Source organism: Podarcis pityusensis, assembly GCF_964106645.2.
Source record: "Podarcis pityusensis genome assembly, chromosome: 16".
Lineage (NCBI taxonomy): Eukaryota > Metazoa > Chordata > Lepidosauria > Squamata > Lacertidae > Podarcis > Podarcis pityusensis.
Window position 1 is genome coordinate 1335616 of NC_138041.1, and position 127194 is coordinate 1462809.

A 127194-nucleotide genomic window follows, 5' to 3' on the forward strand; every position below is an offset into this window, starting at 1 on the left:
TCCCTGAAAGCATCTCATGGACAGGAGGTGGAGGCTGAGGAGAAAGAACCCTGCACTTTGGAAGAGAAACTGGAGAACCTTCCTGGGATTTTGTATGAAAAACACATGACTGGTCACAGCTACAATGTCTACAAAGCTGTCCATGCTGTGGCACATGCTTTGATCTCCATATACAAATCCAGCTCCAAACATAGCAGATTGGCAAGAGGAGAGAGATTTGCCTTTCTGAATGTGCAACCATGGCAGGTAATGACAACTCTGAACTTCTTTGCTTTGCCTCCATCTACCACTGATCTCCTGGCTTTTCACCTCACCAGTCCCAATGAGCTCCAGCCGTGTCTGGTGGCAAGAGCCACAGAACTTAGCCTGCCTGACCTGGTGCACATTTACTCAGAGTCAACATCACTTTCATGCTAGCTTGCCAAATATCTGCAATAGGATCCCAACTACTGATCTGGTTTGCTAGACATTTTCAATCAATGTATCCCCTCTATAGACCGTTCTTTATGTAATTAATTTCATATTAATGATAATAAAAGACAAGTAGAAATACTTCATCACCATATATACTGCGTTAAGAACGGTTATTCATATCATTAATTCCATGTAAATATTTCAATATTCCAGGTCCATCCCTTTCTGAAGAGCCTTGTATTCAACAGCAGCACTGGAGATATGGTGCACTTTGATGAACATGGAGAACTGGTTGAAGGTTTTGATGTTACCAACTGGATCACTTTCCCCAATGGCTCACTGACTAGATCGAAAGTTGGACAACTGGAGCCTCAGGCTCCTCCAGGCAAAGAGTTAAGCATTAATGATGAACAAATTGTGTGGCATCCAAGTTTTAATCAGGTAAATTATAACTTCACACTCGACTTTATAAAAGGGAAATGTTCCCTTCTGAAGAGTTCACCATTCCGTCAGTTCTTAAGGTGCCCTATTGTAGATCTTATGCTTTATTATCCTTGTCCTCATAAATCGATCTCAAACCTTAAATTAAAGCAAGGAGTCCTTTTGGCCATCTGTGCCATTTAATTTCTTTGTGGAAAAATGTTGTCACATAAGACACTTACAAAGTGTTGGAAAATAAAATATTTTATTTTGCTGAAATGTCACAGAATATCATGTAGTGATTCCTGGAAGGGAAAAGAATGGATCTTGCTCTTATCTTCAAGATATCTTTATCTTATTTCTACAACTTCATATTTTGGGGGATCCGGAGATGGCATTGTCTTTCTGATGATCCGCTTTCAGGCTGAGTCTTAGACTGATCGAACCAAGAGATGGAGTTGGGAATCACTAACAAATGGGTGACAGAGGAGCTGAGCCAACTAGTTCATCCTCAGTCTCTCTGCCCCTCACAGGAGTCTAATCACATAGAGGTGAAGGACTTAAAAGGGCTAATCTGTTGTTGTTTTTTATTTTCAATGCAAAATCATAACAAAAATTACAGACATTGAGTCCAAAATAATACTATACAAACAAAAAAGAACAAAGCATACAAAAAAGAGAAAGAAAAAAGCAAAAGAAACAAAACAAAACAAAACAAAAACGAAAAAGCATACATCTACAGAAAAAAACACCATATCTCATTACATAGATATACACATATTGACTTCCTTCCTTTGTTCTAAGACCTCAAAAAATTTACTCTAACTGTATTGTTGTGTCTAATGTAGATTACTTCCATCTTTGTACTTTTTTTTTACACCATTTTTCTTTTTCTTTAACCCTGTAAAGCATCATTCATTACATACCGATATGCTTACTCCAGAGCAATGTTTTTTCATATACTCTTTAGCACATCCCCATTCTTTTAATAATTTCTGGTCCGATTGTCCCCTTATGAATGCTGTGAGTTTTGCCAGATATTCACAAAATTTAATTTGCCATTCTTTCATTGATGGAATTTTTCTCCCTTTCCAGTTTTTTGCTATAAGCATCCTGGCAGCTGTTGTTGCATAAAGGAATACTTTCCTTTGATTGTCAGGAATATCGTTTGTAATTCAACCTAGAAGGAATGCCTCTGGTTTTTTACTGAAAGATATTTTAAACATCTTTTTGAGTTCTTCATAAATTTCATTCCAGAATTGTTTAATAGGTCGGCATTCCCACCACATGTGAAACATTGTTCCTATTTCTTTTTTGCATCTCCAGCAGGTGTTTGATTTTAATTTGTAAATTTTAGCCAATTTTACCGGAGTTAGGTACCATTGATACACAATTTTCATGAAATTTTCTCTGATTGTGTAACATGCCGTGAATTTAATATCATATTTCCATAATTTCTCCCATTGGTCCAGCCGAATTACATATCCTATATGACATGCCCATTTAGTCATAACTTCTTTTACTTCTTTTACTTCATCCTTTAATTCTCATTCTAATAATAAATTATACATTTTGGATATATTCTTTTTTGAGTTTTGTAATAATACTTTTTGTAATTTTGATTCTTCCTTTTCAAATTCTATTGCTTTATCCTGATTAAATATTTGGGCAATTTGGTGATATTGTAACCATGTGGTACAGTATTGGGTCACCTCTTCATATGGTCTTAGTTTTAATTGGCCCTGTTCCTACTTTAGGAGCTGCTGGTATGTTGCCATACTTCCTATCATATTTTTCTTTTTAACCGATATTACTTCTAACGGTGAGACCCACCATGGGGTTTTCGGTTCTAACAACCTTCTATGTCTCACCCAGACCTTGTATAATGCATTTCTAATAACATGACATAAAAATTCTTTATGTACGGCTACTTTGTTGTAAATGAGATAGGCATGCCAGCCGTATCTGTTGTTCCATCCCCCCAAGTCTAAAATGTCACTATTATCTAACTTAATCCAATCTCTGATCCAAGTAAAGCATGCCGCATCGTCTGGGAGTCCAAGCATGCCGCTCTCAGGTCTGGGAGTCCAAAGCCGCCCCGCTCTTTTATGTCGGTTAATAATTTGTGTTTGATCCGTGGCTTTTTGCCTTGCCATATAAACTTTGTTAGGTCCATTTTCCATTTTTTAAAACAATCATCTTTACCTATTATGGGAATCATTTGAAAAAGGAACAGGGGTTTTGGTAAGATATTCATTTTAATAGCCGAAATTCTACGCCAGAGTGTTAAATTCAATCTTGTCCAAATTTCCATTTCTCTTTTTGTTTCTTCCCAATTTTTTTTTATAATTATCTTCAAACAAATTTATATTTTTCATTGTTATTTGGATTCCTAAATATTACACTTTTTTTTACAATTTGTAATCCAAATTTTTCTACCAGTTCCTTTTTCTCTTGATCTCCCATGTTTTTTACCATTAGTTTCACTTTTTCTTTATTCAAAGCGAAACCTGAGACCCTTCCAAAGTTTTCCATTTTTTCCTAGAGCCTTTGCTATGCTTTCCTTCGGATTTTCCACCATTAAGACTAAATCATCTGCAAATGCCCTTATTTTGTATATTTTCTCCCCTAGGGATATTCCATTTATTTTTTGATCCAATCTGATTTCTTGATTTAGTATTTCCAAAACCAAAATGAATAATAATGGTGAAAGTGGGCACCCTTGTCTGGTGCCCTTCTGTATTTTAAAATAATCATGATTATTTTAAAAGGGCTAATCTATTGTTCCTCATGTATATGACTTTGCACAGGCGCTGCCCCTTTCTGTGTGCAATGACAACTGCAACCCTGGCTTCAGTAGAAAAAAGAAGGAAGGAGAGAAGTTTTGCTGCTATGATTGTGCTCCGTGTGCTGAAGGAATGATCTCTAGTCAGAAAGGTGGGAGGCAGGAATTCCCATGACCTAATTTATGGGATTTAATATACACATAAATAGGCTATTTATTACCTTTGTTTGGAGAATGCTGGTGAATGCAGAGGAGTTGAAAACTGAAGGGATTTTAAGAAACAATTTTCTTGTTGTTGAGTTCTCATTATTTTAAAAAATATTCTTGGGTCAAAGTTATTGGGCTTTTATAGGATTTTTAAAACAACAACTACAACTCTCCTACTTGCCATACGTTCAGGTTTTCCCAGACATTTTGTTGATTCAGCAACAATCTGCCTGGACGCCATTTGACAGCCCAATTCCCAGATGTGTCAGGGAAAACCCGGACGTATGGCAGCCCTACATCAGACCGAACACAATTTTGCCGCCTACATAACTCATGGGATATTATGAGGATAAAGTGGAGGGAACGAAGTATGCCACTTGTAGTTCCTTGGATATAAATGTAATAACTCAATGTAGATGGATGGATGAATGAATGAATGATAAGACACCTGTTTGAGATGGAAAAATGAGCAAAGTGCCCCTCGGTTGCCAACAATTTCCCAAGCAATGAGGAGGTCCTCTCCTGGTTCCAGCCAACTCTAAAGCCAGGGTGAGAAACCTTTTGCATCCTCAGGGCCTCATCCTGTTCTGTGCAACCTTCTAGGAATAGTTGGTGGGTCCTGAGGCAAAAGTGGAGGGAGCAACTAAAGTGAGTTTTAACTTGTACCGTGGGCTACTTTCTATACAATCTTTCTATGAGATTCACTTCTCCTGGATTTTATCAATGAACTGCAAGAACACAAAAATAGATATCCTCAAACCTTCTTGTGGCTGATTGCTTTTGAATGGCGTTACCCAGTGTAAAGGAATGCTTAAATAGCTGTTTGTGTTTAGATAGATGCTGGTCAGCATTCTGAAATACTTAAGCACTTTCCTTTTTCAGACATAGATGCTTGCATCAATTGTCCAGAGGACCAGTATCCCAACATGGATCAAACTCATTGTGTTCCCAGGATTGTGAGCTTCCTCTCCTACAAAGAAAATCTGGGGATCATCTTAGTGGTGTTGGCTCTTTTTCTCTCTGTCATCACCACTTTAGTACTTGGCATTTTCCTGAAGCACAAGGATACTCCCATAGTCAAAGCCAACAACCGGACCCTCACCTACATCCTTCTCATCTCCCTCCTCCTTTGCTTCCTGTGCTCCTTGCTTTTCATTGGACGGCCTGGAAGGGTGATCTGTCTTCTCCGACAAATGGCTTTTGGCCTTGTCTTCTCTTTGGCCATTTCCACTGTGCTGGCAAAGACGGTCACTGTGGTTGTGGCATTTATGGCCACCAAACCAGGAACCAGCATAAGGAAATGGGTGGGGAAAGGCCTGACCAATTCGATTGTCTTCTTCTGCTGCTTCATCCAAGCTGCCATTTGTGCTCTTTGGTTAAGTACTTCTCCACCGTTTCCAGATAAGGACACGCATTCAGTGATTGGGGAAATCATACTTGAATGTAACGAGGGTTCAGCTTCCATGTTTTACTCTGTCTTGGGCTACATGGGCTCCCTGGCCACCGCCAGCTTCATAGTAGCTTTCTTTTCCAGGAAACTCCCTGACAGTTTCAATGAAGCCAAATTTATCACTTTCAGCATGTTGGTGTTTTGCAGTGTTTGGTTGTCCTTTGTGCCAACCTACTTGAGCACCAAAGGGAAATACATGGTGGCTGTGGAGATCTTCTCCATCTTGGCCTCCAGTGCTGGACTACTGGGTTGCATCTTTACCCCCAAATGCTACATTATTGTGCTAAGGCCTGAGCTGAATAGCAGAGACCAAATGATAAGGAAGAAAAAATAAATTAAAAAAACACATTAATCTCTTTATTTGATTCTTACACATATTTCTTCGGATATGACGGTAATAGAAATGTCATCGGAATTGTGGTATGAGTGTTTGATGCATTCCCTCCCCAAGTTCAGTTGATCCCATCTCATATTGGGCTTGTACTCACATAAAGAATGAGGCATGACTTCTTTTTGAAGATTTATTTCAACAAACCATTTTATTGTATAAAACTAAAACATTTGTTATGTGAACTGATTCTCAACAGTGCCTGATCCTATAGGAGCATCATAGGAAAAGGTAAAGGGACCCCTGATCATTAGGTCCAGTCGTGGACGACTCTGGGGTTGCAGTGCTCATCTCGCTTTACTGGCCGAGGGAGCCGGCGTACAGCTTCCAGGTCATGTGGCCAGCATGACTAAACCGCTCTTAGAAAACCAGAGCAGCGCACAGAACCCTTCCTGCTGGAGTGGTACCTTTCTTTCTACTTGCATTTTAACGTACTTTCGAACTGCTAGGTTGGCAGGAGTTGGGACCGAACAACGGGAGCTCACCCCGTCGCGGAAATTCGAACCACCGAGCTTCTGATCAGCAAGACCTAGGCTCTGTGGTTTGGACCACAGCGCCACCCTATGCCTCCAATTTTGAGGAAGCTGAGGGGCAAAAACAAAATTAACTAGATTGACTGTGCCCCACAAATTATGATAATCTCTTCCCAGCTCAGAGGTTTTGAGACATTGAGTGGTTGAATGGGTCAGATTATGGGAAATATTCAAAGAGGTGCTTTTGCTTTTTTATTTTTAAAAATGAGGGTAAGGATTCTGTCTGTTTTAAATGCCCTCTCCCCATCTTCAGTTACTGTAGGTAAATGTATTTATGTTCTCATACTGGGAAATTAGGCCCTGTTCTTGTTCACTACGATGAATGCAAGTTAACGGAGATGTAAGGCAATCCAGATTATCACAAGGTTTCACCTGAATAAACCAATCTCTTTCTAGGGATTTGTTTTTGACTGACAAAGCTGAGCAAACATGTCTGCCCACTAAAATGAAATATCACTCAACTCCAGGGCTGGATCACACTCAGAGGCTGAATTTGTTTCTCTAACTCTTACATCATAGAATGCATGCAAAATTTCTGCCTTCAGTAAACAAATGTTAAACAAAATAAAGACATGTAATGATGGTGCCAGGAGAGCCTCTCTGGGAAGAGTATTTCGCAGTAGGGGAGCCACCACAGCAAAGGCCCATTCTTGTCTTGTTATTCTGAACTCTTGGGGACAGGAGATGTGGAGAAGGGCCTCAGATCACAAGGGCCACCTTCAGGTTTTGGGGTCCTAATGCATTAAGGCACTGTAGGTAAAATCCAGCACGTTGAACTGGGCCTGGAAACTAATCGGCAGCCAGCGCAGTCAGGCCAGGATCGGTGTAATATGCTCAAACCATCTTGTTCTGGTGAGCAACCTGGTCACTGAATTTTGCAGCAGCTGAAGTTTCTGAACTCCTTTTAGAGGCAGCCCCACCTATAACACATTGCAATTATCCAATTTGGAGGTTACCAGAGCACAGACCACAGAGGTCAGGCTCTCCCTGTCCAGAGAGGGGCATAGCTGAGTTACCAGCACAAGATGACAGAGTGCATTCTGCACCACCAAGGACCCCTGGGCCTCAGGTAATGGACAGTAATGGATCCGGGAGCACCCCTAAGTTACGTACCTGTTTCTTAACCCAGCTTTGGCAGTATCTCTCCCCCCCCCCCCCCGCAATCATGGACCAGCTGTGATATGTGGGCTAATTTTTTTTAAAAAAAATAAATTTTATTGAATGATTCTATGTTACAAAAGAAAACACATTAAAACCATACTACCACAAAATATAATTGAGTAATAAAAATTATATACATCAATATTTAGTTTGTTATTTGTTATCCAATATCTTATTTCCTCCCTAACATTCCATACAAAAGACACATATGTACACCCACAGGGAAAATAAATGATAATAATGATAGTAATGAAAGTAAATATATTTTCCCCTTTTATCTTACAAAATCTTTTCTTCAGTTTTGACTTCCTGTCAAGTCCCTTCACATATATTTTGAAATATGTCAACCCTAATATCAATTTGTTATTGATAGCAATATTGGGGCAAACAATACTGGGAAGTCAAGTGATGAAGGAGATGAACCCATCTTCAGGGTGGGGGACAGGATGGGACGGGACTGAATCTCACGTACACTCAGATTTGACTCTACGCTCAAACCCAGACCTTCATTTTCTGCCAACTGAGAATGATCTCTGAGTAAACTCAACTCTTGCTCAGGACTAAGCAGTGCTGCCTACTTATTATCCCTCAAGGAAGACAATAATAGTTGTACAATTCAGGGGGGAGAGGCTTTAGCAATTTGGTCAGGCATGATGCAACTGCAAATACGAAGAACACTCTGAGGAATCATCTCCATCATTGTCAAAATTGCTGGCTTCCATCCTCTTACATAGTAGATATACACATTCTGTTTGGATTAAAACAACAACATCTTTAAAAAGGCGTAACAGCTTCCTATTGTTCACGGCTATATCTAGGCACAGCCAGGGCTCTGCCAGTGTTTTGTATCATCATTCTTCTTTTCCATGTTTGGATATGCTTCCATCCAGTCATCAATTCAAGGAACATTCTTTTTGTGAACTGTGAACTTCCTTGACTAGGCATGGTTTAGCACATGGTTTAGCACTTTGTTTAACTGAAACGCTGCCTCACCACAATGTATCTTATGTTCTCTTGCGTAACAGTCATGGGTATAGTTGTTTTCTTTGCAAACCATGGGAAAGTGAAGTTTATAACTAAACAGCTGCAGTTGGTTATTTTAAAAAAGAAGTAATAACTAACTTGTTATTATTTGTATTCCTGCAACCTTCAGTCATCCATGGGGGTAATATGTAACGAAAAAGAAAATATATTGGCTTACTTAAAGACCAAAGCGCTAGTGCATAGATTATCTAATAGCCCACTATTCAAAGGATACTTTAGCCAAACTGATAAGATCCGCATATAAGGCTGTAGCGGAAACATGGGAATCTACATTGGGAGGGGAAGATTTCTCAGCAGGATCCTGCTGGTGCTGTTTCTGCTGTTACCTCTGTTTCACACTATATGTAAAGCACATTCTATTAACTGCAGCATTTATGATGATCCTCTTCCTATTGCTCACGAATTTTACCAGCCAGGAGACCTTGTAATTGGAGAGATGGTTTCCCAAGTCATATACTTCTCTAATATCCAGTCTTTCAGGGAACAGCCTTCACAGATACTGATTGATGAACCTGTGTAAGGCATTATTTATTCCCCTTCTTTCTGTGTATAATATAATCAGACCGAAATGACCGAAAATGCATCATTAAGCAATATTGTGATTTATATTTTGATGTACATTTTCATGGAAACCCAGTAACATTGTAATGGTGGGGTGAAGCATTCCTTAGTTTCATGGAAGAGGTATGAAGTACTCAAACTCAGCATGACAAGATGAGGGGCAAGGGTGGATATGGCTAGAGAGAGAGACAGTAAACCTCCAATTTACACAAGGGTCACAATCCTGGAATCACGCCAAAAGCCAATGTTGTGTATAGTCAAAATAAATCAGGTTCAATGGCAGATGGGATTCCCAAAGTCTTTTTTCCCAGACACTCATCCCCTTTAGATTCAGGTTTCTTTTCTTCTTTTTTTTTGGCCAGGCATGTAAAGCTGTATACGGATTGTGGTTTTACTGTATTCATTTCGCTTATTAACTGTTTGTACTGCTACTAAGTTTTCCTTTGCAAGCCCCACTAAAATAAACAGTTCTGTGCTTCCTTTTATTATTTAGTAAGCCTGCTACAGCATTTTCACATGGTGGATCATGCCTTGTCACTGCCCCACTATTTCTCTTCTGTCCACACCTCATTACTTCTCAACCTTGAGGAATGTGAATGCATTTACATCTGGATCTTCTGACTCTTTCTCTGTGGAAAACAATTCCTGCTCATTTCTGTCTCTCCTCACTTCCTCCCCTCGCTTTCCCCTCAGATTCCTCCACTGCTGCCCTCATAGTGCTCCATTTTCTGTTCCACTGCTCAGGTGAAGTTCAGAGCCTGGAAAAGTATTCAGAGCAAAGAGCTTTGCTCTTCCCATTTCATTATTTAGTTATATGTCCTTCTGGGAGGCATACATCTCACAACATCTCATGATGAAGTAAGCAGCCAGCAAGGGAAGGGAAGGGATCAGAGGTTCTGTGGCCTCAGGTGATGTTCACCATGGCTTTCTTGCACCTATGGGCACTGTGCTGGCAAGGCCACACCTATTGACTTTCAACTACTAGTTTTTATTGGTACAAAGAGTAACTCCCTTAATTGCAGGGAGCATTTCTTCTTCCTCTTCTTCTTTTTCCTCATTTCAGTCCATTGTGTTGTAATTTTATTACAGCTCCGTGCCAAAGAACTACCAGCACATCCTGGCCTTAGCATTTGCTGTCAAAGAAATCAATGAGAATCCCAAAGTCTTATCCAACATCTCTCTAGGGTTCCACGTCCTCAATAGCTACTACACTGCAAGGATGACCTACAAGGCCACGCTCAACCTGCTTTCCACACAGCATAGATTTGTCCCCAACTTCAAGTGTCACAAGTGGAACAATCTGATAGCTCTCGTTGGAGGATGCATCTCCGAAATCTCTGCCAATATGGCCACCATTTCAGGAACCCACAAGATTCCACAGGTAAATTGGGAGCATGGGTGTATGCGAAATACTATCTTGATTGTTGTTAGCCGCCCTAAGCCCAGCTTCGGCTGGGGAGGGCGGGACATAAATAAAATTTATTATTATTATTATTTCAACACAGTCTTGACAAGGTTCCTGCAAAGTTTTATTCAGGAGGACAGGTTAGATTGGGATTCACCAAGCAATGCTGAGAGCCAATTGTCCAGAAAACTATTGTATCCGTAAATTGAAGTGGAATAGTATGAATGTGTCTAGGACATAAAGGATTTGAGTTTTTATGGTTTCTTTTCCCCCATGTTTTACTAGACCTTATACACAACTGAAAACACATAATGTAAGCAATAGCTGACAGAACTGTGTAACTTTAGTCCATAGAGGAAGGCACTAAGGAGGTTAATATAGTACTCTAAAATATGGCTGTTACATAGAAGAAGGGAAATACTTGTTCTCTGCTGCTCTATAGGGCTGGACTACATATTTTTAAAACATTAGGAGAAACAATAAAAATTTTTCAATAATGAAGCAGATTACTGGGTATTGTTCCACCCTGTTTTTCCTTACCTAAAGTTTTCGTAAAAAAGAACCATTTATTGCCTAAGCTACACCTCTGAAGTACCTGTTAAACCTGTAGTTTTACATTCTCTCATAATCCATCAGAAACAAAAGAAAACACCTCATGCATTCTATTTTAGCTCACATATGGATCCTTTTTGGCGATACAGGATGCAAACATGCTATTCCCATTTTTATACCAGATGGTCCCAAATGAAGCCAAACAGCACGTAGGAATTGTGCGATTACTTCAGCATTTCAGATGGACATGGATTGTAGTTTGTGCTGTGGATGATGACAAAGGGGACCAGTTTCTACAGACAATTTTACCACTACTCTTTGAGCATGGCATCTGCTATGATTTGATATTAAGATTAGAAAAATGGAATTATCTAGATGAGATGATACGCTTGTTTATAATGCGCCAGGAAAGTTATGCAATTGTTTTTGAGACAAAAGCTAATGTATTTGTGGTTTATGGGGAGCCTCCATCCTTTCTGTTTTTGAGAGTATTGTCGTTTGTAGTACCATTATTGGGATGGCGACCACTGGGTAAAGTGTGGGTTGCTACATCTCACTGGGATTTTGCATCACTGTCTATTCAGAAAGACTGGGAAATACAGATGTTCCATGGTACTCTATCCTTCACAGTCCACTCAAGTCAGCCATTAGGGTTCCAGAAGTTCATTCAGATGATAAGACCCTTCTGGCACAAAGAGGATGTTTTCATCCAGGACGTCTGGGAACAGACTTTCACCTGCTCCCTGAAAGCATCTCATGGACAGGAGGTGGAGGCTGAGGAGAAAGAACCCTGCACTTTGGAAGAGAAACTGGAGAACCTTCCTGGGATTTTGTATGAAAAACAGATGACTGGTCACAGCTACAATGTCTACAAAGCTGTCCATGCTGTGGCACATGCTTTAAACTCCATATACAAATCCAGCTCCAAACATAGCAGATTGGCAAGAGGAGAGAGATTTGCCTTTCTGAATGTGCAACCATGGCAGGTAATGACAACTCTGAACTTCTTTGCTTTGCCTCCATCTACCACTGATCTCCTGCCTTTTCACCTCACCAGTCCCAATGAGCTCCAGCCGTGTCTGGTGGCAAGAGCCACAGAAATTAACCTGCCTGACCTCGTGCACATTTACTCAAAATCACTGTCATGCTAGCTTGCCAGATACCCACAATAGAAACCCAACTACCAATCTGGTTTGCTAGACCTTTTCAATCAATGTATCCCCTCTATTGACAGTTCTTTATGTAATTAATTTCATGTTAATGATGATCATAGAATCATAGAATCATAGAGTTGGAAGAGACCACAAGGGCCATCGAGTCCAACCCCCTGCCAAGCAGGAAACACCATCAGAGCACTCCTGACATATGGTTGCCAAGCCTCTGATGCTGCTGCTAATAATAATAATAATAATAATAATAATAATAATAATAATAGACAAGTGGAAATACTCCTTCACCATATATACTGCTTTAAGCACAGTTATTCATATAATTACTTGCATGTAAATATTTCAATATTCCAGGTCCATCCCTTTCTGAAGAGCCTTGTATTCAATAGCAGCACTGGAGATATGGTTCACTTTGATGAACATGGAGAACTGGTTGAAGATTTTGATGTTACCAATTGGATCACTTTCCCTAATGGCTCACTGACTAGATTGAAAGTTGGACGACTGGAGCCTCAGGCTCCAGCAGGCAAAGAGTTAAGCATCAATGATGAGCAAATTGTGTGGCATCCAAGTTTTAATCAGGTGAATTATAGCTTCAAACTCTTGACTTTATAAAAGGGGAATGTTCCCTTCTGGGCAGCTCACCATTCCGTCAGTTCTTGAGGGGCCTTATTGTAGATCTTATGCTTTATGACCCTTGTCCTCATACATTGATCTCAAACCTTAAATTAACGCAAGGAGTCCTTTTGGCCATCTGTGCCATTTAACTGATTTGTGAAAATGTGTTTTCACATAAGGCAGTTACAAAGCATTGGAAAGTAAAATATTTTATTTTGCTAAAATGTCACAGAACATCACGTAGTGATTTCTGGAAGGAAAAAAGATGGACCATAATAATAATAATAATAATAATAATAATAATAATAATAATAATAAAATTTATTTATATCCCGCCCTCCCCAGCCGAGGCCGGGCTCCGGGCGGCTAACAACAATAAAACCATACAACATTCTAAAATTATTTCATTAAAATTAATTCAACTCAAATTGATGGCAACCATTAGGATAAAATTCTGTCAAGATTGCAAAAGGAGGGAGTCAGGCTGTGCCCTCACCAAAGGCCTGGTGGAAAAGCTCTGTCTTGCAGGCCCTGGGGAAAGATGTCAAGTCCCGCAGGGCCCTAGTCTCTTGTGACAGAGCGTTCCACCAGATTGGAGCAGCAGCCAAAAAAGCCCTGGCTCTGGTTGAGGCCAGCCTAACCTCTCTGTGGCCTGGGACCTTCAAGATGTTTTTATTTGAAGACCGTAAGTCCCTCTGTGGGACATACCAAAAGAGGAGGTCCCGTAGGTATGAGGGTCCTAAGCTGTATAGGGCTTTAAAGGTTAAAACCAGCACCTTAAACCTGATCCTGTACCCCACCGGGAGCCAGTGCAACTGGTATAGGACCGGGTGAATGTGATCTCGCAGCGAGGACCCCATAAGGAGTTTCGCTGTGGCATTCTGCACCCGCTGGAGTTTCTGGGTCAGTCTCAAGGGCAGCCCCACGTAGAGCGAGTTACAATAATCCAGTCTGGAGGTGACCATCACATGGATCACAGTGGCTAGGTCAGGGTGAGAGAGATAAGGAGCCAACTGCTTAGCTTGGCGGAGATAAAAAAAATGCCGCCTTTGTTGTAGCTGCAATTTGTGCCTCCATGGAAAGGGAGGTGTCGAAGATTACACCCAAACTCTTAACGGACGGTGCTGGCACTAACTGCACCCCCGCAAGAGATGGGAGTTGCTGCCCCAATCCCATATCATCCCTTCCCAGCCAAAGGACCTCTGTCTTCGAAGGATTTAACTTCAACCGGCTTCCACTTAACCATCCAGCCACAGCTTCGAAACGATCTGGTCAGTGTGTTTGGGGCCGAGTCAGGGTGGCCATCCATCAACAGATAGAGTTGGGTGTCATCAGCATACTGATTGCAGCCCAGCCCAAAAATCCAGACAAGCTGGGCGAAGGGACCTTGCTTTTATCTTCAATATATCTTTATCTTATTTCTACAACTTCATATTTTGGGGGGTCTGGAGATCGCATTGTCTTTCCTATGATCCGCTTTCAGGCTGAGTCTTAGACTGATCAAACCAAGAGATGAAGTTGGGAATTGGTAACAAATGGGCAACAGAGGAGCAGAGCCAACTGGTTCATCCTCAGTCTCTCTGCCCCTCACAGGAGTCTAATCCCATGGAGGTGAAGGACTTTTAAGGGCTAATCTATTGTTGCTCATCTTCATGATTTTGCACAGGCGCTGCCCCTTTCTGTGTGCAATGACAACTGCAACCCTGGCTTCAGTAGGAAAAAGAAGGAAGGAGAGAAGTTTTGCTGCTATGATTGTGCTCCATGTCCTGAAGGAATGATCTCTAGTCAGAAAGGTGGGAGGCAGGAATTCACATGACCTAATTTATGGGGGATATATATATATATATATATATATATATATATATATGCTATTTATTACCTTTGTTTGGAGAATGCTGGTGAATGCAGAGCAGTCTAATACTAAAGGAATTTTCAGAAACAATCATCTTGTTGTTGAGTTGTTTAAAAAAATTGGTCAAAGTTATTGGGCTTTTATAGGATTTTTAAAACAACAACAACAACAACCCCCTACTTGCCATATGTTCAGGTTTTCCCAGACATTTTGCCTATTCAGCAACAATCTGCCTGGACGCCATTTGGCAGCCCAATTCCCAGATGTGTCAGGGAAAACCTGGACGTATGGCAGCTCTACATTAGGCAGAATACAATTTTGCTGCCTACACAACTCATGGGACATTGTGAGGATAAAGTGGAGGGAACAAAGTATGCCACTTGTAGTTCCTTGGATATAAATGTAATAACTCAATGTAGATGAATGAACGAATGAATGATTAGACACCTGTCTGAGATGGAAAAATGAGCAAAGTGCCCATCAGTTGCCAGCAATTTCCCAGGAACTGCGAAGGTCCTGTCCTGGTTCCTGCCAACTCTAAAGCCAGGGTGAGAAACCTTTTGCATCCTCAGGGCCTCATCCTGTTCTGTGCAACCTTCTAGGGGTTGTTGGTGGGTCCTGAGGCAGAAGTGGAGGGAGCAATTAAGGTGAGCTTTAACTTGTACCATTGGCTACTTTCTATACAAACTTTCTATGTGATTCACTTCTCCTGGATTTTGTCAAACAACGGCAAGAAGACAAAAATAGACATCCTCAAACCTTCTTGTGGCTGACTGCTTTTGAATGGCATTACCCAGTGTAAAGGCATACGTAAATAGCTGTTTGTGTTTAGATAGATGCTGGTCAACATTCTGAAATACTTAAGCACTTCTTTCCTTTTTCAGACATAGACGCTTGCATCAATTGTCCAGAGGACCAATATCCCAACAAGGACCAAACTCAATGTGTTCCCAGGATTGTGAGCTTCCTCTCTCACAAAGAAAATCTGGGGATCATCTTAGTGGTGTTGGCTGTTTCTCTCTCTGTCATCACAACTTTAGTACTTGGCATTTTCCTGAAGCACAAGGATACGCCCATAGTCAAAGCCAACAACCGGACCCTCACCTACATCCTTCTCATCTCCCTCCTCCTTTGCTTCCTGTGCTCCTTGCTTTTCATTGGACAGCCTGGAAGGGTGATCTGTCTTCTCCGACAAATGGCTTTTGGCCTTGTTTTCTCTTTGGCCATTTCCACTGTGTTGGCAAAGACGGTCACTGTGGTTGTGGCATTTATGGCCACCAAACCGGGATCCCGCATAAGGAAATGGGTGGGGAAAGGCCTGACCAATTCGATTGTCTTCTTCTGCTGCTTCATCCAAGCTGCCATTTGTGCTCTTTGGTTAAGTACTTCTCCACCGTTTCCAGATAAGGACACGCATTCAGTGATTGGGGAAATCATACTTGAATGTAACGAGGGTTCAGCTTCCATGTTTTACTCTGTCTTGGGCTACATGGGCTCCCTGGCCACCGCCAGCTTCATAGTAGCTTTCTTTTCCAGGAAACTCCCTGACAGTTTCAATGAAGCTAAATTTATCACTTTCAGCATGTTGGTGTTTTGCAGTGTTTGGTTGTCCTTTGTGCCAACCTACTTGAGCACCAAAGGGAAATACATGGTGGCTGTGGAGATCTTCTCCATCTTGGCCTCCAGTGCTGGATTACTGGGTTGCATCTTTTCCCCCAAATGCTACATTATTGTACTAAGGCCTGAGCTGAACAGCAGGGAACAAATGATAAGGAAGAAAAACTAAATTAAAATACAGATTAATCTCTTTATTTGACTCTTACACATATTTCATTCGATATGACAGTAATCGAAATGTCATTGGAATTGCCATATGAGTGCTTGATGCATTATCTCCCCAAATTCAGTTGACCCCATCTCATGTTGGCCCTGTACTCACATAAATAATGAGGCATGACTTCGTTTTTGAGGATTTATTTCAACAGCCAATTTTATTGTATAAAACTAAAACCTCTTTGTGAACTAATTCCCAACCGTTCCTGATCCTATATGAGCATAAAACCTATGCCTCAAATTTTGAGCAAGCTGAGGGGCAAAAACAAAATTAACTAGATTGACTGTGCCACACAAATTATGATCATCTCTTCCCAGCACAGAGAGACACTGAGTGGTTGAATGGGTCAGATTATGGGAAATATTCAAAGAGGTGCTTTTGGTTTGGAGGTTTTTATTTAAAATTAGGGTATGGATTATGTCCATTTTAAATGCCCTCCCCCCATCTTGAGTTACTGTAGGTAAATGTATTTATCTTCTCATACTGGGAAATTAGGTCCTCTTCTTGTTCACTAAGCTGATTGCATGTTTAAGGAGATGTAAGAAGATCCAGATTATTATCAACTGAATAAACCAATCTCTTTCTAGGGATTTGTTTTTGACTGACAAAGCTGAGGCGACATGTCTGCCCACTAAAATGAAATATCACTCAACTCCAGGGCTGGATCACACTTAGAGGCTGATTTTGTCTCTCTAACTTTTACATCATAGAATGCATGCCAAATTTCTGCCTACAGTAAATAGATCTTGAAATCAAAGGGCATGAATTTATCCACTGATTAATCCAATATATGTAAAGAAATGTTCTCTGTATCTTGCATTTTCCATTGATCTGGTTAGTGGAGAATGTATATGGGAGAAATAGGAAACAGGTGTAGAAGGTGGATGGATGTACTTAATTATAAAGGTGCAACAAGACTTCAGTAAAAGTTCATGTAGCACAGTCTTTGGAATGGTCAAGTAGTACTCCAGCTTTGGGGTGTGGGTGACAAAAATGTTTCCAGGCTCTATTGTTTAATGTGAATGTAAACAATATTAGTATCACCTCAGACTGTACATTTGTAGACCAGTATATCTGAGGGATAGACCAGTTTCACTCTTGCTGTATGGTGAAGAAATAGGTTTTGTGTCTTCCTCACAAATGAGTGGAGTAGTATAAGAGGTTTTAAATTCTGCCATTCATCCAGATGTTTAATGTTGGTAAGAAACAGAGTATGATTTCTAGAAAACATCAGTGACAACATATGAATGGAATCAAATTGCCCCAATAAAGTTTGTTAAGGGAAGCCCTGTTCAGGGGAAGTTTTTAAGGTTTGATGTCATATTGTGTTTTAATTTGTTGAAAGCCGCCCACTTTAGAAACTGTTTTCTCAGGTCTTTGGACCATAATAAAGAATGTATGCATGCACTAAGCATCTTTGTTGGGAGTATCTAAGAAAGTGTTGTGTCTTGAAAAAGTAAACCAAAAGTCCCCTTTGAATTAACTGGTCATTTGTTTGACTCTTTCCTTTTGTTTAACATGGTTGTGGTAATTGTATCTGCTACTAAGTTCAAAAATCATTCTGAAGTTCAGAACTCAATTTAGGACGTCTTGGGCAACAAGGGCTTAGTGTTTTTATCATCTTCAGTGTGGCTTTCCTAGCCAGGAAGTTATCCTGCAGTTTCAATGAAGTCAGGAAGTCAGAAGAAGAAGAAGAAGAAGAAGAAGAAGAAGAAGAAGAAGAAGAAGAAGAAGAAGAAGAAGAATTTATACCCCGCCCATCTGGCTGGGTTCCCCCAGCCACTCTGGGAGGCTTCCAACAAAATATTAAAAATACAATAAAACATCAGACATTAAAAACTTCTCTAAACGGGGCTGCCTTCAGATGTCTTCTCAAGGTCAGATAGTAGTTTATTTCCTTGACATTTGATGGGAGGGCGTTCCACAGGGTGGGAATGACAAAACAGCTTTTTGCTTTTGGAAATGGCTATCCTTTGCTCCAACCTTCTTGAGCACCATAGGATAAAGTTGCTCTTTGTAAAACATAGAGGATAAATCTACACTCCACTTGCCTCTCCCTTGAGACCCCCAATTCCCAGAGTTACCCATAAAGAGAGATGGTTTGCTAAGCCAATTTGGGAATTGTAGCTCTGGCATGAGAATAGGGATCTCCTAACAATTCTGTTATGATTTGCGGGTGAACATAATTTTGCTTCTTGGCAGAGGTAACCAGGACTTGGCAGAGGTAACCAGGACTGGGATATATGCCACTAGCTATTTTATTATCCCTCACCATTGTAGGCATTATGTGTGTGTGACTCCTGTGTGATGCAACTTCAAAAGCCAAAAAACACACTAGAAAAAATTACAACCCCTATAATTATTTAAATTACTGGTTTTCATTCTCTTATACAACGGATACCTAGAGCCTGTTAATGCCATGAATTATCAGCAAATTATAAAATATATAAAATCTTCAGGATGTTGAGAACACTGTTTAGGCGCGGACATCACAGGCATTCTTTTGTGTGAATTTTTCTCCTTCATAGAATTGATTCTGCCACCATTTTTATCTCAGTAATGAGTATCCCTCATTCCAGTTTTTCTAGTTGCCCAGTTAGCATTCTACGCCAAAGATTCTTATTTTGAAAACTCTTAATACACGCATGGACTCTCCTGTGCCCTTATGTGTCTTATGTGCTTTTGGATGAATTGTTAGCAATTTCCCAAGGTTATACCTTTTTTTCTCCTTTGCAGACAAAGTCAAAATTAATACCTGTGACTGAACAGCTTTGAGTGAAGTTGTTAAGAATAAAAATATATAGTTCTCCTTCGCCCTTTGTGATAAATTGAGGTGAACAAGAAATTGTGCTGGTCAGAGACGCTTACAGTTAACATGTAAATCAGTGCAGTATCTCCAATCAATAAAGGCAATAGAAAAACTGATAGCCAGAAATAGTGCTGTACTTTGAAACATGGAAATCTGCGTGGAAAAAGGAAGTTTTGTCAACGGGATCATACTTCTGCTGGTGTTGCTTCTCATACTGCTGTGTCATTCTGTATGCAAGACACATTCCATTAATTGCAGCATATATGATCCCCTCCCGGTTTCTCATGAATATTACCAGCCAGGAGACTTTGTCATCGGTGAGATTGTTTCTCAAGTTGTCTTACTGTCTGATGAACTTGGTTTCACAAAACCACCTACGGAGACCTTGATTGATGAACCTGTGTAAGTCCGTATTCTATCTCCCTCTGTCATTCTAAAATAAGTACAGACCGTAATTAGTAAGGACACATCACTAAGAAATGCGATTCTTTACTTCCTTTTTTGGAGTGAGTAAACAAGTGTTTTGGATTCATAATACTCATGTTGCCTTCTCCATTGCAATGTGGGCACGAACGACTACTAACTTTTCCTTCACCAAAGCCCGTTAAAATCCATGAATCCAGTGCAATTTAGGACTTCTGCAGAATGACTTCTTACCCATAAAAGATTTTCAATAGGAATGTACTGAGTAAAATAACAATAAATTCCATTTGCTCACTTGGGTTCATTCTTCAAAGGTCTGGAAGATTTTTGCATGATACATTATCAGGGCTGTCCCAGGTTGTTTTGCTACCTGAGGCAAAAGAGAAAATGCCACCCCTGCAGCCCCTGCCTCATTGTGAAGGTGGCAGGGCAGCCAAAGGAGGCTGCAGCAGGTGTGGCTGGATGAGGCTGGCTGTGTTGCCTGGTGTGACTGCCTCGTCACACCTCATGGATGGGCCAGCCCCATCTCTTATGCATAGTTTTCTACTTGCCCTCATTTAATTTCATTTTGTTCTTGAAACCAAAAGGAGCAATTCCATTAACTGCAGGCAACAGTTTATTCAGCAACCAGAATGATCCAAAAATGTTCCTTTTATGTATCACATTTATTGTAGTTCATTTTTTTGGTCTTATTTAGTTTTAAGCTACACCTTCAGCTGGGAAGCTTCTAGGTAACTAAGGATGAAATATACAAATATATATTTATTTATTGCTGCTGTTTATGTTGCTTCAGTAAAACAGGCTATACCTTTTTTCAGCTCAATGCCAAAGAACTACCAGCACGTTCTGGCCTTAGCATTTGCTGTCAAAGAAATCAACGAGAATCCCAACATCTTATCCAATATCTCTCTGGGGTTTCGTATCCTCAATAGCTACTACACTGCAAGGATGACCTACAAGGCCACCCTGAGCCTGCTTTCTGTGCAACAGACCTTTGTCCCTAACTTTATGTGTCACACCCAGAACAATCTGCTAGCTCTCATTGGGGGATGTACCTCTGAAGTCTCTGCCAATGTGGCCATCATTTCAGCAATTCACAAGACTCCACAGGTGAGCTGTGTGCATGAAGGCATGGAGGTTTCACAGCTGTGACACACAATCTAGATTTCAACAAAGCTTTGAAAATTTCTCCTGATCTATTTCATCAGCCGATAGTTTAAATGTAGACTAAGTGATAGACTATCTAGTGGATACACACCTCTTTAGAAAACAGTACTCATGGCTTAACATCAAAGTGGAAGGAGGTTTAAACTGCAGCCCCCTCTCCCCACCCAAAGCTGTATTCTGGATCGGAATTGAAATTTTGAATCCTGTTATGAATGACTCAGATGTAAGGTTGGAAGCAATTCATATTCATCTGCAGCTAATAAAAAAACGAAAGGGTTGTTAGCATTTCAAAAGATAGGAATGAAATTCAAAACAATGTTCATGAAATGGTATGTTGGGCTCTAACCACTAACATGAGGTTGAACACAGAAAAAGGCAAAGTACTGAATTTAGATTAAACACATGCACACAAATATCTATAGGAAGCAGTGTACAGGATAGTAGTCATACTTGCAAAAGAGGTCTCAGAATGATTGATCTATTTTTTATTTCTTTATTGCATGTTTTTTATAGTCAGTTAATCCTCCCACTAGGGGGACCGCGGGTGGCGCTGTGGGTTAAACCACGGTGCCTAGGACTTGCTGATCGGAAGGTCAGCGGTTCAAATCCCCGCGACGGGGTGAGCTCCCGTTGTTGGTCCCAGCTCCTGTCAACCTAGCAGTTTGAAAGCACCTCGAGTGCGAGTAGATAAATAGGGACCGCTCTCCAGCGGGAAGGTAAACGGTGTTTCCGTGTGCTGCTCTGGTCCACCAGAAGCGGCTTAGTCACGCTGGCCACGCGACCCGGAAGCTGTCTGCAGACAAGCACCAGCTCTCGGCCTCTTGAGCGAGATGAGCACGCAACCCCAGAGTCGGTCACGACTGGACCTGATGGTCAGGGGTACCTTTACCTTTTTAATCCTCCCACTGGAAGTCTAGTGCAGCTAACAATATTAAAGTCTAATAACAATCATGAAAAATAATATTACAAAATATAAAAACAGTAGCAAAGGAAAAAGAGCAAGTTTTCAGACGGCTCAGACAAAGAAAAACAAAGTTTCAAAGTTATGTAATATGTGTTTGTGTAATTAACTATCTTTAGCTTGAAAAAGTGGGTAGTAAGGAGGAAATTTCTAGTTCTCTTCATATACCTCAATGACAGTCTCATAGAAAGGGGAGAAGGCTTCTTCTGTGATGCCCCAGAAGGCAACAGCAGATTTTTGTGCAATGTTCAGAAGAAGCGTCTTACAAATAATAGCAGTGCATGAATGAAACTGATTACCCAAATATTCCCCTGCACTAGAAGTCTTCAAGGAAGACTAGATGGTCACTTCTTCCTGGAGTTCCTCTATTAGGTGGGCGGGTGGGGGGGGCACACTGATAAGTACCAAGCAGTCAGCTTGATGTTGATACCAGGAAAGGTCCTAGAACAGATTATTAAGAAGTTGATCTGTGAGCACTTAGAATGGATCCTCTGATTACTAAGGCCCAGCATGAGTTTCTTAAAAACAAGTCTTGCCAGACGAATCTTATACAGTCACAAGCTTGTTGGATCAGGGGAATGCTGTGGGTGTAATATATCTTGATTTTGGTAAGGCTTTGGACAATGTACCCCACAGTAGTCCTGTGAGGAAGCTGGTAAAATGTGGGCTGGAAGAGGTAACTGTTAGGTGGATTTGTAGCTGGCAAACCCATTAATGGTTCCTTGTCATCCTGGAAGAGGGACAAGTGGGGCACTGCAAGGTTCTGTCCTGGGCCTGTTGTTGTTCAACATCTTTGTAAATGACTTGGAGGAAAGAATTGAGGGGAAGCTCATGAAATAGGCAGATGACACCAAGCTGGGAGGGGTAGCTAATGCCGCAGAAGACAGAATCAGATTTCAAAATGACCTCAATAGATTGGAGAACTGGGCTCAAGCTAAGAAAATGAATTTCAATAGGGTTAAATGTAAGGTCCTGCAATATAGGCAGGAAGAACCAACTGCATAAATATAAGACGGGAGACACCTGGCTTACTAGTAGCACATGTGAGAAGGATGTAGGGGTCTTAGTGGACCACCAGCTTAACATGAGTCAACAGTGTGATGCAGCAGCAAAAACAAACAAAAAAAACCTTATGAGGAATGGCTGAAGGAACTGGATATGCTTAGGCTTGATAAATATATCTTCAAATATATTCAAAAGCTGCCACATGGAAGATTCAACAAACTTGTTTTCTGCTCCCCCAGAGTGTAGGACCTGCGCTCTATAATTCTATGATTCTAAGCAGGATGTTGAACACAACAGCCAACTGGATTTTCTGCAACGTTATAATAAAAATAATCTTGCAATGCTTCTGAAAGATGGCCCACAGCTCCCCTGCAACTCTGGGGTTCAAAGGTATAACATCTTATTCATTGATTTTATTTCAGCTCACTTATGGATCATTTCTGCCAGTCCAAGGCACCAAAAGGCTCTTCCCATTTTTGTACCAGATGGTCCCCAGTGAATCCTACCAGCACAAAGGAGTTGTGCAGTTACTTCAGCATTTCAAATGGACATGGATTGGGCTCTTGGCTGTAGATAATGACAAAGGGGACAGGTTTTTACAGACCATTGTACCATTGCTTTCCCAGAATTATGTTTGTTATGACTTCATAGTAAGAATACCAAAATTGGATTTTGTGGCTGAACTGCTAGATCTGGGGTTTAAAAGTCTGAATAGCGTTAGCATTGCCTTTAGGAGAAAAGCCAATGTAGTATTTATTTATGGAGAATCTCCTTCCTTTATGATTTTGAGAATTATGCTAGTGACAGCACCATACTTTTCATTGCCAATTCAAGGCAAAGTCTGGCTTGTTACATCCCACTGGGATTTTGCATCACAATCTCTTCGCAAACAGTTCGATATACAAACCTTTCATGGTTCCATAACCTTCACTGTTCACTCAAACCAGCTGGTAGGATTTCACGAGTTTCTTCAGATGATAAGACCTTCCTGGGCCCAAAGAGATGGTTTTATCCAGGACTTCTGGGAACAATCCTTCAGCTGTTCATTAAAAATGTCTAAAGGACAGAAAGAAGAGAAGGAGGAAAGCTGTACTGGGGAGGAGAAATTGGAAAACATTCCTGGAATTTTATTTGAAATGAAAATGACAGGCCACAGCTACAGTGTCTGCAATGCAGTCTATGCTGTGTCACATGCTTTGAATGCCATGTACAAATCCCACTCTAAACCCAGAAGGCAGGGAGAAAAGAGACTGGCATTTCAGAATATACAGTCATGGCAGGTAATTACAGCTCAAAGCTTTTATAGGTTAAGTTTTGTTCCCAATACGCTCCGATTTTGCAGAATACAATTCTATAAGAAATAAATAAATGTGTGTGGCTTTCTTTTCTGTTCTGTTTTGGACCAAAGGAACCAAAACAACATCAAGGCATATCAAGTCACCATGATTTTTATGAGAGAGAGACAGAGAGAGTGTGTGTGTATGAGAGGCATTTGTGACCCTCTCTTAAATAATTGCAATACCTAGTTCCCTTTGTCTATATTTTCTTCCAGTATAGCTGCATCCATTTCTAAAGGACATCACAATCAATAACAGCGCTGGAGACACTGTGCGCTTTGATGAAAATGGTGAGCAAGTTACTGACTTTGATGTTACAAACTGGTTGATGTTCGCCAATGGATCACTGGTTCGAGTCAAAGTCGGAAGACTGGAACCACAGGCTCCTCCGGGCAAAGAATTAACCATTTATGATGACCGAATTGTTTGGCATCCAAGCTTTAATCAGGTGTGACATAGCTATCAATACTTGAGTATATATCAGGGGGAAAGCCTCATGTTTTGTTCAGTTTATTGTTTGACATGCTCCTCAGCTTCTGAATGATGCTGGTTAGCATTAGTTTGTTATTGTTTTAATTGTAGCTCATTCCCTACCCTGTAAAAAAAAAATTGTTTGGGATCCAAACTTTAATCAGGTATGTTTGCTCACCCTTCTGGTGTGGCGGCGTTGTGGGATGGCAGAGGCTCCACTGGGGCCCCCGAAGAGGGAATCCTGGTTTCAATGCCCCTTCCTGAGAGGTGGCGGGGGAGTAAGCCCATGGATCATGGCCTGCATCCTGGTTTGGCGAATGGGGATGCAGGCTTGGACATGGGCTGGGCCAGGGGGCAGGAAGGCTTCCCACGGATCTGCTCCCTGGCCATTTAAACAGCCCTCTCCTGGGGCGCTACCTGTTTTCCCCTAGTCGGGTTCCCCACCCATCTTTGGTTTAAGCTGATAGTCAATGACTTTGCTGTGGCTACAGTGGTTGCTGTTTTAAGGGGCCGTATAGGAATTTGTCCACCAGGCAGATTGGCTCCAACCCGGTGGCTTTGCCTACCTCATAGCAGTCGTCACAACTGGCTTGGGCATTGGGCCAACCCTTTGTCTTGGATGGAGGGGAGGTTGTAATCTCCACCTGCCCCTCCAAATGCTGGAGTATCCCGTTAAAGGGATCTGGGGAGAGTGGTCATGTCCATGTGCCCAGGTGGGGCCAGGGCAGAAGAAACTCCCCCAGAGAGTAGTTCCTTTGGGGATCACCCTATTTGATGCACCACATTTCTTGCTCTATAAGACGCACTTTCCCCCTCCTAAAAAGTAAGGGGAAATGTGTGTGCATCTTATGGAGTGAATGCAGGCTCCATGGCTTCAGCGAAAGCAACGCAAAGCCTCCGGAGTGCACTTGCTCTCCTGGCTTCGCTTTGCTGGAGAAGGAAAGCTGTGCAGCACCCCTTCAGCGAAGCGGGAGGAGAAATGGAAGGGGCTCCATTTCTCCTGCAGCTTCACTGAAGGGCGCTGCGCAGAGAGGGAGATAATTTCCCCCCCTGTTCTCCCCCTCTAAAACTAGGTGCGTCTTATGGTCAGGTGTATCCTATAGAGCGAAAAATACGGTAAGTCTTAGGCCCACACGTCTGGATTGACCTACACATCACTTCCGGTGGCCGGACCAGAGGTATTTCGATTGCCCCATGCCCAAGCCAAACCTCTTCCATGTGTATTCAATAAAGTTGCGGCTTCTTTGGATCCCAACCAGTCTTAATGGTCTTTTATGTATCTGGGGTCGGGGTCTGGGGATGCCTGGACCCGCAAAGCCACTTCCCACCTCGGGAGGAGGTGGTGTTGCGGGCTTCTCGCCCCCAATACTCACGCGGAGGCTGGTTCCCAGCCCCGCCCAATCAGGGAAATCCTCTGCCTCGTCATCCCCTAGCCAGCCAATCGGCTGTCTCTGGGGGTGTGGTTTGCTGCATTTAAGGCAAGTGCGGCAGAGGATCTTCCTCTTTGGCCGCCGCTCAGCTGGTTAATTTCCCACCCACCCGCCCTTCAAGGTTTCTTCTTTGACCTTGCTATGAACTTTGGTTGGTCGCCGTTAAGGGGCCTGGTAGGATTTTTTCCACTTGGCAAATTGGCACCAGCCATTTGGTTTTTTCGCCTACCTCGTAGCAAATCGTCACAACTTCCTCGGTTTGGTGGTTAGGCATTGGTAGGGGTATTGTTATGTAGAAGAATGGGGAGGATAAGCGCCATCACCTCCCCCGGATATGAAGGGTAGTCCAGTAACAGATCCCGGGGGGGCGTGGCCCTGTCCGAAGCCTATGGAAGCCAGGGCCCAAGACACGCTCCCGAGCAGTGACCCTGGGGGAGTGCCTAGTTGATGTGCATCAGCAGGGCTCCCCCTGCTGGTGTTAACCCTTCCCAGCCTTCAGGCAGACAGCTGAAGCCGGATAGTCGATTATTACTAATGCCTAAGCCAATACCGCTCTTCACCTGTAACCAATAAAGTTGTGGCCAATTTTAGCCCATTAACCTAAAATAACGGTGTCATGTGTCTTTACTTCTACTGGTGGGCGGCGGGAACTTGCCACGCAACACATGCCAGGAGTTGACACTGACAACAACACTAAACGTTCAGCTCCCAAGAGGTGGAAGGTGATGTGAAAGGGGGTCATTCGATTCTTCTTTGTCCTCCCTTTCACAAGATACTGAAGAAGGAATAGTTCATATTCCCAGTCTCACTTTTTTTGTTTCTGTGCAGGTGCTGCCTGTTTCTTTGTGTAATGACTACTGCTATCCTGGCTACAGCAAGAAAAAGAAGGAGGGAGAGAAGTTTTGCTGCTATGATTGTGTTCTGTGTCCAGAAGGGACAGTATCTCTCAAGAAAGGTAGGAGGCATAATGTACAGAGATATTAATAATTTTTGATAATGTAGCACATTAATTATTCATTTGAAGAATATAGTTCACAATGTAGGGCACTGTACACAGAACATGTGCAGAGGAGGGCAACCAAGATGATCAAGGGTCTGGAAACCAAGCCTTATGAGGAATGGTTGAAGGAGCCTGGGAAAGGGGGGAGACTAAGAGGAAATATGAAAGCCATCTTCAAATATCTCAAGGGCCGTCACATGGAAGATGGAGCAAGCTTGTTTTCTCCTGTTCTGGAGGGTAGGATTCAAACTAATGAATCATAGAATCCTAGAGTTGGAAGAGACCCCAAGGGCCATCGAGTCCAACCCCCTGCCAAGCAGGAAACACCATCAGAGCACTCCTGACATATGGTTGTCAAGCCTCTGCTTAAAGACCTCCAAAGAAGGAGACTCCACCACACTCCTTGGCAGCAAATTCCACTGTCGAACAGCTCTTACTGTCAGGAAGTTCTTCCTAATGTTTAGGTGGAATCTTCAATGGATTCAAGTTACAAAATATATATTTCTGACTAAACATTAGGAAGAACTTTTTGACAGTAAGAGCTGTTCAACAGTGGAATTGCTTCCCTTGGGAAGTTGTGGACTCTTCTTCCTTGGAGGTTTTTAAGCAGAGGTTGGATGGATGCTTCAGCTGAGATGTTTGCATTGCAGGAGGTTGAACGAGATGACCCTTTGGGTCCCTTCCAACTTACAATTCCATAATTCTATGATTCTTTAACCTTTTTCTCTTAAAAATGTGACAATTAAGACCACCTGTGCTTCTAGTGACAAAGCTGAATCAAGGAGCTCTCCCAGATTATTTACGATCCCTTCAGAGGGAGCCCAACCCCATCCAGAACAGGTAACTGATCTATCTCCCAGAAATGGGAACCACTCACTCACAAGGCCTCAGGCTTTCCAGGATTTAAACTCAATTTAAGCTCCACCAACCTAGTATTGCACACAGACATTGATCCAGAGACTGGATGTCCACTCCTGATTAAGGTGTTAACAGGAAAGAAGAGTTGTGTGCCATCAGATGACATTTTGTTTCTTCTTCGCAAGATCTTTTCCATTGTCTGTTAAACAACTTTGAGGGCAAAAGAATGCCCATAACAGCAATCCCAATCTTGCGGTTAAGAACCACAAAAAAAAAGCAGTGCCCATAGCACCCAATCCACTGAGGGGGTTCAGGAGGAAACCTTGGCAGATCCTATCAAAGGCTACAACAAGATCAAGGAAAGGAGGCCAAGAGAGAACACAATTAAGAGGAAGACAGTATAAATGAAAAACATTTGCTGGCCAACTCTTTGTAAGTACAGTGGTACCTCTAGTTATGGACTTAATTAATTCCGGAGGTCCATTCTTAACCTGAAACTGTTCTTAACTAGAGGTGTGCTTTCACTAATGGGGCCTCTTGCTGCCTCTGCACCACCAGTGCACAATTTCCTTTCTCATCCTGGGGCAAAGTTCTCGACTCGAGGTAACTCTTCCAGGTTAGCGGAGTTTCTAATCTGAAGCATTTGTAATCTGAGGTGTTTGTAACTCGAGATACCACTGTATTCAATATCAAATGAGATTTATAGACCACTGTCACCACTGCATTTATTAAAGTTTAATTTTATTTGGGGAAGGTAGTGATCTGATGATGATGGGGCCTCAGAGTGAGGGGAGGGTAATAAACAAACAAACAAACAAACAAGAAAGCAAATATTAATGGGTAACAGAAGTGACCTTATTTTGGTGAAGGATCTGGGTGGGAAATAAGGGGTGGAGTATTGAAAGTACTCATTAACTGGATGGGTGTATCTTAACCAGCTTTTCATTTCCCCCCTCAGATATGGATGCTTGTATCAAATGCCCCGAAGACCAGTATCCCAGCAAGGACCACACTCAATGCATTCCCAAAGTTCTAAGCTTCCTCTCTTACACAGAAAATTTAGGGATTATCCTGGCTATGAGAGCCAGTGTGGTGTAGTGGTTAAGAGCGGTAGTCTCCTAATCTGGGGAACCGGGTTCGCGTCTCCGCTCCTCCACATGCAGCTGCTGGGTGACCTTGGGCCAGTCACACTTCTTTGAAGTCTCTCAGCCCCACTCACCTCACGGAGTGTTTGTTGTGGGGGAGGAAGGGAAAGGAGAATGTTAGCCGCTTTGAGACTCCTGAAGGGGAGTGAAAGGCGGGATATCAAATCCAAACTCTTCTTCTTCTTCTTCTACTTTGGCCAATTCTTTCTCTTTCATCACAATTCTAGTGCTGGGATGTTTTATGAAACGCAGGGAGACACCCATAGTCAAGGCCAATAACCGGACCCTGACTTACATCCTCCTCGTTTCCCTTCTTCTTTGCTTCCTCTCCACTTTGCTCTTCATTGGACAGCCAGGAGAAGGGATCTGCCTTCTACGCCAAATGGTCTTTGGCATCGTCTTCTCTGTGGCTCTTTCTTGTGTCTTGGCAAAGACCATAACCGTGGTTCTGGCATTCATGGCAACCAAACCAGGATCTGGGATGAGGAAATGGGTGGGGAAAAGAATGGCAAATTCAATTGTCCTCGTCTGCACCTTCATTCAAGCTGGCATTTGTATCCTGTGGTTAAGTACTTCCCCTCCATTCCCAGATTCGGACAGGCACTCATTGAATGGGGAAATCATCTTGGAATGTAATGAGGGTTCAGCGACCATGTTTTACTGTGTCTTGGGCTACATGGGCTCCCTAGCCGTAATCAGCTTCGTTGTGGCTTTTCCGGCCAGGAAATTACCTGATAGTTTCAATGAGGCCAAATTTATTACTTTCAGCATGTTGGTGTTTTGCAGTGTTTGGTTGTCCTTTGTTCCAACCTACCTGAGCACCAAAGGAAAATACATGGTGGCCGTGGAGATCTTCTCCATCTTGGCCTCCAGTGCTGGATTACTGGGTTGCATCTTTTCTCCTAAATGCTACATAATTTTATTCAGGCCTGATCTGAACAGTAGAGAGCAAATAATGGCCAGAAAAGGTGAGAGGATGTAAGTTCATCTGTTTATTAAGCTCACTTAAAAATTCACTGGAAAGTCCACATCATGAAATATTTAGTATTAGTGCTTTAATAGAAAGAGATCATTGCTCAAATGTAGCCTTCTTGTGAGTATAGTTTTACTGGACAAACATTATCACAGGTCAATGCCCTGTTTTGATTTGGCTTACATATATTAACATTACCCCTTTGCCAACCAGGAAAATAAAACTTGGCTTTGGCTATCAATAAATTGAGGGTTATGAAAACATAGTAGTGCTGGTATCTATTTTGACCAGTGAAATTGGGATTTGTAGTTCATATTCAAGAACTGTTGTCGGGATCTTGGTCTCCATGTTGAGTTGTCTTCTCTACTTGGGCATGAGACTATATAACAGGGAGCAGCAAAAAAGGAAAAAGAAAGAGGATAACGACAATAAAACAATAGTTGCACAATTCAGAAAAGCTATCCTAGGAGCTTTGTATTGAAGGATGCCACTTCAGAGGCCAAAAACACACTTGGGAAATTAAAATCATTCCTATCATTGTCAAAATTACTGTTTTCTGTCTTGTGACACAATTGCCATCCAGAGCCTGTAAGAAAAATCAACAATAAGCATATTGAAAAACCTATATAATTCCTGTGTTGTTCATAACTGGATCTAGGGATATGTAAGGTATTTTCATTCTTCTGCATAACCACTTTTCCATTGATTTTTAACAAATAAAGTATGCTGTGAGTGTCCTGGTTCCTCATATATTCTCCTGCTTGCCCTGTTTATTTTCTGCTTCCCAGATTCTTATTGTGGAAAACTGAACCTCACTGACCAGTATAGAATAGCACACATGCCCTGTAATTTGCATACCCATCTTTTTTGGGAAACAGGCTGATAATTCACAAGTTTGCATTTGGATTCCTTTGCTCACCACAGCAAAATTGCTGACACCTGACCTGTAGACACGCATATTAAGTTGTTTAGAAATAAATTTTAAAAATTCGCTCATCCTTAGAGGATAAAGGGGGGAGATAAAGAAAATACGCTGTTTTGGGAAATTAACGATGGACAAGGAGGCGAAATGAAATAAAGTAGCAGGATACTGGTACCCAGATTCCCTAAATAGCCATGCTGTAAATCTGTGTAGCAGCAACACCATCTACCATTCAAGGAAGGCTGTAGAAAAGCTGAAAAAGAGCCACATTGAATTCTGCAACTGGAATCATGGTAATACAGCTTTGGAAGGGGAGTTTCATCAACAGAATCTTGCTTGTGGTGATATTGCTGCTCTTTCTACCGCGTCATACAGTATGCAATGCACATTTTATTAATTGCAGCATATATGATGATCCCCTCCCTATTCCTCATGAATTTTACCAGCTAGGAGGCATTGTCATTGGTGAGATTGTTTCTCAAGTCTTTTTCCTCTCTAATACGCTCTCTTTCATGGAACAGCCTGCCCAGATCACGATTGATGAACCTATGTAAGGCATCAATATTTTTCACACAATTTGAAATATGTATGAATTATAATTATTCAGAACATATCCTTAAGGAATGATGTGTTTTACTGAGCTTTTGATGTAAATGAAGTGATGCTTGGTTTGTTAATATGTGTGTGATACCTTCTACAATATCTTGTTTGGCATAAACCGCTAGTGTGTTTCCTCCAGAAATCTTACAGAAATGAATGGATTGTGTGCATTTCTGTATTGCAGCTGGAGCAAGACCCTCTCATACCTCTCATATTTACTTCTGAGGTGGTTATCTGGCAAGGAGCATTTATCTTCTTTCTGTTTGTCATTTGTTCATACTACATTTTAAATTTATTTCCAAACTGCTAGAAGTCCTATTCCTTTTTAAATGAGTGGTAAAATGAGGAAACCTTAAAACCAGTGCTAGTTTTCTAGAAAAAGAGGTGCCAGAACTCATCATGAGTGCCTCCCTTGTTCTCTTATAATGGCAATGGCGCCCACCTGAGAGGTGCCAGAACTGAGTTCCAGTGAGTTCTGGCTGGAAAAAGTCCTGCTGAAAACTATTTCATTTCTGCTCTTGCTATACTTTGTTGTCTTACATGCTTGATCTCAATCTCAGCCCGTCCCTTGCCATTTCAGACTTCAGGTATTTCTGACATTTGGTTTCATATTGTTATATTTTAGAGAAATGGACATGTTTCTTATTCCTGTTTTAACACATCTATTTTTCAAAGCTTACTCTCTCACATCATACAGGGAGAAACATAGGGCTATTGATGCAATACTTAACAGACTTTAGAGGGACAAAGCAAACCCAACTCTCTTATGGAAGTATGATTAGATAGGCTAATATTTACAAAAGAAACTTGTCCCTATTTCTTGTTCATACTTTTTTATTTAGAATCATAGAATTGTAAAGTTGGAGGGGACCATGAGGGTCATCTAGACCAGACCTCTGCCATGCAGGAGTCTCATGCTTGACCTACTAAGTTATCCAGCAGGTATTCACAATTACAGTTTAAAAGTGTGCATACTAAATATGGTACTGCCCCTTTTTAAAGGTGATTTGTGAATTGACTCCAGTACAATACAATAGTATCTGGGAAAAGGATTTCATTGTACTTTCCACCTGTAATATTTTATTAAGCATTAAAAAGTCCTAGAACTGTATGAGCATTTAGATCATTAATTGATTGGAGAAATATTTATTTCATAGGTCTTATTTTTGTACTCTGGTATATAATCTTGTGCAGTTATAAACTACAGTTTAATCTTAGAAACCTGTAAAGATGTGATGATGAAGTGCACAAGTTGTTGTTGTTGTTGTTATGGCTGTGGTTTTATTAAACAGCTGCTACCTTTCTTGCAGATCAGTGCCAAAGAACTACCAGCACGTTCTGGCCTTAGCATTTGCTGTCAAAGAAATCAACGAGAATCCCAACATCTTATCCAATATCTCTCTGGGGTTTCGTATCCTCAATAGCTACTACACTGCAAGGATGACCTACAAGGCCACCCTCAGCCTGCTCTCCTCAGAACATAGGTTTGTCCCCAACTTCAAATGTGACAACCAAAACAATCTGATAGCTTTCATTGGGGGATGTATCTCTGAAGTCTCTGCCAACATGGCCATCATTTCAGCAATCCACAAGACTCCACAGGTAAGTCGTGTGCATGAGGACATGGAGGTTTCACAAGATGACACACCGTCTTGGTTTCAGGAAACTCTCTGACAGGGTTCGCCATGATTTTTAGTAACTGAATGAGAGAATTATGGGCTAGATGATTATACAATCTGATGGATAGAGAACTTGTAGGACAACAGAACACATGGATAGTTTCTCATCAGAGTTTGGGGATATTTCAAGTGTGATACTTCAGGACTTAGTTTTGAAGGTGTTGTTTCTCAAAATATTTCTTGATCACTGAGACAAAAGGGTGGAGAGAATCCTTATCAGTTTGGAGATGACAAAAGCCTGTGAGGGCTAGATAGCACTTCAGAAGACAGGAAAATAACTCATGATGCCAAACAGAACCTACTTACTCTCACAACATATTTTAAGTAACTCCAATTCTCTCAGCAAGAGATAAGCCACACCAGGGAAACCGTCACTGAGTCCCAAAGCCTTCAAGCTGGTCAAGAACCCTACAGGAATTTCCCAGTTGCATCTGTCTGCAATGTCCCCAAACACACAACTCAGATATTACTTCTACAGGTTCTGGAAACAGGGAGTGGAAGTGATTGATTAGTGTAGCTGCATCTCTGATGGCACAGTGTAGGGAGCTCAGACAAACAGCCCAGTGGGGCATTTTTGTGGCAGCAGCCTTCCTGAACTGCTGCCTGAGACAAGTGGCTCAATGTGGCTGACGACCAAAGATAGTCAGGTTCTCATGCAGGATCACCCCATCTGAATTTTGACAGGACATTGAATGAGATGGACCACAGGACTATTTTCTAATAAGTAAATCTGTGATGTAAATGCTTGTAACCCATCTGAAAAATGCTTATTAATTTTATTTCAGCTGACTTATGGATCATTTCTGCCACTAAAAGGTGTCGAAAAGTTCTTCCCATTTTTGTATCAGATGGTCCCAAATGAAGCCCACCAGTACACAGGGATTGTGCGATTACTTCAGCATTTTAAGTGGACATGGATTGGGCTTTGGGCTGTGGAAGATGACAGAGGGGACAGGTTTTTAAAGACAATGGTCCCAATCCTTTCCCCTAATGGCATCTGTTATGCCTACATAGTAAGAATACCAAAATTGAATTATGTGGATGAGATGATAGACTTCGCTTTACAGCATTTAGGAACCTATGCAATGGTCTTTGAGGAAAACCCAACTGTGTTCATTGTTTATGGAGAACCTCCATCCTTTCAGGTTCTGAGAATGTTGATATTTGTATCACCCTTACTCTCTTTTCCAACTTTGGGCAAAGTGTGGATTATTACATCCCACTGGGATTTTGCATCACACTCTATGGAGAAGAACTGGGAGGTACAAGCATTTCACGGTTCCATATCCATCACAGTCCACTCAAATAAGCCATCAGGATTCCAAAGGTTCATTCAGAAGCTGAGCCCTTTCTGGGCAGAACGAGATGGCTTTATCCAGGAGTTCTGGAAACAGGCATTCGGCTGTTTATTAAAAATGTCTGAAGAGTCAGAGGAGGGAAATGAAAATGAAATGATCTGCACTGGGGAGGAGAAGCTGGAGAGCCTTCCTGGAATTCTGTTTGAAATGGACATGACTGGCCACAGCTACAATGTCTACAATGCTGTCTATGCTGTGGCGCATGCTTTGAACGCCATCTACAAATCCATATCCAAACACAGAGGATTGGAAGAAAGGGTCAGACTATTTCACCGTGTGCAATCATGGCAGGTAATTAGAAAGCAATACTTTAAAATTAGAGAGTTCTAGAATTGTAGAGATGGAAGGGGTCCCCAGGGTCATCTTGCAGGGTGTTGGACTAGATAACCCTCGGGGTCCCTTTCAACGCTACAGACATATGATTCTATGATTGATTGATTGATTGATTGATTGATTGATATTCACAGGTAGCCACCTACATAAACCAGATGACAACTATAAGGACAACTTTGGGAAGTTCACTAAAGTAATCTTAGCATTATGTTATCTCGTTATTCATTTCTCTTTCAATCAAGGTTCATGATTATCTGAGGAGCATCATATTCAATAATAGTGCTGCTGAGAATGTGCACTTTGATGACAATGGAGAATTGGTTGCAGGTTTTGATGTTACAAACTGGCTGATGTTCCCCAATGGTTCAGTGGTTAGAGTAAAGATTGGAAGATTAGAACCTCAGGCTCTTCCAGGCAAAGAGTTAACCATTTATGATGACCAGATTGTGTGGCATCCACATTTTAATCAGGTGAGATGTGCCAGAAAGAAAAGTTTTGGCCACTTTAACTTTCTGTTTGCTTTTTAGCAACTAGATTATTCAGGATAGCAATATTTTATGATGATGATGATAATAATAATAATAATAATAATAATAATAATAATAGTAATAATAATAATATCTTTATTGTCATTGCCCCCTTCGGGGACAACGAAATTAATTGACTGCTCCATAAAAACACTAATTAATCAATACAGTAATACAGCAATGGAGATTAGATGACTTTCAAAGTCCGGGCTTCCCATTCAGGGCCGAGATCGCTCTGGAGAAGAAGCTGTTCTTAAGACGGCTCGTTCTTGTCTTCATCATCCTGTATCTCCGTCCCGACAGCAAGAGCTCGAAGAGACAGTGACCAGGATGCGATGGGTCTTTTACTATGTCCAGTGCCTTCCTATGGCACCTTGTGGCATAAATCTGCTCTAAGGTGGAGAGTGGGCAGCCAACAATGCTCTCTGCTGCCTTAACAACCCTGCACAACCCCATCCTGTCCTGGGTAGTACAGCTTCCGTACCACACACATAAACCATAAGTGAGCACGCTCTCAATGGCACAGTGATAGAAGGCAAGCAGCAGTTTCTGCGGAAGATGGTTTTTCCTTAGTATTCTCAAAAAGTACAGTCTCTGCTGCGCCTTCTTCACAAGCCCCCTTGTGTTGACACTCCAGGACAGATCCTCTTGTAATTCAATGCCCAAAAATCTGAACGTTGTTACCCTCTCCACACAGACCCCATCAATCAAAAGTGGCTGGACGTTGCTCTTCTGTCTCCTGAAGTCCACCACAAGCTCCTTTGTCTTCCTTGTATTTATGAGCAAGTTGTTAGCTCTGCACCACTCTGTCAGCCGCTCCACCTCATCTCTATAATCCGTTTCACCCTCCCTTTCAGGGATGAGCCCAATCACGGTTGTGTCATCTGCAAATTTGACAACCCTATTACTAGGGTGAGTAGCGACACAATCGTACGTGTAGAGAATATACAGGAGCGGACTGAGTACGCATCCCTGTGGTGTTCCTATGTTAGTCTTGAGCATATTAGAGGTATAAGGGTCCAACCCAACCCTCTGTGGGCGGTCTGACAAAAAGTCCAATATCCACCCACAAAGTGATAACGGAAGCCCCAGATCTTCCAGTTTAGACATCAGACATTGTGGTAGAATGGTATTAAATGCCGAGCTGAAATCTAAAAAAAGCAGTCTGGCATAACCCCCCCGCTGCTCCAAATGTGCAAGGACGGCATGAAGGGCAATCGCCACAGCGTCCTCTGTTGATCTTTTCATTTTATAAGCAAATTGGAATGTGTCCAGTCCCTCTGGTAGGCAAGCAATGACATAATTTCGTACCATATATACATTATGAAGTATAATTGTTTAATTTACACTTAAATGGAAAATGCCTTGTGTGTATTGCAGAAAGAGTTTAACTGGAAGATTGCACTGAAGCTAAAGAAAAGCAAGAAGAGCTCTCTGAGCTCCTTGATGGCTTGACAATTAAATGTGATGGTTCTCTGGCAGCTCTTAAGAGATATTTAACTTTAGATCACATGGGAGGGAATTGAATAGCAAATTTGCCATCTTGGAAGGGTGGTGGCTTGAGTCTGTTCCCAGGCTCTATGTGAGTAAAGGTGTGTGAAACTGTCTCCTGGAGGGAGAGCAAACAGCTGCAGCCAAAATGGAGGCTGTAAGAAGAGAGAGATATCTTTGCTTATACAGTGGTACCTTGTGTGTTATGGACAGGATCCGTTCTGGAGGCCTGTCTGTAATGCGAAATACCCACAACTTGAAGAGCTGCATTTGCGCAGGCGCGTGGCGCGATTTGGTGCTTCTGCCCATGCAAGAGGGACGAAACCCGGAAGTAACCCAATCTGGTATTTTCGGGTTGCCCCGGGATGTAATGTGAAGAGACACAACATGAAGCAGACGCAACATGAGGTATTAGTGTAGGTCTGTTTGGTATTATCTTTTATTTCTAAGGTTCTGAGTCTGTGGGGATATGCACCAGTTATGGAATTATTTGGATGTATATTTCCCATCACTTCAAGCTGCACAATATAATATCTGCAATACACCTTACACGGTTCTTTTAGGAATTGGGCCAACTGGTTTACCGTATTTTTCGTCCCATAGGACGCTCCGTCCCGTAGGACACACCTAGTTTTTTTTTTGGGGGGGGGAAATCAAGGAAATTTCCCCCCCTTTATTTCCCCCCCCCAAACCAGGTCGGGGAACAGTGGGATGGCGGCACTGCACCTCCCCGCTGTCCCCCGAGCTTGTGGGGCTGCCCGATGTCTGCCCGGCGCGCTGGGCGCTCTGCTTCAGGGCGCCCCACGCGCCGGGCGGCAGGCTGCTATCCGCAGCGTGGGGAGCCCTGCAGGAACTCCCGCAGGCTCCCCAGGCTTGCGGATAGCTTCCTGAAGCCTGGAGAGCGATTGGGGTCGGTGCGCACCGACCCCTCTCGCTCTCCAAGCTTCAGTGAAAGCCTGTATTCACCCCATAGGACTCACACAGATTTCCCCTTCATTTTTGGAGGGGAAAATTGTGTCCTTTAGGGCGAAAAATACGGCATTTCCCCAACATAATTCTCTTCGTAGAGCTGAATGAATGAAGAGCACCAATCCAAGTCCCTTTATATTATTCTGTGCAGGTGCTGCCCCTTTCTATGTGCAATGACCACTGCTATCCTGGCTACAGCAGGAAAAAGAAGGAGGGAGAGAAATTTTGCTGTTATGACTGTGCTCCATGTCCAGAAGGAATGATATCTGGTCAGAAGGGTAGGAGACAATTGTGTATTGTGATATCATTCATCTTCTGTAACATATCATATTTGCTTTGAGAATGCACATCCCTTGAACATACAACCCAAACACAAGAACACTCTTCCTTGTGTTATTTCCAGGAGCTGGTATTCAGATGCATAATGCCTCATTGATAACCGTATTCTGTATGAATTTGTCCAATCCTCTTTTAAAGCCATCCAAGTTGCTGACCAGGTGCTCTTGGAGGAAACTGATTTTCTACATTGATTTCAATCAGGGTTTACATCAAAAATATCAAAAGCCACCATCAACAGCAAACTCTTGCACTAAAATAGATTATTAGAATTATGCAGCTCAACCTATAGAAATATTTGAACGCCTCTTTGTTGTTTTCAGATATGGATGCCTGTGTCAAATGTCCAGAAGACCGATATCCAAACAAGGACCAAACTAGATGCATTCTTAAGGTTCTAAGCTACCTCTCTTACAAGGAAGATTTAGGGATCATCTTAACTACCTTGACTATTGCTTTCTCATTGATCACAGTTTTAGTTCTTGGGATTTTTATCAAGCACAGGGAGACTCCAATCGTTAAAGCCAACAACCGGACACTCACCTACATCCTCCTCATCTCCCTCCTCCTCTGCTTCCTCAGCTCCTTATTCTTTATTGGAAAGCCTGGGAAAGCGATCTGCCTCCTCCGACAAACAGCGTTTGGTGCCATATTCTCTGTGGCTCTTTCCAGCATTTTAGCAAAAACCATCATGGTGGTGATGGCATTTATGGCAACCAAGCCAGGTTCTACAATAAGAAAATGGGTAGGGAGAAGATTGACAAATTCCATCATCCTTTCTTGTTCCTTTCTTCAAGTTGACATATGTACTCTTTGGCTAAGTACTTTCCCTCCATTCCCAGACACAGACATGCGCTCAGTGAATGAGGAGATTATACTGGAATGTAATGAAGGTTCCACTACCATGTTTTATTTGCTCTTGGGCTATATGGGTTTCCTAGCCATTATCAGCCTCGTGGTGGCTTTCCTTGCCAGGAAACTCCCTGACAGTTTCAATGAAGCCAAATTTATCACTTTCAGCATGTTGGTGTTTTGTAGTGTTTGGTTATCCTTTGTTCCAACCTACCTGAGCACCAAAGGGAAATACATGGTGGCTGTGGAGATCTTCTCCATCTTGTCCTCCAGTTTTGGGTTACTGGCCTGCATTTTTTCCCCTAAGTGCTACATCATTCTTCTGCGACCTGAGCTGAACAACAGGGAGCAACTAGTAAGGAAAATAAAATGAGGGCATATGTCCACCTCTTCATTCTGTAGATGTCATGTCTATCATATTCTTATATTGTGGCCTGCTGGGTTGCATTTTCCCCTCTAAATGCTACATCGCTGTGCCAGGGCCCAATTGAATAACTGAGAATAAATAATATATCCTAGAAAAAATAAACTACATGAATAAACATTGCCATGAACTTTATTGTGTCCATTTCTTCATTCTGCATATATATAGGGCTTTTGTTCAGCCGGAACTCACCGAAACTGAGTTTCAGCATCTCTTTGGTGAGTTCCGGCACCTCTGTAGCATTGCAGTGCCAGTCACAAGCATGACACTCAGGGCTGCGGGATGGAGGAGGAGGATAGCATGGCGGTCAGGGCTGTGTGGTGGAGGCAGTGGGCAGCACAGCAATTGGGGCGGCAGGGGGAGGTGGAAGGCAATCAGGTGAAGAAGATATGTTTTCTCCTTCAAAAAGAGCTCAACAACTTGGGATGGTTGCTCCCCCTAAAAAAAATGTCAGCAAGTTCCAGCACCTTTTTTTCTAGAAACAATGCCCTGCGCGCGCGTGCACACACACACACACACACACACACACACACACACACACACACACTTATTCCTTCATTGGAATGGGCAGGTATTGCATAGGTGCTTTTTGAAGCAAACACCACTCAGAAAATGCTTGCAGACACATATCACTCAATGTATCCACCTTCCTTCTGCTAGCCCAGGCCCCTCCTCTCCAGGTGACTGCTACATTATATCTAACATAGGTGACCAAGGTGGGGAAGCACCACAGGCAATGCTTCCTGTTTCACTGTTTGAGGAGAAACAGGAACTGCATCTGTGCCCTGTTGTTCTGCCCACCCTCCCATCTCTGCCGCTGGCACTGATCACAATTTCCAGTGAGATCTCACGTGATCTTACTGAACTCTCGTAAGACCTCTCGCTCTCTGTGAGATCTCACATGATCTCACGAGAAATTGGTGCCAATGCTGGTTCTGCTTCTACACTGGTGTCAGAGGTGGGGGGAGACGTCAGTTGCCCACAGGAGCAGTGCCTCAAAGGCTTCTGCTGTCTAAGGTGGCCGCCTCATCCCACTTCATGGGTGGGTTGGCCCTGGTAGCATGCAGGAGATCTTTTCCAAATGTGAGCAGAACGCTGCAACTCCCCTTCTTTGCCCACAACTGCTGATAGGTAAGATGTTGCTCTCATAGTGAAACAAGTATCTATTTCCTCCAAAGGTTATAGAACGTGTATTTTAGCCTCACTGAAAAGAAACTGCAAAGTTAAGGGTCCTTGCAGGTGCTTTTCTTTGCAATCATTTGCTGAAGGAGAAGCAGAGGTCCAGCAAACACACTGTATCTTAATATGAAACATCAGTTTTATTTGTTACCCCATTGTGTCCTCCAATATGAGATTTCCTATTTCAGGGGGAAGTTATAACTCATTAGGCTCATTCCTAGAGTCCAAAACCAGCAATTTGCCTTAGAACTAGATCATTGTTCATTAAATGCATTTAATTTTATCCTTAGCTTAGAATACAAATCATTTTGGGACAGATTGCAAGTAGCATCGTAATTTATTAATTCAATTATATATATATATATATATATATATATATATATATATATATATAAAGTCACAGTGATATTTCTCACAGGACAAGAAGAGGAGATGGTCCAGATGGAAGACTGGTGTCATCCTGACCTACCTACTTCCATCTCCTGGGATCATTCCCAAAGGGTAGCTGGTGGTAGGAAGTCCTACTAGGGGTGGGGGGTTGGAGAATAAAAGCTGACACCTGCTAACAGTTGAAGAAGCTTCCTTTGGGATGTTTTATTTCTATTTGGAGAACAGGTCTTCTGTGATGGCCTGGGAATCCGATTCAGAGGCTGAACCTGAGGAATCCCAGCCTGCACAGGAGTCCCCGCCTCCAGGGCCGGCTGATCCGGGGCTGGGGCTTGAGACTGAAGGGCCCTCACCTGTGCCGGATCCTCCGGAGCAGACACCAGCTGAATTCACTCTGGCTCCTGGCTCCGGAGGTGATTGAGGACCCATTGCCTGCAGGTGCGCCTCTCCCAGCCCTTTCAGGGGAAGGTGAGGTTGCGTCTGGGTCCAGTAACCCTCCAGCCTCTCCTGAGCTGCAGAGGCTCAGGGCAGAGAGGCAGAGGGAACTAAGTTCTCACAGGAGGAGTGCTCACCTTAAGGCCAGGAGAGGCGGGTCTCCTGGGGGCCGGGACCGCCCTATGCCTCAGAGGAGATAAAGGCCAGTCAGCCCAGTCCCAGGTTGCAGGAACAACATCGTTGGTAATCTGTTCCTGCCAGTTCCTGACCACGCCCAGCTTCTTGCCTTGGACCCCGCTTCACCCTTGACGGACAGCCTCCATACCCTCGACCTAGGACCGGACTCAGACCATGCCGCATGGTAACCCCCCCCCCCCCGGGACCAGCACATCTTCACAGTTACAAGGCTAGGGTGCAGCATCAGCTATGGGAAAGGAAAGGGCAGCCACATTCCAGAATGAACTGATGGCGATCCATTTGCTGCTTTTCTGTTCTCGAATCATAAATTTAGGTTGAAACCAAAACTCCTTCATAAATTGATGAAGCTTATTTATAACTGTTGAAAATGAGAATGTTCAGCCAAACGGCCTTGATGGTGCCGATACGTCTGGGCATATTTGAGGGCCGTTGAAGTGAGAGAGGCAGAGCGGGAGAAAATAAACACCCACACAGAAACATACTATATTGGTCTAAACCAGACGAACTTAGAGGCTGTTAAAATAAACAAAGGATTAACATCAGATTGATTTATTGGAACTACCTTGACTAATAAAGAGAAGCAGCACAAATGTGAGATTATCATCAGAGCATGGGAAGTCAACCAAAGATTTATAATTAGGCATAAAATTTGGATTGTTTGATTATTTTATAATTTGGAATGTTTTTAATGTGGTTTTTATTGGATTGTTAAAATGGAAAACTTAATAAATATTATTATCAGGGGGGGGGGGCAGAGTGGGGAAATCATTGGTTCCGACTGGTGTATTCCTAAGGTGGTCCGAGGAGGGAGGGAGGGAGGGCTTGATCCCTATTTAAGGGACAATCTGCCTTCTCTGTAGCCTCTCCATTTGCAGCACTGCCAGGAGCCTGTACTTACACTTACATCTCAGTCAGATTACAGTGCAGTTGGGTGGGGGAGGAGAGAGATCCCCCCCTTTGTCTACCTGGGTGCTTGCAGCAGCGGAGGGGATCAGCAGCTTTGCAAGAAGGAGAGGAGTGTTTGCAGGGGGGCAGTAAATCATTGGGAGAGGTCTGGAGGAGGCTGGCAGGAGCTGGAAAAAAGCAGCAGAGTGGGCTGCCTAGAGAGGCAGGAGGAGTTGGTCATCCTTACAGCTCCCTTTACTCACCCCCCCCCCGCCAAAACAGCATCTAAAACAAAAAGACGACGGTTCTACAATCCAGGAATAAAGCACAAAAGTAGTTTGATTCTTTCTCATTGCACGTACACCCCCTTTTATTACCATGTAGTATAAATATAACAGAAATGGAACAAAAAACCTCATTTATTATTTATAGAACTTAATGTATTAATTTTACAATTGAAGTATTTTTATGCTGTTGCTATATCTTTGTTTTAGATGCTTTTTAAAAAATCAGCTCAGGCATTGGCAAAACCATGTAGCATAAGGAGGGAGAGTTGCCAAAAATAAAACACAGAACTGCCGAGATTGTGAAATCCACATGGAGCCAGTTCATGTGCATATCTACGAAAACCAAAAACATAAATAAAATAGCGGGCTCTTCTAGCATTTATGTATTTCTTCGTATCAACTGTTCTTTGTTGTTCAGCTCAGGCCTCAGCAGAATGATGTAGCATTTAGGGGAAAAGATGCAACTCAGTAACCCAGCACTGGAAGACAAGATGGAGAAGATCTCCACAGCCACCATGTGTTTTCCTCTTGTGCTCAGGTAAGTTGGAACAAAGGACAGCCAAACGCTGCAGAAGACCAACATGCTGAAGGTGATGAACTTGGCTTCATTAAAGCTGTCTGGCAACTTCCTGGCTAAGAAGGCCACAGTGAAGCTGACAATGGCCAGGAAGCCCATATAGCCTAAGACACAATATAGCATTGTGGCCGACCCTTCGTTACACAAAAGAACAATTTCTTCTGCCATTGAGTCCATGTCCAAATCTGGTTTTGGTGGAGAGGTTGCCAGCCAGACAGCGCAGATGCCTACTTGAATGCTGGAGGAGAAGAGGACTATGGAATAAGCCAACTTTTGTCCCAACCATTTCCTCATCCTGGATCCTGGTTTGGTGGCCATGAATGCCAAGACCACAGATATGGTTTTGGCCAAGATGCTAGACAGGGCCACTGAGAAGATGGTGCCAAAAGCAGTTTGTCGGAGAAGGCAGGTTGCCTCATTGGGCATCCCAATGAACAGCAAGGAGCAGAGGGAGCACAAAAGGAGAGAGACGAGGAGAATGTAGGTGAGGCTCCTATTATTGGCTTTAACTATGGCAGTGTCCCGGTGTTTAATGAAGATGCCAAGCACCAAAGCTGTGATCAGAGAGAACAGAAGTGCAAAGGCAGTTGAAACGATTGTCAAAATGTCATCAAATGCTAGGAAATTTGGCGTTTTGGGGATGCATTGATCCTTGGCTTTGTTTGGATACTGATCTTCTGGACATCTGCGACAAGTTTCTTTGTCTAAAAAAAAAAGTGAATAAAAAGAACTGTTCTAAGGCTTAAGCACAGCCTTCCCAGGAGTCTGCCTGAGTATTTTTCACAAGGGAAAAGGCCAACCTTTTCTGGCCAAGATGCTTCAAAAACAAATTCCACCCATCATATATGCAAATTACCTACCTTTCTCCAGCCAAGTTCTATCCAGATCTTTTTAATGTGCCCACGGATAGATGGCACTGGGAAATATAACGTGGCAACAGTCTTAGTGGCCTCTTGAGCGGTGGAGGCTGATGAGTGGGAGAGTGGTGCCTGGGGGGCTGAAGCTGCTGATAGATCAGGTGACTGAGCTGCAGAAGCTGGCGAGCAAGTGGCTGGTGGAGGACATGGGAGTATGTGACAGAGCAGTGGAGGATGGGGAGAGGGTGGGGAGGTGGGAGAGCTCCAGACCTAACCACTCTCTGTAGGGAAGTAGAGAAAATAGCCTTCATCACTCATCATAAAGGTAAAGGTAAAGGGACCCCTGACCATTAGGTCCAGTCGTGACTGACTCTGGGGTTGCTGCGCTCATCTCACTTTATTGGCCGAGGGAGCCGGCATACAGCTTCCGGGTCATGTGGCCAGCAGGACTAAGCCGCTTCTGGCGGACCAGAGCAGCGCATGGAAACACCGTTTACCTTCCCGCCGGAGTGGTACCTATTTATCTACTTGCACCTTGATGTGCTTTTGAACTGCTAGGTTGGCAGGAGCAGGGACCGAGCAACGGGAGCTCACCCCATCGCGAGGATTCAAACCGCCAACCTTCTGATCGGCAAGTCCTAGGCTCTGTGGTTTAACCCACAGCACCACCCGCATCCCATCACTCATCATAGGTATCCGCTAAAATATTTCTGAATCAAAAGAAAGATGGAGGGAGGGAAACACTGCAATTTTTTTGGATATCAGCTCAGTCTTCTCTAATTGAGAGAACTTGAGCTTATGCTCAGTCAATTGTGTATTTTGCCTCATCAATTCAACAGTTTTGATCAAATGGCATTATTGTCTTCTTTAATGACATTTCTATCTCTGATTGACTAAATCTTATATATATATTTCTCTTTGGCAATCCTGATTTAAATTTGCTTAATTAAAGACACACGTGCATTAACTAACTTTAGAAACTGAGACTCTTTCCCAAGCCCTGAATACAGAGGGGGAGAATTAATTACCCCACAACCATGACAGCTGTTTCTAGGATAATCTAAGAGGCTGCTTTAACCATGGATGAAAAGGTTTGATACATCAAATGTTTTCTTAAGATTTTACCCAGAGAAGAGCAAATGTGTTGTGATATATGAATGTGTGAGAGTTATTACATACGTGTGTCAGGACCATTAAAAGTCCTGAGGTTTCCTAGAAAGCACTGAATAACAAACTCCTCTTCTTCATTTTTAAAGGTTACCTACACTGGGAAGACACAGATTCCTGTTACATTCATTTTTAAGCCAGTGCATATTCCCAGAAAAGTTGTTGCTTATTCAAAATCACGCAGATTCCTGAGTGCTGCCTCTTCATTTGGGGGAATGTGTACAAATGCCTACCTTAAAATCCTTTCTCTGTTAACTGAGGTGCAATTAATAGTAATGGAAGGTCATTCTATGTCTTATAGATCACAAATCCGGCCATTATGGCATCAAAGTCATCTGGGAACTTGTTTATGTTAACATGAATCATTTGTCATTCCAGGAATGTTTTTCTTACTTGATTAAGAGAATGTAAGTACAAACATACAGTATATATATATGAGCAGTGAGAATGAATATAAAATGCCACTATTTCATAAAACTTACAAAGCTAATTAAAAGAAGCTTGCAAAAGAACTGGTCACAGTTTACTGCAGTCAGTTGTATTGCTTGGTTCATCTTAATGTGACATGCCCTACCCTTCTCGTTTGAGAACATCCCATCTGGACATGGAGCACAATCATAGCAGCAAAATTTCTTCCCCTCCTTCTTTTTCTTTCCATTGCCAGGGCGGCATTCATCATTACATTCCGAAAGGGGTGGTACCTGTCCAAAAAAGTATAGGAAAGTTTAGTATTAAAATACATTCAGAGAATTCATCTCGTATCAGATGATCTTTCGGTAAAAAGTTCTGCCAATGACATTGTGTCTGTGTTCACCATACATTTAAAGCACACATAAAACTCACCCACCCCAAAGAATATGGGAACTGTAGTTTTTTAAAGGTGCTGGGAATTGTAGATCTGTGAGGAGTAAACTACAGTTCTTTTGGAGAGTTATGCAGCTGGATGTAACTGGAGGCAATTGTAATATATTCCTCCCCATGAATAGCCCCCCTGTGTACTAGGTTCATGTTAAGTTGTGGGTGAACATATCAGACGACACAGCGATTCTTCAAACAGCTCTTGTTTATTCACAGGCCAGAACAGAACTGAACTGAAGGGTTCAGCAAACCTGCTTATATAGAGCTCCACTAGAACACAACAGTAACCATTTTCTGTAACTATCCAATCACTGAACGTCACTTTCAATCCCTTATTTGCATATGTGGACCTGAGTGAAAACTATCTACAGTATCCCCCTGCTGGCCCAGGGTGAGACTTCAGTACATAACAGTTCAGGCCTGCTCTCATTAATGAATGGGCCTTGGCTGCCCCTATGGATGATGCCTACCGGAAGGGAAACAGGGTGAGTCTACATTTTGAGGGCTGCTAGAAACTTTCTGTTTTATCTGAGGATTTTCTGATTAAATCTTAATTGTGTATTTGCTCCTTCTTCACACATTGATCCTGTTGCTATGCCAGAGGCGGATTTGGGGATGTGCGATGGGTTCAATCACACTGGGAGGGGCTCTTTGGGGGTACTGCAGGGGGTGCAGAAACTGTGGTGCAGAATGGAAGATAAAAGGTGGGGACACTGAATTTTAGTGCCACACTGGTGCTGCTGAAATTTGAGACCCCTAGGCCCACCACTGGTCATGTATCAATATATTCTGCTACAATATTGATTTGTGATTTATGCTTTAACTCGTGCATCTTATGTGCTTATTTTACTGTAAATCACTTAGATACAGCAGCTTAACAAAGTAGATCATGGCAGTTTGTCTCCACTGGAATGCCCACCCTCCACATATTTATTTCCTCATCATTTTCAGCACACTCTTATTTGTCAACACGATGTGGTATTCCACTGAATTTCAAAGCTGTGCATTGCATGAATGAATTCTTCATCCCTCCTTAACATCTCTTAACCCTCCCACTTCACTGCATGGAGATGAATGTTGATACTTGAAACCTGAGCCAAGCCTCTGTGCCATTGCAAGGGACTGTCCTCATCAATGGTCAGTTCTTTGCCAGGAGGGTTGTGTGGGTCCAGCATCCCCACTTTCATCCTGATGTAGGAATTGTTAGGGAAAGTGATCACGTTTGTAACATCAAATCCAGCTGCTAATTCCCCATGTTCGTTGAGTGCAATTAAATCTCCAGCGCTGTTGTTGAAGGAGATCTGGTGAAGGAATGAGTGGAGCTTGGAAAAAAGAGAAAGATAAAAAATGTTGAAATATTAAAGTGGGGCTTAGTGTGGGGATGGAGAAGCTGTTTTCAGACTGTAACTTCCATCAGTGTTCACCAATATCTGGAGGGCCAGATGTTGAGTGAACTTGAATTCCACTGTGAACTCAACACGAACTAATTCATCTTGTATAGGGACAAATATGAAGTGGAATCTGTTATTTTTGGACACATATTACTCAAAGTAACACTACTTCCTATTAAACATGAATTTTAGAATCTCTCGTTCTACAGGAGGAAAGAACTCAGCCCATCTGGTTCCACTTCTGCCCATATTTGAAAGGGATTTTTAAAAAATCTGTGCAGAAATTAAGTGTATTTTTTTAATGCCTTTTGACATATGCAATTTTTTGGGTCCTCTTCCAGATGGAATGGGATGTCCAGAAATAAAAACAGTGATGACTCTTTCTGTTTTATAATGAAATATAATAAATATAATAAAACATCTGATGGACAGAATGTAAACAGGTGAAGCTTTCCTCTTTATTCTATTTCCATATAAGAAATCTCTCAACATGTTGATTTCCTGCCCTGACACACAACTGTTGAATGCACCATAACCTCGCTTCCTCCCTTCTATGCAAGTCTCAAGCCTAGGCTGAAATCCTGCACTCACCTAGACCATTGTACTGTAAGTTAACTAAATGGGTACCTGGTCTTTAGCTCCTGCACAATGGAAGGCCTGCTTATGCCTCTTTCCAAGTTTTCCCATTTGCCACGGGTAGAGGATATCCCCCCCCCACATGTGCTGTAGCATTTTCAAAAAATATCTCTTCTGTATGCCACACCAGTGTCCTAAACCCAGGGCACAACAACTTGTCTGTAAGGAAGCACTACCTGCCAGGGCTCCACATTCCATGAAGACAGTCCGTCCCAAGCCTCCGTTCTTCTGTTCTTGGCTCTTACTAAGTACCAGGTATGCAAGGCATGTGCTAGAGCATGGACAGCATTATAGATACTGTAGCTGTGGCCAGTCATGCGCATTTCAAAGAACGGTGTAGCAAGGCTCTCCAGCATCTCCTCTTCTGTGCATGCACTTCTGAAGAACTTAGAAATTCCCGAGTCTGAAGCAGAACAACGGAATGATTCTGCCCAGAAATCACTGATGAAACCATCTCCAACTGCCCAGGAAGGGTTTACATTCCGAAGAAAGTCATAGAAATCTTGAATCTCCTTTGTGTGAATTGTGAAAGAGAGAGTGCCATGGAACATTCGGGTCGAAAGGCCAGTCACCATTTGAACTTTGAAGAACTTGAAATCAATTTGGGCTGTCGTGATCCACACCTTTGCGGCAGAGAGTTTATACAAAGGATATTTTAGTTGATAGGCATGGATCATTACTACAGTATTTGCCAACCATGTAACCGGTGCACTTTCTCCAGATACAATAACAGCATTGGCTTTGCTCGCCAGAAAACCTGGAAGATTTCCGACTCGCTTTAAGAACATTTGATACAGACCTTTGGAGTAGCGAGCATTTGTTGGAACTATGTCTGTGAATTCAGAACAGATCCCACTCTTGGAGAGCATTGACTCTATGACCTCCAAGAAATGTTCTCCACCTTCATCATCCTGGGCAATGAGACCGACCCATTTCCATCCAAAATGCAAAAGCAGTTGGACGATTCCTCTGTACTGAAAATCTTCACTAGGAACCATTCGATAAAAGGAAGAAGACTTGGTTTGGTAATTGACTGCTGGTTGAAAAGAGCCATATGAAATCTGAAAAACAAAAGCCAGGCAGTACATACAGAGTGGAAACAGGAGCTCATACTGATTTCATTTATCTAAATATTTCCATACAGTGCAATTTTATATACCCACAATTTACTTATTTTTAAGCTGCTGTTTCCTTTTACAAACCTGCACAAAATAAACATATGGTATCTTTTCCTTGAGCTATTCAGTCTTATTACTTTTCTATGTGTATAATGCACATTTTTGGGACTTCTTCCATCTTGTTCGTATAGTTGGGTACCCATATTATTTTATTTTGATCATTTCTACCTCACTTTTAAGTAAAAAATGCTTCCAGAGTGGGCTTAGATACAGTCAACTAAAACAAGAGATTCCATGATGCAAGTCCACGCCATTCAGACCATATTAATTTCCTTTCTCATTACACCACTTCCATAACTATGAATCCTACTAGAAAGAGAGTATCAAGGGAAGTCCCCATTTCTCTGCTTCTCAGATCCTACCTGCGGAATCTTGAAAAGACCTAAGATGTCTGCCATGCGTGAAGATGTATCAGAGCTGAATCCACCTATGACTCCTATTACATTTTCCTGGGTGCCACATTTGTAGTTGGGGATGAAGTGATGTGATTTGAAGAGTAGGTCCATAGTGGTACGGTAGGTCATCTTTGAATCAGTATAGCTGTCGTAGATGTGGAACCCGAGGGTGACATTGGGCAGGATCCTGGGATTATCATTGATCTCATCAACAGCAAACACCATGGCAAGGATGTGCTGGTAGAATTTGGTCACCAGGCTGCAAGTAAAGTGACTTGGTATTTCACAGGATAACAATGCATTGCACAAAATATCAAATCACAGTATTCATCTCCTCGCAGTACTCTTCTTCAGTATTCAGCTATCTGACTATAAGAAGATGATAGAACCAGAAAAGTTATTCACCAGTTAAGTCCTGTTGGGAAGAAGGAGAATGTGTTGGGGCTAACTTTTGCTGCACTGCACTCTTGGAAGCTGCTTTCTTCTGAGTCCCTCTATTTCACCATTGTCTGTACAAGAGGAAGGGGAACTTGTGGCCATTGAGATGACACTGGGCTCCCAATTCTCGTCAGCCACAGCCACCGTGATTAATGAACAGGGAGGATAGGGCTGGAGTCCAGCAGCAGAATAAAAACTACAGGCTCCCTAGCCCTGGTCTGTTCTATCAGGTGCTCAAAAAGTTTTAAAGAGGATCATTTCCCAACTCTACTGACATCACCTTGCCCTTTATTAGGAAAGAAGCCTCGAATAAAATTTAAGATATTAACTGATGCTAAAGAAAGAGATGGATTTGCCCTGCCAGACCTCAAACTTTATTATGAATCAGCAGCTTTTTGCTGGCTGAGAGAATGGCTGCTTCTTGAAAACACTGACGTGTTGGATTTAGAAGGTTTCAATAATGTATTTGGTTGGCATGCATATTTGTGGTACGATAAGGTAAAAGCACATAAAGCGTTCAAAAATCATATTGTTAGAAAAGCATTGTTTAATGTCTGGATAAGATATAAAGATTTGTTAGAAAAGAAAACCCCAAGATGGTTGTCTCCAATGGAAGCAAAGGCACAGAAAAAACTCAATATGGAGGCCAAATGGCCGAAATATTGGGAAATTCTGGATCAAGATGGAGACAGAATAAAATTGCAGAGCTTTGAAAAATTGAAAAATAAAGTGCGAGATTGGCTCCATTATTATCAAATAATGGAGGCATACAATTTGGACAAAAAGTTGGTTTCCAGGTGGAAAAATCAAAATTGGAAACAGAGTTGTTAGACTCCAAAATTAAGAATTTGTCAAAAATGTATAACTTGCTGTTGAAATGGAATACTCAGGATGAAACGGTGAAATCAGCAATGATTAAATGGGCACAAGATGTTGGACATAATATTATGTTTGCTGACTGGGAACAGTTATGGACCACAGGTATGAAGTTTACGGCATGTAATGTCTTAAGAGAGAATATTATGAAAATGATATACAGGTGGTACATAACCCCAGTCAAGCTTGCAAAAATCTATCACTTGCCCGATAATAAATGTTGGAAATGTAAAGAAACTGAAGGTACATTTTTTCACCTTTGGTGGACATGCCCAAGGATTAAGACATTCTGGGAGATGATTTATAATGAAATGAAAAAGGTATTTAAATATACCTTCCTGAAGAAACCAGAGGCCTTTCTCCTGGGCACGGTCGGCCAATTGGTGTCAAAAAAGGATAGAACTTTCTTTATGTATGCAACAACAGCAGCAAGGATACTCATCACAAAATATTGGAAGACACAAGATTTACCCACCCGGGAAGAATGGCAGATGAAGTTGATGGACTATATGGAATTGGCGGAAATGACTGGCAGAATCTGAGACCAGGGAGAAGAGTCGGTGGAAGAAGACTGGAAAAAAATTAAAGATTATTTACAGAAATACTGTAAAATTAATGAATGTTAGAAAAATGTTGGGATGAAGTTACATGGCTTTAGTAGAAATGGTATAAGGAATTAAGTATAAATAGATTAATAGAGTATTAAAGGAAAAATAAGGTTAGAATGAGTTAAGATAATTATAGGACAGAAAACAGAGGAAGATGGAAAGGAATTGCTGAAATAATTAACAGAAGTGGAATACAAAAAGGGAGGTGTGAGGAGGTCGTGGAAATAAGTAAATGAAAGATGGGATAATGAAATTGCTTGATTTATTTTATTGTTTTTGTTTTGTTTTGTTAGTTTAATGAATTGTATTGTATTTTTTTTAGTGTTTAAATTTTTTGGAAATGTAATAATTATTATTATTTTTTTAAAAAAAGAAATTTCTGCACGTAAGGCATGGGGTGCTCTACTAGTGAACTGTTTGCTGCCATGATTCAGACTTTTCTTTAGCCATTTCTGTTTTCATGATACAAATGGATCGTTCAAAGGAGCCACTTGATATCCTAGGCTGGTGTTTGGCAGCAGTTTCTGTTTGTTCTGTTATGTTCAAGTTTTCTCTGGAAATAGGTAGTCAATGGGGACAAAGTATGGACTGGCATTTTTCACTCTGCTCATTTCTCTCTCTCTCTCCCTGCACTTTCTAACAAGTGCAGAATAGTAGAAGTGCTGCAGAGCCTCTCTCCCCACACCAGTGTGGCTCAAGTTTACCTTAATGGGGTGAGAAAGGACAGGGCTGTGGGGAGGTTGGGGCTATATGGAAACATCAGCAGGACACTCTCTTTCTCCCAGAATTTTGTCCTTACCAGCACCCTATCTCACTCCAGCCCTGTACATTCAAGGTGCAGCCATTCAATTCCCTTTTTTCCCCGCATTTCTGCCATCTCTCTGTCTGTCTGTCTGTCTGTCTGTCTGTCTCTCTCTCTCACACACAAATTTCTGTCTCACCCTCTTTTCTTTCCTCCCCTTTGACACCCATCTACAATTAGCTGAAAGGTTACAAATTGCCTACTCCTGAAATACAGAACTTTATAGGTTCAATGTGCTTGAATATGTACAATTTTCATAAAATAAGAATGCATATATATAAAAATACATACATATAAGAGATAAGAATAATTGGATCATCAAAGGATAATGTTTCCAAATGCCCAACTGACCATAAACGCACAGTTTAAACTCATTGATGTTTGAGAATTTCATTTTCTTCTCAACCAGTGGTTCTTATCCACCCACCCACCCACCATTTTTGAAAAATTCTAATATCTTTTCAAAGCAGTATGCCCTGCAGTTGTTCATGCATATATAAAGACTAAACACCACTAAAATAAAATGACAGGCAGTTTTCTTACGTTGGGGTGCTGGCTATCGAGACCCGAGAAGGGTGCTTGTTGAATACAATTTCAGGGGAAAAGTAATGCATAAGAGATGCCATCCCACCAATGAGGAGATCACTTGTCTCATACCAGTCATGTGGAACATGTCCTGGATTACTTCCGACACACTTACTGGTATGTACTTTGAACACCATGTTTGGGAGTAGCAGGAGCAGGAGCAGGAGCAGCACCAACATCTGGGTGGAAAACTTCCTTCTGCAAACGAGGCTCCTGTGTTTCTCAGGTCAAAACATCATTCTGACCACCAGCCTGATTTCAGTATCACGTCTTGGATGGAAACAGACTCTACCAGGGCACTTCATCATCTACATTGTCAAGGGACAAGATCTGAAGGATATACTATATACAATGAAAGAAGGAAACTGACAGAGTCCCCCTCTTAAGCCTAATCTTGGCTGCATCAGAAGCAATGCAGTACTTATAACCATTCCAGGCTTGCTTGTTGATGTTTTCCCCTCTGTAGCTTCCAAGAAAGCTGCTGGAGCTTTGGGTCAATTACAGTGATTCATATAATGACGGGAGATAATTACGTCTCCAATTTGTTGACTCAATGGTAGTTGAACTTCCAGAGCAATCATCCTTTTCCCGGAATAGTTTGTCTGCTTCTTTATATTGAATAATAGAATCATAGAGTTGGAAGGGACCTCAAAGGCCATATAGTCCACCCCAGCCTCTGCAGGGAATCCACTGCTATACAATTCCTTATACTTAGGTGGGCATTCATCCTCTGCTTACAATGACCTAAGAAAGGAAAGTCTACCCCCCACTGAGGAAGGCCATTGCCCCAGTAGTTTTTGCCATCAGAAATCTCTTCCTGATGTGCCACATTTAGCAGATGGATCTGGCTGATTCTGGTGTTACATAATGCCAGATGATGAAGCTACAGGGAAATCCCAGTTAATCCATTAGTATATGATTCTACAAATCATCAAAGAAGTGGTGGCCTAGAAATGGCCTAGAAATGTCAGTGCCACAATACACCTTAGACAGAGCAACCCTAAATATAGAAACCAGCATAATTCAAGATGACATAAACTATCCCTATTCCAAACCATTCTGGAGTTTCTGGGAGGGGCGACCGCCAACTAAACTGATAAATGAGTGTAAGCCTAAATTTTCACGATCAGGCCCTAGGTACTATGTCCCAACTGAGTGGGATTTGAAACAGATGTAAGTCTCTCTTTGCCCTGTCATGTTCGCCTCACCCCCAGAACACTAATGGGGTTTATTTGTTTATTTCATTTTATTTACACCAGCATAAATTAATCTACTTTAAATTAACCAGGATGAGCTCTGGATGAATCAGGGTGATGAATCAGAGGAGGGAGAAAGGTTGTTTTCTGCTGCTCCAGAGAAGCGGACACGGAGCAATGGATCCAAACTACAAGAAAGAAGATTCCACCTAAACATTAGGAAGAACTTCCTGACAGTAAGAGCTGTTCGAGAGTGGAATTTGCTGCCAAGGAGTGTGGTGGAGTCTCCTTCTTTGGAGGTCTTTAAGCAGAGGCTTGACAACCATATGTCAGGAGTGCTCTGATGGTGTTTCCTGCTTGGCAGGGGGTTGGACTCGATGGCCCTTGTGGTCTCTTCCAACTCTATGATTCTATGATTCTATGAACTTGCACTGGCATATTTCCAGCTGAGCAATCATTGACAACTTTTCAGATCAGCCTCAGCACATGAGGACTGGAAAGTGGCCAATATATATCCTATTTCTAAAAGAGGGGTTTTGAGAATACTTTGGTTTGGCAATTATTATTTTTTTCCAATGTGTGTGTGCATGCAAGCACATGTGTGAACACTTGCAAATGTCAATGTGGTAACAGAAAGTGTGAATCATAGCACTTTCAGAAAAATTGACCAAGGAAGCTCAGGCTTTAGCTGGAAAGAGAGATGAGGATGATTTCATAGAGGCATTGTATCTTTTTATTGCATATTGAAGGGCACATCACTCAACTGTGGCAACCACCAAATTCACACTTACAGCTCAGGAATAATGTTCCCCATTTTAACCATTATATATGGGGAGGGGAGAGGGATATCTGTTGTGGGAGGGGATAAATGTATGTGTACTTTATCTCATTTATTTCTTTTTAACTATTAGATGTTCTTTCTTGTTCAGCTCAGGTCTCACCAAAATGAGGTAGCATTTAGGGGTAAAGATGCAGCCCAGTAACCCAGCACTGGAAGCCAGTATGGAGAAGATCTCCACCACCACCATGTCTTTTCCTCTTGTGCTCAGGTAAGTTGGAATGAAGGTCAGCCAAACACTGCAGAAGACCAACATGCTGAAGGTGATGAACTTGGCTTCATTAAAGCTGTCAGGTAACTTCCTGGCTATGAAAGCTACAGTGAAACAAACAATGGCCAGGAAGCCCATAAACCCCAAGACACAGTAGAACATAGTGACCGACCCTTCGTTACATAAGAGCACAATTTGATCCATCATTGCATGTGTATCTCTATCTGGAAAGGGGGGAAACATTGCAAGCCAGAGAGCGCAGATCCCCACTTGGATGTGGGAGCAGGACAGAATGATGGAATAAGCCGATCGTTTCCCCACCCATTTCCTCATCCTAGATCCTGGTTTGGTGGCCATGAAGGCTAAAAGCACAGATGCAGTTTTGGCCAGGATACTAGAGATGGACACACAGAAGATGATACCAAAAGCAGTTTGTCGGAGAAGACAAGTCACCTCATTAGGTTTCCCAATGAACAGCAAGGAGCAGAGGAAGCAGAAGAGGAGGGAGATGAGGAGAATGTAGGTGAGACTTCTGTTGTTGGCTTTGACTATGGCAGTGTCCCGGTGCTTAATGAAGATGCCGAGCACCGCAGCTGTGAGCAGAGACAACAATAGTGCAGAGGAAGTTGAAACAATGGCCAAAGTGTCACCAAATGCCAGGAAGTTTGGCATCTTAGGAATGCATTGATCCTGGCCTCTGTTTGGATATTGGTCTTCCGGGCAACTGACACATGTTTCTTCGTCTGAAAAAGAATGCATGATAATGTAAGAACCAGAATGGTTCATGCTCAAGAACAGATGCCTACTTGGAGTGTTTCAAATTCTTCTGCCCAAAGTGCATCAAGTAGAAACGTCATGAATCATATCTGGTTTGAAATATAGTTTTCTCCTGGTGTTCAACAAAGTTAGTCTTAAAATAAAAAACACTGTTAAGTGAAATGATACAACCATTCTGGCAGTAGTTCAAAATTGTAGGAGTCAACTAAGAAAGGTGTATTGGGACTGTCACATTGATCTCTCTCCAAACTGCCTCATTTTCATTTTTTTTAAAAAAACCAACAGTCAATTCATCTCCTGATGTTTTATTTCATGGGCATCTAGTCTGACTTTCATAATTCTAATAAGACATACAAAACACACTTTGCTTTCAAAGTATCTGAAAATTAATTTTTTATTATCCTTAATAAAGAGACATTTAAGTAAACATATGGAAATAACTGAAGTATGTGCTGTATGCCCCAGTCTCACATTATGGTCGGGAAGGAAGTGATTTTGCAACCAGCATTTATTTAGGGACAAGAGGAAAGTCTGACTAAGGGTCATTTTTTGCTGCACAGAAAAGGAAATCACGGGATAGACAAATAGAAATAACACCAGATTCAAAATGCATAGAACATAGACTAAATATGAATTGGAGATAAAAATCAAAAACTTGTTGAGAATGAATCTCATTTCTAATAATATTTTAATTCTAAATGAGTTAATATTATGTTGAAATAGTAAGGCTTAAGAAAAAGCATTGGGAACAGTATTCCTGGGGTTTAAATGTGATTCCCCATCCCTTTCTTGACCTTGGGACTCTGTCCAGGCCATGCTCCTTGCCCCAGTCCTTTTGTGTGGCTGGAATGTGTTGTTGAACTGTGATGCTGCCTCTTTCTTGTGTAGTTGGCCGATTGACAGGTGCCTGGGCATGGTTTCTGTGCAAAGCTAGGCATTTAATATGGCCTGAAATTAACCCACGGTGTGTAGATCATGACCATTTGACTACGGTCTCTGTCCCTACCCAACAGTAGTCTGTTTTCCTAGAAGGTTGAATTTGGGCTGAAGAAGTTTCTCCTCCCAAGCCTTAAAATATTACAAGCCCACCTTTTGATTTAGAGAAGCAAAGTATTTCTTCTTCTTGTTTCCTTTTTTCCTTTTAGACCTAAATATTCTGGGTTGTTTTCAATATAGTGTTCAGAAAATCATTCCATCACTGCAAGCATGACTTCTTGTCCAACAGAATAATCTCCCTCTGCTCTCCCTGCACACTGTTCGAGGGGGATCTAGACCTCCAGATCAGTTTTTGGGGAGAGTTCAGGGGGCAAATGGGGACAGAAGAGGGGGAAGTTTCCTTGCGCTTGTGACGATCATTGCTTCCACTACCACAATGATTTAGTTGAATATGACTCTCTGCTATATCCCATAGTATCCCTATACTTCCTTTTCTTGTCAATGTATTGTGTCCTTCCTGTTCTTGTACACATAACAAGTTCCCATCTTTCCTCCGATGGGTATGGCAATCAGTTCATATTCCTATACTCCTACCTACATTGTGGTGCTCAAAATCTTTCCCCAAAACTCTCAGTGTATTCTTGATATTGCATGCCTAACTCACTCACAGAAAACTAAGAGACTTCGAGAGTGATTAAATTGGTAGGCCTTCCCTGTCATATCAATGTGAGGACTATGAAGGGTAAAACTAGCCATGATCTCTGATGCAGGGATGGTTGACTGGAAAGGACTGAGAAGGAAGACCAAACCTCCACTTCATTGTTGGGACAGGGCACTGGTACTAGAAGGTGGGAGTTTCTATTTACGTTCAGGTTAAACCATTGTAGATGCCTCCAAAGATGTTTACTGCTCATTGAAAACCCCAGAAATCTCTCAAGCTCTTCATTTTTGAGTAGGACTTCAAATATCATCTTTAATCTTTGTTCCAGAATTACAGTTACTCAGAGTTCCATTCATGCGTTCAAGAACACAAGTCCAATGTCTCAGAGATATCTGAGAACTTAATGTATCATTCACTGAGCTATTGATATATTCCTTGGTATGATTATAACAAAATATCAATTAGATTGTTGTATCTATGTAAAAATGGGGATCCATGCATAATGCCATAATTTAAAAATGGCCACTATGTTAATGAGAATGAACTTGCAAAAGAGTTGCCCACATTTTACTTCGATAAAATGCATCGCTTGATCTTTTACAGCATAGCATATCCTACCCTTCTCATTTGAGATCATCCCATCAGGACAAGGAGCACAAGCATAGCAGCAAAAGGTCTTCCCCTCCTTCTTTTTCTTCCCATAACCAGGGTGGCAGATGTCATTACATACTGAAAGAGGTGGCACCTGCCCAAATATATAGGAACGGTTTAGCTTTAATTCATCTTTTTTCATATTCTATCAGATAATCGACCAGCAAACAGGAGGGCAAGTGACACAGAATGCAAAAGCTGTAAGTACACAGGTATACAATAAGTAGTAGGGATATCCGCTCTGTTAAGTATCATACAAAGACAGATTCGAATTTGCATACTTAGCCTGATCAATGAATCAAATAGTTTAACATTCAATCTCACATCACTAACTAGAGATTTCACACAGTCACAAAACAGTCAGTATTATACATTATCTGAAAGCCAAGGACTCTCTTTGGTTAAGGATGTGCTGACTTAATACCTTTAAATATTGCATTTTACATCACAATGGTTTATTTAAGAATCAGATATGTTTGTATAGGAAAAGGTAGTTCATAAAATGATGCCTTGCCTTCAATGAAATGCTCAACCTCCATATATCAATACACCCTCTAATAAAACATTTTATCCTATTTGTATTACAGTGATACCTTGGTTTACAACCATAATCCGTTGCGGAGGTCCGGTTGTAAACCAAAACAGGTTGTAACCCAAGGCACACTTTCGCCAATGGGGCCTTCAAAAAAAAATTGGTTGTACTCCAAAAAAAGGGACACACACGTCAGGGTTTGACGTGGTTGTAATCCAAAACGGTTGCAAACCAAGGTACCACTGTATTATCCTTACTGTTATTATTTGCCTGCCTTTCACCGTGAGGTCCCAATGAATTTCACATTTGACTATTTATTATGCTAAGAGAGGCATTTAGTGTTTTGGTTATGTCCATTCCCCTCACATATTGCTGAATGACCACCAGTGTTGACACACACCTGTTATCCTCACCTGAGTCAAGCCTCGGTGCCATTCAATTCTGTCCTCATAAATGGTGAGCGCTTTTCCAGGAGGATCCAGCCTCCCTACTTGGACTCGGACATACGATTTATTTGGGAACGTGACCAAGTTTGTAACGTCAAATCCGGCTGCTAATTCTCCATGCTCATCCAGTGCAATTGCATCTCCAGCAGTGTTGTTGAATGAGATCTTGTGAAGGATTGAGTGGAGCTGGGTGGAAAGAGAACGAGGACCTGAAGGTCATTTTCCTATATGGTTACAAGTCATTACAATTCATCATGGATAGTAATCTACTTGCAGAAGCAGCAAGGGAGTAACAAATCATGAAAGGGTATAAAATTCAACTGTGGTGGAGAAATAAGTCTGGAAAATCATGGTTATATGGGATCAGTATTTGGAAGAAGACTTAAGAAAACTGAGAAAATAAAAGCTTGATAGAAATATTCTGTACATCACTGGTTGGTCACACCATGGATATTGGGTCCAGGCAATTGTCCAGAACCTATATAAGGACAGTTGACATTGGAGATGAGGAAACGTTACCTGCCAGGGCTCCGCATTCTGAGGAACCATTCTGTTGCTGGACTCCCTTGCACTGCGTTTCAGCCCAGCTGAATGCAAGATATGCAAGGCATGGGCCAAAGCATAGGCGGCGTTATAAATGCTGTAGCTGTGGCCAGTCATGCTCATTTCAAAATAAGGGGCAGGAAGGCTCTCTAGCGTCTCCTCTCCAGTACATCTGCCGTAGATGAATGCAGACACAGCTGATGAGTTGGATAATGAACAACTGAATGCTTGCTCCCAGAAAACGTTGATAAATCCGTCTTCATTTCCCCAGGAAGGATTTACAAGCTGAAGAAACTTTTGGAAGTCTTCTATTTCCTTTGAATGAATTGTGAAGGAGATAGCACCATGGAACATGTGCCTGTCCACATCAGTGATTGCCTGAATGGGGTATAATGTGAAATCTATTTGGGCTGTTGTAATCCACACTTTTGCTGTAGAGAGTCTCTTATTTTGCGGAATTAGTATTTGACTTATCTTGATTACCCCTATAACTGCTCCCAACCATGTAATAGAGCCACTTTCTCCATATATAACAACTACATTGGCGTTGCTCCTCATGAATACTGGCAAAGTATTTTGTTTGTGGTGGAGCATCTCCTGTATGCTGTCAGAGAAGAGCAGGTGCGTTTGAGCTCTTTCTGTGAATGCTGAACACATTCCATTCTGCAAAAGCATTTCCTCCATGGTCTGTAGGAATCGGTCTCCACCTTCATTATCTATAGCATAGAGCCCAACCCATTTCCACTTGAAGTGAAGAAGTACCTGAATAATTCCTCGGTATTGCAGGGCTTCACTGGGTACCATGCGGTAAAAGGAAGGGAACTGGACTTGATTCTTCACTGCTGGCTCAAATGAGCCATATGAAATCTTTAAAAAATAAGAGTTGGAAGAGGAGATAATTATTTCCCCAGATTTCAAATTAGTGGATTCCACAGGCAGTGGAATTCTATACAGCAGTGGAACAGACTTCCACAAGAGGTGGTGGACTCTCCTTCCTTGGAGGTTTTTAAGCAGAGGTTGGATGGCCATCTGTCATGGATGCTTCAGCTGAGATTCCTGTATTGCAGGGGGTTGGACTGGATGACCCTTGGGGTCCCTTCCAACTCAAAGATTATATGATTCTATGCCCAATTTCCTTCTGTTCGGACAGGTTCCTCCACCTTTTACTCACACTAAGAAAACTACACAACCCTCTTAATGTAGACACTCCTGACAGTTTTGGTTAACATACACTCTAAATGAGATGTATATTGAAACCCTTTCTTTTCATTCTGAGCTAACTTCTTTTAAGGAGAATATTCCTGTTGTTGGGGGGTTGGGGTTGGGGGGAGCATCAGCTTATAGACACTATGAGCCACCCTCTTTGAAGTAATTTACAAGTGGTTTGACTACAATCTGCTTTCCAGTAGACTTCAAAGGAATGAGTGTATGCGGAGGAAAGGCAGAGAGAAGGAGGGTTCTTCTGGCTTTGGGGTTCTAGGGTTCTTGAGATGGTGCTGCTGTAATTCCCCAAGGTGAACAGCCCCTCTCCTTCTATCACACCTCAAACAATTCTCCTCTCTACAAATGAAACACAAATCATTTTAAACCTACACACCTCTCATGCACATCATTGGATAGTAATGCAAATTCAGTTCATTCTTCTTCCCATCACACCGTTCTAGCTTTACACTTCATCAAATTACTGCTGGAAAGAGTAGAAAAGTGAATTATGGGGGAGGTGAGAGGAAAGCCTCTGAGCTCCAGTACTCAGATCCTACCTGTGGAATCTTGAAAAGACCCAAGATATCTGCCATGCAGGAAGAGGTATCAGAACTAAGTCCTCCAATTACTCCTATTACATTTTCCTGGGTGCCACATTTGTAGTTTGGGACAAACTTGTGTGATTTAAAGAGCAGGTCCAAAGTGGTGCGATAAGTCCTCCTTGAATCAGTATAGCTGTCGTAGATGTGGAACCCGAGGGTGACATTGGGCAAGATCCTGGGATTCTCATTGATCTCATCAACAGCAAACACCAGGGCAAGGATGTGTTGGTAGAACTTGGTCACCATGCTGCAGATAAAGGGACTTGCTGTTTCATGGTGGAATCAAGGCTTGTGCTTCAAAAGATTATCTCATGGTCTTATAGCCACAGCAACCTATATCTCACTCCCCCCCCCCCAAGGAGCTCAAAATCCCTTCTCCAGTTAATCCCTACAACAGCCCAGAGATGTAGGTTAGGCTGAGAGGCAGGCACTGGCCCAAGGTCACCCAGTGGAGATTCAAACCTTGTTCTCCCATGTCCCAGTCAGACACTCGCCACTACTCCACACTGGCTCTCGGTGGCTTTAGACTTGTGCTTCCACCACAATTTCTGTGCAATGTGCTAGCCTAGCTTGGATGCACTAAATCCATGCCAATGAGTGAAGTAAGAACTGAGGGCCTCACACACATTCCTATCAAATGCTGTGCAGGATGAAACCAGCCCACATCTCCTCTATTCAGGAAAGCCAGTTGTGGAGGCTGCAGCAGCTTCCCTCCTGGGGGGCTGAGACTTTCTGAGACTGTCTTCTTTCTTTTCCATGATATGTGATATTTTCATTCCTCTTCCTGTACTTTGGGCAGGTATAGAAGAATAAGAAGGCTAAAAAGCATTTAACAGTGTAGGATGGACTGTCCTGAGAGGTATTTAGTGGGTGAAGGAGATAGAAGGGATTGTGACAGGTAAGGACAGTCCCCTTCTTCCTCCCTCCCTCCCTCCATTGACTTTTCCTTTCCTTCTCTCCCACTCCCACACATACCAGTCACTCATTCTGAAACCTCCCAATCACTGCCCAATCCTATGCATGTTTACTCATATGAAAGTCCCACTATTTACAGCAAAGCTTATGCTCAGATAATGTATAATGTATATAGGATTGCAGCCGTACTCTTGAGGGATGGGGGGCATTCTCTTGCTATGTCTCTTCTATCAAATTTCATTTTGCTGCAGAGAATATTTAATAGATGGACTATTGGTTTGACTCAATTTAATGCAGTTTTCTATCATCCTCTTTCTTGAAACATGAGATGTGGCCCTCAGACTCCAACTTGCCATCTCCAAAACTACAAGATTATGTTGACAAATATGTTTGAATGGGTGGAAATATTGGTGCTATGGAAAGCTTCCTCACAGTCCCCTTCTAAAATGGGCAGACTGAGCACCTATGTACCAGAGCCAGAATAGAGAGCAAATAGGTAATATGAGACTAATATTTCCAAATGTCCAGTTACCAGTACAAGCACAGCCTAATTACGCATATGTTGGAGAATGTCCTTTTCTCAACCTTTAATATTTCTTTTAAAAACCAAGTTAAAAAAGCAAGTATTCATGCAGATATACAGAACTTCTCAATTAAAAATAAAACCTTTTGCTTACACTGGGGACTTAATCAGGGAGTGTTGAGAAGGGTATTGGTTGAAGGAAACTATGGAGAACACAGGATTTGACAGCTGAGACACTATCCCACTGATGAGGAAATCACCCGACTGGTGCCACTCGTGTGGAACATCTTCGGGATTATTTCTGGTGCACTTAACAGCATGCACATAGCACACCATGTTCGGAAGCAGCAGAATCAGAAGCAGCAGCATCCCAATACATGTGCAAATTCCTCTCTCTCTACGTATAAAACAAGCCACTGCCCTGATTGACAGATGGTTTAGATTGCTGAAGACTCTGGGAATGTAATTCTCACATGGACTTATTACCTTTGCCTAACCACTAAGCTCAGCAGTTTTTCAGAAGTGTGTCTTGAATTCTAATTGAAACACAATATTCAGACTTGCCCTATACATGGGGGTGGGTGGAGGAATTATCCAAATGACAGAGACCTGCCTCCCCCTAATCTTAGCTGTCTCTGGAACATTGGGTTTCCTTATCATCATTTCAGTCTTTTTATCAATACCTTTTCGTACTCGCTTCTAGAAGGCTACTGGCACTCTGGGCAGATTATAGACATTTTGATAATTGCAGAGTAGATCATGATTTCTGCAGTGTTTTTGGATACTGTTATGCATCAACAGGAGGAAAACTCCTGCCAGAAAAATATTTGTCAGATCATGGAATTTTACCTAAACGATCATCTAGTCCAACTCTGCCACACGGTACTGTAAAACTGGTTATCCATCATCTGCTTAGAAACTTTTAATGAAGGGGGTTCTACTAGCATGCAAGACCACCTGTCCCCTTAAGAAACAGCTCACACTATTAGAAAGAATTGCTCTCTATGGTCTCAGAACTTCCCAATTCAGCAGATCTCCCTGATCCCTTCTAGCTGCACCAGCACGACAGAGAAGGGGGATTTAGGCTGAGCTACAGTGACTCCAAATATCGAATCTATGAGGAAGCAGAGCATGCTTGGGATAAAAATGCCAGTGCTACAATTCGTCTTCCCCCCCCACTCTAGGACAAAACATTAAACATCAATATAAAAATAATAATTCTTAGTGATGAATACCCTATGTGAGAAAAATAATAATAAAATAATTTATTTTTAATCACTTATTTGCAAAAATTAATGCTTTCTCTGCTAATTCAATCCCCTGCATTCTGTGCCCCCTGCAATATTGAATGGACAACCGATGCTGTGCAGTACTTCTTCGTGGGTTTTGGGAACAGGGAGACTATTCCAACCTATGTCCAGGTGTAGGGAGAATGGGCTTGGACCCAATGCTAGCCCTACTAGACCTATTTTAGATGGTGAATATGATCAACATAGGTTGATCAACATAGGTTCATTAACTTCACTCTGAACATAGATTCATTAACTTCACTCCGAACATAGGTTCATTAACAGTCACTCCGAATCGAACAACCCATAGGGAATGCAGCTGCCCTTTAGATGCCACACATATTTGTAGGGTTTTCTGGGCTTCTTGATGTATATGGGAAAATCTCCACCAGCACTGTTTCACTAGAGCCACAAATGAAAATGAATAAAAAAGGACAGGGAGGTCTCATCAGGGTTAGGAAGGGTGTTGCGTACAGAAAAATCCCTCAGTGTCTGCAAGTGTCATAATGGGCTCAATGAAAGCCAATAAGCTGGAAACTGACAAGACAGAAGTGCTGTGGTTTGCTTGTTCCTATGTCCAGCATGAGTTTGACCAAACTGGGGGAGGCAGTGGAAGACAGGAGTGCCTGGCGTGCTCTGGTCCAGGGGGTCACAAAGAGTCGGTCATGACTAAACAACTAAACAACAACAACAACAACATGTCCAGGAATGAGATAGGCAGCCTGTTCTGGAAGAGATCTCACTCATTCTGAGGGGCTGGGTTTCTACTCCAGAGCCAGTGTGGTGGTGTGGTTAAGAGCGGTAGTCTCGTAATCTGGTGAACCGGGTTTGAGTCTCCGCTCCTCCACATGCAGCTGCTGGGTGACCTTGGGCTAGTCACACTTCTTTGAAGTCTCTCAGCCCCACTCACCTAACAGAGTGTTTGTTGTGGGGGAGGAAGGGAAAGGAGAATGTTAGCCGCTTTGAGACTCCTTAAAGGGAGTGAAAGGCGGGATAGCAAATCCAACTCTTCTTCTTCTTATTATTATTATTCTACTACGTGATTCAATCTTGTCTTGGCAAGTCTGCATTGGGCTGCATGGTGTAATAACTTACGGAATTTAGCTTCTGCTGAAAAAAAATCAGCAGACACACACAGACATAAATAGCATGTTTCTAGGGGAATGAAGGACCCACCATGTTTCTATATCATCTGGTGGGATTTTATTTCCTATGCTTCAGAACTTGATCAGTGTTCACCATCCATGTCAGCTTGGGGAATATGGATGTCGTGATTTATATTGCTGTGCCACCATTTCTTTTTTCCTGTTATTTATTGCTTGTTTACTTTGTGTACAGTACGATATAATTTTGCATTTTTGGATTGTTTATAATGTCAATAAAGAAAGAAGAGAATAGAGCGGGTGCCCTGGGAAGCCCTGGGAGAGTTATTTGGGTGGGGGGCAGAAACCGAAAGAGACAGCTAGGCTGCTCCTCCACCTGAGGCAATTCCCTAAGCCTGCCTAATGGAAGAGCCAGGCCTCAGCAGAAAAGTTTCAAAAACCAAAAGTAGCTGTTTCATAAGGCCAAAACATAACACAAAAATCCTGAATATAATTTGATTCCTTCACATGCTCCTGCCTTGATTTATGCTTCTTTCATAATCCTAGGTAGAATAACAACAACATAAAGGAAACCACAAATATCAATGTTATTAAGCACTTTTTGCTGTTCAACTCAGGTATTGCAACAATCAGGTGGGATTTGGGGTCAAAGAACCATTTTTGCCATAAAATCATTATTCTCTGCTATCATTGAATTAAGTAGCTTTAATAAATGAAAACAGAATCTCTTCTGCTATTTATAGTTTTCTTTGTATTAGCTGCTCTATGTTGTTCAACCCAGGTCTCACCAAATGTAGCATTTTGCAGAAAAGAATAATCCAGCACTGGAAGCCAAGATGGACAGCTACCATGTACTGTATTTTCCTCATGTGCTCAGGTATGTAGGAACAGAGGATAGCCAAAAACCACAAAAGACCAGCATGGTAAAGTTGATGGACCTGGCTCCATTAAAAGCAGGATCTTAGCGGCAGCTTCCTGCACCTATTTCCATTTATATGTTCTGAAGAGGAACATTCCATAAAATATTTATTTACATATTCATTATTTTTTGAAAGTAGCTTACAAAGATTCTCAGAGTAAGAACCTCAATCTGTCTGGTATCAGGAAAACAAGTAATGAGAGACCCAGATGGTACCAGCAGTAATTTGATGGCCTTTCATGCACTCATCTCTGGCCTTGTTTAGTGTCCTTGTTGAGGACCTAGCAATGGCATCTGAGACAAGGCGTTAGGGCTGAATAACTAGATCTGTTTATGATGGAAGACCTGGTATGCCTTGAAGAAAAAGTGTGTGCTGAACAGCTCATGATGGATGTAATTCTTTCTTTCGTAGACAGCAGGTAGGTCGTTATCAAAACTATAACATTAGTCAACATTTAATAAAATAAGCAAAACAAGCATATGCATTTTGGGATGAAAATTCCAGCCTACTAATCCATTTTAGATTTTGCTAGGGAAATATAATCAAATGTTAAATTTTTACTTTCTTTTTAGCTGCTCCTTATTGTTCAGTTCAGGTCTCAAGATAATTATGTAACATTTAGGGGAAAAGATACAGCTCAGTATCCCAGCACTGGAGGCCAAGATGGAGAAGATCTCCACAGCCACCAGGTTTTTCCCTTTAGTGCTTAGATAGGTTGGAACAAAAGACACCCAAACACTGCAAAACACCAACATGCTGAAAGTGATGAATTTGGCTTCGTTGAAAACGTCCGGCAGCTTCCGAGCAAAGAAAGCCACAATGAAGCTGACAAGAGCCAGCAGCCCCATGTAACCAAGAACATAGTAGAACATGTTGGCCGAGCCTTCATTGCATTCCACGATTATTTGGTCCAGCAGAGAGTGCATGTCCAGATCTGGGAAAGGAGGGTCGCTACATAGCCAGACTATACAAATGCTTGTTTGGATAAAGGAGCAGCCAAGAACGATAGAGATGGAAAATCTTTTCCCCACCCATTTCCTCATCTTGGATCCTGGCTTGGTGGCCACGAAAGCCAGAACCACAGTGAGGGTTTTGGCCAAGACCGAAGAAACGGCTACTGAGAAGATGATCCCGAAAGCAGTTTGTCTCAGAGTGCAGGTCCATGTCTGAGGCTGGCCAATGAAAAGCAAAGAGCAGAGGAAGCAGAGCAGGAGAGAGACGAGCAGCGTGTAGGTGAGATTCCGGTTGTTGGCTTTGACAATGGGAGTGTTCCGGTTTTTGATGATGATTCCAAGCACCAAGGCTGTGGTTGCAGAAAGAGCCAGAGCCAAAACAGCCAAGCTGATGCCAAAAGTTTCTCCATAAGACAGGAAGTTTTCTCTTTTGGGAAGGCATTGGGTTTTCTCTTTGTTAGGATACTGATCTTCTTGGCAGAGTAAGCAATCACTGATATCTTGAAGGGGGAATAAATAAATCAGGCTTCCAGATACAGAGTTTTGGGTCTTGCTGAGGTACAATTATTTATAGTAAAGGATCAGGAAACTTTGAATGTTATTGTCCTATGTTTCAATGCAATTTACAGTATACAAAATATGAAACATTATATTTTCCAGGAAACCTTTAGACTATTTACCTGTTTTGTCTTTAGGGTAAGGTAAGACGAAGAAGAGTTTGGATTTGATATCCCACTTTATCACTACCCTAAGGAGTCTCAAAGCGGCTAACAATCTTCTTTCCCTTCTTTCCCTTCCTCCCCCACAACGACCACTCTGTGAGGTGAGTGAGACTGAGAGACTTCAGAGAAGTGTGACTGGCCCAAGGTCACCCAGCAGCTGCATGTGGAGGAGCAGGAAAGCAAACCCGGTTCACCAGATTACGAGTCCACCGCTCTTAACCACTACACCACACTGGCTCTCTAAGTTATTTTTTGAGTACTTAGGTTTCTTTCCAGTGGTTAATTAAATCAGACTAAACATCCAGAAGCTAAAGTCCTATACACACTGTTAAATCATAAGCTCCATAACCCTCAAAGGGTTTATCTGTATTTACACATGCATACGGTTAAAGTTTTGGTGTGTCTCTTGCATTCTTTTTGCTGTGTTTGCAGCACTCAAGTGACCACTCTGGGCACAAGCTTGGGCTGCTCAGACCCTTTCAAGGAATCTGGATGGAGAAATATTATTTACCAAAACCATGTTTCACAGTAGAAGGGGACCTTAAAAAGGAAGTTTCCTTGAACGATATAGAAAGCATTTCCTAGAAAGCAAAGCAAAAGTTTGCCCAGAAAGACAGCTTAACATCAACAGAAGACTTATACTGTTGATATAATCTAGTCAACACACCTGTATGGTTATAAAAAGCACAGTACTCTTGAATTGACAGTGCTAAAACTTTGGTGATTAAGTAAGCTGTTGTAGCAATCCCTGACGTTTATGGGCATGGAGGTAAGCAGAATAGATGTTTATTAGCTGTTCATAAATCAGGGTGTTTGTCAGCTCCTTCTTGCACAGCAACCACAACAGAGAATTATGCTTTCTGAGATGTACATAGCTCCCTTTTGACATAGCCAACTCCATCACAGATATTCAGAACATGTTGTTTCCTACCTGTCTGGTTTGAAATCTTCCCTTCTGGACACGGAGCACAATCATAGCAACAAAATGGTTCCCCTTCTTTCCTTTGTCTGCTGTAACCTGGATGGCAGGGGTCATTGCACAAGGCCAGGGGAACCACCTAACCAAGCAAAAGAAGGCATTGCATGTATTCTGCTGTGCTCTCAGTTGTTCTTTGACTTTTCAACAACAGGGGGCTCTACTGAAATAAGGCATAAGGTGTTTGTTTCAGATGCAAGTTAGTGGTGCCAATCACCAAGATCTGTGCATATTAAAGCCAAGAAACAAATGTCCTGAATTTCTGTTAAACGTAAAGGTAAAGGGACCCCTGACCATTAGGTCCAGTCGCAGATGATTCTGGGGTTGCGGCACTCATCTCGCTTTATTGGCTGAGGGAGCTGGCGTACAGCTTCCGGGTCATGTGGCCAGCATGACTAAGCCGCTTCTGGCAAACCAGAGCAGCGCACGGAAACACCGTTTACCTTCCCGCTGGAGCGTTACCTATTTATCTACTTGCACTTTGATGTGCTTTCAAACTGCTAGGTTGGCAGGAGCAGGGACCGAGCAATGGGAGCTCATCCCATCATGGGGATTCAAACCGCCAACCTTCTGATCGGCAAGTCATAGGCTCTGTGGTTTAACCCACAGCGCCACCCATGTCCCTGAACTTCTGCTAGTGAGTGGATAAATGAAAGAAGATGTGCAAGCCCATGGATCCCTTGATATATGTTTCCCTTGATATATGTTTCCTTTAGAATATTTTTGTCAAGATGAGAAACTGCATGGTGTTGAATCCTGGGAACCAGAATCACTACAGTGACATGTTCACAAACTCATCTAACAGGTTGTAAATGATTATAAAACAAATCTGACAAATATTTCCCAATGGACAATAGAAGTTGCAATTGGGTGCTACCTGGTTAAAACTTTGGTGCCATGTAATGATCTTCTCATTAATGCAGAAATCTTTGCCCAGTGGAGCTTGGGGATCCATTTCTCCAACTTTCACTCTTAAGAAGGACTTATTGGGGAAAGTCACCCAGTTGATGATATCAAATCCACCTTCTAGCTCATGGTTCTCATTAAAAAACACAGTGTCCCCAGCGCTGTTGTTAAAGAAGATATTCTTCAGGAAAGGTTGAAGCTACAGAGGAACAGGAGATTAGGTGGGTTCAGAGAACACACAACAAAGATTCTGTTTTCTCATGCTGGGATAAACTCACAGTATTTCTTGAAACTTCTCTGGCTAGTGAAGGGAAATTCCTTAGCCATGTGGTTTTTACTTGTTTCTCAAGGAGAACACCAGTAATGGCAAGTTGTTGCCACCATAACCCCATTTTCTTTCCTTCCTGGGACTTTGGAAAGGGAACAGCAGAGACACCTTCACAAAGCTACTGTCTTGATGAATCTACCAAAGAAGACAGTACGACCACCAGTTTCACAAATTACTATAAAAAAGAAGTTTATGAAGTTTAAACTGACACTCTCACATTCCCACAGACAGACATACACTTCCATTTATCTCATAACTTCATGTATGAGAGACTGAGAAAGTGCTGCCACAGGCTGAAGGAGATCATAGAACACAAAAAGACCGTAAACAGGATGCATATATTTGGGAGAAGAAAAGGCCAAGGAGTAAACCCTACACAAATCCAGGGTAGAGTCAATAAGATGGTTGGGTGGCACCTTGAATGTCTCCTTCCAGAATTTTGTGCAGCCAAGTTGGTGCCATATTGCTCTGCTTTCCTTTGGAAATCAGTATCAGTGAGGTCAAGGGTGAGTCTTGTTGATGGAGCAGCCCAGGACCTCCAGACACACTGCCCAGGCTTGCACCCTGTGGAGGTGACTGCGATGCTGCTAATGCCACAGTTTGACTTAACCCTGGAGACACACTCCATTGTTTCTCGACACAGATGGATTTCAACAATTGCCAGAGGAACCTTTATGCTAGTTGACTATTTAAAAGCACTAGCAGAAGATAGAGAATTAGTCTGGCATTTCCTGGCTGCTGCCTATAATGGGGGGGGGGGGGACTCCAGCCATGGAATGATAGCCTATTCAATTGAGAATTGATCTGTTTTCCATGCTAGACCTTACCTGGAAATGTTGTGGCTCATGACGTCCCCGATATTTTGGAAGCACCATTTCTCCATTTTTTCTTCTGGATGCACACATGGCATGCAAAGCATGTGCCACAGCATAGACAGCATTGTAGATGCTGTAGCTTTGGCTGGTCATTTGCATTTCAAAAAAAATCCCAGGAAGACTCTCCAATTTCTCTTCACCTGTGCAGCTTTGGCCCAATTCCACATCTAGAAACTCACAACCAAATGCTTGTTCCCAGAAGAGCCTGAGAAAGTCATCAGCATCAGAGTGAGGATTGAGGTTCAGGAGAAAATTGTGGAACCCCTCAGCCTCATTGGAATGAATGGCAAAGGATAAGGCACCATGGAAGTTTTGAATATCTAGATCTCTGTGGAATGTTTCCGTAGAGAAATCCCAATCCGCGGTGAAAACCCACACCTTGTTTATAGGCCTCAAACTGAGCATCCCACCTACCATTAGCAACCACTGCAGACATGTCCTGGTGTTTGTGTCTGCAGTTACAACAAATACAACTACATTTGTGTCGCTTAGGGACCTGGCCTTATTCTGAAAGTCATTAAACATCTGAGAAGGATCAAGAAAGTCATTGGGGTTGGGCATTCTTTCAGCGATAGCTATACACATGTCATTTAGGGACAGCTGGTGTGTCAACTTTTTCACAAATGTTTCACCTTGATCATCATCTGTGACAAGGATTCCAACCCACTTCCACTGGAAAAACAGAAGAAGCTGGACAATCCCAGTGTACTGATGTGCTTCACTGGGGGCCATTTGATATGAGGAAGAAATGTGGTCTTTGTCACTCACCACCGGATTAAACGAAGAATAGGTGACCTAGAGTAGAGAAGAGGGTTCTTTTAAATCACCAGGTATCTTTGAATAATCAAACATATTGTTAAGTACATCAGGCTGCAGCAACAGGAGAGACAGAGACCTGGGCTATTCCCGTAGTTCATTTGACAGGTCAGAACCACCTTTGCAACTGGGGTATGGTAAGGACTCCAAGATCTCCTGCAATGATTTTGCCCTGAGATTATACATTAAGTCTGAATCATATGCCATAGTTGTGTAATCTTAATTCCGTCCACACTCTTCTTACCTGGAGAATCTTATAAAGGCCCAAGATGGAGGCCATGTGGAAAGAAGTCTCAGGGCCAAGGCCCCCAATGACAGCAATCAGGTTCTTCTCAACACCACACTTGTAGTTGGGGACAGTCCTCTTCTGGCGAAACAGAAGATTCAAAGTATTCTGATAAGTCATCCTTGCATTGAGGTAACTGTCATAGATCTGGAACCCCAAAGTGATATTGGGTAAAATCTTGGGGTTCTGATTGACCTCCTTCACAGCAAAGACTAAGGAAAGGACATGCTGGTAGTATTTGGGTACTGTGCTGAAACAAGAGAAAGATGATGAATGTGATGGACTCACCTGCTGTTGCTGAAGTATCTGGCGCAGCACAATCCGCACTAGACAGGTATACTTAGTCCGCGGGGGGGGGGGGGAAGTACCCTAAAGGTAGTCAAAAACAAAGAGAACTGAGATTGTTGCAGCAAGACTATGTCAAGGTCGCTATAGGAAACAAATCACAAGTTCCACCAAAAACAGAATGGGAAGCAAAAATGCATAAGGACATAGCTTTATATATTCCACAAGTTATTTAAGAATGAAGGAGGTCAAGTTTTATTAAACTCAATAATATTTCTAACACACATACACACTTTCCTAAGAAGCCATGCCCCTAAACGTTTCAATTACCACTTTTAAGAATATGCTTCTATTTGAAACTGTGATGAGCATCAGGTAAGAATTCAAAAGTAGAACACAGGATAAATCAAATACATTATTATCATGGAAAGGTAAAAAGCACTGAAGATCTTGGAAGGTCTTGAATCTGGCATGGAGACAGCAGGTGGGGGAATATCCTCTATCTCAACAGACAAGAATTTGGGGACATTTTATGTGTCTGAATTTTTGAAGATGTTGGAAATTCAAAAGAAGATGTTTCTTCACACAGCACATACATAAACTATGGAGCTGGTGATGGTAATGGACATGGATGGCTTCAAAAGTGGATTAGAGATATTTATGGCAGAGAAGGTTGTCAGTGGATGCTAAGCACAATGGCATTTCCATTCTCACAAGAAAAATAATAATATGAATTTCAAAGGATGCCTGTGTTTCAGAAGGTTTGGATTACATAGGGTTGCCTTTAATAGGTGATTGAATCCATTTTCTCCCCCTTTCTTCTTACAGCCAGTCCAGGGAGTGGTTCTGCTTGTCATTTACTCTGATTCTATCTACTCTCACCCCCCACTCCCTTCAGCCCCACAAGTCCTATTCGGCACCCTCCACCTCTGTGTAGACAGCTTTCTGAACATCCCGGTTGCCCCTGTTACCTGGTTGTGATGATTATTATAACTTAGGGCTCCCCCTCACTTCAGAGATATATAAAAAAATCATGTTCTTACACATATTCCTCAACAAGCATTTCCCGTGGGTTCTCCTTGAAGCTTAGTGGCATGAAGGATGGTGCTTGCAGCTGTGAAGTGATACAACCGATGATGAAGTGCCCTGGCTGATAATACTGGTGTTGGACGTGAATGGGGTCAGTCACACAATACAAGGCAGCAGGTACCCAAAACAGAGGGAACACTATGAATAGCAGCAACAAGAACAACACTAACATTTTGTGATGAAAACCTTCTTCTCTTAACTCTAAATCACCATGTTCTATCTAGGCTCATTACCACCATCCACTGTCAGACTATTTTAGCACCTATTGCTGCCCCAGCTCTGGTCTCTAGGTAGAACAGTTCTCATTGGCACTGGGGTTGCATTTTAAAAGGATTCTGAATTTTCTTTATGGACTTCAAAATGCCATGTGGATATTGCCAAAGGAAGAGTGAATCACAGTGAACTGAGATAATTATGTGTTTCACAGTCCCTGGAGCATTGCACTCTTCATGGCACCATCTGCAGTGAACAAAACATGTTTTCTCCCTCTTGACAAGAACCTTCTCTGTTCCATTGTGGATCAGGCAAAAGTTTTGGGCTCAGGAAGGTCTGGATGGGTGTAGAAATAGCAATGGGTTAACTGGCCCATGGAGTGGAAACTTACACAAATTGCAGGATTCCCAAAAAATAGACCAGAGGCAATTAATATTCCATCCAGCAGAGCTTTACTGCTTCTGAAGGCAAATGAGCATAATGGTCACAAATCCAATACTTTCAGGTTTGGGGCAGTCCATAAGAATTCCAGTTGCAGCAGACTTAATTTAAATTTACAATAAATTATAATAAGACTAAACCTCAACCCTATATACAGAACACTGCACCTGAAGAGATACAGATGGGTAGCCGTGTTGGTCTGCCATAGTCGAAATAGAAAAATTCTTTCCTGTAGCACCTTAAAGACCAACTAAGTTAGTTCTTGGTATAAGCTTTCGTGTATCTGAAGAAGTGTGCTTGCACACGAAAGCTTATACCAAGAACTAACTTAGTTGGTCTTTAAGGTGCTACAGGAAGGAATTTTTCTATTCCTGAAGAGATAGAAAGAGAAAGTGAAGCCCAGGTTCCTTCTGGTCTCTTATTATAGTCAGCATTATGTTGACAGAAGAGATTACAGAACAAGTATCTGAAGAAGCGTGCATGCACACGAAAGCTTATACCTAGAGCAAACGTAGTTGGTCTCTAAGGTGCTACCAGAATATATATGGCTGTATATTTCGACTGCATCAGACCAACACGGCTACCTACCTGAATCTAGAACCAGTCTAAGCCAGCTGTGCTCAACTTCTCTGAAGGAATAACCCAAACATCAGGAACCTTCTGCTTGTTTCTTTCACACGGAGAAGCTCCCAGAAACCTCTTGAATTAATTAGAATAGGAAAGATCTCTACACATCAGATCAATACTTTCCGTACCAAGAAATGCAATCTGACAGTCAGGTCCAGAGATATATATATATATATTTTCAAAAATTTATTGATTTTTACAATATTAACGACAAACAAAACACAAAACAACAAAATAACAAACATAAATCATAACCTTATTAAAAATAACAGTTATTAACTTTGTAAAGCGACTTCCTCATTTCCCCTTAGTTGAATTTCATTGCAAATCCTTATAACGGTTTTCCAAAACCCATTTTTATACACTTTAAATTGAACATTAACATCTTTAAATCTTCTCCTTATAGTATTAAACACATTATTTTATCAGTTAACATAAATACAATCCTAAGCCCATTAAATATCAGGAAGCTATTTCCGGTTAGTTTAGCTTAACACATTTAACTAAATAATTATTAAATTTATTCCATTCCTCGTGGTATTCCTCCTCCTTCTGGTATCGGACTCTTCCGGTTTGGTTGGCTAGCTCCAAAAAGTCCATCATCTTCATCTGCCATTCTTCTACTGTTGGTATTTCTTGGGTTTTCCACTTTCTAGCTAACAAAATACGAGCCACAGTTGTGGCATACAAAAATAGTTTAACATCTTTCTTGGGCATTTCCAAACCTGTTATTCCAAGAAGAAAGGCCTCTGGTTTCTTTATAAATGTATATTTCAACATTTTTTCCAATTCATTATAAATCTTTTCCCAGAAGTCTTTCACCTTGGGACAGGTCCACCACATATGAAAGAATGTTCCTTCCTTCTCTTTACATTTCCAACATATCTTATCACAATTGTGATACATCTTTGCTAATTTTACAGGAGTCAAATACCATCTATACATCATCTTCATAATATTTTCCTTTAACAAAGTACATGCAGTGAACTTGACCCCTTTCTTCCACAATCTTTCCCAGTCTTCAAACATTATATTATGTCCTAAATCTCTTGCCCAATCTATCATCACAGATTTAACTTGTTCATCTTTCGTACGCCACTCCAGCAAAAGCTTGTACATTTTAGATAATTTTTTACCTTCAATATCCAACAACTCCGTCTCCAACTTAGATTTTTCCAAGGCAAAACCATTTCTCTTATCCAATTTATACAATTCATTAATCTGGTGGTAATGTAGCCAATTTAGCTTATCTTTAATTTGCTCAAATGGTTTTAATTTATAACCTTCCTCCTCCTCTATTCATAAATCATAATATCTCAACCATTTGGTATCCATATTTAATTTTTTCTGGGCCTTTGCCTCCATTGGTGAAAGCCATCCGGGCATCTTTCTTTCTAAAAGGTCTTTGTATTTTATCCAAACATTATACAATGATTTCCTAATTATATGCTTTTTAAATGCTTTATGGGCTTTTACCTTATCATACCACAAATATGCATGCCAACCAAACACATTATCGAATCCCTCCAAGTCTACTAAGTCTGTATCTTCTTTAATCCAGTCTTTAATCCAACAAAGTGCAGCAGCTTCAAAATAATTTTTTTAATCTGGCAGAGAGAATCCCCCTCTTTCTTTGGAATCCGTTAGTAGTTTATATTTAATTCTGGGTTTTCTCCCCTGACAGTCAGGTCCAGATAAAATAGTGTCTTGAATAGCAATAGCTCTCTCCCAAATACCTAGGACAGCCAGCCCCAGTTAGGGAGCACAATACTGTATTAGGGCACAATGCTGAGCATCCTCTTTCCTGCTCCCAAACTCAACTCCCAAGAGCCATCCAGTCTAACCACTTGTGGTTAATACTAATACTAATACTAATACTAATACTAATACTAATACTGTAAAGTCTCATTCATATTGTTGTAATGCTGGTCTTGATAATTTTAGTGCAATGCACATAACGCTGCCATGTACAGAAACCAAACGTTTCTTTTTCAGATATGGACAACTGCTTTCCATGTCCACAAGATCATTATCCAAACCTAGAACAGGATTTGTGCATTCCAAAATGCATCAGTTTCTTGTCTTATACAGAGCCTTTGGGGATCAGTCTGGCCACTTTGGCTCTTTCGTTTTCCTTCATCACAGCTTTGGTGCTTTGCACCTTCATTAAGCACCAGGACACTCCCATAGTCAAAGCCAACAATTAATGCTCTCGTTGCGTGATTCAGCAGGATGGTGGATCTATCGGTATGCTCAGTAGATGCACATCTTGATCATTCTCCAGACTGCAAATCTAGTGAATTGACTACATGTTACTGGTGCCTGCTACTATGGGTTGTATCCAACATTAGTCATACTAAAGTAGACCCATTGAATTCATGGACCTAAATTAGCTATTGCATTAATTTAAATGGGTCTGCTCTAAGCATTACTAACTTTGGATGCAACCCTGTGTGTTTCTTACTAGGATATTTAACTCTTATCTAACCATACTGTTTACTCAATGGCCACTGAAGTTTTCACCTGGATTTCCAAAAGCATTTCTTTCTTTAAAACCTTCTAAATATGAGACCTTTTATGTAGACTTTGAAAACAAGTCATTTGTGATTGATTAGTCTTATTCCAGGCTCACTTGTTTTCTGGGGGGCTTTTCAGTTGCTCTTAGTTATTACAAGCTGATGCCTCTCTTGCTGTCCATGTGATGAAGACCACAGAAGACCTGCTGAGATCAGATAAACATGTTGTCCTCAATGTCTCACAGAATCTGTGATTCTAAATAGGCAATTATTGTTCTTCCTAACTATCAAATTAAACATGATGACTCCTACTTTTCCACAAAGTCCCAAAGGAGCTTCAGTACTAATCACCAGCAAAACCACGCACAGAAGAAGGAAGTATGTTGTTAATAAACCTTGTATCATTCCATGCTGGGGCTAGAGACAGTCAGGGCTCTTGTCAGTTTGATCATTGATACTTTATCTTGTGCAGTTTGAGCTGTGCATACACCAACTGTGTGTCCATTCAAGCCATGCTTGAAGACAATGAGTATGAATGGGTGTGGAGAAGAATTTTTTTCTTGCAAGTTAGTGGCATCTGTAGTATTAGTACTAGTGTTTTTGCCTCAGGTAGTGTGCAAGATTCCAGATGTCAAATGTGGCATCAGTGACTCTCTTCCTATTCTTCATAAGTCCCACCATCCAGGAGATCTCACCATTGCTGGCATCGTGTCTATGATGTACATGTTTTCCACTCCAATAACGTTCATAGAATGTCCCTCAATGGACCTCTTTGATGGAACTTTGTAAGATTTTTTTAACTTTCCATTATATGGATCACCAACGTGGCACCTGTGGGGTATGCATGCACCCCCAGAGATCTTCCCTGGTGCCCACAGGGTTCCCCTCTTGCTCCACTGAAATTAATCTTGAAAGATGTCTTGTATTATAGCTGATAGAATAGGTTGCCCTATGTGTTTGGTGTGTGTTTCAAGTTTGCAAATGGGACTATGGCTCTCCAAAGCTTGTGTTGCCTGATATATTAAATAGCCTGTCCTATGAATCCCATGGAGGTTTGTGGGGTTTCCATGAGTATCTGGTTGGCCACTATGTGACTGAGCTCTGGAAAAGATGGATCTTAGGTTAGAGCCCCTACAAACTGGGATTACCATCAAAGGAGTGATTCAACTAATGGTGTTGCAGGGACCTCCGGTGGTGATCTTACCTTCCACTTGCCTCTGATTGTCTTGGACACAAAATATTGAAATAATTTGTATTCAACACATTAAAATTTGCCTTAAATATAGTTTGCTATCCAACAACCAGCTTCTACACATTATAAATTGCCACAGTCCAAAATGATCATTGATATTTGGAAGCACAAATATTTAAAAAGGGGAGATGCTACCCTTACTAGTAAACTAGCTAAATTATTGAGTCATAAAACTCATATTATTTTCCAAGGAGAAGCAGCTCAGATGAAACATTAGCCCATGTTCTCTCATGATGTTTAACCCCTCCCCCAATAAAAATAAGGACATGAATTCCCAATTAATCTCCCCAGAACTTTCTCTATTCTATCAAAACTTAGCTAAATTTTGTATTTTGTTTTTAATGCCAACCTCCAACCCTAACATCACAGAAAAATTATATACAGATGTAGAAATAGAACTTCTAAGTGGTTTACAAGGAAATAAGATAGAGCAAAGTTCACTATTGTAGCCATCAAAACTAGGCCACTGTTCTTAAATTGAAGGTGAGGTATGCATGGATAAAAATGGTCCATTTTTAACTATTTCTGATAGTTCAGGGATTCTGCTCACTCTCATTTTATAAGGTGCAATTGGTGTGCATGTATACGTTTTTAGAAATGAGACAATGTCAAATTCTGGATGTGCCAGTGCCATTCTGAAAACCAACGCTAAGAAATTCAAATCTCCCAAATATGTGAAAAAACTTCCTATGAGAAATTTGCACCCTAGTACTTACCAACTTCTCTCAAAATAGTATTGGGTGACTGAGCCCATGTGACAAAAGGTCAACTGCATGAAAACGTTTCTTCATTCTTGGGATGGAAACAATTTGTGAATCCTCCAATTCTGAAGGAAACGCACTGTGACACAACATAAAACTCTCGTTTCAGGTTCATGATACAGATCTACCAGCATGTCCTGGCACTGATATTTGCTGTAGAGGAGATCAATGAAAATCCCAAGATTTTGCCTAATCTCACCCTGGGCTTCCATATCTACAATAACTATTTCAATCCGAGATGGACCTATCAGGCCGCACTGGAGGTCTTCTCCACCCAGGGCAGATTCATCCCTAACTACAAATGTGATAATGTCAACAGTCCAGTAGCTGTCATTGGAGGGCCCACCTCTGTAGTGTGCCTCCACATGGTGGACACCCTGTGCATCTACAAGATTCCACAGGTAATACCTGTGTGTGGAGCTGAAGAGTTTATGAGAGCATCAGCCACATCCCTTGGTTTCAGATATTGATTTGTACATTGAAGATAGGAATGATTCCAAAATACCATATTTAACAGTGGAGGATTTGACAGGTTGTCCCTTTAAATGTATTAAGGCGTGAGCCTTTATTGAGAGAATACAGTGGTTGGGGGCATTTGGGGGGTTGTTGAAGAAGAAGAAGAGTTTGGATTTGATATCCCGCTTTATCACTACCCAAAGGAGTCTCAAAGCGGCTAACATTCTCCTTTCCCTTCCTCCCCCACAACAAACACTCTGTGAGGTGAGTGAGGCTGAGAGACTTCAGAGAAGCGTGACTAGCCCAAGGTCACCCAGCAGCTGCATGTGAAGGAGCGGAGACGCGAACCTGGTTCACCAGATTACGAGTACACCGCTCTTAACCACTACACCACACTGGCTCTCATAGGAATTGATAGATAGGAATTGATTCCAAATTCCAAATAGATATTCCAAATAGATAGGAATTGATATCCCAAATAGATAGGAAAATATTGCGCTAGCATACCAGTATCTAGTCTTTTCTGCAAGATCTGCCATTAGATCCCAATGTACTTTCTGTCCACCTCGCTATAAGACCTGCTATAGGATTAGCCAATGTGGTGTCTTCCACTTATGAAATACATGTAGGTTATGGGTGATAGCCAATTAAGTCAGACAAAGGCTCACCTCTGTGTATTACTTATGCTATATGTCAGAAACATTTAACATACCATCGGCAACTAATCAAAGGCAGCTCCAAAAAAGATACCTTTAACATGATCTGGTCTCCTTTTTTCTATTTTATTGAAGAAGAACAGGATATTTTAAAGCCACCATCATCACAGAGGTTTCTGTGGAGGGGATATATTCCTTGGAATTGAATGGTATTGTAACTGTATTGTAACTTTTGAATAATTTGTTTTTTAAAAAAAGAAAGAAACATTTACGGTAAGTTAACTAAGATCAGTTATTTTTAAATTCAGAAGGCCGTGTTTCCTTAAAACAAACACATTCATTAGATCAGGGTCAGCCAAAATGTTTACCCTCTAAAAATTGTGGACTACAATTCTCACAGTCTCTGACCATTGGCCATGTTGGTTAGGGCTTAAGGGAACTGGAGTCCAAAACACCTCCTGAGCAGCAAGGCATCTACTCCTGAATTACACTGATATCATGTGAGATATGCCAGTGAAACTGACTGAATACTCCACTGTGCTGTTCCATGAGGGCATCTATTTTGTCCTCCATTCTGGAGAAGCTGCCATATATGTTTCCTCTGGTGCAATTGTGTTTTCTATATCATCTTCCTAACCTTAATTCCCCCCCCCCCATATTATTTAGTTCATCTATGGTGTTGCTCCAGTGATAAATAAGAAAAGTCAGACTGTCCTCTACCACCAGATGTTTCCAGATGTGGATCATCAATATAAAGGGATTCTTCAGTTACTGCTTCATTTCAGGTGGACGTGGATTGGGGTGGTATCTGCACATGATGACAACGGAGAGAAATTCATACATACAGTGGTTCCCATGTTTGCTCAGAGAGACATCTGCTTTGATTTCATGATATCAATGCCTCAATTTACTCACTCTAGTGACTTTGATAAGAAAATTGATGAGTTGATTAAAACATGCAATGTTATCAGGAATAGCACCGTTAATGCAATGATCGTTCATGGTGAAATTGATACCATGTTAAGTCTGAGAATGCTGCCCGTCTACACTGGCTGGGGTAGATCAACAAATGACAAAGGTAAAATCTGGATTATGACATCCCAGATGGGTTTCACATCAGTTTCCTTTCAAAGAAATTGGGACATAGATTTCCTTCACGGTGCTATCTCCGTTGCCGTTCACTCTAAGGAGATAATAGGATTCCAGAAATTTCTTCAGATGATAAAACCTTCTTCAGGAAACAAATATGCCTTTATCAGAGAGTTTTGGGGAGATGCATTTGAATGTTCTTTCCTCAATCCCATGATAGACATAGACAATGGAAAAATCTGCACTGGAAGGGAGAAACTGGAGACTCTGCCTGCCTCTGTTTTTGAAATGAGCATGACAGGCCACAGCTACAGTGTTTACACTGCTGTCTTTGCTGTGGCACATGCATTGCATGCCATGCATTCATCAAGGTTCAAGCACAGAGCAATGGTGGAAGAAGGAAGAATGAAGATTCTGAGTCAACAGCTGTGGAAGGTAATGTTCTGAGCACACTAAGAATGTAGGAACGTAAGAGCATAGAATTATAGAGTTGGTAGAGACCTGAAGAGTCATCAAGTCTAACACCCAGGAATCTCGGCTAAAGCATCCATGACAGATGGCTATCCAACCTCTGCTTAAAAATCTCCAAGGAAGGAGAGTCCACAGCTTCCCAAGGGAGACCATTCCACAACCGAACAGCCCTTGCTGTGAGAAAGTTCTCCCTGATGTTTAGTCAGAATCTCCTTTCATGTACCTTGTATTCATTGGTTTAGGTCCTACCCTCCAGAAAAGGAGAAAACAACCTTGCTCCATTTTCCATTAGACAGCCCTTAAGATACTTGAAGATGGCCATCAGTCTCCTCTTTTCCAGGCTAAACATCCCCAACTCTCTCAATCTGGGGCAACTCCCTCAATCAGGCAGGAGAAAGCAAGCTTGCTGCATCTCCCATGTGACAATCCTTCAATTATTTGAAGATGACTATCATATCTGCTCCCAGTCTCTTTTCCAGGCTAGACATGGCTAGCTCCTTCAACCGTTCCTCATAAGGGTTGGTTTAGAGACCATGGATCAATCTGTTCCTGTCTATTCCTTCTGCTGATGGGCAGAGGGCAGGAATCATTCTATGCATGTCTAGTTGACAAATTTTCTGTTTCTAAATCTTAATGTAAATTTGAATTTGGTTGGATCCAGTTTTAATAATTCTTAGGGCAAACTTTTCGTTAGATAGATTCATTGAAATCCCCATGATTTCCTCATGAATTGCTATTTCTTTCCTTGCCAATTTAAGCTCAACCACTTTGTAAGAAGCATCTCATTTAATACTAGTGCTGGAGGAAAAGTATCTTTCAATGAAAATGGTGAGATAGAGGCTGGATTTGATATTATGAATTGGCTCACGTTCCCAAACCAGTCTTTCTGCAGAGTCAAAGTTGGAAGCATAGACCCCATGGCTCCTCAAGAAGAAGCGCTCACTATTTCTGAGGAAGCCATTGTGTGGCCCAACAGGTTTAACCAGGTAAGGTCCATTCATGTATTGGGGGTTATTCATTAGTCCCATCTTCAATTTTCAACAGTTCAGATACTGGCATAGCTCTGCTCATCTATAGCTTTAGTGTACACATGGGGACATGGGTGCAGAGGTCTTCTTTGCTGTGTCAGTTGGGTGATGTCACCCATCCAAACCCTTCTTTTCATCAAATAAAATATTCTCCTTGGAAAACTTTAATATTTAAAGAATTTGTAGACATTTGTCCTAAAAGGTTGTAATCAAGAATTAAACTACAAGGAATACATTGAACATACTTCTAAACAACACTGAGAAATGTAGAAGTATAAACACAAAAAATGAATAAAAATAGGCTTAAAATTATAAGCAAACTATAACCAAGCAAAAACAACCAATTTCATCGGAGGGACAAGAAATTATAGTAACCCGCATTTCAATGTGTTCCAAAATATGAGAAGGTGCATAGAGTTCCCATTTTTTATCCTATGGATAAGTATTACCAGTAGTAGAAAAGGTTCTATGAAGCCTCTGCATTCTAAATTCCAGATTTATTGCTATTTTGGAAACCTAACATAAACTCAACACATTTCCACATGGATAACGAGATGAGATATAAATGTTGGAGTTCAATAATGTTTACACATTTAATAAAGAGTCAAAGGCATTGAAGATCTGATTTTATTAAACTGCCTCAACCTCACCTCCAAAGTGAGTGTTAACCACCTGGCATGAGGCAATAGATACACAGCCCCCATCATACCCCATAGGAATAACCCAACCACACTCTGAGCCCTATAAGAGTTGTTCCTCATGACCCTCACATTGAAATATGTGCTTAGAGAAGACTGGCCAAATCTCCAACCCCAAAGATGGTTCGCCTTTCATGGGTGAGGAGGTGAGGCTGTCTGGCCCAAGATTCCCCAGAGTGGCTGGGGCTCATCAATATTCATTTCCCCCCCTCTTTTTCCATACTCACCCAGCACCTGGAATGTACTAGAATAGCTTGGACAAGTGAAATATCACAGAAACGACAAACCAAACAGGACTGGTATCACTGTAAAGTATAAGGGGAAAATTATTTTAAGCATGGCTCTCTCTTCTCTGACAGTGATTGGCTGTCCTGCATGAGATAGAATCATAGAATTTTATCATTGGGAGGGACCCCAAGGGATTTCAGTTGAAGCATACATGGTAGACACTGTAACACTGCAGAATTTCACCATCTAGTAAACATCCTCCTCTTTCATCTGTGGACAGGCACAGCCTCTTTCTCTTTGTAATGACAATTGCCCCTTGGGTTATCGTAAGGCAAAGAAGGAAGGGATGCCATTTTGCTGCTATGATTGCCTTCCATGTCCAGAAGGGAAGATTTCCAACCAAACAGGTAAGGAAGTCATGCCCAGAGTCTATGGACACTAATGGGGTCACAAGCCATCAATTGGAAAGGTTATGTAGAATTTAAGGATGGTTGGAATCAAAGAGTTAGAAGGGTCATCCGGTCTAACCACCTGTGGTTAATAATAATAATAATAATAATAATAATAATAATAATAATATAATAATAGATTGATTGTTTTCTACCTCACCCATCTGGCTGGGTTCCCCAAGCCACTCTGTGCAGCTCCCAACAGAATATTAAAAACACGATAAAACATCAAACATTAAAAACTTCGCTAACAGGGTTGCTTTGAGGTGTCTTCTGAAAGTCAGATAGTCATTTATTTCCTTGACATCTGATGGGAGGACATTCCACAGGGCGGGCGCCACTATCGAGAAAGCCCTCTGCCTGGTTAACGATATGAGGGCAGCACCTTACATTTGTCATTATGTAGATAAAAATAGGATTCACAGCCCCACATGTGCCAATCATTATGTTGGGGGTGGGGGGCAAGGACATGAACCACACACAAAATGGAGATAGAAAAGTCTGCTTTGGGAATGCTACATTTTTCAGAACTTCAAAATCCCTTAAAAAATACCTGCACAGGCAACCTCCCAGACAAGACCAATAAGGACAGAATATGCTAAGTGCTGTTGGAATGCAAACTGACATGTTGGGAGAAGTGGAATGAAAACAGGATAAGAGAGGGAGTGGAAGGGTATCCTGTACTTTCAGGAGGTGTTTTTTTCCACCTAAGAAAGAGAGAGATGATAACAGAAATGGAAAGGAAGAGAATGACGGCTGAAAGTGTATAAGCTAAAACAGAAAGGCAAATAGAAATATTCTGCATACTTCTAACTGATAATATCTTTGAAGAGAAGCCACCCTCGGTCATAGGACTCAGCTTCTAAAATGGAGGTGGGCATAAAGACCCAGGTGGCCCATGGAACACCCCATAGTTTGGTATCTTACAAATTGCATGAGGAGACCACTTAATTCTTTGCCAGATTAGAACCTGTAAAGTCTCATTCATATTGTTGTAATGCTGGGATTGATAATTTTAGTGCAATGCACATAACGCTGTCATGTACAGAAACCAAACTTTTCTTTTTCAGACATGGATGACTGCTTTCCATGTCCACAAGATCATTATCCAAACCTAGAACAGGATTCATGCATTCCAAAATGCATCAGTTTCTTGTCTTATACAGAGCCTTTGGGGATCAGTCTGGCCACTTTGGCTCTTTCGTTTTCCTTCATCACAGCTTTGGTGCTTTGCATCTTCATTAAGCAACGGGACACTCCCATCGTCAAAGCCAATAACCGGAGCCTCACATTCTCCCTCCTCCTTTCCATCTCCCTCTCCTTCCTTTGCTCACTGCTCTTCATCGGCCAGCCTGACAAGGTGACCTGTCTCCTTCGACAAACTGCTTTTGGCATCATCTTTTCAGTGGCAGTTTCTTGCGTGCTGGCCAAGACAACCATCGTGGTTCTTGCTTTCACGGTCACAAAACCCACGAGGAAATGGGTGGGGAAAAAACAAACTCTCTCCATTGTTTGTTCCTGCTCTTTTATTCAAGCCACTCTTTGTGGTTTGTGGCTGACAACTTCTCCCCCATTCCCAGATTTAGACATGCACTCAATGACTAAAGAAATCCTTCTGGAATGTAATGATGGCTCAGTCACCATGTTCTACTGTGTCTTAGGCTACATGGGCGTACTAGCTATTGTCAGCTTCACTGTAGCTTTCTTAGCCAGGAAGTTGCCTGACAGTTTTAATGAAGCCAAATTCATCACCTTCAGCATGCTGGTCTTTTGTAGTGTTTGGCTGTCCTTTGTTCCCACCTATCTGAGCACAAAAGGGAAATACATGGTGGCTGTGGAGATCTTCTCCATCTTAGCTTCCAGTGCTGGCTTACTGGGGTGTATATTCTTCCCAAAATGCTACATTATTGTGCTTAGGCCTGAACTGAACAGCAAGCAGCAGCTGAGAAGAATAAAGCATTGAGGCATCTAATATTCTGTGGCCCTCATCCCTTGGTCAGGAGGAAACAGAGGAACTTCACATAGCTGCAAGAAACATGTTTGAGTGAATTTATTTGGGAGTCATCACATCACATTTTAACTTTAAAGGATGTCTGCATTGCTGCTGCATGAGTTGTGGCCACATTGAAAATGTGTTGTGCTAAATAGATGAGTATTTAACAAGGAGACCTCTGTGGCAAGAGAATAAAATTGAGGAAACTGCAGTGCTGAAAGATCTTCTGTCATTTTAATACAGTAATTATTTTCTCCCCCATATGTTTGCATTTGTTGAACTCTGCAATCAGGAATAAATGTATATACACACTGAAGTGTTTTCTCTCTCTCTGCTTCTATGATACAAACTGATTGGGTCCGTGATATTCTTTCTAGGGAGAGTGCGGAATTTGATTTGGTTTACGCTGAAAGCCCAGTGCACTTAATTTGCACTTTCCTGAAGTCTTAGGTAGTGTCAGAGGCTAGAAGTGCCTTTCAGCAACTGTAATTGGTTCAATAACTTATAATAGCAATGGCACCCACATGAGAGGTGCCGGAACTGAGTTCCAGCTGTAAAAAAAAAACCCTGGTTGTGAGAATAAAACATGGGGAAGGTACACAGAACACATATGCTACCTGGAATTCCTGGGAGGAAAGGTGGGCTACCAAAGCAACAAGTATATAAATCGGTCAGGTGCTTGGATGACTTTTTCCATATTCTAGTTAACTGCGTGACTGTGGACCTGGATAGCTCAGTTGGTTAGAGTGTGGCACTGATAATGCCAAGGTTGCAGGAATGACCCCCACATGGAACAGCTGCATATTCCTCTCTTGTAGGGGGTTGGATTAGATGATCCTCAGGGCCCCTTCCAACAGTTCTATGTGTCTATGGTTCACATTTCGATTTTGAAGTATTGTAGGTATAAAAAAGTGAGTCAGGTGGTAGCTTTTAATGCCACATAAAAATACAGATCTTGTAAATCTATTTTATACTATTTCCCTCTCCTTAAGGTCTCATTTTTAAGGTGTTTTTCTTTTGCTCACTCTTTTGAAACCTATACAAGTATAGGCTTCTGCATCTCTAGCTGTGAGAGTGAGCAGGACGTAACAGAACTGAGATGTGCTAGAGAACAAATCAGTCCATTTAACATCCATATCACAAGCAGTCTGGAGATTACAGCCACCGCACTGAAATTTGTCTGTGAGCTCCATTGCACATGTGTATCTGTTGTCTCTATTGGTTTTCATTTCTTCTCAGAAGCTGCACAATCCCTCTACTTTTGATCACCTGCCAGTAGCCACTGCATAAAGATCAAGGTCTTCCTAAATCCAAAACTGGCTATCTCTGCTGACAGTTATGTTGTATCTACATGCTATTCTCTGGACAGCAGCCATGATGTTCGATATTAATGCTCTCGTTGCGTGATTCAGCAGGATGGTGGATCTATTGGTATGCTCAGTCGATGCACATCTTGATCATTCTCCAGACTGCAAATCTAGTGAATTTACTTCATGTTACTGGTGCCTGCTACTATGGGTTGTATCCAACATTAGTCATACTCAGAGTAGACGCATTGAATTCATGTACCTAAATTAGTTATTCCATTAATGTAAATGTGTCTGTTCTAAGCATTACTAACTTTGAATACAACTCTGTGCGTTTCTTCCTAATATGTTCAACTCTTATCTAACCATACTGGTTACTCAATGGCCACTGAAGTTTTCACCTGGATTTCCAAAAGTATTTCTTTCTTTAAAAACCTTCTGAATATGAGACCTTTTATGTAGACTTTGCAAACAAGTCATTTGTGGTTGATTAGTCTTATCCCAGGCTCACTTGTTTCTGGGGGGCTTTTCAGTTGCTCTTGGTTATTACAAGCTGATGCCTCTCTTGCTGTCCATGTGATGAAGACCACAGAAGACCTGCTGAGATCAGATAAACATGTTGTCCTCAATGTCTCATAGAATCTGTGATTCTAAATAGGCAATTATTGTTCTTCCTAACTATCAAATTAAACATGATGACTTCTACTTTTCCACAAAGTCCCAAGGGAGCTTCAGTACTAATCACCAGCAAAACCATGCACAGAAGGAGGTATGTTATTAATAAACCTTGTATCATTCCATGCTGGGGCTAGAGAGAGTCAGGGCTCTTGTCAGTTTGATCATTGACACTTTATATTGTGCAGTTTGAGCTGTGCATCGACCCATTCAAGCCATGCTTGAAGATAGTGAGTATGAATGGGTGTGGAGAAGAATTTTTTTCTTGCAAGTTAGTGGCATCTGTAGTATTAGTACTAGTGTTTTTGCCTCAGGTAGTGTGCAAGATTCCAGATGTCAAATGTGGCACCAGTGACCCTCTTCCTATTCTTCATAAGTTCCACCATCCAGGAGATCTCACCATTGCTGGCATCGTGTCTATGATGTACATGTTTTCCAAACCAATAACGTTCATAGAATGTCCCTCAATGGACCTTTTTGATGGAACTTTGTAAGATTTTCAAACTTTCCATTATACGAATCACCAACGTGGCACCTGGGGGATATGCATGCACCCCCAGAGATCTTCCCTGGTGCCCACAGGGTTCCCCCCTTGCTCCACTGAAATTAATCTTGAAAGACGTCTTGCATTATAACTGATAGCATAGGTTGCCCTATGTGTTTGGTATGTGTTTCAAGTTTGCAAATGGGACTATGGCTCTCCAAAGCTTGGTTTGCCTGATATATTAAATAGCCTGTCCTATGAATCCCATGGAGTTTTGTGGGCCTTCCATGAGTATCTGGTTGGCCACTATGTGACTGAGCTCTGGAAAAGATGGATCTTAGGTTAGAGCCCCTAAAAACTGGGATTACCATCAAAGGAGTGATTCAACTAATGGTGTTGCAGGGACCTCCGGTGGTGATCTTACCTTCCACTTGCCTCTGATTGTCTTGGACACAAAATATTGAAATAATTTGTATTCAACACATTAAAATTTGCCTTAAAAATAGTTTGCTATCCAACAACCAGCTTCTACAGATTATAAATTGCCACAGTCCAAAATGATCATTGATATTTGGAAGCACAATTAATTAAAAAGGGTGAATGCTACCCTTACTAGTAAACTAGCTAAATTATTGAGTCATAAAACTCAATTTCTTTTCTAAGAACATTAGCCCATGTTCTCTCATGATGTTTAACTCCTCCCCCAATAAAAATAAGGACATGAATTCCCAATTAATCTCCCCAGAGCTTCCTATATTCTTGGGAAGCTCAACTAAATTTTGTATTTTGATTTTAATGGCACCCTCCATCCTAACATCACAGAAGAATTATATATAGAGAATAGACCCTCTAAGTGGATTACAAAGAAATAAGATAGAGCAAAGTTCATTACTGTAGCCATCAAAACTAGACCACAGTTCTTAAATGGAAGGTGAGTTAAGGATAAAAATGGTCCGTTTTTAACTATTTTTGATTGTTCAGGGATTTTGTTCACTCTCATTTTATAAGGTGCAATTTGTCGGCATGTATATGTTTTTAGAAATGAGACAATGTCAAATCCTGGATGCCATTCTGAAAACCAACACTAAGAAATTCAAATCTCCCAAATATGCGAAAAAACTTCCAATGAGAAATTTGCATCCTAGTACTTACCAACTTCTCTCAAAATAGTATTGGGTGACTGAAAAGGCAAACTCTGCATGACAACATTTCTTCATCCTTGGGATGGAAACAATTTGTGAATCCTCCAATCCTCTCATTTCAGGGTCATGCTACAGATCTACCAGCATGTCCTGACACTGATATTTGCTGTAGAGGAGATCAATGAAAATCCCATGATTTTGCCTAATCTCACCCTGGGCTTCCATATCTACAATAGTTATTTCAATCCAAGATGGACCTATCAGGCCTCACTGGAGGTCTTCTCCACCCAGGGCAGATTCATCCCTAACTACAAATGTGATAATGTCAACAACCCAGTAGCTGTCATTGGGGGGCCCACCTCTGAAGTTTGTCTCCACATGGCAGACATCCTGTGCATCTACAAAATCCCACAGGTATGGCGTACACCAGAGCATCGGAGTAATTTTCACTTCACTTGTGTTTTGGTGATTTGAAGATTTTTAGGCTGTTTCCAAGGTCAGTTTGTACATTCAGAAAAGTTAAGTACTGAATATATCCTTGTCTTCAGAATACAGAGTACTTTAATGTGTTCAGCCATCTGTAGGGGTTGGCGTTAAATATTTCAGTGTAAAAGGGGAAAGGATCAGCCTGATGTTCTCACAGACATTGAGTCTGAAGAGGTCCACTCCTCCTGGGAAAGCTCCACTACTTAACTTATAAGTTAGCTATATATGTCAGTCCCAAGAAACCTGTCTTAAGGACTTACATTTCCTCTTTGCCTTGTATATTTGAAACTCAGAGGAGGGATATGGAAGGAACTGTAGGTTTTCTCCAGGGAAAAACTGTAAATAAGCAGCAATGTTTGTTAATGTACAAAGAAGTACAAAGTTCTCTTTGCTTATCTTGTATAACTTCATATTATGAAGGTGAAGTTCACAGGGGAAATGAAGGTCTGATGTTTTTGAGGAAGGTATCCTTCAACACTTTTTCAGAATGGGAGAGTAAAGGCAAGAATGAGAGAACAAATTTTTAAGAATAGTTTTATTAATTTTTTTAAAAAATTAAGTGATTCTGCAAACTGCAATGTTTTCAGACAAGATCTGATGATATTATACATAATATATATACACTTATTTATCTTTGTCAGACAAATCCAGACATAAAATAAAGCCAAAGTAAATAAACCACAGGTATGTGAAGGCTTTAAAAGAAGCAACTAGAACCATTTATAGCATAGAAATGATAGTTAAACAAGACAAGCTTGCAAAAAAAAAAAAAAAAATGACCCTCATTTTATCAAGTAGAAGCAATTAAAGTATTCAAATATCCTGAGTCCTTGGCCATGTTCCTCCTTGCTTGGAAATGAAATCAAGTCAGACTAAATGAATATGGTTCTATTTTGTGATCTAATATGAAGTGTTGCTTTTGACCCTACTCCCTCTAAGCATAGCTGGGGGAGCATAGCAGAAATGGGGAACATTTTCCAGCCCAAGGACCACATTCCCTCCTGAGCAACCTTTTGAGAGCTCTGCAATTGATGGTTGAGGTGAGAGGCAAAAGTGGTAGTGCAATGAATGTAAATGTTACCTTTGTACAGTAGGATAAGTCTTTTTACAGGCACCCCTCTGAATCTTCCTTCCAGACCTCTGTTGAAGGTGTGTAGCAGAGCTAGTGGGGTGGTTGTTCCAGGGCTAGCTTGAGAGCATTGGCAGGTCACACTGTCCAAAGCAGGGTCTGAGGTGTCCTAATCCTGGTGTACATGAATACTCAGCCTCTTTGTACCTCACAAACACATGAAATTCTCAGCAGCATTCAATAAATGCAGACTTCTTAAAAAGGTAAAGGTAAAGGTACCCCTGCCCGTACGGGCCAGTTGTGTCCGACTCTAGAGTTGTGCGCTCATCTCACTCTAGAGGCCAGGAGCCAACGCTGTCCGGAGACACTTCCGGGTCACGTGGCCAGCGTGACGAAGCTGCTCTGGCGAGCCGGCACCAGCGCAGCACACGGAAACGCCGTTTACCTTCCCGCTATAAAGCGGTACCTATTTATCTACTTGCACTTAGGGGTGCTTTCGAACTGCTAGGTGGGCAGGAGCTGGGACCGAAAGATGGGAGCTCAACCCACCGCAGGGATTCGAACCGCCGACCATGTGATCGGCAAGCCCTAGGCGCTGAGGTTTTACCCACAGCGCCACCCGCGTCCCTGCAGACTTCTTAATCAAGGTTAAATCTTCTTTAAAGTTTGGCATACAACTTCAACAGAATGAAACAATACAGAATTATCCCTCCCCCTTTAATTTTGGAAATTTCCTGCTCTTTTGTCCTCCTTTCATTTCTTCAGCTCATATATGGCTCTGCTCCAGTGACCAAGCAGACAACCCAGAGAGTTTTCTACCACCAGATGTTCCCAGATGTGGCTCATCAGTATAAAGGGATTCTCCAACTACTGCTGCATTTCAGGTGGACGTGGGTTGGGGTGCTGTCTGTGAGCGATGCCAATGGAGAGACATTTGTAAGCAACATACTTCCCCAGTTTGTCAAGAGAGGGATTTGCTTTGATTTCATTGAAAGATTCCCAGTAATGACTAACTCCAATGACATTGCTGTCATAGTGTCAGAAGGGATGGAAACAAGCAATATTGTCAAGAGAAGCACTGCTGATGCGGTGATCATTCAGGGGGAAATTGATACCATTATAATTTTGAGAATGTTTCACCAGTATTCACAACTTGAGGACACATCAATAAAAGGAAAAGATAAAGTCTGGATTATGACAACTCAGATGGATTTCGCATCAGTTCCCTTCCAAAGGACTTGGGACATAGGCTTATTCCATGGTTCAATAGGCTTTGCTGTCCACTCAAAGGAAGTGTCAGCTTTCCAGACATTTCTCCAGATGAGAAACCCAACTTCAGACAAAGAATATGACTTTATCAAGGTATTTTGGGAAGAAGCATTTGAATGTTCTTTCCTAAGACCTATGGTCAACAGGCGGGATGGTGAGATCTGCAGTGGGAAGGAGAAGCTGGAGACTCTGCCTGCCTCTGTTTTTGAAATGAGCATGACAGGCCACAGCTACAGTGTTTACACTGCTGTCTTTGCTGTGGCACATGCATTGCATGCCATGCATTCATCGAGGTTCAAGCACAGAGCATTGGTGGATGAAGGAAGAATGAAGCTTCTGAGTCAACAGCTGTGGAAGGTAATGTCTTGAGGAAACTTATGCAGGAAACACCACCATATCTGGGAGAACAAAAAGTGGAATCCAGACAGTGTACAAAGCTGTCTATCAAGGCTATTTTGCATCTAAAAGCCAAATCACTAAAGAAATTGAATGCATCACTTGGCTTTGTGCTTCTTTTAAAAACTGTGAATAATAGTTGCTAGGATTTTAGCAGTGGTTCAGAGGGAATTTGATCATTTCTTCATATCAGTGGAAGCCAGTGTGTGTGCATGGGTGTGTGTGTCTATGTAATAACTTTCATTAGAAGTGTCACACAGGAAGAAAGGATTTTAGGCTAATCCTGGCTTCCTGTCCTCCAACTTTTCTGTCAACTCCAAGTGTCATCACACAGTTTTGCTCTTAGTCCTGTCATAGATTCCATTTTGTTAAGTTTATCTAGGAAACAGGAATAAACTGAGGAAGGCCAATTATATTGAATCAGACCATCAGTCTGTCTAGCTCAATCTTGTTTACACTGGCTGGCAGCTCCTTGGGACATTGCCAGACCTACCTGGAGATGTCAGAGACTGGACCTGGGATGTGCTGCATGCAAAGCACATGCTCATCACCGAGTTTGTCTTTCCCTATGTAGGGATTGTTTATAGCGCACCCATGCTTTTAAGTAGCATCTAGAGATGGATGCGTACACCCTCCCCTTACTTATTCTTTTCCTCAGCCTTCAAGAGCCAGCTCCAAAACAGTTACTGGTCTATCCCCCCCTTCACAATATGCTTTATTCATATGAGTTGAATCCTGAGGAGCAAGTTGAACTCAAGAACTACCAGATGCTGCTAGATATAAAGGCTATGTTCTACCTCCACAGTTGGAGTCTGTATGCCTCTGACTACTAACTGTTGAGAACCACACTGAGGACAATATTTTTCCTCCCAGGATTTCCATGGTTGGTCAGTGTGAGAACATGATGCTAGGCTAGGTGGGCCATCCTCTGGTATATGCACTCTGTTCCGGCTCCCAAGCTTTCCATGGATACCTGGTTGGTCAGTGTGAGAGCATGATACTAGGCTTTGTCGATCATCCTCTGGTATATGTGAGGTTCCACCAAAATACAGATTCATTACCCATATCCTTTAACACCCCAATCTTCTTGTTCTTATATTTCCTTCCAAAATTTAGCTCAACCACTTTGTAAGAAGCGCCTCATTTAACAGCAGTTCTGGTGAAACAATTTCCTTCAATAAAAATGGAGAGTTAGAAACAGGATTTGATATCACCAACTGGGTGACATTCCCAAACCAGTCCTTTCTGAGAGCCAGAGTTGGAAAGATAGACCCCATGGCACCACGGGAAGAAACATTCACCATTTCAGAGAATGCTATTGTGTGGCCCAAGAGCTTTAATCAGGTAAAGGGCATTCAGGTGGTGCTATAGTCAAACATTCTGTGGTTCACAGGTCGCTCTGGGAACCTTGGATTGAATTTTTTTGGTCAAATGTTTTCAGCAAGCATGTCAAGCTGGTAGAAATTTATAATAAGAAAGAAAGAAAGAAAGAAAGAAAGAAAGAAAGAAAGAGAGGGAGGGTCAAGAAGTATATTAGAGCACCCTTTGCAAATGTAAGTTTGGATGAACTGGGTTCTGCAAAAGTTGATAGACAAGTGATAAATTATCTGATTCAGGTATAATCTAGCAGGTGCAGAAAAGGGAGGCTTGCTCCAGATTGCAAAATGAAACAAAATCCTCCTTGATTCAAAATAACCAGTGAGGTACAAACTTGCAAAAATTAAAACATTCTTTTCTTTCATGTATGGACAGGCACAGCCCCTTTCTGTATGCAATGACAATTGCCACCCAGGGTATCAGAAGGCCAAGAAGGAAGGGAAGCCATTTTGCTGCTATGATTGCATTCCATGTCCAGAAGGGAAGATCTCAAACCAGAAGGGTAAGAAATATCATGCACACAGTTTGTCAGGGATATTGACATCAGGATATACAGAGAGTCATTTCCCTTGTGTCAAAAGAGTGGTTCACAATTCTACAATGGTGGTGGTAGCTGCTGATATGAATGAAGATGCAGTCTGATAAACTGACATGCAGTCAGCATAGCCCAGTCCAAGAAGCCAAACCCTTCCTGATGACGCCACCTGCGCAGTCAGTGGTTTACCTCCAGTATTTTCCTCTCTCTTCCTGGGCTATGACCTTCAACAGGAAGGAGTTAGGAAAAGACCACCTGTGTCTCAAGGCCCTTCAGCTTCCTGCCCCAAGTCGCACAGCCCCCTGCTATACATTGAAGGTTGTTGCGGCAGTATGGTTAGTACCCACATGGATCAGAAGGAAAGGGTTGTGGTGAGTGGGCTTTACAAGACTTGGCAATTTCTCTGCCACATTGTGAATTTTTGCACCTGGAAGACACCACACATGATACATAAATTCCATTCATGAATTGCTTCCTGTAAAACAGCTTAAAGCAATCTAACAATAAAATATCAACAATGGAATGCCACAATTTTCAAAAGGTAATGTCAGAGTGACACAGACCAAACTCATTCATTCGTTTTAAAGACTTATGCCCCACCTTTCAGTCTATTGCCTCTTGAGGTGAAATGCAAAAGAACAGGAAGCTACACGTACTCATCCCAGACCCAGCTGTTGGGATATAGTTCCATTCTACCTTAAAAGGAACAGGCATGACTGTTGTGTGTCACATGCCTGTTTGCATTTCCAGCACAGTCTGCTGAGAACTTATGCTGAAAAAACACCTGTAAATAATGCTTACACATGTCTCTGTCTGCCACTTCTGTTGTGAGGATTTATTCACTCTGCTGATAAGAGTGTGCATAGCTTCTGAACGTTTCGGAGGCTCGTGTCGCTGATTGATGCTGTTCTGGGAACTGGAGTTCTCCTGGCTGCTGGCCGGTGGCTGGAGCCAGCTGGGGGCCTGCCAAATTCCCTCGTCTCCTCGGCAGCATCCCAACACCAGCAGCTCAAAATCTTCTATGTGATTGATTGAGCCAAAGTGTGCTTTCTTGCAGCTCTGCAGCACAAAGAAATTGATAATTGGTGCTGTCAACTGCCTTTGTATAGTTGGTGCAGAATGTTCTTGCTGACAGGGAAAGGGTTAACAGTGGTCCCTGCAGCTGATCCTTCAGCAGTCAGTGGAGACGGCAAGGCTGCCCTTCCCCAGACCAAGAGGAGAAGTAGTTTGTTCCAAATAATAATAGATTTGATTATTTCAGAGCTGATGTTTTCTTTTCCAGACACAGAAAACTGTTTCCAGTGTCCAGAAGATCAGTTTCCAAATGACGACCAGGATTCATGTATTCCAAAATACATAACCTTCCTGACGTATGAAGAACCTTTGGGAATCACTTTGACCGGTTCTGCTCTTTCCTTGTCTTTCATCACAGCTTTGGTGCTGGGAATCTTCATTATGCACAGGGACACTCCCATAGTCAAAGCCAACAACCGGAGCCTCACCTACCTTCTCCTTCTCTCCCTCCTTCTCTCCTTTCTTTGTGTTTTGCTATTCATTGGCCAGCCTGAAAGTCTTACCTGTCTTCTTCAACAAACCGCATTTGGCATAATCTTTTCAGTGGCAATTTCTTGTGTGTTGGCCAAAACCATCATTGTAGTTCTGGCAATCATGGCCACCAAACCAGGGAGCAGGATGAGGATGTGGGCAGGAAGAAGACTGTCCATTTCCATTGTTCTTTCCTGCTCCCTTACACAAGTCGCCATTTGCATTGTGTGGCTGGCAATATCTCCTCCGTTCCCAGATTTAGACATGCATTCAGTGACCAAAGAGATTGTATTGCAATGTAATGAAGGATCATCCTTCATGTTCTATTGTGCTCTGGGCTTTATGGGCTTCCTGGCCATGTTCAGCTTCATCATGGCATTCCTAGCCCGGACGTTGCCTGACAGTTTTAATGAAGCCAAGTTCATCACCTTCAGCATGTTGGTCTTTTGTAGCGTTTGGCTTTCCTTTGTCCCAACGTACTTGAGCACCAAAGGAAAATACATGGTGGCTGTCAAGATCTTCTCCATCTTGGCCTCCAGCTTTGGGATACTTGGCTGCATATTTCCCCCAAAATGTTATATTATTATACTGAGGCCTGAGTTGAATAACAAGGAGCAGTTAAGAAGAAGGAATCATTGAAGCCACTAAAATTCTATGACTTTAGAAAAGCCACGAATAAAATTTTGGACTTGGTTCATTTTGAGATGTCTTCCTGTTTTCTTTGTTGTAAGACACTTGGAGCCTGATTGTTTTTGTAGAAGAGCAGCTTACAAATAAAATTATGACTGACTGAATGATCATACTTTCTACAAGTCTTCCCAGGACAGATGTTATGCTAACCAGTCTATAATTTTCAGGACCTTAAGGCCTGAATAATAATAATAAATTTTATTTATATCCTGCCCTCCCTGGCCCAATTCGGGCTCAGGGCGGCTAACATCAGATATTTAACATAAGTATAAAATCAAACAATAATGAAATTACCTCCTAAAAACAGGTCAAAATCACTTTAAAATCTAATTAGATGGCTTTCCGCAGGGTTAGCGTTGGGAACAGTAAATGTTCATCAGGCCCAACTGTTTATGCTGATCTTATATGGGCCTGTGAGAACACTGGGAGGCCTCTTTCATATTAGTTCTTATACAAAAAGAAAAGGGGAGTCAGGCTGAGCCCTGACCAAAGGCCTCACGGAACAACTCCGTCTTGCAGGCCCTGTGGAAAGATGTCAAATCCCGCAGGGCCCTGATCTCTTGTGACAGAGTATTCCACCAGGCTGGGGTTGAAGAAGTCAAACTCTTCTTAAGTAAGCATGGAAGTTTCTACAGTGCATCACTGGGCAGGCAATGAATAGTCTCTGGCAGACCTTATAAGGTGGACAACCTCTGGCATGGGAAGAGGTGGAGAGTCTGCTGAGTTGATCCCTGTTCTCCAGGCGTCTCATTACAAATGAACAGAAGTCAGGACTGCAGAGAATACAAAGTTAGGGCTGGTTCTCAAGGATATTAAACTCCCTCCACACACAATATTTTTTCAAGGGGATTTCAAACATCATCTTATTAATAGGGAATCTTTCGAAACTTTTCTGCTACTTTTGAACTCTGGAAAATACCCACAAAATACCCTCATTCTCTCCATTCATATAGACCTCTGGGACCTGCACAGAGCAGGCAGCCCAACTTCACTTTCAAGTATAGTGCATCTAGCATATTATTTGCTTAATGGTCCCTGATAGTGCAAAGCTGAGAATATAAACATCATCGGCCCCTAACTACTATAGTTACATCCATCTAGTTTCTTGCTACAAATTGCATCACCTGGACCCATTAATTTCCATAACACAACTAGGTGATGACATAAACTGGATGATTGCAGCCATCACATCTATGTGCCTGTAAACCATAATAATGTGATTATCACCCTTGTAATTATTAACATAAGAACAGAAGACACTTCTCCCCATATAAGGGTACTATGAGCTGCATTATTATTAACGAAAATAGGAGGATCCTACTAATATCCCTTGTACATTTCCAAGGTATGACGAGATAGCCAGTGCTTGGTCAGTCTGATAACAGAGACTTTATCCTGCACCATCTGAGCCACAAATCAGCCCCTAGTGTCTCCTTAAGTCAGGCTGTGCAGGCTTCAGTACAGGACTCAGCAAAGGAGAATGTGGAGGTGGGAGAATTTATGTACAAGAAGAATTATTTCATGCAAGATAGTTGGATTTGTACTATGGCTGCCAGTGCTTTTGCCTCAGGTGACATGCAAGATTCCTAATATTGAGTGCAGCATCAGTAATCCCCTTCCTATTCTTCACAAGTACCACCAGCCAGGAGACCTCATCATTGCTGGTATTATGTCTCAGATCTACATATTCTTCAACTCAATAGACTTCGAAAAATGTCCTTCTAGTGACCTCTTTGATGACATTGTGTAAGATTTGTTTTCTAAAATCCTCTGGTACCACATATTTATTATATTTTCCCTAGAAGAGCCAGGCCCATAGATCAGTGTTAGATCCAGTGAATGGGAGTGTTAGATCCAGTGAATGGGAGAAGAATAGCAGCTCAATTTTCCCTGCCTTTGTCAAATAATTGCATCATACCAGTAGCTAAGCCACATTAATCATCACCTTCCTTTTGTCTTTTTAGTTGTGGCAGCCATGAATCTAACATCCCAAGCCTATTTCCCTCAGCAGCTTAAGAAGCAATTCAAAGCCAGGATCTGCAAGGTGGATCAGCCTGGGCTCAGCCAGCTGAAACCCCTCATCCCAGATCAGACAGAGATATAGTGATGTAAGTCTCCCATTCCAGCTAATTGGGAGCTCACCTGGCTCATACAAGGCCAGGGTAAGCCCCCGAAAGGGGAGATGTCCCAGGGGCTGGGCAGTGTTGGGGCAGGTGGAGATCTATTCCATACTCTATTGGGTTTCCTTCAAATGACCTAGCATCCAAAGGCTTAGTTCCCCAGTTTAGGGCTGGAATCTGTGTGTGCTAATGTTCCTCCAGATTTTCCTAGACTGAGATAGATTGATCTGTAAAATATTATTAGCTCAACTGAAGTGTAGCAGATGTCCCAACCAGAAGGAAACACACTGTGGCACAACATGTACATAACTATCATTTCAGGATCATGACTCAGCTCTACCAACATATCCTGGCATTAGTATTTGCTGTAAAGGAGATCAATGTAAACCCCCAAATCTTACCCAACCTCACCCTGGGCTTCCACATCTATAACAGTCAGTTCAGTCCAAGCTGGACCTATCGTGTCTCCTTGGAACTCCTCTCTACATATGGCAGATACATCCCCAACTACAAGTGTGACCTCCAGAATAACCCCGTAGCAGTCATTGGAGGCTCTAACTCTGAAGTCTGTCTCCACATGGCAACTATACTGAGCATCTACAAGATTCCACAGGTAAAATTCTCCCAGCGCACCTCTCATGATGTCAAACTACCCAGACCATTGGGTCTTCTTCTGAGGCAAAGGCATGGCACTTTGCAAGTTCTGATGATCAGCTGTACCTTTACAACTGTTACTGCGTTTATCCTTTTTCATTTGTTTTTCCCTTTGCTCTTTTCCCTTATTGCTTAATATATGATAACTGCCATGGAAATAAATGGTGAAGAGCTGGACAGATATCTTAATATAAATATTTGTGTCTAATTGTGCTGATCTATGCTTGAAGTAAACTGGCTGAGGGACTACAGTAAATATGCCAGTGTGGTGTCCTTCATTTTTTTTTTTTTAAATATTTATTAGGGTTTAAAATAAAAATAGATATTACAAATAGTATAACATATGTCTTAACATAATTTCACATTTTCTTTGGACTTCCTCACATCTCCCGCTCCCACTTTCATCGTTATAACTTTTTGCCAGCAATTTATCATCTTATTTGCATTCTTGTGTCCCATCTATATATTTATAATCTTGTAATTCTCAAAAAAAAAGTTTATATTTTCTCAATCTCACTCATTGTCTTAAGTCATCTAATTTAGTGGTGCTCAATTATTTATGATCTAGCCAGTGTGGTGTCCTTCAGATGTGATTGAAATCCAACTTTCATCAGCCCCAGACAGCGTGGTCAGTGCTCATAGATTATGGGAGTTCTAATCCAACAACAGAATATGGTGGAAGACCTGCTATGCCAGTATAATGTAAGACATGGGACAACCACGAAAGGCAAATGCGTGCAATTGTTTGAGTAGACTGGAACAACCCTCTTTCAGTATATACTTTCTGCCACTATAGTTTCACAAGTGAGGACAAAATGAATTCCTTTGCTAGGATAGTTGGTTTAGAGCAGAGCTTTCCAAACTGTGTGTCGCAACACGTTAGTGTGTCGCTGTGTCGCACGAATGCTCCCCACACTCCTCCCACGGATGGAAAAGGGTTAGTTTAACCTCCAGTTTGCTAGTAAAATTGAATTACTGTGTCATGAAATGATGCATTTCTAAAAAGTGTGTCACCGACATGAAAAGTTCGGAAAGCTCTGGTTTAGAAAATTGGTCAGCATACTTATACCTTTGAATTCCAACACTTTCTCTTAAGCTTGAGAAAACCTGAAAAACTCCCAGGTCATCAGCACTCAACAACAACAGCAACAAATCTGAAATCTAGGTTGGATTTTAACTGCTGCCAATACAAGTTAAAAAGTAAACCACCTCACCCTTTTTTAAAAGTATCTCATCTCGTCATTTCCTACCTTTCATTTAGCTCATCTATGGCTCTGCTCCAGTGGGGAAAATGAAAACTGAAGCTGCTTTCTACCACCAAATGTTCCCAAATCTAGACCATCAGTATGAAGGGATTCTCAAGTTATTGCTACATTTCAGGTGGACATGGACTGGTTTGCTGACTGTGAATGACGAGAATGGAGACAGGTTTATACAGAGCGTGGTTCCAAAATTTATCCTGAGAGGAATCTGCTTTGATTTCATGGAAAGATTTCCCACAATTACATATTCTAGCAGTGTTACAAACATGGTTACAGATGGACTCAAGATATTTAATATTGCCATGAGAAGTACTGTCAATGTGTTGCTCATTCATGGTGAAATTGATTCCATGACAGTTTTGAGAGCATTTCCTGAATTGTCAGAATATGAAGGTATTCCAATGAAGGCTAAAGGGAAAGTTTGGATCATGACAGTCCAGATGGATTTCACATCACTTCCCTTTCAAAGAGATCTGGACATTGACTTCCTCCATGGTGCTCTATCCTTCACAATTCACTCAAAGGAGGTCTTGGGATTCCAGGAATTTTTTCAGATGAGAAATCCCATCTTGGAAAAAGAAGATGGCTTTATGAAGGTGTACTGGGAAAAGGCATTTGCATGCGATTTCCCTGACTCTGGGGAAAATATGCAAGATGGCAAAATTTGCACAGGGGAGGAGAAGCTGGAGACTCTTCCGGGGTCTATTTTTCAAGCGAGCATGCCTGGCCACAGCTACAGCATCTACAATGCAGTCTATGCTGTGGCACATGCCTTGCATGCCGCACATTCATCTCAATTCAAACACAGAGCAATTGTGGGTGGAGGATGGCTGACGTTTTGGAATCAACAGGTGTGGAAGGTAATATCAGGAGCGCAATAATGCAGGAATGCTCCCCATACCCTTGGAAATAATAAAAAAGGGAAGAATCCAGAGGGTTTGAAAAGCTTCTGTTCTCACCAACAGTGGTTAGCTTCTTTTTTTCTATATAACAATTTTCATTAATTTTTACATATATTATCATTACATCACATTATGTTTTCATTAACACACTTTTTGGCTGCAATGAGGCTATGACCTCCCTCCTTCTCGACTAGTGGTCTACCACGTTAAATTTTGTTTCTTGTTATATCCTCTATTTCCTAATCGTGTTATAACTTTTTAACTTACTCAACCTGAATAGGTAATTATTATTATTATTATTATTATTATTATTATTATTATTAGTGGTTCACATCTAAAGACCAAATTACATGTCTTGTTGAAAACATGATTCACTGTTTTATGAATCTGTTTTACATCTGTCAGTAGAAGCTGCCAGGGAGTTCAGTGAGGACTCATCCTGAATGGGGATAGGCCTTTCATCTCACTAACAGGAGATTGCAACAGGAGTTTTATTTAATGCCAAATGGCAGCTGCTGCAGAATGTCTTTTGTATGATTGTTTTTCATGAAAAGATGCATCATATAAAATCTTGCTGAAATTCAGCAAATTCCCCAAGCAGCAGTAGTAATATAATATACTAAGAAAGCATATACAGAAGGTCAGTTGTCTGCATTCACTTACTTGAGGACATAAGAAGATCCTGCAGGATCAGGCCAATGACCCATCTACTCCAACATCCTCTTCTCACAATGTCCAGCCAGATGCCCATAGGACCTGATTGCAACAGGGCTCACCCCAATTTTGATTCCTAGCAACTGGCAATCAGAGGCATCCTGCCTTCAACCATGGAAGCAGAACATGGACATGATGGCCAGCAGCCACTGACAGCCTTATCCCCTGTGAATTCTTCAAACCTCTTTAAAAATCCCTTCAGTTGGTGGAGCTTAACCCTCCTTTATTCTAAATAAAAATGTAGTAACAAGCCTTACTTGTTCATAAGATGTAAAGGCTGCTTGAAAGGCTGTAACCCTTCCTTCTTCCTTTTCTTGTGATGTGTGCTTGTTACGCATTCTTCTTGATGGAATGAAGGTAATGACAAAGAAGATGGTGGAGATGTGGGGCTTTTAGTGCTTGATAACTACAATTGCATATACTACTAGTCTTTATAAATCCTTTGTTGAAGGACCCATTCCTCATATCCCTCAAGTGGGAAAGCTCATCATCAACCTGCTATATCTGTTATATTTGGGGATGCAGGTGGCGCTGTAGTCTAAACCACTGAGCCTCTTGGGCTTGCCGATCAAAAGGTCAGCAGTTCGAGTCCGTGCGACAGGGTGAGCTCCCGTTGCTCTGTCCCAGTTTCTGCCAACCTGGCAGTTCAAAAGCATACCAGTGCAAGTAGATAAATAGGTACTGCTGTGGTGGGGAGGTAAACAGCGTTTCCATGGGCTCTGGCTTCCGTAAAGGTGCTTTGTTGTGCCAAAAGCAGTTTAGTCATGCTGGCCACATGACCTGGAAAGCTATCTGTGGACAAACGCCGGCTGCCTCGGCCTGAAGCGAAACGAGCACTACACCCCATAGTCGCTGCACTTAACCATCCAGGGGTCCTTTACCTTTACCTATATAGTTATTAATTCCCCTTCTATTCCCCTTCTCTTTCCCCCTCCTGAATTTAGCTCAGCCACTGGGTGAGAAGTAGCGTCTTTAATAATAGTGCTGGGGAAAAAGTTTATTTCAACCAAAATGGAGAACTGGAGTCTGCATTTGATATAATGAACTGGGTGACATTCGCAAACCAGTCCATTCTTCAAGTAAGAGTTGGCGGGATAGACCCACAAGCCGCCTTGGGCAAACAGTTCACCATTCATGAGGATGCAATTGTGTGGCCCAGCAGATTTAACCAGGTACAGTTCAGGCCCATTTTTGTGGGCTCTGTCTAAAAAGTGTCATGGCAAAACATCTGTCTGTAGTCATCTTCCTTTGCATCTTCATTTACACCCTGGCAGGTAGGCTCACACCCTTTGGAGCATGCCACAAACTGTGCTATTGCTAATTGTGTCCACCATGTTTGCATGTTGCGTGGCAGATGTGAACATGTTTGTTTACATATGCACATGGCTATCTATTTATAGGGACTTGGTGCAGTGAAGACCCTGCTCATACAGTTGTCCTAATTGCATGGACCACATAAGGCATACAACTCTATGAGAACTAGTGCATGATGCTATTTAGTGCTTTGTTGTTCGTTGTGTTTTTACCCTCTTGTGCTATTCTTGCATTTTTACTTTATTCTGTATATTGTAAGATGCCTTCAGGTTGTTTTGCATCAAAGTGATAAATGAAATAAATAAGTTTAATGGTAATCATGATATGATGAGATGTTTCTAGACACTGTTTTTCTTACGTTCCATTCAATATACTTAGCAACATGGGAAGATGCTTTATAACCAGCCAGACAACTGACCCATCTAGCTCAGTATAGTTGACATTGACTGGCAACTGGTCTCTGGGGCTCAAGACCAAGGTCTTTCTGAACCCTAACTGGAGATGCCTGGGATTGAACCCAGGAGCTTCTGCATGCAAAGCAGATATTCTACTGTTGAGTTATGGCCCTTCCCAGAAGGCAAGAGTGAGGAACCTTCAGCTCTCCAGATTTTTCTGAACTGCAACACCCATATTCCCAGCAAGCATTGCCAAGACCTGAAGGTCCCCCACACCTGTCCTAAGGGATGCAGATGTTGGAGTCAGTCTGGGGACACCATGTTTATAGCATATATGTTTCTATGATTTTATGTACAGGCACTGCCCCTTTCTCTTTGTAATGACAATTGCCATTTGGGTTATAGTCGAACCAAGAAGGAAGGGGAGCCATTCTGCTGCTATGATTGCCTTCCCTGTCCAGAAGGGAAGATCTCAAACCAGAAGGGTAAGTAGTATAATGGTACACTTTCACAAATGACTTAATCTCAAGATGTTTAACTATCTCTTTGCACAAGCTGTGTTATTTAATTTTACTTTGCATGGGTAGTGCAAAGTGACCCAGCTTCGTCTTGTGGCCCAGCTACTCCCCTATCTGGACAGGGATAGCCTAACTACTGTTGTCTATGCTCTGGTAACCTCAAGGTTAGATTACTGCAATGTGTTATACGTAGGACTGCCTCTGAAGATGGTTCAGAAACTTCAGCTAGTGCAGAATTCAGCAGCCAGGTTGCTCAAGGGAACAAGACATTTTGAACATATTACACCAATCCTGGTCCAACTGCACTGGCTACCTATGAGTTTCCGGGCCCAATTCAAAGTGCTGGTTTTGACCTATAAAGCCTTAAATGGCTCAGGACCGCAATACCTCAAGGACCACCTCTTCCCATATGAACCTACCTGGACCCTGAGATCATCTTCCGAGGCCCTCCTTCGTGTGCCGCCTCCTTGAGAGGCCAGGAGGGTGGTCACATGAGAACGGGTCTTCTCTGCAGTGGCTCCCCATCTATGGAATGTTCTCCCCCCTTTTTTTACAGAACTGGATGAAATTTCCAGGGATAGTATCCACTTCTGATTGGAATCCACAACTAGGTTCTATGCCTACTATCTCTGAGTACAGTATCCTGAATATATAATTGCATACGAAAGACAGACATATGTTTGTCATGCATCTACCAAGAACACATCTTTCTAGGTTTTGTAGAATTAATATTGGCTACCCCAACTAGTGTTTATTATTATTTCTTTATTCTTGATTATTCCGCTGTGAACAGGGCTTCCGTATTTCAAACCTTATGTTTTCTTTTCCAGACATGGACGACTGTTTGCAATGTCCAGAGGATCAGTTTCCAAATAATGCCCAGGATTCATGCATTCCAAAAGTCATAAGTTTCCTGTCTTACGAAGAAGCTTTGGGGATGACTTTGGCAATATTGTCTCTTTCCTTTTCATTCATTACAGCTTTAGTGCTTGGCATCTTTGTTAAGCACCAGGGCACTCCCATTGTCAAAGCCAACAACCGGAATCTCACCTACACTCTCCTCATGTTCCTCCTTCTTGCCTTCCTTTGTGCTTTGCTGTTCATTGGCCAACCAAAAACACTGACATGTCTCCTTCGACAAACTGCTTTTGGCATTATCTTCACGGCAGCTGTGTCTTGTGTTCTGGCCAAAACCACCATTGTCGTTCTAGCTTTCATGGCCACCATGCCCGGATCCCGAATGAGGAAATGGTTGGGGAAGAGACTGGCTGTTTCCATTGTTCTTGGCTCCTCTCTGATTCAAATCACTATTTGCACGGTGTGGCTCTCAACCTCTACCCCATTCCCAGATTTCAACATGCACTCAGTTGTTAAAGAAATTATACTAGAATGTAATGAGGGCTCAGTCGCCTTGTTTTACTGCGTCTTGGGCTTCATGGGTTTGCTTGCCACTGTCAGCTTCTGTGTTGCTTTCTTAGCCCGTAAGTTGCCGGATAGTTTTAATGAAGCCAAGTTTATCACCTTCAGTATGTTGGTCTTTTGCAGTGTTTGGTTGACCTTTGTCCCAACCTATCTCAGCACAAGGGGGAAATATATGGTTGCCGTGGAGATTTTCTCCATCTTGGCCTCCAGTGCTGGGTTACTGGTTTGTATCTTTTCTCCAAAGCTCTATATCATTCTGTTGAGACCTGAGCTGAACAACAAGGAACAGCTAAGAAGAACAAAACAATGAAATATTCTAAATTATTTGGCCATTTTAAATTAGCAATGTGTAAGTGACAGGTATTTAACCAGGGAGAAATAACTCATTCCTGTGGCCTTTCATACTGAGGGGGAATGTATTGGTTTTGTTATTGTGGTATGTATTTTTATGTTTTTATACTGTAAACTGCCCTGTGATCTTTGGATGAAGGGTAGTCTAGGAATCTAATAAAGAAAAATAATACACATGAGCTAAATTGTGCTGTAATTTATTGGACTGAGACCTATGTTGCTGTTGCATTCTTTATTATTTATTTAGTGTAGATAAAATGCAATGTGAACTGCGGTTTGGATCTAGACTTACTCATATTTAGAATAGACTGTTTGAAAGAAGTGAAACATAGAATAGTCTCATTGATGTACAATATTTATGTTTAATTGACTTCTCAATATCCAGACAAAAGAAAATATATGTGAGATACTGGGTTGGATTCAGACTCATAATAGTACTTATCTTCGAGTGAAATAGGCTAAACTACTAAAACTGTCTGGATCAAAACCTTATATTTTTAATCAACAGAAGCAACTGAATACTTATTGCACTTCCAGAAAAAATAATCCATAATTGTTGCTATAATAGCTTGTGTGGAGAAAAGGTGAGTATTTGTCAGTCTGTTTAAGTTTTGTACTTTGGAAAAGATTTACATGACTTCTGCTGATGTCAGTGTGCAAGTGTTGAAGTTTGAGACATGCGTCGCAGGCCTGAGTTGCTTAAGGCCTGAGCCACAGCAGAGGGATTTGCATTGCCTTATCCAAAACATTGAAAGAAAGTAATTTGAATCATTTTTAAAACCCGATCAGCCCAAGTGAACCTTTCCTCCTCTGGAGACAAGTCAGGATGTTTCTTTGCTATGTAACCAATGTAATGGAAATCACTGTATCCTGCTCAATACTCAGTGTGTATGAGAAGGAAATAGGAGCAAAAGTCTGGATCACAATAGCTTTCCATGAAATCAGCTTGGACTTCTCAATTTCCCCTAATGACTCGCAGCATCTTCAGGGTTCTCTCTCTTTTGCAGTGAAGACCACAACAAGGAGCACCAAACATGACTACTATGAAATATAGTCCTAACATCTCCAGGTTTTTTTTAAGGGAAGCATTTTGGTGTTCATGTTCATGTGTTATCCGTGAAAGGCTGGATCAGCTGGAGACAGGAGGAGAAAGTGGAGATGTTGAAATTCTACTCTTTTGTATCTATTTTAAAATTTTATTTTCTATTTGTTGCAGCTTGCCATAACCTCGTGGTGAAGGGCGGGTAATTAATTTAAAAAATAAAACACATCTGCAGAGTGGGTCATAGAGGTAGAGTCTCCACTCTGGTCTGTTTCCAGGCCTTGCCCACTTCATCCAGACAGAGCCCATGTGCCAGACATCTAATCAGTGGGCATGGTGGCACAAGAAGGTCTATTGACTGTCTCCCCCCCAGATGCAGTGACACCACAAAGAAGGACCAAATGTGGTTTTTCATTTGAATTCGAAAACATTCAAGTTTTCAAAATAAGGGTCCATTTGGAACTTCTGCAAAAGTTAATTCCACTTCAGTGATTAAATATAGTTCAAACCAGTTACATGCCTGTGCTGTTTTTCATTTTAAGACCTCAGTTGTGAACACATTTGTAACTATAACAAGTTAGAACTTCCTTCCACTGAGGATTGTCCAGAGAAGATTTCAGCTGAGATGTGAAAAACATGTTTTCTTTTGCAATATTGCAGAGAAACAATGAATCAGATCAAGTTCTTAACAGACCTGCAATTATCAAATTAATCACCATTATTTGTACTCCCCCCCCCCCATCCTTGGAGCGGTCTACTGGTCCCATGCAAAATAACAATCAAAGACTAAGGGATGTTATTAATATCTAAGAGTCACTTAGAGCTGGGCCTATAGACATAGCTCTGAATGGCCACCTATTCTTTATTCTGTATTGTTTGCCCTTGAATCAGCTGGGTGAGTGATCATTCAAATTCCGCTGAATAAGAATCACAGAGCAGATGGCTTGGTGTCTACCATTAAACTCTCTGCAAGATGTTATTATTTGGGGTGGTGGTGTTCCTACTGCTGTCCCAGGGGATATGCAAGCTTGCTCCTCTCCCTCCATGTTCTATCAATGAACCTGTTCCTATAATTCACAAATATTATCAGTCGGGAGACCTCATCATCGCTGGCATTGTTTCTCAGATCTACATATCTTCAAGCACCATATCCTTTGAACAACATCCGGCTCTGGAACTTTCCAATGACCACATGTATGTTGCTTTAAAGCCATATAATAGTGTTTTAGTGATACTATTCCCAGTCATGCTGCTCTGTTGTACGAGATTTGGGAGGAAACTGTTGCTTTATTGATTGTCTTTAGGGTCAGCTAGTTAGTTTGGGGGATTATTTTTGTGGATATCTGAAATCTCAATCTCTCTTTGTCATGTGAGGATGAGAAAACTACAGATTAATCATTTTCTCGTTACATAGTGGTCTGGACAGCATACTGCTTTCAATTGTGCTTCATAGAGATGATCACTATCTCTCCATTTTGATGCTAAATATGTGGAACATTTATTGGAACTGATATACAGAGGGATACTATATGTAATGTCTTGAGTTTCAATGATATATTTTCGCATTAGTTTAGTGTTTTATTCCCTGCTTTCTGAGAAAGGTACGGCAAAATGACTTTCAGGGTTTGTTCATCAACATTACAGGCAGTAAATCTAATGTGAGAATAGTTGATTTCCAAGAGTTTAGGAAGAGTGGTGCTTTGAGGCGTCTTTTCCAATGAAAATATTTGTCCAGGATTAACTGTTTCAGAGGCTTGAAGCTGAGTTTCAGGAGGCCAAGGGAATAGCATTAGGGAGTGTAGTTTGCACATGTTGAATGAAGTGGCATGCCTGGATATGTCTTAAGGAGTAGGCACTAATGCAGCCATGGAAAGACAGGTCAGAGTATCAGATAATGTCTTCTTCATTCCCATTGGCCTGTATAGTTGTGCTGCAAATTTCTATTGCTGCTGCTGCTTCTGTTTGCAACACAATGAATGTATGTTTGTAAATGAGATGATGTTTGAAGTTGGAGGTCCTTGTTTTACAACCAGCTCCTGTTTACACTACTTTTGACCTTGGCCTTAAAAACTATTTATGTGCAATATATGTGCAACTAACTTATACACTGAACTGAAATGTTGTGAACGTGATGAACTGAAGCCGATGGTGTAAAATGTAACACATGACTCTCACCATATGACACTTGATAAAGGGTCCTGACTCAGAACTACCAGCACATCCTGGCCTTGGCATTTGCTGTGAAGGAGATCAATGCCAACCCCCAAATCTTGCGCAATGTCACTCTTGGATTCCACATCTATAACAGTCATTTCAGTGCCAGCTGGACCTATCAAGCCTCCATAGAACTTCTCTCTAGACGGGCCAAGTTCATCCCTAACTACAAGTGTGATGTTGAGAATACTCCAGTAGCAGTCATCGGGGGACCAAACTCTAATGTCTGTCTTCACATGGCAACTATCCTGAGCATGTACAAGATGCCACAAGTAAGATGTGTGTGTGAAGCACCTCTAAATTGAACAAGTCATTTGAACTTCATTCACCTCCATCTTGATGCATCTTGCAGACTGGAAAAGCTGTGACTGAAATAGACAGAATATTACTGAAATAAAAAAAACACCTTGTGGTCTATCTATCTATCTATCTATCTATCTATCTATCTATCTATCTAAACATCTATCATCTTATTCATTTTTGTACCAATAGGGGGAAAAAAGGAAAAGGCCTCATGGCTCAGTGACCTAAGGTAGTTTCCTACTCCTTGTTCTTCTTTGATGGTCCGTTAGCTAAATTTTCCCAGGCTATTTAAATATAGCATGATTTCAGTACCAAAGATGTTTTACCCATTATATATTTTGAATGTGAAAGTTTTCCCTACCTTATATGGCCCTGTAGTTAGCAGAGTGATGTTAGGTGAGGAATGGGGTGAGCAGGACCACAGGTCAAATATATTTTCTAAGATTATATACCTGATTCATTACATCCATATCAATCTTTCTTTATAGACATTTAGTACTAGATTTGTTTTGATATTCAAGGATAAAATAATTTGAGGAGGAAAGCACAATTTGTCATGTCTCTATACTCACAAAGCGGCAAATGTTTCTCTTCTCTTACCTTTTCAAAACTAGCTCATATATGGCTCTTCTCCAGTCATGAATAATGAAACTCAGGCTGTCTTCTTCCACCGGATGTTCCCAAATGGTGCCTTTCAGTACAAGGGAATTCTCCACTTACTTCTGCATTTCTCATGGACGTGGATTGGAGTTGTTTCCCAGGATGACGACAACACAGAGAGCTTTATAGATAACATACTTCCTCTGCTTTCCCAGGGTGGCATCTGCTTCGACTTCATAGAAAAATTCCCCAAACTAACTTCTTCCAGTGGCTTTGGAGACATGGTAGGAGAAGGCTTTAAGACAGTCAGTGTTGCTATGTCAAGTACTGCCCATGTTGTGCTTGTGCATGGAGAAATTCAGACCATGATGGTTTTTAGAACAATGCCTCAGGTTGCAGAAATGGAGAATATGCCATGGAGGACAATGGCTAAAATTTGGGTTATGACAGCCCAGATGGATTTCACATCATTCCCCTTCCAAAGAGATTGGGACATACATTTTCTCCATGGTGCTTTGTCCCTTTCAGTTCATTCAAAGGAGGTGCTGCTTTTCCACACATTTCTTCAGAACAGAAACCCTGCTTCAGTAGAAGAAGATGGCTTCATCAGGGAGTTCTGGGAAGAATCATTTGAATGTTCATTTCCCAGTTCTGCGGCACACAAGATGGACAGGAAAAGGTGTTCTGGGAATGAGAGGCTGGAGCTGCTTCCTGTTTCTGTGTTTGAAATGGGCATGACTGCTCATAGTTACAGCGTCTACAATGCAGTCTATGCAATAGCACATAGTTTGCATGCCAGCTATTTATCACAAATCAAATACAAAGGAATGTCACGTAGTGGAAGGTGGACGATTCTGAAGGCACAACAGTGGCAGGTAATGGCCTGATCAGATGGAAGACACCACCACATATTTCGTGCAACAGCAACCCTTAGATGGTTCAGAAACTTGCATCCTTATTAAGGATAGAATATTGGCATCTAAATGGTGGTTGAAGAAATGACTTTCTTCTAAAAAACAACAACCCCTGCCCACTGCAAGTTATAAAAAGCTGAACAGTGGTTTGACTATAACTAGTGATGATAAAACTTTGTAATGGAACTGTTTTAAAACACACATTGAATTTATGTGTGTTTTTTGGGAAGTAGTTACCAGAACAAGAGAGGAGCGTTCTTTCAGTTTCCCACCCCTTTGCTTTAAAATGTAATTCGACCATCTCTACAAGAGTTGTGTCTATTTCCATGAGCAGCCTGGTAGTCACAATTTCCTCAGAAATAACTTATTTAGAAGAATAATTTATTATCATATAGTATCACCCCAGAGGCATTGTTGGGTAAAAATGGAGCTCATCTGAAATTTTAGGTGATTTATTGTTACTGTTGATGCCATTGGCCTGTATAAAGACTTTTAAGGGAACACAATCTGAACACTCCAAGTAAAATATTTTATCACCATATTTCATAGTTCCATCTTTTGCACCTTTAGACACTTACGATTTCTCTTCCTCATAATTTAGCTCCACCGTATTCTCAGAAGTATTTCATTTAACAACAGTGTGGGGGAAATGGTGTCCTTTGATCAAAATGGGGAATTGACTGCTGGCTTTGACATTATAAACTGGGTCACACTCCCAAACCAGACCTTCTTCAGGGTTAAAGTTGGAAAGATAGACCCTCCGACTCTCCAAGATAAGGAAGATGCTGTGACCTCCCTGGACAACGTCTTCACCATTCATGAGGATCTCATCATCTGGCCCAAACAATTTAACCAGGTGCAGTCCTTGCATATTTCAGGCTGTATTGATTAATTTCCTCAATAGTCAAGAAGTGAGTTATCTAGATACTCAAATGGTTGTAGTTCAATGTTCTTGAAATTTTGAGGTCCCCAGTGAAATCATGCTTTTGAACCAAAACATTCGCCTTAATGCTGGAACTTCATTACTATGCAATGTCCTTTGGCCTTTTAATTGTTCTAGTCAAAGGTTGCTGGTAGTAGAGAAAATCTGCAGACTGTTCAACCACCCATCTAAAGCCATCCTGGACTCTCACTGGTGTGGCCGAAGAGCACTTTTGCAGTCCTCTATCCTTTAAATGTTCCCCTCTTTCACAGTAGAGATTTAGATGAGTTCCTATGCTGGTATAAATCTCAATCTAATATGAGGGTATTTCAGAGGGCGAATGTGGCTTTTAATTCATTGGGTCAAATCCATTCCCTGACCTTTCCTGGCACATCTCTCAATGGGCCAGACATGCCCTCTGGAACTGATGTTATTACACAACCCCACTGTGAAGTCATTTCTTAAATCGATAGAGAAGACTGAGATAAAACATCCAGTATATAAGATCTCAAGTAAGCACATTTTTATTTCTTTTATGCGCAGTCACAGCCCCTTTCCATGTGTAATGACCACTGCCATCCAGGTTATAGTAGGACCAAGAAAGAAGGAAAGCCATTTTGCTGCTATGATTGCTTTCCATGTCCAGAAAGGAAGATCTCAAACCAGAAAGGTCAAAAATTTCATATAGATAATTGATCTAATCAGTAGCTCATCAGAATGAACCGCTATGACCTTGCTTATCTTTATCAGTTTATAAAAGTCAACATTATTTAACATCCACCTTTTCCCCTGTACAAGACAACATAGCACTTCATTGCCCCCTTGGATGATGGTTCAAGGAGATTTGCAACTCCAGGTTTCAAAATCTGCATATTTTGTTTCTGCTTCAAGAAGTGCTTAACTTCTTTGAGGACAAGCCTGCTTACCCCCTATTAGGGATGCGGTGGATTTGCGGGACAGCCAGAGGCCCCCCTCGCCAATGATACTGGGCTATGTGTCGGGGTCCGATCCTTGCTAGAGCGTGAGCTTTGGCTCACGCTCCTGCCTTGAAATCCTGCTCCACGTCAGCCTGCCAAATTGGCCAGTGGTTGGCTGGTGCAGAGGGCTGGGGTCTCCAGGGGTGGGCTTGAGGGAACAACCAGGTCTGCATCCAGGGGATTTAAACAAGCCTGTGCCAGCCCCCAACATGAAGCTCTTCTTCATTGCATCAACCTACCGGCTCACTCCAGGAATTTTAAATTTACACATTGAATTCACACTGCTTTGACTGTGGTGGTTGTTCTATTCTTCAATCAGGCTTTGGGCTGACAACCATGACAGAGGGCATGATGTTCAGACAGCTGTGGCCTTATCTGTGAGGGGGAGTGTGCCCTGCACCCCAAGGTCACACATGCAGGCAGGCTGAGGCTGCCTGCGGGTGGGGAGTGCGCTCCGGACCCAGCGATCATCCCTACAAATAATAATAATAATAATAATAATAATAATAAAAAAAAAATTATTTATACCCCGCCCTCCCCAGCCAAGACCGGGCTCAGGGCGGCTAACACCAGGTATAAAAACAATTGATTAAATTACAACTTAAAAAGAAGATTAAAATACAACATTAAAATGCAGCCTCATTTCAGTAGAAACTCCAATCAAAAACTTTTTGGGATGAAAACGTCAAGTCTTCACCAAGGCCAACTATCCAGACTGGTCCTACGTGGGCCAGAAAAAAGCCGGGGAAGTCCCCAAGTAGGAGTTCCATCACAGAAAAAGAAAGGAAAAAGGAAAGAGGGGAAGGGGATCAAGTTGATTCCAAGCCAAAGGCCAGGCAGAACAACATAGAGGAGGGAGAAAGGTTGTTTTCTGCTGCTCCAGAGAAGCGGACACGGAGCAATGGATCCAAACTACAAGAAAGAAGATTCCACCTAAACATTAGGAAGAACTTCCTGACAGTAAGAGCTGTTTGACAGTGGAATTTGCTGCCAAGGAGTGTGGTGGAGTCTCCTTCTTTGGAGGTCTTTAAGCAGAGGCTTGACAACCATATGTCAGGAGTGCTCTGATGGTGTTTCCTGCTTGGCAGGGGGTTGGACTCGATGGCCCTTGTGGTCTCTTCCAACTCTATGATTCTATGACATCAATGCCTTTTTAAATGACCTGTGGGAGGGGGATTTTTTGTTTGTATTACTATTATTATTATTGTTATTGTTATTATTAATGACAATGCCAGATGTCACTAACCTGGTGCCTTCCAGATCATTTCAATCGCAACTCTCAGTAGTTCCATGGGGCTTCAATGGCTTCCTGCAGCCAATCAGAAGCCACACTTTGGTTTTCAAACGTTTCAGAAGTCAAAACGGACTTCTGGAATGGATTCTGTTTGACTTCTGAGGTCCAAGTGTATTCTCCCTCTGAAAACTTTTAATAAACATATAAATATTTTTAAAACTGCATATGCACATAAATGTGATATAGAAAGTATGAATTCTGAGGTGTATGAATATCTAAAACACTTTCAAAGCTTCTAAAAATGCATTTTTAAAAATATTTCATCATCCCTTTAAAACACATGGCCTGAACATACCCCTGTATCTGGGAACAGGGATATATACTTGTAATGTGTATGGGATTGCTCGTGCGTAAGTTGCCGCCACTCCTGGCTATGTTGCCTTGTTAAACCTTTCAGTCTGGACAGCCCTTCAATTCGTGGCTGCCTCAGTCGCTAGCAGAATCCGTCAGTGGGCGTTTCTTAAACCTCTTCCAGCATAAAAGCTGTTTGACGCCAAGTCTCCTCCTACTCTCCCTGCGCGAAAGTCTTCTGCGCAGGGCGAGTGTGGGTAGCGGAGGACCCGTGCTCTCCCCGCTGGTCTCCGGCAAGGAGTCCTGGAGCCCTCTCGCCGATTCCCCCATCTGCCCCCCTTTATCCCTGGTGTTGCGCTGATTTCCTTCCCCAGCTGAGCTGCCTCTCTCCTTGCTGGGTCCTTCTCCAGCATCATTTGGGAGCCTCCCCTCCGCCTCTAGCTCCGATGTCAGTTCCCTGACAATACTGTACCATTCCTACTGCAAGATTAACTTTGGTATTTTTGTTCTACTAACACTGTTGCAAAGGAAGAAATAAATGAATTGATGCATGGTGCATGGGCTGAGATTCTCATTTATGCTTGCTATGTTCTTTGTATTCTGATTCCAGATATGGATGACTGTATTCAATGTCCAGGAGATCAATATCCAAACATTGGTCGGGATACATGTCTTCCAAAAACCATCAGCTTCCTTTCTCACAAAGAACCTCTGGGGATCAGCTTGGACGCTGTTGCTCTCTCCTTTTCTTGCATCACAGCTCTTGTGCTTGGAATCTTTATGAAGAACAAGGACACACCCATAGTCAGAGCCAACAACAGGGGCCTCACCTACACTCTCCTCCTCGCCCTCCTGCTCTGCTTCCTTTCTGCTTTGCTGTTCATTGGACAACCGGAGGTTGTGACCTGCCTCCTTCGACAAATACTTTTTAGCATAATCTTCTCTGTGGCAGTTTCTTGCGTATTGGCCAAAACCACCATTGTGGTGCTAGCTTTCATGGCCACGAAGCCAGGGTCCAGGATAAGGAAATGGGTGGGGAAACAATTAGCCATCTCCATAGTCCTATCCTGCTCCCTGATTCAAGCCACAATCTGTAGTGTGTGGCTGGCAACCACTCCCCCATTCCCAGACTTTGACAAACACTCAATGCCAAAAGAAATTGTGCTTGAATGCAATGAAGGGTCGACTGTCATGCTTTACTGTGTGTTGGGCTTCCTGTGTCTCCTGGCCATTGTCAGCTTCACGCTGGCCTTCTTAGCTAGAAAGTTGCCCGACAGTTTCAATGAAGCCAAGTTCATCACCTTCAGCATGTTGATCTTTTGCACGGTATGGCTGTCCTTTGTTCCCACATATCTGAGTACCAAGGGGAAGTACATGGTGGCCGTGGAGATCTTCTCCATTTTGTCCTCCAGTTTTGGACTACTGAGCTGCATCTTTTCCCCAAAATGCTATGTCATTTTAATGAGACCTGATCTGAATAGCAAAGAGCAGCTAAACATAAGAAAGAATTAAAATAATTAACAAGTCTGTCTGTTCAATTCTATATGGCACGTTTAAATAAATCTTTGAGATTAAATCACGTGTTACTCAATAGTGTGACATTAGGATTGAGACACTCCCTTCTGGATCCTTTCTATTCATGGAATGGGGATAATGTTGAACATTGGGGAACTTTAATGAATATAGACTCATACAATTGAAGAGTTGGACAGGGTCTAATGTAGTAATCACAGCAAAAGGATCCCTGACAGATGTTCATCCAAACTTGGGTTAAGAATGAAGGGCATCACAGGAAACCTCAATTCTGACCTCTGATTGAGTTAAATATAACAACAACAACAACAAAACAACACAACAGTTTATTATTTATACCCTGCCCACCTGGCTGGGTTTTCCCAGCTACTCTGGGTGGCTTTCAACAGAACCTTAAAAACAGAATAAAACTTCAAACATTAAAAACTACCCTAAACAGGGCTGCCTTCAGATGTCTTTTGATACTCAGATAGTTGTTTATTCCCTTGATATCTGATGGGAGGGCTTTCCACAGGGCAGGCCATACTACCGAGAAGGCCCTCTGCCTGGTTCCCTGCAACCTCACTTCTCGCTGTATGTGGGCTGAATGACGGGGGTGGAGATGCCCCTTCAGGTCTGCTGGGCCAAAGCCATTTAGGGCTCTGAAGGTCAGCACCAACACTTTGAATTGTGCTCAGAAACGTACTGGGAGCCAATGTAGGTCTTTCAGGACCAGTGTTATGTGGTCTCGGCAGCCACTCCCAGTCTGGCTGCCACATTCTGGATCTGGATTAGTTGCAGTTTCCAGGTCACCTTCAAAGGTAGCATAGAGTGCATTGCAGTTGTCCAAGCAGGAGGTAGCTAGAACATTCACCACAGGCGAAACAGTCTGCGGGCAGGCAAGTAAGGTCTCACCCTGCGTACCAGATGGAGCTGGTAGACAACTGCCCTGGATGCAGAATTGACCTGTGCCTCCATGGACAGTTGTGAGTCCCAAATGACTCCCAGGCTGCGCACCTGGTCCTTCAGGGGCACAGTTACCCCATTCAGGACCAGGGAACCACAGCCGCCCACCCCCTATGACTGCAAAACAGTACTTCTGTCTTGTCAGGATTCAACCTCAATCCTCTAAACCCCTGCAACCTTGAAGAACAATTTCAGTGGAAACAGTCTCAGGAGGCTTGATAAAAGTTCAAAGCTGGGCTCCTGTGTCATTCCTGTCTGAATCAGTTTGGTTCCCTAGCTGAGATGTGTGCATGTCATAGTGTGTATCTGGGGTCCCTAGCGCCTTTGGCAAGGAGTTGTGTTATCGCTCCCCCCAAAATCAACTATGGGGGTCGTGCGTGTGCACTGCTCAATGGCGAATCCTAATAGTGCCAATCAATAACTGAGTCTCACGTCCCAAGGAGGGAATCATTTCCTCCCCATCCTTAGTTGGTGAGCCACAGCTTGAGGCTGTGTGACAAGCCCAGAGGGATGGAGGGAGGTGTCCCTACTAGATTTAGTAAAGATTTCGCCCATACTTTGATGAGCAAATTGTTTTGAGTTTTATTCACCATTCCTCTGACTTTTTATATTTTAACAAATAAACATTTTACTCCACTTATATCTCCAAGTCTTCTTTTGAGTGTGGGGGCAATGTCAGTGATGTACTAAACATATTTTTGTGTGCAATGTTACTGAGGGAAATTATTTCTCCTACTATTATCATCCAGTTCATAGAAATAACTGATTCTTCTCCAAATCCCAGGAAAATTCAAGTAGCCACATGCCAACGATGAACAAAGACTCAATGAAGCTGTTAATATCCCCTGTTATATTCAAGCTTGGGCTGACCCTTGGTGTTCTCTCAGTCTGATCAATTACTCCTTACACTGCAAAGATCTGGCATTTCTTGCCATTCCAGTGAGACATGAAGAGTTGCAACAGATCCATAGCATCAAATGTGTCCTGTTCACCCATCAGAGCTTTCATGTCTTTAGAATGCTTTTGCATTAACGTTATTGCCCATGCCTTTTTGCCTCCACAGGGATAGATATGCCTTGTTCGCAATTTTGCACCTCTAGGTGATGCTTTGACTACGATAAGGGAAATGGGATTTTCTGATGCGATCTGATAGAAAACCTACAACTCAAAACTGGTAATTATCTCTCCTCTGATTATCAAGTTAATCATAGTCACTTCGGCTTCTTCTCTCCATCCCAGGGGAATCATACAGCAGCCACATACAAACTGGGAACCAAGGCTAGAAGATGCAATGAATAGCCCCTGTGACATTCAGCGCTGCTAGACTCAAGGCACTCTCAGACTGATCACTGATTTCTTTGCACTGAACAGACCAAATTTGCATGGATGTTCCAGTGAGAATTTCCTAATCAGGAATGCTCTGTTGATAATGTGCAAAGAGGTTAATTGTTTCGTAAAACCGTACATTCCAGATGGTGCTATATCCAGTATTAATATCAGTGTTGCTGCCTCCTATGTATGCAAGCCTCCTATTCCTCAGTGTCCTATCAGGGACCCACTTCCAATTCTTCACCAATATTATCAGTCTGGAGACGTCATCATTGCTGGCATTATGTCGCAAATCTATATAGCTTCGAGTATATTGACCTTCAAGAACCCTCCCTCTCCTGAACTTTTCGATCATACTTTGTAAGGAATTGCATTGTGGGGGGGGGGTGGACTAGATGACTCTTGGGTCCCTTCCAGTTCTAAGATTCCATGTGTTATGAGTATATTTATGCATTTACTGCATGGTGATAATGAACTGTGGTGATGATTTCCACTAATCTCCTTTTTAGTATTTTGTTAGGGGTTAGAGAAGATATGATATCTCAAAATGCTTTATTCAAGCTGTGTCAACCTTTGCTTTGGAATTTTTGCCTATAAATATGTTCCAGATTTAGAATTTAGCCATTTCAACTTTATCACATGGCAATATGCATAGCAGAAATTACATTTACTCTGTTAAGGCATTCTGGTTATTTTAAATGGAAGTCTCTGGGTTTCTAGAGTTCAGCTTTGGTTTTTATCAGATATGTCAGGAATCATTAATCGCTCAGACTTGGAATTAATAATAATAGTAGCAGAGTTGGCAGAAAGAATTGTTTACATTCTGTGAACAAAGAACACATTCCTGCTTAAAATTGGGCCCTAAGTCATATTCTGTTGTGTGAAATAGCTATAAAACTTTCAAATATCATTGTAACATCTCAGTAGAAGATTTGCTTTCTCTGTTTCAAATGGCTGTCATATTGGTGATTGCAGTTAAGACAATAAAATTGTGGGGGGAGGATATAACTTGATTTTATGACGTCTCTCTCATGCATGCTATATTTTCGTACCCAGAGTCATTCATTGGTTAATTCAATAATGTGGTGTGTTTTTTTTACATGTACAAAATTAAAGCACACTTCCCTTTCTGAGTTTTATCCAAACCAGTTTGGGGCAGGAGGGAGTGTTGTGCATTCATCTACGCATAGATTGGGTTGGTTAGCAGCACTAAAAGTACTGTCCAGGGAAGCCAAATGTCCAGGTTTGTGTGTCAATATAGCCAGACGGTTCCCTGGGCTGTGGGGGATACAATATATTCTTTGCAAAGATGCACTGTTATGCCATACGCAGCTCTCATTCCAGGCCATTGACACAACTCTACCAACATATCCTGGCCTTGGCACTTGCAGTAAAGGAGATCAATGAAAACCCCCAACTCTTGCCCAATGTCACTCTTGGCTTCCACATCTATAACAGCCATTTCAGTGCAAGGTGGACCTACCAAGCCTCCATGGAACTGCTCTCTGGACAAGGAACACTCATCCCTAACTATAAATGTGATGCTGGAAGCACTCCAATAGCAGTCATTGGTGGGCCAAACTCTGATTTATATATTCACATGGCCACAATCCTGTCCATGTACAAGATGGCCCAAGTAAGAACAAAACAATCATAACCACAATAGAATAGTATCTTTTTAGTATTGGACAAAGCATTTCAGCCCGTGTGTGTGTGTGTGTGTGTGTGTGTGTAGGCAATAGGGGATATATATGTTTGTGTGTTTGTGTGCATGTGTATCTGCAGTAGGTGATATTTTTTAACCTAGTTCTATAATTCCTGAAATGACAATTTATTCTTCATGCTCACCTATGTAGACAACATAGGAGGAAGAATTTCTAATTGGACAGAATATTGAAAATTAATATAAACCGTTCCATCAAATTCCCAAATCATTTTGTAAAAATCAGTCCCTCCACTAAATTCCACAACCTGTTATCCAATCCGACCATGATTTCAAAAATATTTGAAATATAATAGCCATATCCCAGCCTCTATGCCTTCTCCTTCATTTGTCTCCATTTGGTTTGTCCCCGTTGAGCATCCTTAACACATCTCTGAAATGGTGCATCAACTGAGCAACCTAATTCCACCCATTTAAAAATATCCACCCCCTTTCAATGTTTCTGGTTCTTTATGTCTCATTTTGTGCTCATTTAAAGAGCCCCCCCCCCATAATGCCTACATTTGGAATCTATGCCTTTTTTGTATACTTCTTGAAAAGAATAAAACATTTCATTCTAAATTGCACACTTTCCAAGGCTTTTCAGTGCACTCCTTCCTAAAGTTTGGTTTTTGGCGGCATCTTTTGCACAAGGGAAATATTTCCATGTGCATTGCAAATCCTAAGTAGTGCAGCTGCAATTCAATCCAAAAGCAGGTTCACAAGCATTGGTTCAGGTCAATGCACTTCAGAAAGCAGATCAAACAAAATTGTACTGCATCTCTACATTCTATATAAGGTTACCAGATTTTTTTCAATGAATCCAGGGACACTTTTCAACTTCAATTGATTTTGTATGGGGACTGATTTGTAAATCCGGGAACTGTCTGGTAACCTTATTCTATCATAACTATTTATTATTTATCTGCCACCCATCTGACTGGTTTCCACTTGAACTGGTGCTTGATAGGACAATTGGGTATCACTTTTCCTTTCCCTTTCCTTCAGCCGACCCTTTGCTTCCTTTACTTTCAGCTCATGTATGGCTCTTCTCCCATTATCAATAGCTATGTGCAAACACTTTTCTTCCACTGGGTGTTCCCAAATGGGCTTCAGCAATACAATGGGATACTCCGTCTTCTACTGCATTTCAGCTGGATGTGGATTGGGGTGCTTTCAAGGCATGGTGACACAGGAGAGAGATTTGTACAAAATGTTCTTCCCACGTTTTCCCAGAGGGGTATCTGCTTTGATTTTGTAGAAAGATTCCCCCAAGCAACCTATTCTGATGAGCTCCATAAAATGGTAGATGGTGGTTCTAAAATAATCAGAATTGTCATGAGAAGCACTGCCAATGTTGTTCTCGTTCATGGTGAAATTGATACCATTATGGTAATGAGAATGATGCCCAGCCTCGCAGAAACAGATGATATATCAATGCAAGGCAAGGAAAAAGTCTGGATTATGATAGCCCAGATGGATTTCACATCATTTCCCTTTCAAAGAGGTTGGGACGTCACATTCCTCCATGGGGCTCTATCCTTTGCTGTTCACTCTAAGGATCTTCCAGGATTCCAGAAATTTATTCAGATGAGAAACCCTATTTTGTTAAAAGAAGATGGCTTCCTCAGAGCTTTCTGGAAAGAGGCATTTGGTTGTTATTTTTCTCATCCTACTTCAGACAAGATAGATGGCAAATTCTGCACTGGTGAGGAGAATCTTGAGAGTCTTCCTGGCTCTGTTTTTGAAATGAGAATGACTGCCCAAAGCTACAGCATCCACAACGCTCTATATACTGTGGCACATGCTTTGCATACCATGTCATGCTTCAAATTGAACCATAGAACAATCACAAATGGAATAGCATGGGACCATCTGAAACCACAACCATGGCAGGTAATGTGATCCAAGTAATGCAGATTTTTATTTTATTTTATTTAAAAAGGTTTAGGACTTAGGTATAGGGGCTATATTCTTCCTTAGGGCTTATATTGAGAGGAAACACTACCATCCAGTAAGATTTAGAAAAACACAGTGTATGGAAAATAGTTGTGCATTCCACGCCTTTGTTTACTCTAAAGTGGCCTCGCTTGTGCTCAGTTCTATAATGATTTGAATTGTGCAGTTTGCATGCATTTCCACATACAATTCCAACACCCCTTTCAGCACTCTGGTGAGACTGATGTACTCTTGGTCAGTAGACAACTGATTCAGGGAGAGGATTAGCTTTCAAACATAAAATGGACCAAAGCTCTCAAAGGTGGAAGATAATCACACTTATGTAAGATGGAATCCTTTTGTTTACCTTCATGGTTTCTCCTCATTCCCAATTTAGTTGCATCACTTTCTGAGAAGTATCTCATTCAACAATAGTGCCGGTGAAGAGATATCCTTTGACCAAAATGGAGCATTAGTAGCTGGATTTGATATTTTCAGCTGGGTCACATTTCCAAATGAGTCATTTCTTAGAGTCAAAGTTGGAATGATGGACCCTCAGGCTCCAGAAGATGAGGGGCTTACAATCCATGATGATGCTGTTGTGTGGCCCAGTAGGTTCAACCAGGTAAGGCCAATTTCAAAGGATATGAGTCATTTTCTCAATGGTAAAACTCCTGCCTAATGGGGCCAATGTAGACTTGACTGGGAGATCCATTGTGATTACACTTATTGGAGGTCATTTCACAAACCGAAATTACCTACCAAAGAAGTGATTGCAACTGTGATGGGGAGCACACGGATATTAATATAGAGCTGAAAACATCCGGGAGCATGAAGTCATATGTTGAAGTGCATACAGTGGTACTTCGGGTTACATACACTTCAGGTTACAGATGCTTCAGGTTACAGATTCCCCTAACCCAGAAATATTACCTCGGGTTAAGAACTTTGCTTCAGGATGAGAACAGAAATCGCGCAGCCGCGGCGCGGCGGCAGCGGGAGACCCCATTAGCTAAAGTGGTGCTTCAGGTTAAGAACAGTTTCAGGTTAAGAACGGACCTCTGGAACGAATTAAGATCTTAACCCAAGGTACCATTGTATATGAAAGTCCCTGAAGCCAAATAATGATTAACTCTGTATTATTTTACTAATATTCTAAACAATAGTAATATTGAGAAACCTTATAGGTCGAGGGCTTCCAATGTTATGAAAATAATTCAAGAACCCCAGTTGCAACAGTCATGACTCAAAACAAAGTTAAATGGTTAACATGTAAAAATGAAGAAGATTGTTGTGGGAATCAGGCTGGGAATCATGACAAGCAACAATTCTAAATTGCCTTACCATTGGAAAAAATGAATGAAATTATATCAAACAATTCTTGAATGCATTCTAAAGTGATAAAGCCATAGACTCAGCTTTGAGAGCATTGGCATATTTAACAAGAGGATTAAGATAAAGTTATTCTACTGGATAAATTGAGTTCCTGGTAGTACAACTAGCTCTGGCGGCAGATGCCTAGAAAGTGCTCTCTGAGAAGGAATAATAGCATTTTCCTTTATCACTGTCCTACTGCTTAACTATAGATTTCATATTCTATCTCTGATACTATTATCTCATTTTATTTATGCACAGACACTACCGGTTTCCCTGTGTAATGAGAAATGCCATTTAGGTTATCGGAGAACCAAGAAAGAAGGGAAGGCTTCTTGCTGCTATGATTGCCTCCCGTGTCCAGAAGGGAAGATCTCAGACCAAATGGGTAAGGAATTTACTGCAAACCATTCAAGGGATGATCAGAATTCAATTTCTCTGATGTGTATGCTGTACTATCAGATGTGGTCTGATTTATTACCATGGAAAACTGTCCTTGGGTTACAATTGTGGTGCCTGAGGACCCCCTTGGTATTCTGAGGAGCTGCACACTATGAAACAAGCTGGAAGAAGACTGGAACACACTTAGTGCAAGTCTTGCTCCGAAGCCAATGAAAAGCTTATTAGCAAACATAATCATCCTATTATGAGACTGTGTGGGCTGTGAAAAATGCTTATTTTGTGGCTCTGGAGGTTACTGACTCCCATTGTGGGAGGGGGAAGGGAACCTCTGGAAGATTTGGAGACCCACTGTGATCAACTGGCTACTAAATGAGTGGATAAAGCCTAGACCAGAGGGGTTGAGGGCTTTGTAAAATATTAAAAGGTCCTTGAACCTAGCTTGGTAGTACATTGCCAACCAGTACAAATATTTTAATGGTGTCCCATTAAATGTTTAACCACTACATTTTACACCAGATGGGGCTTCCAAACCAGGCCAGCCCCACAGAAAGAATTGCAATCAGCCAGTTTTGAGGTTACAATGGCAAGGACTAGAGTTGTTAGGGTACCACTGTCCACAGCTGGAAATCAGACAGCCATTGCTGTACCTGAGGGAAACTTCTTCCCATTGACCTTAAGATGCACATTGCTTGGGGATCATAGCTGAAAATGACTTCTTCTGAACATAAAGACTTGTCCTACAGAACTGACCTAGGAGTCATAATTCAAGGCCTTTCCATACTAGTGCATCATATCTGCCAAGCACAAGAGATGGGGCTTCCATGTACAAATATCTGTCTTTTCCTTTTCAGACATGGATGAATGTTTTGAATGTCCTGCAGACCAGTATCCAAACAAGGACCAGGATGGATGCCTTCCAAAACAAAAAACCTTCTTGTCTTATGGAGAAGCTTTGGGGATATGTTTGGCTACCTTGGCTCTCTCTTTTTCTTTCCTCACTGCTTTGGTGCTTGGAATCTTCGTGAAGAACAACGACACTCCCATCGTCAAAGCCAACAACCAGAACCTCACCTACACTCTCCTCATCTCCCTCCTGCTCTGCTTCCTTTGTGTTTTGCTTTTCATTGGCCAGCCTGTAGAGCTCACATGCCTCCTTCGGCAAACTGCCTTTGGCACGATCTTCTCAGTGGCAGTTTCTTGCATATTGGCCAAAACCACCATTGTGGTTCTGGCTTTCATGGCCACCAAGCCAGGCTCCAAAATGAGAAGATGGGTGGGGAAACCGTTGTCCAATTCTCTTGTTCTTTCCTGCTCTCTTATTCAAGCCACCATATGTACAGTGTGGCTGGCAACCTCTCCCCCATTCCCAGATCTGGACACACACACAATACTCAAAGAAATTGTACTGTTCTGCAATGAGGGGTCAGACCTCATGTTTTATGGTATCCTAGGCTACATGGGCCTCCTGGCCGTTGTCAGCTTTGTTGTGGCTTTTCTAGCTAGGAGGCTGCCTGACAGCTTTAATGAAGCCAAGTTTATCACCTTTAGCATGTTGGTCTTTTGTAGTGTTTGGTTGTCCTTTGTACCAACATACATGAGCACAAAAGGAAAATTCATGGTGGTTGTGGAGGTCTTCTCCATCTTGGCCTCCAGCTTTGGATTACTGGGGTGCATCTTTTTCCCCAAATGCTATATTATTTTACTGAGGCCTCAGCTGAACACCAGGGGGCAGCTGATTAGAAGAAACAAATAATCAGCATACTAAGCCCAACTCAATCTCATTGCATTCCAGCAATATTTATAATTATTATTTTCAGATCAGAAAATGCCATGTGAGCTGCTGTTAGTGAATGGGCCAAGTTTTCCACTAAGTCAGCTATGATTAGAGTAGGGAAATATTGTATCAATGAATTCCTAGGAAGATTGTAGCCTGCTGTATTATTTAATTCTAGCAAGTTTAGATGCCAATAAATCTTAATATTTGGACGTAACCAAAATATAAGGTATGTACTAACTTAGGGTTTCACATTTCAGAGGATTTCATTTAGTTTTGCTGCCAGATAATATCATCCACATATCAATTTATGAAGGCTTTATGTAAATTTAGGAACTTTAAACTGCTTTT

General features: G+C 41.8%; 5 protein-coding genes across 5 annotated transcripts; 3 read left to right on the plus strand and 2 right to left on the minus strand.

Annotated features, from left to right (window-relative positions):
- Positions 1-4752: 4752 nt before the first annotated feature.
- Positions 4753-16345, plus strand: LOC308464789 (vomeronasal type-2 receptor 26-like; the record flags this gene model as incomplete). The annotated part of the gene is made up of 7 exons (XM_080984379.1): positions 4753-5201; positions 8772-8918; positions 10053-10344; positions 11040-11906; positions 12444-12671; positions 14374-14500; positions 15444-16345. 7 exons carry the CDS (start codon positions 4753-4755, stop codon positions 16343-16345), a joined length of 3012 nt encoding a protein of 1003 aa, XP_080840505.1.
- A 3002-nt stretch (positions 16346-19347) lies between these two features.
- Positions 19348-39412, plus strand: LOC308464790 (vomeronasal type-2 receptor 26-like; the record flags this gene model as incomplete). Its single annotated transcript, XM_080984380.1, has 12 exons — positions 19348-19604; positions 20444-20735; positions 24316-24543; positions 26825-26951; positions 27761-27836; positions 29252-29690; positions 31341-31444; positions 32805-33096; positions 33953-34822; positions 35107-35334; positions 38003-38129; positions 38511-39412. The coding sequence occupies 12 exons, from the start codon at positions 19348-19350 to the stop codon at positions 39410-39412; spliced, it is 3942 nt and encodes a 1313-aa protein (XP_080840506.1).
- A 3801-nt stretch (positions 39413-43213) lies between these two features.
- On the minus strand, positions 43214-50118 carry LOC308464791 (vomeronasal type-2 receptor 26-like; the record flags this gene model as incomplete). The annotated part of the gene is made up of 4 exons (XM_080984381.1): positions 43214-44115; positions 47378-47615; positions 48497-49381; positions 49861-50118. The coding sequence occupies 4 exons, from the start codon at positions 50116-50118 to the stop codon at positions 43214-43216; spliced, it is 2283 nt and encodes a 760-aa protein (XP_080840507.1).
- A 5170-nt stretch (positions 50119-55288) lies between these two features.
- Positions 55289-62044, minus strand: LOC308464792 (vomeronasal type-2 receptor 26-like; the record flags this gene model as incomplete). Its single annotated transcript, XM_080984382.1, has 5 exons — positions 55289-56190; positions 58440-58617; positions 59418-59636; positions 59970-60860; positions 61754-62044. The coding sequence occupies 5 exons, from the start codon at positions 62042-62044 to the stop codon at positions 55289-55291; spliced, it is 2481 nt and encodes an 826-aa protein (XP_080840508.1).
- Positions 62045-95734: 33690 nt separating this feature from the next.
- LOC308464793 (vomeronasal type-2 receptor 26-like) lies at positions 95735-107248 on the plus strand (the record flags this gene model as incomplete). Its single annotated transcript, XM_080984383.1, has 7 exons — positions 95735-95773; positions 99271-99383; positions 100079-100370; positions 101673-102284; positions 104234-104461; positions 105357-105483; positions 106347-107248. 7 exons carry the CDS (start codon positions 95735-95737, stop codon positions 107246-107248), a joined length of 2313 nt encoding a protein of 770 aa, XP_080840509.1.
- Positions 107249-127194: the final 19946 nt, after the last annotated feature.